The 144,179-nt window shown below is 36.1% G+C and overlaps 3 protein-coding genes across 6 annotated transcripts; 2 read left to right on the top strand and 1 right to left on the bottom strand.

The window, feature by feature from the left end:
- The first annotated feature begins 80,111 nt into the window (after nucleotides 1-80,111).
- Nucleotides 80,112-80,621, top strand: LOC127144142 (uncharacterized). Its single transcript, XM_051079704.1, has one exon. The coding sequence runs from the start codon at nucleotides 80,112-80,114 to the stop codon at nucleotides 80,619-80,621; it is 510 nt and encodes a 169-aa protein (XP_050935661.1).
- Nucleotides 80,622-80,690: 69 nt separating this feature from the next.
- On the top strand, nucleotides 80,691-80,999 carry LOC127144141 (uncharacterized). The gene has a single exon (XM_051079703.1). It carries the CDS (start codon nucleotides 80,691-80,693, stop codon nucleotides 80,997-80,999), a length of 309 nt encoding a protein of 102 aa, XP_050935660.1.
- Nucleotides 81,000-102,625: 21,626 nt separating this feature from the next.
- On the bottom strand, nucleotides 102,626-131,121 carry LOC127144207 (uncharacterized). Of its 4 annotated transcripts, XM_051079834.1 has the most exons (5): nucleotides 130,712-131,121; nucleotides 130,516-130,605; nucleotides 130,335-130,434; nucleotides 113,298-114,306; nucleotides 102,626-102,765 (listed from the first exon to the last, which is right to left on the bottom strand). In XM_051079834.1, the coding sequence occupies exon 4, from the start codon at nucleotides 114,187-114,189 to the stop codon at nucleotides 113,350-113,352; it is 840 nt and encodes a 279-aa protein (XP_050935791.1). In that variant the 5' UTR covers nucleotides 114,190-114,306; nucleotides 130,335-130,434; nucleotides 130,516-130,605; nucleotides 130,712-131,121; the 3' UTR covers nucleotides 102,626-102,765; nucleotides 113,298-113,349. The 4 variants fall into 4 exon arrangements, with proteins under 4 accessions (XP_050935791.1, XP_050935792.1, XP_050935789.1 ...); XM_051079835.1 differs by lacking the exons at nucleotides 130,335-130,434; nucleotides 130,516-130,605 and adding an exon at nucleotides 130,039-130,088; XM_051079832.1 differs by lacking the exon at nucleotides 130,712-131,121 and adding an exon at nucleotides 130,039-130,088 and having other exon boundaries at nucleotides 130,335-130,705.
- Nucleotides 131,122-144,179: the final 13,058 nt, after the last annotated feature.

Here is a 144,179-nt window from a genome sequence, read left to right as displayed (position 1 = left end):
CTTCAGCTGGTGGTATCCTAACCTTAAATCAATCTTAGAGAACAATGCTGCTCCCCTTAGCTGATCAAATAAGTCATCGCTCCCCAATGCGATACACTAGGCTTGATGTATCCCTTGTCAACAAGTTCTTGTAATTGTACCTTCAGCTCTTTAAGCCCACTTGGAGCCATTCTATACGTTGCCTGTGAAATAGTTGCTGTTCATGGTAATAATTTAATGTAAACTCGATCTCTCTATTAGGTGGGAAACCTGAGAGATCGTTTGGAAATACATCAAGAAACTCTTTCACCACAAGAACATCTTCTGGCTTTAGCTATTCTCTCTTCACTTCCACATGTGCAAGAAATGCTATGCAACCTTTCCTCAACAATTTCTCAGCTTTGAAAACTGAGATTAAACTCCTAGGAATGATCTTCCTCATACCTCTAAATATCATTTCAGCAGAGCCTGGTTTTCTGGAAACCTCTTCCTTCCTATGACAATCCATAGATGCATTGTGAGTAAATAAGAAATCCATTCCCAAAATTACATATAACCTTTGTAGCTCTAGTGGTAACAAATCCACTAGCATACTTATACCTTCCACTAAAACCTCACAATTACTCAACACCTCACTGACAAGTAAAACATCATTGGCTGGAGTGTATATAGCTAACCCCTCAGATAAAAGCTCTAGCATCATATTCAACTTAATTATAAATATACTAGAAACAAAGGAATGCATGACACTTGGATCAAATAAAACAACTACAGGTATATTACAAATAAGAATCATACCAATAATAATGTCTGGTGCATCCTTCGCTTCTTGTTGAGTCATAACATAGACCTTTCCCTGTTGCCTAGGTCTTCCAACAACTCCTTTTTGCCTTGCACCGCTAGTGCCCTCTGTCGAAACCATCAAAACTCTCGATTACTCAACTATTTGGGACCTAACTCCCTAATTCCTCTAAACTATTGTGTTCAATTGCGAGAAATCTTTCTTGAAATGTCCTGGCTGTCCAACTGGTAACATACATCGGTACCCACAAGACATTGATCTTGATGATTCCTGCCATAACTCGTGCATGGGGTTTGCATAACTATACTAGCAATGGACTCCTGACCTGTCTACGGTCTTACTATTGATCTAGTAGATTGACTAGGTATTTTCTCTCTCTGCCTTTGATAAACACTACTATAACTCATGTTTGTTGATGCTTGGCCTCCAGACCGACTCTTAAAGTCTTGACGACCTGAAATATTTACACCAGATGTGAACCTTCGCTGCCCACGACCTCTAAAACCGCTAGCTGTTGAAGCCCCATGACTAAGCTCTACTGCCGACTTCTTTTCTGCTAAACTCCGCTCCACACAAAACGCATTCTTCACTAACTGAGAAAAAAATGTCCACTTAGCAATGACTGTAACTGGGGTACGTATTTCAAAACGTAACCATCTTTCAAACCTTCGACACCTGTCACTCTCATCCTTGTTGGCCTTGCAGTATGTGCTGGGATAATATTTATCTTCGAATATGCCTCTAAAGTATGTGCATCACTACGCCTAGCTAATATAGATTTCCTCCATCCTTCAGCCTCCATCTGTAACAAAAATGTGGCCAATCTGAATTTCCATTCCTCAGGACAATTCATCACGTCAACACATTTTTCAAGCATATTTAACCACACCTAGATCACTAGACTCTACTATCTTTGGCCTTCCTATCTCTCGTGTAGTTCTCGTAAACTGTTCATTTCTTGCCGCAACCTAAACTCTTGGGTACTAGATTCCTCTATAGCCTGACCCTGGGTAGGACCTTGCATCCCGTTCTGATTCTGCCTGCATTGTTTGCTAGTATGTGGTGGCATGACTCCTATAATATGTTAACACATTAGACATACTATAGATACTTAACTCAAATCCATGATACTAAATGTCTACTCACATGTTAAACATAACTGGACTTACTTCTACCCTTACTTAGACCATACTTCACTAGTTTCTTCTAAATTAACTTAACATCCAACTATTTACTTTCCAGTTTCTTCTTAGAGCTAACTGCTATGTCTTAATTGATTACGCAAGTAAACCTAATGGAGACACCTTAACCAAAACTTAATCAACAACGGTGTACACAACCACAACTTCTAGAGCTTACTCAAACGGTAAAGTATCTATGTTGTACAAAGACATATACACCATAACACAACAGACTCTATGTATACCTCTAACCACATACCGACAATCGATATTGGAGCTTCAGTAGACTAAGGCAAGCTATCAGGGACGGGAACTCAATCTCTACCTGGAAACTGGATAAAACATTTTGGAAGGGTAAGCTATAAAGCTCAGTGAGTGACTCAGTTTAAGACTATAAATTAAAAGACAAGAGCACATGAAAGCTTTACACATATAAGTATGTTTATACAAGTCATAAATATAAACGTATAATAGTAAGAATAGCTTTCTCAAATAAATAGAATGCACGTCATTGAAATCTAGCAAGGTATATCAAGTATATCAAGACATTTAACTAACATTATTGAAATCTAGCTAGGCATGTCAAGCATATCAAAGCATTTAACTAAATTGACAAATCTAAGCTGTGTAGGCACGCCCAATACAACTAACATTTACAAGCTCTATGATGCAGTGGGGCCCGTAAGCTTGGTTTAATTCTTCTTGGCCTGTCAACAACCAAACTGAGTATTAGAACCCTAAATATTCTGGTTTTCTAAAGATAGTCTTAACAAGTTGCACTAAAGATGACACCCACGAAAACAAAGCTTAAGAAATAAAATCTTACTTGAACAACTCTCTGCATTTTCCAGATTTCTAACACAAACATCAAATGATCATAACTCTCTCAATAATTAACCAAAATGAGTGTTCTTTATGTTTAAATCTTCATTTTGATGTCCTCTAGAATTTATCTAAAAAATATGTAACCGAAATTCCCAGTCAAAAAACTCAGAAACACCACAAAATAAAACCACTCCAAAATCGCGCACTCTACAGACCTTCAACTTGTCCATATAAATTAACGCATTTCCAATAATAATTGGCTCTCAACATCTTCATAAAAGTTATATGAAATTGAATAAGATTTCCAATCATATCAATCATAGGTTTTAACTCAACATATACAAATCAGAAAACTCAAACAACTAGAGGATATTTGATTCCGCGTGGAAAACAACTGCTCTGCGTTCTTTGTCAAATATCACCCAATTAACAACAAAGTTGACTTAAACATCCTTCAAGAAAATTGTTCAAAACTTAATTATCTTTGAGGAAATTCAAACCCCACCTCTTAGTTCTTCTTAAGAAGATCAAATCAAATAAAAAACCAAAAGTGTGCAGAGTGGGTCAAAATTGGCCATGATTGAAACTTCCTTTGAGTTTTTCCCATTCTTCTTCAACCTTAGAACTAAAAAATCTTCTTCTTCCTCAGGTTCTCTCCAAATATTCTTGCAAAATAAAGCTCTGAAAGTTTGGATAATAAAATGGTGAAAAGATTGTTTTTGCGGTAAAGGCCAATATGACCAAAAGAGAAGAAGAAAAAAAAAATTTCTTCCCACTTTTCCTCTTTCTTTACTTTTATCTTTTCTTTTATATTTTTTTTAAATAAGACCTTTAATTATATAAAGATATTATATAATTAATTTTTATTTTCTATTATTCCTTTTATATAAAAAATTCAAAGAGAATCTCGATTTTAAAAGTGAAAATTCCAGGTAACTCACGTGATGCTAATTGAGTGTGAATTTCAGGTCTAGGCGAGGGGAGAATCTTATATCTCGGTATTGAATTTTTTTGCATGACGATTTGAGCACGTGGTGCTCATAATGCTTGATGATTTGGTGATTAAATTTTTTGTGGTTTGATGCAATAAGATTTTTGTGTTGTGGTTTGATGCAATAAGATTTTTGTGCTGTGGTTTGACCTTGTTGATTATGTGTATTTTCCCCAAAATGGTTTTTCTGAAACCAATCACTTACTAAGTTCGTTTGACTTATGTTTTAAGTTTTTCCCTCTTCAAGTTGTCAAGTGTTGAAGCTAAGTGAAGGATGGTTCTTAGGCATTGTAGCCTAGTTAAGAAGGAAAGACAAAGTTACTTTGTGATCGTACATGGCATGCTAGCCATGGCATCTCATCATGCATCTAAGGAGCCCGTTGGAAAGTGGATTGCTCCTTAGCACAGATGGCTCAACTCAGTAGGCAGGCAAGTGTATTACCCAGGTTGGTAAGGCCTAACCCGAGAGCCAGAGAGCCAAAGAGTTGAGTTAGGGCAGGGATAACCCTAAACGTCGTCCACTAAAAGAGGTGGTTAGCCGATTGAGGTGAATGACGAAGTATGTCACACCCCCTCCCGGAGTACCTGCTAGCTTAGACCGAAAGATAGTGTGAAGCCGATGGACAACGCTTTTCTTTACCTGTATTTGTCGACTCTGCTTAAAACTTTAATATGATGAACTTGCCAATCTAGTATATAAACTATTATACATGCACACAACGCAGTGAATCCTAGACTAATCATATACATGCATGAAATGTATCTCGAAAATAACTAATTTCACAAGTAAACCTAGAGACACCTTAACCAAAACATAACCAACAAGGGTTTACACAATCGTAGCTTCTAAAGCTTATACAAACTGTGGAGTATCTATGACATACAAGGGTGTATATACATCATAACACAACAGACTCTATGCCCAACTCGATACCCGTACTGACAATTGATAATGAAGCTTCAGCAGACTAAGGCAGTCTATCAGGCAACAGGAACTCGATCTTTACCTGGAAAGTGTGAAACATTTTGGAAGAGTAAGCTATAAAACTCAGTGAGTGACTCAGTTTAAAACTAGAAATTTAAAAGTAAGAGCATGTGAAAGCATACACTTATAAATCTGTTTATACAAGTCGTAAACATAGACGTATAATAGTAAGAATAACTTCCTTAAATACTCAGTATATACGTCATTGAAAACTAGCAAGGCCTATCAAGTATATCAAAATGATTTAACTAACATGACAAATCTACGTTGTGTAGGGTACACTTAGTACAACAATGTTTATAAGCTTTACGATGTAGTGGGGCCCGCCTAACACTTCCATCGTCTTTGTCATAGTGGGGTCCGCTCAGCACTCACGACAACATCGTTGTTACGGAGTACACTCAACATCAACAACAGAATCTAACCTGTGTGACACGGTACTATATAGCCTCAGGCTCAACACATCAATCATGTAGTTAATAGAAATATTAGAAAAATCGAATGAAAACATTAAAACATGCCTGCTATCCTTTTCTTTCATAAAGCTTAAAATTACTTAGATTATTCATGAAAGCTGTAGTTCTTAAAACAAAACTTGGTAACTCATACTTTGTTTGAAACACAGTGGTTCAAATAATTTCCAAACATTCAATAATCACGTGCTAGCATAAACATTCAGTAAGAATTCTAGTCTCGAAACTCATACTTGAAAATAATCATGGACTTCAAATTATTTTCAATGCTTTGTAAATAAACGTGTAGATAAGTCAAATCTTCATTTTGAGGTCCTGTAAAACTTACCTCAAGATATGTAAATCTGATTCCCTGTGAATAAACTAAGATAACCCTCGAAACAGAACAACTTCAATAATCGCGTGCACACGACCCGTTTAAAATCACCCTACAATTTAATTTATTTTTACTCGTTTTTGGTTTGCAATTTCTTCATAAAAGTTGTATTAAATTGAATAAGTTTTCCAACCATACCAAATAGAGATCCTAAATCCACTGGTACTCTCGAAAAAACAATAAAACCTAGAGACCTCCTAAAATCACGTGAAAACCAGCTGCCCTGTTTTCTTCATAAAAAATCACCCAATGAACATCCAAATTTGCTCAAACTTTATTCTTCAAATTTATTGAAAAATGAATTAGCTTTCAGTAAATGCAAACCTCACCTCTTAATTCTTTTAGTGTAGCTCGGAATCAACAGAGCATTAGAGGTGTGATGTGTGAATCAATTTCTGCCAAGAGTGAAGCTTTGCTTGCAATTCCCTTGTCTTTCTTCAACAAAACTTTTTGAACTTCTTCTTCTTCCTTCCTCAGCCTCCTTCCCTTTGAAATTTCTCTGAAAGTTGGTGCAGAAATGGTGAAGAAAGTGGTGGAAATGGATGGAGATAACGTTGGCGGTGGAGGGAAGAGAAGAAGAAAAGTAAAATGAAAATTTTCTTCTTCTTTTCCTTCCTTTTATCCTTTCTTTTCTTTTCTCTTTATTTTACTTAATAAAAACATTAAATATATACATATATACATATATATATATATATATACTTAATTTTCATTTTTCTTTTATTCATTTCACATAAAAAATAAAATAAAATAAAATAGACCAAGAAAATATCGGGTTTACAAGGTTGCTCCTTTACACCTCTTGGTACTCGCCATAAAGAACAATGTTTAGCGGCAAAGAAAGGAAATGAGACCCCAAAGGATGTCCTTGAGTTGGATTGTAGATGACAAAAATTAAAAAGGGCTAAGATCAGAGTTAGACCGAATAACACCTTGGCGCGAAGAATAGCACATTGTTGAAAAGAAGAAGGACGTGAGTGTTGGAATTTATGTCATAAAACTCGTAGTTTGTAATCATATTCTATTCAATAAAGTCGTTATTGAAAAACTGAGTACTATAATCTTAAATCCAATAAACTAAGATCCCAAGGCTATTGAGTAAACTTGAACTTTATGTAGAGACATAAACATGCATTAAGTTCGAATAAATAGCCCAAATAGTCTATTGTACATGGATAAAGGTTGAACGCCTTATTTAGAGATACTATGGATACGACCGCTTTGTAGATAGTACAAACAAGGTAATCCTAAATCGTTCATGTAGAGACATGAAAGTGGGGCATCCTATGTAAAAGGTTTACATAAGACAGAACCATGAAATAGTCATTTTTATGTTATAATACCGTTTACTGTTTAAAACTGATTATCTCGATTATTGAAGACCTAGGTAACTTAATCTTAATCCTGAGCTAACTGTGAACTCCTGTTCACACGAGATTATCCTTAGATCTGCATAGGTGAGGGCAACTCATTAGTGTTGGCCCAATAAGCCTTCCATTTTAGGGGTAAGATCAGGTGGATAATTGGAAACATAGGGTGCAAGATGGAATTCGCTCCTACCCGCTTTAGGGTTAGTTGATAGGTTGTTCCTTTAAGGACTGAATTCAAGTCTTGAACAAAGAGGCCACACCCTCTCATTGACCGAGAGAGATTTGATTTATAAGTTGAACTTTAAAACCAATTGTTGAATAGTGCATCAGTGAGACTTAAGGAGTAAGATGTAGTCTTGAGGGTAAAACGGTACTTTTTGACCCAGCCAAGCTTACGAACAACCTGTGAAAGATTAACTTACTAATCATGGTTATATCAAATGGACACAAATATATCTACAGTGAAGGGAGTGCAACTACGAGACTTTAGTGGAATTAACGAATGTTGATTAGTTCGGTATAAAAGAGTTTAACCAGTTAATCTCGGATCGTTGGAGCCCATGATCTATAGGTCCATTAGGTTCCCCTGCTAGCTCACATGGAATAAAATTAGAACAATATGATGGAATGAGTTGAATTATTCAATTTTGGAGAGGAGAGAGAAATCAACATATATATGTGATATAGCTATCAATTTTTTTAGATTAATAATAGAGCTTTATGCTTAAATGAGATTTAAATATGAATGCGAATTCATACTCAGAAGCTCGGAAAAGATGGAAATAGTCAAAGTTGTAAAAAGTTAAAATGTTAACTTTTGACTTTAAAAAGTTAAACTTTGACCGGCAATATATTCAAATGTGATTTGAATCTTGAGAAAATAAATGTAGATCCATGCTTGGAAGGTCAAAATTAGTCAAGATAGACAAAATTGTAAAAAGTTAAAATGTTGACTTTTTTGTTTGAAAAGTCAAAGTTTGACTTTGACCAAATGACAAATTTACCCTTTGACTAGAGTTAGTGAGAAAATCTAACATTTTGTTGGATAAACCTATCGACTATAGTGGGCTAGGTGTTAGCAAACTATGAAGACATTAAGCCTACTAATGATTAGTGGGTTATGTGTTGTTGGCCCATGTGTTTGCATGCACATGCAGCCTTTCATGTCAATACTTTATTAATTGGGCTCTTGAGGCCTTAAGAAAAACGCTTGACATTTTTTCCAAAATAAAATGGGCTGCTGTATTTTCTAAAATAAAAAAAATAAAACCCAACCCTTTTCCATATTATTTCATCTTTTTTTCACTCTCCTAGTTTTCTTCATCCAACAGGTCCTACAACCCGATTCTGAGTCCGGAGGATAATAGGTCAATCCTAGTGGTGGTTCAAGCATTAATCAGAGCTTCGAATGTATGTTTTTCTTAAAAACCCTATATTTAATCTATTTTTCGATTTATGGTTTATTGTAAATTAATTGCAATTAGAGTAATCTTTCGATCTTTCTTCCGCCCTGCTCATTTAATCTCTATCAGTGAGAAGATCAGACATGGTTTTATTTTATGAAAAGTAAAGTTTAAGGGTGTAATTTGTAATGTATGAACTCTGTAAGTGTTAAGTTAATAAACAGAAGAAGTTCAGTTATTTCGTTGTTTTGTTGTTATCTCTTTGAGTTTGTCGCCTAGGCGTAAAAGTTAAAGTTGTGCTTGATGGAAAGCATACAATCGCAGCAGAAACAGGATCGGATAATTACTCTAATTACAACTAAACTAATTTTAGTAATTAACATGCTTTATAAGAACCCTAATCATATTAAAATAGGAATGAAGAAAAACTTGCCTTTGTAGCTTCCCGATACTTCAAAAACTCCTCATGAATACAAACTCGGACCTCCACTAGAGTTGACTCGCTAATCTCCAGATTTAGAACTGGGTTGTGAGACCCATTCAATGAAGGAAAAAGAAAGAGAAAGGAGATGGAATTTGGAGGGTTGAGATTTTTTAGGGTTGAAATCTAAAAAAAATATTTCTCAAATTAAAAAAACCAAAAGTCTTTCTTAATTTGAAAAATTAGCTATTTATAAGCAAATTACATGCAAAATTGCATGTAATTTCTTCATAGAAAAATAACACATATTATTCCACTAACTTTTAGTGGAATTACTCACCATTCCAATTTCTCTTAGTGGGTTTGGTGTCATCACCATGAGCTTCCACATAGCCCACTAAGAGTTAGTGGAATTATCCAACAAAATGTTGGATTTTCCCACTAACTTTGGTTAAAGGGCAAAATGGTCATTTGACCATTTTAGTCAAAGTCAAATTTTGACTTTTTAAAGTAAGAGTCAACATTTTGAATTTTTACCATTTTGTCCATTTTGACTAATTCCGATCTCCCGAGCATGAATCCACATTCATTTTTCTAAAATTCAAATCACATTTGAATATAAAGCCGGTCAAAGTTTGACTTTCAAGGTCAAAAGTCAACATTTTGACTTTTTACAACTTTAACCACTTCCATTAATTCCAAGCCACCAAATATGAATATCTATTCATATTTTAAATATTTAAATCACATTTAAGCATCAAGATCTTGCTTAAAGCTATAACCGACAACTATATCATATATATACTTGTCGGTTTCTCTCTCTTTACCTAATTTGAACAATTCGAATTATTCCAACATGTTGTTCTAAATTAATTCCGTATGAGCTAGAAGGGGAACCTAATGGACCTATAGATCATGGACTTCAACGATGAGATTTACTGGCTAAACTCTTTTAGACCAAGCTAATCTACATTCGTTAACAAATGAATCATTCCACTAAAGTCTCGTAGTTGCACTTCCCTCACTATAGATATATTTCTGTCCATCTAATATAGTCATGATCAGTAAGTTAATCATTCATAAGTTGTTCGTAACCTCGGCTATGTCAAAATACTATTTTACCGACGAGGTTACATCTTGTTCCTTAAGTCTCACTGATCCACTATTAAACAATTGGTTTAAAGTCTAACCTATAAACTGAATCCCTCTCGGGCCAATGAGAGGGTGGAGCCCCTTTGTTCAAGACTTGGATTCAATCTTTAAGGGAACAACCTATCTACTAACCGTAAAGCGGGTAAGAGTGAATTTCGTCTTGCACCCTATGTTCTCAACTATCCACCCGATCTTACCCTTGAAATGGGAGGCTTATTAGGCCAACGCTAATGAGTTGCCCTCACCTATGCAGATCTAAGGGTAATCTCGTGTGAACAGGAGTTCACAGTTAGCTCAGGATTAAGATTAAGTTACCTAAGTCATCAGTAATCGAGATAGTCAGTTCTAAAGAGTAAACGACGTTATAATGTAAAAGTGACTATTTCATGGTTCTGTCTTATGTAAACCTTTTACATAGGATTCCCCTACTTTCATATCTCTACATGAATGATTCAGGATTACATCGTTTGTATTAACTACAAAATGGGTCGCATCCATAGTATCTCTAAATAAGGCGCCCAACCTTTATTTATATACTATAGACTATTTAGGCTATTGACTCGAACTTAATCCATATTTATGTCTCTACATAAAGTTCAAGTTTACTCAAAATAGCCTTGGGATCTTAGTTTATTGGATTTAAGATTATACTCAATAACGACTTTATTGAATAGAATATGATTACAAACTACGAGTTTTAGCACATAAATTCGAACAAACTCCCACTTGGACTAAAACTCCTAGTGGGATGAAAATGGTTGAATTTCACCATAAGAGAAAATAATGCATATGAGTACAATAAACATATGAATATAATAAACTGGGGCACATGCCCAATAAGTAACTAATTAATTAATTAAAGTCGTTATTGAGAAATTGAGTACTATAATCTTTAATCCAATAGTGCTATGTGAAAACATCAGGCGATAAATTAAAGTTTTAAAAGTTGTAAATTATTTTCCACTGTGTCTATTATCATGCTTATCACCTACAAGTTGTTGAATTAAGTAATAAGAGCTAGGTGACAAAGTTAAGTTGAAGAGTTGTTTTCTGCTGCAGAGAGTTGTGAGGGTCTCTAAGGCTTAATGGAAGAGCATTGCGAAAAGGGACAAGGGAAAGAGTTATTCCGTTTACTAGGCATTCAACATGACATCTTCATGTAGAGATACGCAATGGATGTCTAGGTGGAACGTCTTCATCTGGTCGAATGAGTGACATTTGGGGTGGGACGTGATAATTTTAATCTATATACATACCTCTATTGAATTGTTGATTTCCATGATTTCTCTTATGTTGATCTCAAATTCAAATGTATTTGATTTATAAATGAATTGAATTTGAAATGAATTGGAATGTTGTGATGAAATGATTTTTGGTACCCTATGTGGTGTGATCCCTCACACTTGTTACGTGTTCTGGTGTGGGATGCCTTATCCTTGCTGTGTGATATGGGATATGATGCCCTGTTCTTGTGGTGTAATCTGGAATAGGATGCCTCATACTTGCTATGTGATTTGGTATGTGATGCCCTTTGCTTATTGTGTGATCTGACATTGGAAGACGTGCTATGCGTGACGGAATTGATGGAGACTTGCTATGGCATTAAGATCCCTTTATACAGCCGCAACTCAGCAAAAAAGTGTGGTAGACGATTGAGCTGAGGAAGGCTACAAAGATGTAATTAAGCATGCAAAAAGATTATGCAATACGATTTATGTAATGTGCAAGATGGAATTGTGTTCCTATGTGATATCGACTCTTATGAAAGATTTGAAAGAAAATGATTTTCATATGATTTATAAATGTTGTTAATGAGATTTGAATTGTGTTAATCACTTAATGAGTTGAAATGATTTGATTTTACTATTGAAACACATAACTATTTATATCGCATATTTTGCAAAAAGAATTGCAACGCATTACGACTGAAATGTATTGGTGAAAAACTCCACTCATTAGACATTTTTTGTCTAATCTTTCTAATGTTTTGTTTTATCCCTCTCATGTAACGAAGGACACCCAAAATTTGACTTACCGTCTTGATCGCCTATTATGTCATACGTAAATCACATCATCTTGGTAGTGGCCACTGTCAGCTTGCATAGCATGTAGAGTTAGGTGAGCAGAGTAAAGTGATGTTTTTGAGATTTGTATATTTTCAATGTAAAGAAACTTCTATGCTTATTTAAAATGTATTATTTTATCAAGTATCAATGAAGTCTTGTTATTTCAAATTGAGTTCTCATCTCGCGTTAAGTTTAATGTTTATGTTCATTCGCTTACTGTGCATTAGTGTGCTATCTTGAAGAGAAATTCATGTTGAATGTCTAGGCGGCCATGTCCCCATGGTCACATGCAGTGATCTTGAGACTGGGTGTGAGAGAAAGCATGTTAAATATAGTCCTAACATAAAATCTGGTTATGGCTGGCAGAATCCAACGACATCTGGTGGTTAATAACTTGTAGAAATACAAGTTATTGTAGCCTTTTAGATAGAATAATGTAGCCTTAACGCATATGTTTTCAAGAAAACGAGTAGAAAAATAGAGAAATTGACTAAGTTACGCGTTGCAGATAAGAAAAGAGTTTTACCCTGTTTATTGCATTTTGCATGTTTCATACGTAAGATTTCAGGCGAAAAGAAAGAGAGTAGTCTGGCGACAAAACGTCAGGCGAGGAGACAATGCGGCTAACAAAACGACACAGAGAAAAGCTAGGCGTTCTGAAGCATTAGCGGACAAAAGTGGTTGGTGCAAATGTCAGAAAAGATGAAAAAGACATCAATGGTGCAAAAATAGTTCATAGGAAATTTAAATGAAGCCCAAAATGTCCCGTTATATTACACCTTGCCTATAAATACTGGCATCCTCTTCATTATCAAGGGTTTGTGAAAATTTACCAACGGAGAGAAAGCTTCATTCTTCCATCATTTCTTTTATCATAGGTGAAAGTCTAGGACATAGAGAGAGAATTCACCTTACCACTTTCCTTTAGTGTATAACGCAAAAATCATAGTCGACGAGTGTGAGAATTAATACTCTACAGCTTGCCTCATTTCTTTGTATTAAGTTGTAATGACTACTCCATGGCCATGAGGCCTAAAGTTTTAATTATAATGTTAATGCATTTCTTCTACCCTTCTCCTATATCTCTTTATATTGTCATCTACCTTACATTTACTTAATTGTATGAATCATGCGACGAGTTATTAATTTAGAGAATCTGTATGTTTGCGTTATGTGTCTTGTTTAGTTAAATGCGACCATTAATTCATTGTCTTATTCGAGAGAAAGGGCAAAGCATTGAATGTTGTCTACTTAACGCGTGATGACCTGGATTTAGCTAAACGGTGGTGAGAAGATTATAACAATGCAATCTTGTGATGCTGAACTTATATTTAGCATACATATTGGAAATGCAAGTGTGTGCGGCGAAGATACCGAGAGGTTGCTCGCCTTAATATAAGATGAGTTGCTTGTAATTTAGTTCGAAAGATTAGATACAAATCGTCGTTTAAACTTTAAGTATTTGGGTCCCGAAAGGTTAGCAAGCATGGTGAAATCATCAAGATGTTGCTTGCCTTAATTCTGAAGTTAATAAATTTTTTGTATTGCCTCAACATATTAATCTCCCTTGCATCATATTTAATTAGTTAAATATTTCATTCCTGTATTTATCACATCTAATAGTTGAGTTTATAATTCATCATATTTCACCGTCATGCCCATCTTGCTAATTCCAATCGCACAATATAGTAAATACTTAGGATAAAATATATTGTCCATAATCATATACTGTATAGATACCAGGTAGGATTAGAATGTGCAAGAACTTCATTTAGAGCTCTAATTCCTTATGTTCGATCGTGGCTTACCAAGAAACCTATCTCTTTGCTTACACATGGTCAAGAGAGAGGAAAACTTGTGCTAAATGTTAAACATTATGAGATTAGCAACACATAGGTAGGATGTGCTTCTTTTATTGCATAGCCCTAGCCTAGTTGCCTACTTAAGTCGCATAATTAAAACACATTCATGACATATCAACAAATCAATTTTGTAATGCAAATTATGGAACAACCAACGATGATCAGCGAGTTCATGGAAGGGTGGTGGTGGTGCTTCACAATTGTTGGAGGGGTTGGGGAGAAGATGAAATTAAAAGAAATACCTTTTTTTTTTGTTGCCCCACTTTCATGCAACACAAGGACATTTTTAATATATATATACACCAATCGCCCTAAATTTGTTTTCCTTTCAAAATAACAAATATATATTGTTGGGGCAATTATTGACTCATTTATTTGTATACTATTCTTAATCCATAGTATACATATATTCATTATTTTGATATTCTTGTACAAAATATGAAAGAAGACTCTAATATGAACCCAACGAAATGTAAATCACCTAAAGCGGAGTTCGAATGAAGAAGAACGAGCAAAATGAAAATTAAGGGAAAATTGGTAAATATTCAAAAAGCCGTGACACACATCAGCCATCCACATGCGCGAGGCACCCTCAGATCATGTGTTCGAACCCCAAGGAAAGCGTTTATTTTCTGAATTTTTCTAATAAGAAATGACATCGTTTTGATCCACGGTCGCATGCACCACCTCACCATCATGTGTTCGAATCCCATTAGATGCAAAATTAAATTCGAAAATATTCAAATTCCTTTGTGTGAGGGTTCATTCATCTGCTCACCTCTCTCCTAGTGCCACGTGTTAGCTCTTGGTCGCGCCACCTCTCCCACCACCCGAGTTCGAACCTTAGTAGCTACAAATTATTTTTTGAAGAATATTTCAATGGTAATTTCATAAATATTTTGCAAAAATCCAAAAAATAACCAAATTTTCTGTCATTTGAAGCGCGCGGATGTCCTTGAGCTTGCAAGTTTGAATTTTTTTATGGTTGTTTCCAAATATTTTTTATATATATCCATTTTCCCCCAAATTCATTATAATCCATCATCAATTCACCATTTTCTCTCAAATAAACCCCAAATTCTCCTAAAATTCTCTCAAACTATTGAAATTACTCCTTCATTCTGCCTTTTTTTATTATCTCAATTAATTTCCAGAATTATTTCTTGATGGAGGGCTAATCACCAAGAGTTAAGTGGGTTTAGGGCTTTTCAATTCTTGGAGAATTTTTCTCTTATTTTTCCTTATTAATTAGATATGATTAAATATTTGAATTTCTCGTAGTTTTTGTTGAATCCCTAATTTTCTTGTATAAAAAATAATTTCTTCTTTCAATTACAAGCATTTTTTTTAATTTAATTTTTGATATTGTTTTGGATTCACCATTTTGTATGCAAGATACTTTGGGTATGGAAAGTTAATGCAAGATTAATTTGATTACCTTTGTCTACATAAAAACTCAATCTAATTCTTGATTGCAACATGTCAAATCTTATGCTAGATGAATCACCCTTGTTCTTAGCAATTTTTGAATTTGATTGCATCGATTTTATTGTGCACAATTAAATCCAATTAATTCATTGATTGCAAATTATTTCCAAAAAAGTGTGAAAGATGCTTGGATCTTCTTTAAAGAGTAAGATTAGGCTTTAGTTGTTATTGCAAGAATATATGCTAAATGCTTGAGGTGATTGTCTCTTTTCTTGAAATCTTGACCAAAATTGTTACAAGATCAAGCAAGTTGATCTTGCAAGAATCTTGATTAAGAACCCCTTTTAATTGAGCAAAAATCATTTCATAATCCTCTTAATTCAATGATAAGAATTCATTAGTACCATTGCCCCCTTCCCTCATTTTTCTCATAAGAGTTCAATTTTTACTTTTTTTGTGAATTGAGGTTACATCCTAAATCACTCTTAAGTCTTGATTATACTTGATTTTCCAATAGCCTTCAATGCTTTTCTTTTGCTACTAACATCATTTCTTTGAAACTTAATTTCAAGAAACTTACTTAGCCACCATTCTCTTGGGTTTAACACTCGTACTTCTCACTAAACTACGGTAAAAAGTAAGGGTAAAATTCAAATTCAATTTGTCGAGGCAATTCTAGGTAAGTGTAACCTACCCTTAGCAATAAATGGTATCTTATCCTATCTCAGATATTCAGGACTCTAATGCCTTTCTTTTTACATAACTAAAGTTAGAGCGTTAAGGAGCGACAACCTTACCAACTGACTCCTTGAACGCATGACGAGATGCCATGACTAGCTCGCCATGTAGGACTATAGAAACATTATGTCTTCCCTCCTTAGCTTGGTTACACAGCCTCAGAACTAACCTTCACATGGTCTTGACGCCTAAAACCATGGGGAAAGGAAACACTTAAACCATAAGTAAAATGAACTTAGTGAGCGATGGATTTTAAGAAAACCTTAAATTCCCCAACAACGGTACAAAAAAACTTGTTTGTTATATAATCTATGCATAACTTTCTTTCATGGATTTGTCATGTTAGGCTCTAAGTCAACGACTTTTAGGTGAATGAATGAGATCATGCATTATAAGGTGCATTCATATTCATGCGTTGCTAGTGTTCTAAAGATATGCATGTCGTGCAAACTTTCCTCTCTATCGCCCAAGTGTAAGCGAAAAGATGTTTCCTAGTAAGTCCAAGTCAAACACAGAGAATTTAAGCACCCAAGTATTTTATCTCATCACAAAGTCATGCAGTATTACAATACAGTAAAGATTATGCACAATATGTTTTTACTTTAATTATTTACACTAAGGTGCTTGGTGGTGCAAGGTGGACATGGTAAGATGGTGAAAATGGAAATTGAAATTATCTCTAGGCATGGTGATGAAGGAATAATTTAATTATCTAATTGCATTGATTTGTGGTTTAATACTTCAGAGCGATACAAAACATATATTAACTTTGAATTAGAGTGAGAAACTTCTCAGCACCTTTACCATACTTGCTTGCATCCCAGGATCCAAATACACAAAGTTAAATATCATTTTTATCTACTCATCTTGAATGTACTATTAGTAACTTATCCTTAATTAACGCAGGCAACCTCTCGGTGCTATCGCCAAACACATTGGCTTCTTGGTAATGTATGCAAAGGATGAATTTGGTGATAAGATTGTATCGATACAATTTTCTCGCCACTCGCTTAGTTAAATGCATCTTCTTACTTGTTTTAAGCTCTCGCCTAAAACTCAAGGAAAGGTAGAAGACAGACGATGCATGAACTTGCTCTTCTGCCAATTGTGCACACTTTGCATTGAAATGAAAGAGTCTATTTATAGGCAAGGTTTGATATTGATAGGACATTTCACGTGTCATTAATGCCTCTAAAAAGCTGTACCAGCGTTGCACAAACATCCATTTATCCTTTCTCTGACATTCGAGCCGACCAAATTTGTCTTCTAGTGCTTCATATTGCCTAGCTTACTCTGTTTGTTGCCACATAGGTTGAGTGCATAGGGATGGGGTTCTTTTGTATCATGTTGTACATAGATTAATCAAATTCCTACTTTTTCCTCTGTTTTTCTTCTATTCTCATGCGATTAGACCTCATTATTTTACATAAAAGACTATAATAACTTGTAAACACTATAATAACATGTATGTTTACAAGTTATCAATTTTTCCACATATACATTCTTAGACCTGGAAGTTACACTCTACCAGCGTCTCATCAACATCTCTCTCACAACGAGCGCTACAACGCTATACGCTAGAACCATTTCAGAACAATCTTAGTTTGAGACCTAGGAATCTCCCCTTGCTGACCTGGGATTCACTCTCACCAGTATCACACGAGTTACATGGGATTTCTAACAACGTTTCACCACACATTTCTCATAACTCACCCCAACCTGAGAATTTTCCCCTTGCTGATCCAGGATTCGTTGTCACCAGTATCACACGAGTCATCTGAGATATCCAACAACGTCTTGCCACTACTTTCTCATAACTCGCCATGACCTGGGAATTCTCTCCTTGTTAACCTGGGATTTGCTCTCGTCGGTATCATGCGAGTTACCTGGAATTCCATCAAGCATCGTGTGATAGATCAAGCCACAACCATACAACACAATATCACTGCTTACTCACAGCACAGAACAACACAGTCATCAATGCATTTTGTAATCATTAATATAGAGAAAGAATATGCAACATCCATCATGTATAAACCCTACTTCTCAGAACAAAGATCAACTAATGGTTTAGAAATCATATTCGAAACCGTTTACCACTATTTATAAAACACGTTTTCTATCTTTCAAAGAATATTCAAGTTTATGGAAACATTTACCCCTTTCACCTTACTTTCAGAAAATGTCACAAAAATGGATCTTAATAGTCGTAGAAATAGGATTCATAAAACATACTTGATCATTCAAAGAAGGGTAATAAAACCACATTCATTTCTTTTGAACCATGCTCGTAAAACAAATCGTAACACTATTCACAATACATATGTAAATCATTTTTGTCACTCACAAATTATTGCTTGTATAATTGGAAACTATGCTTAAGTAACAACTTTTAAAAACAAGGTGTGGCTCACACAAAATACTTAGCCTTGACTTCTGTAACGACCCAACTTTCCGGACTAAGCTAAGGTCACTACTCCGTGCTAAGACTCGACCACAAAACACAAAATTCATAATGGACCGGTTACGATTCATTAAGACGTTAGAAATATTACAAAAACAGTTTCGGGCCCTATTTTAAACCACAGTCACAAAAGTTTCAAATAAAATACTCAGGTCATCAACTCAAAATCACAAAACCAAATATTCTAACAAAATACATCAGCGGAAGCATAAAAAAAACCAGACGCGTCCATATGGCCTTCACGCATCCTTCCTGCCTCTCGTCGGTCTGCCCCTCGCTGTGCCCTTACCTGAAATATTAAATAAGAGAAAAGGGGTGAGTATAAATATACCCAGCAAGGGACCAACTACCGGGCCATTAGGGAACAACAGTTAACTTCCTATTCAGGGGTACCCTACATAACAGTCTAGTGGTTCCGTAGAACGCACATATCAGTCTCGTGATCCGGAAGGATACACCTATCAGTCTAGTGATCCCGAGGGATGCACCTATCAGTCTAGTGCTCTCGAAGGATGCACATATCAGTCTAGTGCTCCCGAAGGATGCACATATCAGTCTAGTGCTCCCGAAGGATGCACATATCAGTCTAGTGCTCCCGAAGGATGCACATATCAGTCTAGTGCTCCCGAAGGATGCACATATGCGTAAGGTACACTACCCCATAGATGAAGCTAACCGCTACCCCTCAGTCCATACTAAACCGTCTACAACAGTCATACCCCAACAACACTCATATTACAATTTCGCCATAGGCCTCGCCAGTCAGATAATATAGATTTAGACAACTACATCCTCGGTAGTTATATGCGTCTCCGCTTCACACACCATTGTGATATCCCTAGATCCAGTCAACTAGCAAATCAAAACCGGACTCACCGTCCTTCCACGACCAGACTCCATGACCAAAATCCAGACAAAAGACTACCACGTACCTAACCGTAAAATTTTAAGGCCCATCGACATACCATTCCAATCCACAACGTAGCCCATTAACATAACTACAATATACCGAACGTCCGGCATCGGTGCCTATCCGTACACAATTCCTTACACCCGATGGCGCACAAACTACAACTAACGGTCGCGTTACCTTTACATCAGACAAGAACATAGCAACGATACTCAAAGTCAAACTCACATGCATTTATTCAGTACAGTTATTAACGTGTAATCCCCTGTGGATTACTACGTTTCCAGCCTCGATCCGAGGTCAGTAGTAGGAAAACCCTTACCTGATACTCGGTTATGCCCCTCGATCGAGTCCACGCTCAACGGATCCACCTAAACGAAAACACAAAGGTTTTAATCGATGATACTAGTAGAAGTCATTTTAAATGGTCCTAAGCAACATCCGTTGACTTTCCCAAGGAAAGGAAAGCTATCTCCAAATAAGCCTGCCGCGGAACCCGAGAACTTGAACGTCAACTCCTTAATACCTTCAAGGGATGAAAGGTAGGACCAAATCTTATTCCAATATTCAAACTCGAATCGGATGTAGCAACATTAGGGAATTCATAAAAAACAATCCTTACTGAAGACTCACCGTGACCCGAAGTGGAGGAAGGAAGGCTTAGGTGCTCGGTGAATAGGGAGCTCGGCTTGGCTTGGAGGTGTTCGGCTCGGCTCGGCTTGGCTCGCGGCTTGGGTTGGCCAGCTCGCGGCTCGGCTCGGCTTGGATCAATTTACGACTCGGCTTGGTCCTCGGCTCGGCTCGGCTCGGCTCGGTCCTCGGCTCCGCTCGGCTCGGATTCACGAATGGGGTCGGTTGGATGAGGGTTCTCGGGTCGGCTTGCAAGGTGGGAAATCCGCGACCGTTGGAGATTCGCCGTCGGCTGCTCGACGAACAACGCGGCGAAAGGCGGCTGGACGTCGGCAGACGCGGTCGGACAAAGGACGCACGACGGCATCCGGTTACGTGAGACCGAGAGGAGATCAGAAATGGTAGGGAGCCGCGCCGGACGAAACGTTGGAGTTGAAGAAGTTGCCGACGATGGAGACGGAAATGGAGAAGGAACGCGACAGAGGAGATGGGGACGGAGGCGAAGGCGTGTGTGTGGAAGAGAGATGGTGGGAGGCGGCGCTGAAGAGAAAAGAAGAAAAATGAGGGTTGCGGCGGCGCGAGGAAGGTGACGAAGAAGATGAAAAAAATGGGGGGGGGGGGGGGGGAGTGCCGCGCGCGCCTTTAGGGTTTTTTTTTTTTTTTTTTAAAAAAAATATTATTATATATATATATATATATTAACCAAAATAATTAAATAAAATAATAATACTATTATAAATAATAAAAGAAATATTAAATAATAATTGAAATAAAATTAATAATACAATATTAATATTAATTAATTGAAATAATATTAATATCACCTAGTGAATATAATATTAAAAAAATATAAAAATAATTAAGGTATTAATATTAAATTATAACGATAATAATAATAATGATAATAAGATAAATAATATTATATTATTATTTCATCATCTACAAAATTTTAAAATCCCGAAAATTCACATAAAATGCTAAAATTTTACCTCGAAATTCGGGGCGTTACAACTTCTCCCTTGTTAACTTTTAGCATTCTCTTTTCGTTCGATAGATGGATGATCCATCCATTGATCATTCAAAACTTTCTATTTTTTCCCTCATCAGGAAAATGTACACTTTTTCTTTTAAAAAATCTTCCATTTTCTTTGGTTTTTCACCCTATTTATAGAGACCTTTCACATTTGAGGGTCACTTCCATGCTTTACACGTGTCTTCTTAGCACGCACTGAGTTAAGCTACCAATCTGAACTTGACACGTTGCCTGTCCATCAGGGGCGATGTGACTTTTTCCTTGAGACACACACCTTATCTCATTGGAAAGCTAAATTCTTAGTTGCTCGACTCTTCCTATTCTCTTCATGAAGAAGCTACTATCATTTCTTTTCTCATAGCGAGTTGTCATAACACTTGACAAGACGTTTACTTTCTCTTCTCAATCTCTAGGGTATCGATATTTCTTGCGGTATCTTGATAATGGCTCATTGAGCACATTGCCCTTTCTCGCCATCTATTCCTATCATGTTACTCACCTTCATGCGATAGAGTCCTTTGGCTAACGCTTTTCTCTTCGCGTTGCCTTCTTTCTTTCGCATCCTTCCTTGTGGGATGTCTCAACACTTACCCAAAAAACTTTCAAACAAGGCTTTCTTCAACATGATGTCTTTTTTGTATTAGGACCTTACAAGAAAGGATTTGCCCAAGTGGTATCCAAGCATAATTGAACTCACTTTTGAAATATGAAGTTTTTGGACCTATAGTTCATGCACATGAAGGTGTAAAACTTATGGGATTTAAATGGGTATTTGTGCGTACAAGAAATAAAAATAATGAGTTCACTAGATATAATGTACGAATTGTTGCCCAAGGATTTTCTCAAAGACTTGGTTTTGATTGTGAGGGAACATATTTTCCTATGGTGGATGCTATTACATTAAGATATTTAATTAGTCTGACTGTATTTGAAAAGCTTGAAAATGAAATCTATATAAAAATCCCTAAAAGATTTATGGTACCTGAATCATATAATTCGAACTCTAAAAAATTATATTTAATCAAATTTCAAATATCATTATATGGATTGAAACATTCAAGATGAATGTGGTACAATCGCCTAAGTGAATATTTATTGAAAGAGGGTTATCAAAATAATCCAATTTGTCCATGTAATTTTATTAAGAAATCACAATTAGGATTTGCTATTATAGCTCTATATTTTGATAATTTAAATGTAATTGGAATTCCTAAATAGCTTTCAAAGGTAATAGAATTTGAGATGAAACATCATGGAAAAACAAAATTTTTCCTTCGCTTGTAAATCGAGCATTTGGCCGATGAAATTTTTATTCATCAATCGAGATATATAGAAAAGATTTTAAAAATGATTCTACATGGACAAAGCACATCCATTGAATAGTCTAAGGTGGTTCGATCACTAGATGTGAAAAAAGGTATCTTTCAACCTTGAGAAGATAATAAAGAATTTTTGGTCCTGAAGTGTCATACCTTAATGCAATAGATGCACTAATGTATCTTACTAATAACATGAGACCAGATATAGTATTTTCAGCAAGATATAGTTCTTCTCCAACAAAAAGACATTGGAATAGAGTTAAGCATGTACTTCATTATCTTCGAGGGAGGATGGATATAGGTTTGTTTTATTCAAACAAATCAAACTTTGATCTAGTTGGTTATGCAGATGTTGGATATTTATCTGACCCACAAAAAGCAAGGTCTCAAACAAGTTATCTGCTTACATGTGGATGACCTGCTATATCTTGGCGATCTGTAAAGCAAACCATTAAGGCCACTTCATTAAATGATGCATAAATTCTTGTGATTCATGAAGCTAGTAGAGAATAGTATGGTTGAGGTCAATGACTCATCATATTCGAGAAACATGTGGTTTATCTTTCAATAAAAAATTACCAACAATATTATTTGAAGACAATACCACATGTATAGCACAAATGAAAGGAAGGTATAAAAAAGGAGATAAAAAAACATATGTTACCAAAACTCTTCTATACTCATGACCCTAAAGAAAATGGTGAGATTAGTGTTCAAAAAATTTCTTCAAAAGATAACTATGCAAACTTATTCACAAAGACATTACCCACATGAACATTTGAAAAAGTTGGTGCACAACGTTGGAATGCGATGACTCAGAGAACTTAAGTGATGTATTCATAAGAGGGAGTATAAATATTACACTCAGGGAGTAGAAATACTACACTATTTTTCTAAGGTTTTTAATGAGGTAGTTATCAAAGTATAAAAATGATGTACTCTTTTTTCTTCAATAAGATTTTTTCCATTGGGATTTTTCCTAGTAAGATTTTAATGAGACATTTATTTTATATAATATGGATATCTAAGGGGGAGTTCTATAAATATAATTATATGTTATAAATGTAGATATCTATAACCTACGTAGGTTATCAATTTTTATATATAACTCTTATTCAATTTCATGTTGTAACATTTATCCTATTGAATTTCATATTGTAACCTATACCATGACATGTCCTATAAATAGAGGTGTGTGGTGTCTTTGTAAGATACACCACAATTGAGTTCAATTGTTCTCTGCTTTCTCTCTTCTTTGTGTTATTTCTTAGTTATTGTTTTGTTTTTTTGTTCTTATTTCATAATAATATATAATTAATTGAGGAAAAGATAATTATTTATCGCTAATTAATTATTTTGAAAAAGATAAAAGTGATGTGATGGAAGTAATTGAGGAAAGAGAAGGAATAAGATTTATTTAAAAGGAAGAAGGAAGAAGGAAAAGTAATATTAATAATAATAATATTTATTATTATTATTATTTTATTGACCCACAGTCCACATGTCCAATTAATCAACCCTTCTCCTTTGAAAACAACCATAGCCACCCCAAGGTTTCTTCTTTGTTGAGTACTCGTTAAATTTCTTCTTTGTCAGCTGCGTCCAATTGATTGTCTAATAAAGCCCAACTGGCGCGTGAAGCTTTTCCTCCTTGTCTGTGATGGTAGTTGTCTCCTCTTGCAAGCCATTCTCTTTGCCCAAGTCATGGCATTTGCAAGTTAAGCCCATATGCATACGAGCAAGCTTCCATCTCGCGCCACTCAAACCAAGTCGCTCAACCACATCCTTCTATCCGAGTCGATCCCCTTTCGTTTCCAAGCCATGAGCCGCACACCCTTTTTCATTCGAACCATTTTCCCTTACCTAGCCAAGCTACATCTTCTTCCTCCCAAGTCGTTTTTCGTTGCCTAGTCAAACCACATCCTCTTCCTCTGATGCAAAGTCGATTTTAGTATTCTTTGAGCCACTTTTGGTAAGTTTTATATGTGCTTTTCATGGATTTCAGATGTACCCATCAAATGATAATTTTTTGGTTTGAAAATAATTTAAATTTTGGTTCTAACTGAAGTTTTTCCTTGAAGGTTCAATTGACTAATATTTTTACACTTAATCTGTGAAATTTTTCGGTGTCTAAGATTAATTATACTAGTTTTATTAAAATGTCCTCTACAATCTGTAAATCAGTGGCGTATAATCTATCAACTAATTGAATACTCACTTTAGTTTCTTGCATGTTATTAATTTTCAAGTGCTGGTATACATGAAACGACATTACAATGATTAAAGATCCTAAGTCTAACATTGCATAGTTAACCTTTCTATTTCCTATGTAGCATGAAAGTATAAACATAGGTTGATTAAGGATTTTTTCCAGTCTATTTTTCTTTATTATCACTGAAACGTTTTTGCTCACAATAATTCTCTCCTTGTCATTTGCTCTCCTGTTAATGCAAAGTTCGCTTAGGAACTTAGCATATCTCGAAACTTGTTGTATTGTGCTCAAGAGTGATAGGTTGATTTGCAGCTTTATGAAAATCTCTAAAAGTTCTTCATCTTTTATTGTTTCTTTCTTTTGAGATACCAACCTAAATGGAAAGGGTGCTTTAGGTCTATATTTTGGAGGAATATAAGAAGAATTATCGTTTAGAGAAGTAGAAGGGTTAAGAGTTATCGTTTGAGCATGATATTTGACTTTGAAAAAGTAGAATCAACATTATTTTCATGTAAAACGTTACCACTACGTAAGATAAAAGCACATACATTTCCATAGTCGGGTTGGTTGGGTAGCTTACCTTTCTCATCCAATCTACTTATTGTGGTTGCTAATTGAGAAACTTGATTCCTCAAATTGGTGAGGCCAATTCTAGTTTCTTGTTGGAAGGCTTGAGCTTAATCTTGGAATGCTTGGATTTACTTTTGAAATTCTTTCTCTTGTCGAAATGTTTGAGTCTTTTGTTGAAAAATAATATTATTAGTTGCGATTTGAGAAATAACATCTTCTAAAAATATTCCATTGGATAATGATGATAAAGTAAATGTGGAGTAAGAAGGTTTTTGGTCTTGGGATCCCTACTTTAAGTTGGGATGATCTCTCGCTGAAGATCTGTAAATGTTTGAATAAGGATCATATATACCTTTTAAAACCTCCTACCATGCTTACATCTTTTACCTATGCGTATTGATCATTGAAATGTTTTGATTTGCCACATACTTCGCATTGCATGAGTTAATGATTGCCTCTTTTATTGAAGCAATCATATTAAAGAGATGAGAAATTTGAGACTTTAGTTTGGTTAACTCACTTGAAGAGTAATTAATAAATTTAGATGATCGTATTCCAAAGTTTTTGTGTGTTTTCCGCCATCCTTGAAATTAGGGCTCTAGCTTCCATAGGTGTTTTGTCAACAAGGAATCCCTCTGCTGCAACATTGATAACTTGTAGAAATACAAGTTATTATAGCATTTTGTGTAAAATAATGAAGTCTTAATGCATAATATTGGAAGAAAACATGGAGAAAAGTAAAACAATTGATTATATTGTGCATCGTAAACTATAAAAGAACTTTATTCTTGTTTTATCATGCTTTATTTGTCTTATCATAGGACTTTAGGCTAAAAGAAGTGTAGACTGACAATACAACGTGAGGCAAGGAGATGCTAAAAACCATCAAGGCGACGATCACAACAAGCTAGGCAATCTGAAGCACTAGCAAACAAAAATGGTTGGTGCGAATGTAAAAAGAAAAAAGACAAATGGACATCTGCAGCGCCGATACAACTTTATTAGAGAAATTAATGGAGCGTAGAATGTTCTATCATATCAAATCTCGCCTATAAATAGAGGTGTTCACTTTAGAATTAGGTGTGTGAAATTGGATCTTAGAGAGCAAGCTTAATCTTTAATTCATCATTTCTTTTTTCTTAAAGTTTTAGGTGAAAGTTTAGAACAGAAGAGAGAGAGAGATTTCTCCTACCATTTTCCCTCATCACAACAGGCAAAAATCAGAGCCAAGGAATATGAGAAATCCTATTCTAAGGGTTGATTCATTTCTATGTATTCCATTTTGCATTTCTTTTGTATTAATTTATAATATTAACTCTATGGCTGAGAGACTTAAAGTTTTAGTTATAATATTAATACATTTCAAATATCATTCTTCCATATCTCTTTTGCTGTTCATTTTCAATGCATTTATTAGTTTTCAAACAATATAATGTGTTATTAATACTAGAGAATCTGGATGTATGTTTTATAAGTTCTGCTCAGCTAAACGCGGACGCTAATGTCTTATTTTATTCGATAGAAAAGACAATAGCATTGACAATAATCACTTGACACATGAAAACTCATCTATAACTAAGTAGACAACAAAGAGATTATAGACATGTAATCTCTTACAAAAATAATACTTAGTATAAGTTGTAGAGATGTCAACGTGTATGCCAAAAGCACGAAAAGGATGCTCGACTTAAAATCGGATAAACTACTTACCATGCATACATATGGATTAGATACAAATCATAGCTTAACCTTAAGTATTTGGATTCTAAGAGGCGAGTAAACATGGTGAAGGCACCGAGAGGATGCTTGCTTTATTTATGAAGTTTATAGGTACTTTGTATCGCTTTTAAGTGCTAATACACAATACATTGTAATTAATCAATTAAATATTCTTTCATCCCACACTTGCTATATGAGTTCATAATTCATCACATCTCATCACCATGGCCCTCTTGCACCGCTAGTTGCACTATAAAACCCTAAATTTCAAGAACTTCTAAAACTTTTTAAGCCTAGAGAAAATGAGATGTAGAGGAAAAGGGAAGTAAAATCTTTGGAAAAGTATTAATGTTCTATATAAAGAAGGAAAGAAGAATTGGAAAAAATTAGCTAAGTGTCAATAAACAAAATGCTAGGCGTTTAGAGGTTAGAATGGTGGTCAAAAGTGCATGAATAACCTCTAAATGATACTAATTGGATGGCAAAATGAGGGTTGAAAACTTTTAAAGCTAAGCATTTTGTTCATATGTTAGACGACCAAAATCATGGAAAATAACCTCTAAGATAAATTGGACATTTTAAGTAGCTTAGCAACCTTGAACTTGTTAGGTGAGAAGAAAGATTTGAAGGTTAGTAGAGGAGTAATGGCTAGGCGAGAAAGACTAACAATGTGCTTGTTGAGATGACCTAAGAGGTTAGCAAGCATGAGTTGGGTAGCCAAGGCTACACAAAAAGAGTTTTTGTGTGAGAAGGCTAGTAGTTATGGAGGTTAGTGGGCAAGGAAATTCATAAGATTAAACGTTTATAACAACATACGAGAAAAGCTATAGAGTTTAGTTGGTGTCTTGACAAGGCTAAGTGTTTTGGACAAGTTACGTGGCAAACTACTGGTAATCAGTTAAATGTTAGTTCAGGTGTCTTCAGCTAATCACATGCATTTTGCAGTAAAGGTGGAGGTGGATTAACAAGATTTAAAGTTGGATTAAGCAAGGTGGAAGTGTCATTCCTTTTTCATGTAAGGCTTCACTATAAATAGGCAACTTCATACACAAGGAATTCTCACAATTTCATTCATGTCATTTACCTCAAATTACTCTTAAAACTTTAGAAATTGCGTTTAGATTATAGATATATGTTGTTATGTAATTTGGAGGTGAGAAGATAGGTGTTTATACTAAGAGAAGGCGAGAAGGTTAGTTTTAGAAGTAATATGAGCAAGGTGCGCTTTCAGAAGGCCACAGAGCACGTCTTGTGGAATTTGGTTCTGAAAGTTTGAGGTAAAAAAGTTAAGACATTCTAGAGCAACCTTTTAAAAGAAAGTTTTCCCAAAAAAGTTTTGGATTTAAAGTTATATTTATTTACATTCAAGTTATGTTTCTGGACAAAAATGAAATTTAGGTAGTGGGCGAGTGTTATGTATGTCTAGGCGAGATAGGCGTGGTTTTATTTTCATAGAGGTTATTTTAGGCTTATTTGAGGCACACAACATTGCTATGGCACAACCAAGTGGGAAGGGATGTGCTCAGGCTACATGCATCACATGCGAGGAGGTTAGCGTGCAGGGCTGCACGAGCAGCACAATGCGCACATAGCATGCCATGAAAGGTGCGTTGGGCATGCAACAAGACACGGGCGGTGCGCGACACCCTTCAGGTCATGCGCTCGGACCAAGCGCTAGCCACTATGTCAGTGAGTGTCGAATGGTCATTTTTGGGCTATTGTTTTTATATATTTTTTGGAATTTTAAGGAAAGTTTTGGATATTTTATTAACCAAATGATTAATTAAGGAATGAATGTAATATTTTCAAGTTGAGGAGACTTCGAAGGAATTTTCCTTCTAAGTATCAGTTTAAGTACTGTGAGTAACACTTTGATTTAAAAGCTATTTATTAAACATGGTTTCAACCTATACAAGTTATTTCCAAGTTATTATTAAAAGTCATGTTTTATGATAAATGTTTATTGAACTGATATCTCAATACTATGCTATGTTGAATGATTTATTAACATGTTATGAAAGTAAAGAAAATATTTCAATGTTTTTCAATATGTTTTATCGTAGCCCGAATATTCCATGAGATCTATTGTACATGAAAATATTGAAATAGTTTTTCTGTAGCTGTTACTTTAGTTAACAACTAGAGGAATAACTAAAGGAGCAAAAAGATAAATAGCAGAAGAGAACACAAGAAGCTTTGTTAACCTAGTTTGGTAAACCCAACTACATGTGGAGAGCTTTTCTAGCTCAGATAAGAAGATTGTATTAATATTCAAATGAGTATAACACTTTAACAATCTAGAAGACATTCCCCCTAGATCTAGTACTTTTTTTAGTTATAACCAGAAACTAAAAATAATCAGACTCCCCCTGAATTGTATTTGAATCTATGAAGATGACCAACCTCCCCCTGTAGAAAAGTCTTCTTTAAATCTCTTATCCTAGATACAATAGAACCACTAATGAAGATATCAAGAATTCTTCATAAAATAAAGAAGGTAACCAATTTGCCTTTGTACAGATTCTTCACCAACAAAAATATAAACTTCTGAACAACAGCTACGAATAATGGATTTTATGTTCAGAGAACTTCTGCTTTTAAAGAGCCAAGAAAGCATTTTCTTTGAAGAAAACGAAAGAACCAATTCTTATTTTTTTTTAAAAAAAAAGAATCTATTTAATTCTTTTTGACAAAATAGCTCTAACAAACTCCCCTTTTTTGTCAAAACAAATAGATTTCTTTCTATGTTCAACCTAATGACATATCTTCCAAAAAAAGATAATGAATGAATCATGGTTCATCCAGAATAGCATAGCCAAATATAAGGTAATAAAAACTTCACATAATTTCTCCAAGAATATAACACACAAATTCTTAAAAAAAATCATCTTCAACCATAGTCGTCATCAGCCACAATTTCTCCCCCTTTGAACAAAAGAATCAATCTTGGCCTTCAGGTGCTGAATTGGAAGAAGGAAGGATAGCCTTTTAAGGCAACATTGCATTTAATAAAAGACTATTTGTATCCTCCACTTTATCTTTGATTATTTTTGCTTGTAATTAGGAATACCTAGTTTCTAATGAGGAGGCTGCTATTTGCTTAAAAGAGACCTTTCGACGAGAGAATATATTCTTTTGTACTTTATAACAGAATGGTATGATATGTCCATGTTTACCACAATAGTGACAAACCAGATTTTTAACTTCCTGTGAACAACTTTATTTTGGGCTTGATTTCCTTCAGTAGTAACAGTCTTCCTTGATAACTCATCTTCTTTCTTGGTCTTGGCAGGAATAAGCATAGTTGAATTGTTATGCTTACCCTTTTTTATCTTGATAATTATATCTAATACCTTCTTTGTTTGGTTTAGACTTTCCTGTTCTAAAAATATGATTTAAATTATCAGTACGAGAATTTAACACTCTAACTAATTTAAATATATTTCAATACTCAGTCTTTGTTTCCTTCAGCTCATGTTTTAATGAAGATATAATAGATAATAGACGTGATTATCTTCAATTAACTCTTGTATCCTTTCTTTCTGAATTAAGTACTAACAAGTCTTCCTTCCATTGTTGGTGAAGCTGATCATAAGACAAAATATGTTCTTAATTGATAACAGAAGAATCTTCAACATTTGACTCTGAGTTGCTTTTATTGAGGATACTGATAAAACCTTGATAATTTTCACCTTCATTGATATTATTATCTGATTCATCATCTGATAAGGTTGCACTACTTTTCTATCTTTTTAAATAATTTGGACATTCAGCTTGATAGTGACCATAGCTTTCACATTCTCTACACTTTAAGGACCTATCTAATTTGACATTAGGTTTATCAAAATCCTTTCTTCTAAAGTTGTCCTGATCTCTACTGTTGAAGCCATTATTTGTGCCATCTAAAACTAAAGGAAGAGTTGTTGACCCACCTTTCTTGATTGATTGAATAAAATCTATTGATTCATTGGACTCACTTAAGGTTGTCTATATGTGTAATTAATTCTATGCGATAAGTCATCGACCATGATCATTGAATGCGAAGTACTCCCTATGTATCTCTTTATCACATAAGAGCTAAGTCCTTATTGAGTACAAGTTTTCCTGTTGCTTGTTTAAGTATAAGAAAAACAATACGTTTATTTGGATGATCCAGAGTCGAACACCAAGAATTGATATCAAAGATTAGTTATAGGATTTACTCATCATTCAGGCAGTATAAAAGAATTATCTATACAATATGATAAAGTGTATGTTTAGCTATATCTACTTATCTACACTAGAGGATCTGTGAAAGGTGACAAATATGGAGGCGAGATGAAATTGCAAACTAACTGGTATAATAGAAAGTGGAGGAATTGTCCATATGACTAGGCGTTTAGACCATGCGAGAGCCTTGATGTGATATGTCTCAAATAACTAGCTTATGATTAAGGCGAGCACCTCTTAGTGTCTTAAACGCCATACTTGCTCACCTCTTGGGATGCAAATGACTAAACTTAGTTAAGTGAGATAAATCTGGAAGGTTTTAGTTATAAGGCTTATAGAACTTCTCTTTTAAGGGTGACAACCTCTAGGCACCTAATACCTACATTTGTTCTCCTTTTGGAACACAAATGATGGAAGTTATCTCACAAGGTGGAGTTTGTCTCCAAACTCCTCCTTACACGCGTTCGCCATATCCTTGCTACTTGCCCTCTCGGGTAGTTGGCGATAAACACTAACCAAGTGTTGACTATAGCTCAACTAAACTACAAATAACACATTGATAGATGAATAGTAAAGTAACGATAGATTGGAAAGGTATAAACATGAAATACATTAAAGAATGTAAACCTTAAGCCACTATACAATATGAACAAACAAATTGTAAAGAAATACAAAAATGGTAAGTGTAGAAATGAAAATTACAAGTTAGAAGGAATGGAAAATGACATTTTCTCTACTCATACTCTAAGCTTTCACCTATAGATTGACCGAAGAAGAAGAAGAATACTTTTACAGATGGGGCAAAGGCTACTCATTTCCACCTTTCTCTAAGGTTTGTCCATTCATTTGTGGATGGTATGAAGTAGAAATTCGGTGTTGCACTCTATACTTTTTCATGAGTGCCTCAATGGTTCGGTTGCAAAAGTGTGAGTCTTGACCACTAGTGATGGATTTGAGAATTAGAAACGTAGATAAGATGTTAGCCATCAAAAATGAAGATGCAACGGAAGAACAATTAGTCTTAGTAAGGATTGTCTCAACCTACTTGGAAACATAGTCAACTGCTAGAAGTATGTAGAAATTTCCGAAAGAAAAGGAAAATGTCCCATGAAATGAATTAATCAAATGTCAAAAACTTTACAAGGGAGAATTGGTTTCAAGGGCATTTCATTCCTTTTGGAAATGGACCTAAACTTTTGACACTTTCATATGATTTACAATATGCATAAGAGTCAGCAAAAAGTGTTTTCCAATAAAATCCATAATCTAAAATCTTTCTAGTAGTACATTTAGGACTAAAGTGTCCTCTACATGCACGTTCATGACAAAAAGACAATATAGAATCATGTTCATTTTCAGTTACAAATCTTCTAATCATTTGGTCTAAGCCTATTTTCCATAAGTGAGGAGACTCCTAAACATAATAGTTAGACTCACTTTCAATTTACATTTTTATTATAAGAGAAATGGGTAGAAAGATTCCCGGTCATAAGGTAATTTACTATGTCAGCATACCATGGAACGTGCAAGTCTAACTTGAAAAGGTATTCATAAAAAAAGTCCTCTCGTACCGGAATATCCTCTTGCTTTTGGATGATCGTACTCAAATGGTCAACTACAGGTTTATCAAGGCCTTTCCTATCCTTGATGGGGACATTGAACTCTTCAAGTAGAATCAATCTCGTTTTCCTTGGTTAGGTTTATTTTTTGTTTGCTAGATACTTGATAGTTGCATGATTAAAGTAAGTAGTTATTTTAGATCCTACGATGTAGCTACAAAACTTATCAAGTGCAAAAATTATAGAAAGAAACTCTTTTTCCATTGTTAAATACTTATCTTGAGCTAAATTTAAAGTCCAAGATACATAGTAAATTGCATGAAGTTTCTTATCAACATTTTGCTCTAAGACTACACCTAATGCATAGTCATTTGTATCACACATGATTTCAAATGACAAATTCTAATTGGGTGATTGAAAAATAAGAGTTGTAGTTAACTTTTTCTTCAAACTGTTAAATGCAACTTTACATTTATCATCAATTATGAAAGGGATATCTTTTTAAAGCAAAGTATTCTAAGGCAAAACTATTTTAAAAAAATATTTTATAAAATATGTATAGAATCCATCACTTCCTAAGAGGGATATAACAATATCTTTCAAACAAGTTGGATAAGGCATGTTTTGGATCACCTCTATCTTAGCTTTGTCTGCTTGAATTCTTTTTGCAATGACGAATCTTGTATGTGTTCCGAAGAAAAGTTGTTCATTTTTCGGGGTCTCGAAGGGGCGTGGAAACACATAAAAACTTTGGAATGGAAATGGAAAAGAGATCTAACTCCAGTTCCTTCGGAAATGGTAAGATCTTTGGCACAAGAATAAGGGGTTGATCTATATCATCTTGACTGGGTTCTGATTTCTCTATTTTTTTAATAATACCGAGTTGGGTTCTTTTCCTACCCGTATCGAATAGAACATGCTGAGCCAAATCTTCTTCATGTAAAACCTGCTTTATTTAGATCGGGAAAATCGTACGGTTTTATGAAACCGTGTGCTATGGCTCGAATTCGTAGTCAATCCTATTTACGATAGGATCTGTTGACAATTGAATACAATTTTGCCCATTATTTTCATTTTTGTATCCGTAATAGTGCGAAAAGAAGGAAGGCCCAATTCCAAGTTGTTCAACAATAGTGGCATTGAGTTTCTCGACCCTTTGCCTTAGGATTAGTCAGTTCTATTTCTCGATGGGGGCAAGGGAAGGGATATAACTCAGCGGTAGAGTGTCGCCTTGACGTCTTTTGTGACACTAAATGACCTAGCACTATGCCATGAGTAGCCATAAAGTGACAATTTTGAAAACTGAGTACTAAGTTTGTATCTAAATATCTCTTTAAAATCAATTCTAAACTATTCAGACAAGTTTCAAAATCATTATCATAGACCGTAAAATCATCCATAAATACTTCTATGCATTTACCAACAAAATCATTATCATAGACCGTAAAATCATCCATAAATACTTCTATGCATTTACCAACAAAATCAGAGAATATACTAAGCATGCATCTTTGAAATGTAACAAGAGCATTACACAGTCCAAATGGCATTCTTCTAAAGGAAACCTTTCCAAAATCACATGTAAAAGTGGTTTTGTTTTGGTCATTACATGTAAAAGGTATTTGGTAAAAACCAGAAAACCATCAAGAAAGCAAAAATATGATTTTCCAGTTATTTGTTTTATCATTTGATCTAAATAAGGAAAAGGGAAATGATCTTTTTTGGTTACCTCATTTAACTTCCTATAGTTTATACATATGTGCCAACCATTTTGTATACGAGTTGGAACGAACTCACCTTTGTCATTTTCCACAATTGTCATGCCAAATATTTTCGGTACCACATGTATTGGACTTACCCACGTACTATTTGTTATAGGCTATATGATTTCACCATCTTTAACTTCAAAACTTCTTTCTTCACCACCTTTCTTAAGGTTGGGTTCAATCACCTCTGAGGTTGCACCTTATCTTTTGCTCCTTATTTAAGGTCAATTATATGGGTGCAAAATGATAGACCTATACCTTTCAAGTCATCCAACGTCCATCCTGTGGCTTGCTTGTTCCTCTTTAAAATCTCTAGTAATCATTCCTCGTCCTCCCCAATAAGCTCCCTCGAGATTATGATCGAAAGGGTGCTATTGTCTCTCAAGAATACATAATTTAGGTGTGAAGGGAGAACCTTAAGTTCAATCTTGTTATCCTGAGGAGGCAAAGTAAATTCATTAGAAAAGAGTTTCTTACATTTCTTTATCGAATATTAACTCATTATAATCATTATTGTCACTATCCTCTATAACATGCTCATCACAAATTTCAATGTTGCTATCTAAAATATGCTTATCACGAGTTGCTAGATTACTTTCATTTAATTTCTCATCATTGTTAATCATAGCAACAAATTCTAGGAAAAGTAAAAGATTCATTTCACTAGGTTTATCTTCCTTGTTAACAAATTTATTATCAAAGTGTTCTATGGTTGCTTGATTTATTAGTTCGTCGAACTTATCACGTGTCTCTAATGCACACAAGGACATTTGGACATTTGGTCATTTGGTGATTTCATAGCATCAAATATGTAAAAGACACAAGATCACCATTGAACTCGACACTTAGCAAGCTTTTATCTACATTAATGATTACTTTCGCAGTTTTTAGAAAATGTCTTCCTAAAAGAATAGTGGGTAAAGTTTTCGCATATTCATTGTTCATTTCAAGGATATAGAAATCTGCAGGAAAAATTAAATTCCTACTTTTATTAGAAGATCTTCTACTACACCTAAAGGTGAAATAAAAGAACGATTTCAAGATGAATACAAATATTAGTCATTTCTATACCGTTAAGCCCTAAGTCCTTAAACACTCTAAGATCAAGCATAGCATCCGAAATTTCTTTGCTACCTATGGTGCACGAAAAAGAGAACATACCTAGATCCCTACAATTTTCAAGTAGGTTTTTCTTTAGAAGTGCAGAAACATTTCCACTCACTGTTGCTTTTTCTTGATCTTTACTTCTTCTTTTATTTGTGCATAACTCTTTTAGAAACTTGGCGTACCTCGGGATTTTCTTGATGGAAATCAAGAGATGGAGATTGATCTGAACCTTTTGAAGACTTCAAGGATCTCCTTATCGGTTTTGAATTCCTTCCTTGAAGGTGTTAACCTGGAAGGAAAAGGTGGTTTACCTATATAGTTTCTAACAACATTTGAAGAAGAAGAATCATTAGATGCAGTAAGGTTAGATGGTACCTTTTTTGCTTCATTGGTATTAGAGTCGACATTAACAGATTTTGGTTCATCCTCGGATAAGGAAACATTATCATGTTTATTTAGAGTCCTACCACTCAGTAGAGTTATTGCACTACCTTTAGCATGGTCAAGTTAGGAAGGTAACTTGACTTTCCATTTCATCTTAATAATAGCAATGGCTAGTTAGTTCAAATTATCTCTTAGTTATGAAATTGAAGCATTCATTTTAAGCATATAATCATCCATTTCCTTCCTAATCGACTCAATTGCATTACCAGTTTGTTTAGTAGTCCTAGCTAGATTCTTTTCAAAATTTGTTTTGAAGCTATTTGAACTAAGGGCTAATTTGGAGATGATTTCTTCAACATACGTACCTTGCCCTTGTGATGAAGAAGAAGAGGAAGAAGTGTTAGACGACTTTTGGTCTTGTTGACCCAATCTAAGGTGGGATGATCCCTCCATCCTGAGTTATAAGTGCCTCTTTGTGGGTCGTTCATCCTAAAAATGCCTACCACACTTACCTCTTTCAAGTCAGTACATTAATCGTTATGGTGACCAATCAAGCCATATACTCCCCATGAAGCCACCTTGGGAACCTCACCCTTCATAAGAGAGGAAAACAATTTAGTGAGCAAATTAACTTGGACTTTCACATAATTTTTTTTAGATAAAGAGTTATTAGATTCCAAAGCTCTACTACAAAAAATTTGAGAATTTTTTGCCATCCTCAAAATCAATGTTTTTGCTTTAGAAGGGGTTTTATCAACTAAAGCCCCTCCTACTGCAACATCGACTGAATATCTATCGGATGGCAGCAAACCCAAATAAAAGTACTGGATTATATCCCTATTGGATAATTGGTGATAAGGTAATCTGGCACACAATTCGTTGTATCCCTCTTAATGTTCAAATAAAGTGTTATTTAAGAATTGTTTGGAACTAAATTTTTTTTTAAAAAATTGAATGTCCTCTAGTAATTGGAAAATATTTATCTAATAATTTTTTCTATAATTGTTCTCGAGATGTTATAGTTCTACGATCTAAATTTATCAATCATATCTTTGCATTGTCGGAAAGAGAGAAAGGGAAAGCTCTTAGGTTCATTGTTCCTTAGTAACCTTGTGAGGTCTAAGCAAATCGCAAGCCCAAGAAAAGTCCATAAGGTGTTTGTGTGGATTTTTGTCATTGCTTCCTCAAAAGATGGGCAATTTGAAAATTAAACTTGATCTAAGATGAAAATATGTGGTAGTAAGAGGTATAACAATACTAATTGGTTTTTGGTGGACATCGGGTTCATGCAATTATCTTAATGTTTTTTCTAGTGTCTCGTCTCCCATCCTATTATATATAGGATTTTCGAGATTTGGCTCTAAAGGTTGTTCTAAATATGGTTGTTCACCTGTATGTATGTGAGATTCTAGATTTGGTGAACTACCTTGCTTTCTTTTTTCTTTCTTTAATTTTCTTTCATGCAAAGTCATGTCTTCTACAAATTCAATATTAGATGCAAGAGAAGACCTAGTCATGCATTACTAATCAAAACAAGGAAAAAATTAATATTTAGATTTTATGTATATACACACCTCATTTTATACTACTACAAAATTAAAGATACTTCCTAAAATCACTAACAACAAAATACAAGAAAAGATTTTCAAGAAATGAAACTACACCATGCCAAGACTCCCCTGCAACGACGCCTTTTTTAATTTACGAAAATTGTATACAAAAAATTAATGCTAGATAAGGTTGTTTTATGAGAAGAAATTGCAACTAAATGAAGTTATTAGTGACAAGAGTGAGTTATAGTTGAAAGAAAAGGCGATTGAAAGAGTAGGAATCTTACCATTTTCTCTTAAAAAAGTATTTATAAGTTTTTCGTAATCAATATGTTTTACCCTAGAATATGTGAGTAGGGTTGAACCCAAGGGAGTGCTTGATGGAATAGAAAACCTTCTTGTAATCAAAACTAATGGGAAAAAATTGTTAGTAGACAAGAGGAAATATCAAAAAGTAATTTAGGAATTTAAAGAACAATTGTTTGGGCAAGTGTCAAGAGAAAATTGAAGGAAATTTTAATCCAACTCAACAAAACTAGAGTTAAACTTCTTAAAGCAATAAATTAAAAGAAGCAAGGGCATTAGTTTTTGGTGCAATTTTTATCATTGGGTAAGAAAGCAAACAAAGTTTGACAATTACCAAAGTCCTCAAACAATTTGTACAAAATTCAAGACCTCTAATAGACGAGAAATGAACAATCATGCATTTGCAAAACTTGTTTCTTCAAGCACACAACTATTTAAAAAAATAATTGGCATTGAATCTTGATTATGAATTGGAAAAGTTTGACCATTACCAAAGTCATAATAAATGTTGCAAACATACAAGAAATTAAATGCAAGATTCTTGAAAAGTAATATTCCAATTGATTCTTGACTTCATTTTCACAAAAATTGTACACTGCATGCTTGAGAAAAATAGTAAATTGAATTTAATTAATTGAATTTAATCAATTTCAATTATGCATAAAATGAAGCAATTCTAACAAGAGCTCAAATCACACTATGTTCCAGAATTATTATAAAAATTCTAATAAGAATTGTGAAAATATTTCAACAAAACTCAACATTAATTTCTTAAAAGAAATATATATTGCATACAAAAAGCACAAGTTCAAGAATTCAAGAAACAAACTTCAAGAATTAATTTGAAAATAAAATACAGAAAAATTGAAATAATATTTCTAGAAAGAAATGAGAAGGAATTCTACAACAATCCTGAAATAATTAACTAAAACCCTCAAACGATAAGCAAATCCCAATGCCCCTTACCTTTAAAGAAATTACTTCTCCATTTGGATCAAGCAAATCTACTAAAAAAAGGATTTGTGCGGAGAGATTGGAGAAACAAATTGTGGGAAATTTATTTCTTTTGAGTGGAAAGTTGGACAAAGTTGAGAGAGATTGAAATTATGATGAATTGGTAGGGAAAATTAGGGGGAAATAGGGTATTTATAGAAAAGATATGGCTCAAAACCGCAACCTGGAGGCAGAAAGAAACGCGTGCTTGATGAAATTTTTTCGAAATTTTCTGAAAAATTTAAAAAATTAAAATGGCATTACAAAAATTCAAAGACAATAGATTTTGCAGAAGTGGTCACTTGACCGGGCATGCTAAGGGTCGAATTAAACGAAAATGACGACGTTTTGGGGATTGAAAATGCAAAAGAAAAGAAACGCACGACTTGGACTCGAATTGGTGATGTTAGGGTCATTGACCGATACGCGCTATTCCTCGCATAAAGTTCCAAATATTTACAATTTTGTCACTCAACTTCAATTAGCCCGTTCTTCTTCCTTTGAGATCCGTTTAAAGCAATTTTTGCTGTGTTAAGTTTGTATTGGAGCCTAGTTTCATAAACTGCATAAAATATAAAGAAAATGAATATATAAATTCTTTGTTACGACAATAAGCTATATAAAATTGGGTCAAGTTTGACCTCAATAGTGTTTGATAAGGGTTCCTTAAGTATGAGATTCATCGTGTTTAGCCTGAGCTTAACTCATTGCCCTTGATCAACACTCGTCGCTTACTGCTTGAGAGAATAAGTAGCAAAGCACACGTGCAGAAGAGAGTTTGGAAACAAACTTCGTTCTAGCGTTTTGCCAATAATCATTTGTGTTCGAAAAGGGAACAGTAGTTTTGAAACAAACTTCGTTCTGGCGTTTTGCCTATAATCATTTGTGTTCGAAAAGGGAACAAGTCTGATGTTTTATGCTTGTTTGGGAACTGTGCACACAAAACACAATAGCAACGAAGCCAAAATCTTGGAACTTCCTGGCTCGTACCTCATCTTATGCAAAATTAAATTGTGAATATTTCATGTTGAGCTTTACTAATGCTACTGCCAAGTGGCGTCTACCTATGCCAAAAACATCTGTTATGTGATAAAAGATGCATTTTCTACCTATGCGTTGCTTCAGATATTATTAACATTTAATACAAGTTTTCTTCATGCATGCCCAAGTGTAAGCGGAGCGAGATGTTTCTTGGGTAAGCTAGGGTCAAACACATGGAATTTCTATCAAATCATTAGTTGTAATGTTTGCTTTTTTACCATTGTTGGAATTTATGTCCAAAAACTTGTAGTTTGTATTTTAAATTATATTCTATTGTATAAAGTGATTATTGATGACTTATTAGTGAAAATAGAATACTATAATCTTGAATCCAATAAACTAAGGTCCCAAGCATATCTAGTGCAAACTTAAATTTTATGTAGAGACATAAACGTGGATCAAGTTTGAGTATATAGCCCAAACGGTCTATAAGTTGTATGCATAAGGTTGGGCGCCTTATTTTGGAAACACTATTGATGCAACCCACTTTGTAGTTAGTACAAATGATGTGATCCTAAATCATTCATGTAGATACATGGAAGTGGGGACATCCTATGTAAAGAGTTTACATAATGACTGGAACCATGAAATAGTCACTTTTAAGTTATAACACCGTTGACTATATAAAATTGACTATTTTGATTATTGATAACCTAGGTAACTTAATCTTAATCTTGAGCTAACTACGAAATTTTGTTCAAACGTATTATCATTAGATCTGCATAGGTGAGAATAGCTCACAGTGCTGGCCTAATAAGCCTCCCATTTCAAGGGTAAGACGGGGTGGATAGCTAGGGACAGAGGGTGTAAGACGAAATTCACTCCTACCCGTTTTATGGTTAGTAGATAGGTTGTTTCCTTAAGAACTGAATTCAAGTCTTGAACAAGGGGCCCTACCCTCTCATTGGCCCGAGAAGGATTTAGTTTATAGGTTGGACCTTAAACCAATTGTTCAATAGTGGATTAGTTGGGACTTAAGGAACAAGATGTAGTATCGAAAGCAAAACGGTATTTTGACCCAACTGAGGTTATGAACAACTTGTGAAGGATTAACTTACTGTTGATGGTTATATCAGATGGACATAAATATATCTATAGTGAGGAGAGTGCAACTATGAGACTTTAGTGGAATGATTCGTTAGTTAACGAATGTTGATTAGGTCGGTCTAAAAGGGTTTAGCCAGTTAATTTCAGATCGTTGGAGCCCATGATCTATAGGTCCATTAGGTTCTCTTGCTAGCTCATATGGAATTAACTTCGAACAATATGATGGAATAATTCAAATTGTTCGAATTAGGTAAAGATAGAGAAACCAAGGAATATATTTGATATAGCCATCGGTTATTAGTTTAGATAGCACTTTATGTTTAAATGTTATTTAAATATTAAAAATATGAATACATATTCATATTCAAAAGCTCGGAATTGATGAAAATGATTAAAGTTGTAAAAAGCTAAAATGTTGACTTTTGACTTTGAAAATTCAAACTTTGATGGGCTTTATGTTCAAATGTGATTTGAATTTCAGAAAAATGAAACGGATTCATGCTTGGGAGGACGGAATTAGTCAAGGCAGAAAAAATGGCATAAAGTCAAAGATGGACCTTGACTTGAACGGTCAAATGACTATATTGCCCTTGGTTTAATATAGAGAGATGCTTGAAGACAAACATTATTCTAAACTTGAGGGTGTATCGAAATGCCATAATTATGTTGAAAAAGCATAAGTATTTGAAAATACATTTTACATAAGCATCTATGTCTGTTTTACCGCGTTTCAATGTCTTACCTTAGGATAAAAGCAAAAGAATAGATAGGGAATTGTAGAGGATATTGCGCAAGAGCTAAGGGAGAATAGCCCGTTTGGCAAAAACAAATGCTAGGCGAGAAGCTTTATTATTACGCAAGGACGATTTACTAGAAGACAAGAATGGTAGTTGTGGATGATGTGACTTGATAATGGCGGCTTTCAACGCTGACAGGATTAAAAGAATAGATGTTTTCCAACAAAAGTTGTCTATATAAATGTAACGCGCACCCCAAATTTCGAGGTAAAATTTTTGTCATTTTATGTTAATTTTGGGGAATTTAAAATTTTTGGTGTTAATTCTTTTTGTTGGTTTTGAAGAGGGAAGAAAAAGAAATCGAAGTTTATGAATTTTTTTAATTAATATTGTAAATTAATATAATAATAATATAATTCAAATTATATTATTATTATTATTAATTATGTTATTAATATTATTATTATTATTATTAACTCTATTATTATTATTATTATTATTATTATTATTATTATTATTATCATCATTATTATTATTATTAAATGTTATTATTATTATTATTATTATTATTAATTACTTTATTATTACTATTATTATTATTTAATATATATATATATAATTTATTTTTTTAAAAAAAACCCTAACGCGCGCCGACAACCCCCGCCCCCGCCCCCCCCCCCCCCCCCGCTCCTTCTTCTTCTTCATCTCCAGATCCCTCACGAAGCCGCCGCCGCCTGTCTTTTCATTCATTGTCTTCCGCTCGCGCACTCGTCCGTCTCCGTCTCTGTGGTGGTCACTCGTCTCCGTCTCCATCGTCGTCGGTTTCACAACGCCAATGTTCAATCGTCGCGGCCGCACCATTTCCAATCTCCCTCTCGGTCTCACGTAACCAGACGCCGCTGTGCTTCCTTCGTCCGACCGTGTCTATCGACGCCTAGCCGCCCTCTGTCGTATCGCGTGGCCGAGCGGCCATCGACCAGCCCCAACGTTTGCGCATCTCCAGTTTTCGCAAGCTCCTACGCGAAGCTAAGCCCAGTCAAGCTAAGCCGAGCCGAGCCGCGAGTTGAGCCAAGCCGCGAGCCACGAACTAAGCCGAGCTGCGAATCAGGAGCTAAGCCGAGCCGAGCCGAGCCGAGCCGAGCCGAGTCGAGGACCAAGCTGAGCCGCAAGCCAAGCCGAGCAGCGATCCAAGCCAAGTCGAGCTGCGATCCAAGTCGAGCTACAAGTTAATCCAAGCCGAGCCGAGCCGCGAACTAACCAACCCAAGCCGTGAGCCGAGCCGAGCCGATCACCTCTAAGCCAAGCCAAGCTTCCTGTTCACCGAACCACCTAACCCTTCTTTCCTCCACTTCGGGTCACGGTGAGTCTTCGGTAAGGATTATTTTGGTTAGTTTTCTAATGTTGCTATAACCGATTCGAGTTTAGATTTTGGAGTAAGACATGGTTCTACCTTTTGTTCCTTGAAGGTATTAGGGAGTTGACGACCAAGTTCTCGGGTTTCGGGGCAGGCTTGATTGGAGATAGCTCTCCTTTACTCGGGTAAGTCAACGGATGTTGCTTGGGACCATTCAAAAATGACTTTTACTAGTGTCATCGTTTAGACCCTTGTGATTTCGTTTAGGTGGATTCGTTGGGCGTGGACTCGATCAAGGGGCATAACCAAGTGTCAGTTAAGGGATTTCTTACTACTGGACCTCGGATCGAGCCTGGAAACGTAGTAATCCACAGGGGATTATACGTTGATAACTATACTGAATGAATTGACGCTTGTTTGACTAATACATATCGCTTATATGCTCTTGTCTGATGAAAGGTAGCGTGACCACTAGTTGTAAGTTGTGTGGCATCGTGTGTAATGAGTTGTTTACGGATAGACACCGATGCCCGGATGTTCTGTGTATTGTAGTTATGTTAATGGGCTACGTTGTGAACTCGAATTGTATGTCGATGGACTTTAAAGTCTTAAGGTTAGGTATGTGGTAGTCTATTGTCCAGATATTGGTTATGGAGTTATGTCGTGGAAGGACTATGAGTCCGATTCTGATTTGACTAGTTGACTGGATCTAAAGAATATCACAATGATGTGTGAATTGGATACGCACATAGAAACTGAGGATATAGTTGTTTAAACCTATACTATCTGACTGGCGAAGCCTATGACAAAAGTTTAATATGAACGTTGTCGGAGTGTGACTGTTGTAGACGGTTTAGTATGGACTGAGTGGTAACGGTTAGCTTCATCTATGGGGTAGTGTACCTTACTGATATGTGTATCCTTCGGGGTCACTAGACTGATATGTGCATCCTCCGGGATCACTAGACTGATATGTGCATCCTTCGGGATCACTAGACTGATAAGTGTATCCTTCGGGGTCACTAGACTGATACGTGTATCCTTCAGGATCACTAGACTGATACGTGCATCCTTCGGGATCACAAGACTGATGTGTGCGTTCTACGGAACCACTAAACTGTTTATGTAGGGTACCCTTGAATAGGAAGTTATTTGTTATTTCCTAATGGACCCAGTAGTGGGTCCCTTACTGGGTATATCGTATACTCACCCTTTTTCCTCTTTATCTTTTCAGGTAAGGGTATAGCGAGGGACAGACCGATGAGGGGCAAGAAGGATGCGTGAAGGCCATATGGACACGTCTGGTTTTCTTTATGCTTCCGCTGATGTATTTATGTTACTCGTTATTTTCATTGTTAGATCGAGTCATGGTTAGAATATTTGGTTTATGATTTTGTGTTTGATGATTTGAGCACTGTATTTTGGAACTCTCGTGAATGGGATTTAAAATAGGGCGCGAAACTATTTTTTTTGTAATATTTTAAAACATTTTTAATGAATCGTATCGGTCCTTTTTGAGTTTGCGTGTTTTGTGGTCGAATCTTAGCACTGAGTAGTGACCTCAGCTTAGTCCGAAAAGTTGGGTCGTTATAGTTGGTATCATAGCCTAAGTTTTAGGTTCTATAGACTGACTTATGATGTGAGTCTGTGTTTTGTGTCCTTATGGCTAAAACAATCCTTGCCACTCGTCAAGTACGCTCTCATGAAATTATATGTATAACTCTATATGCTTTACCTTACCTAAGTTAAACTGTGAAGTTAATTATCACATGTGACTAAAGGGATCATCGGTGGTTGTTAGGGAAATGCGGCCAAGGAGAGGTGCACGTAGGGTTGGTCGAGGAGGTCGAGGAAGGGGAGCAGGATGTGTTCAACCTGAGGTGCAGCCTGTAACCCAAGCCACCGACCCGACTGCGCGAGTTACTCATGCGAACCTTGCTGCTATGGAGCAGAGGTTAAGGGATTTGATTATGCAGATGCGGGAGCAGCAGCAGCCTGCCTTGCCAGCTCCTGCTCCAGTTTCAGTTGTGCCCTAGGTCGTGCCGGATCAGTTGTCGGTAGAGGCCAAACACTTGACGGATTTCAGGAAGTATAACCCCACGACATTTGATGGGTCTTTGGAGGACCCCACCAGGGCTCAGCTGTGGTTATCTTCTTTGGAGACCATATTTCGGTATATGAAGTGCCCTGAGGATCAGAAAGTTCAGTGCGCCGTTTTCATGTTGACAGACAGAGGTACTGCCTGGTGGGAGACAATAGAGAGAATGCTAGGGGGTGACATGGGTCAGATCACTTGGCAACAGTTCAAGGAGAGTTTCTATGCAAAATTCTTCGCTACTAGTTTGAGAGATGCCAAGCGGCAGGAGTTCCTGAACTTAGAGCAGGACGACATGACAGTAGAGCAGTATAATACGAAGTTTGACATGTTATCCTGCTTCGCTATCGAGACGATAGCGACTGAGGCGACCAGAGCTGATAATTTTATTAGAGGCCTCAGGCTTGACATCAAGGGTTTGGTTCGAGCCTTCCGACTCGCCACTCATGCCGATGTACTACACCTGGCAGTGGATCTCAGTTTACAGGAGAGGGCTAACTCGTTCAAGGTTGTAGGTAGAGGTTCGACCTCAGGATAGAAAAGGAAGGTTGAGTAGTAGCCAACTTCAGTGCCACAGCGGAACTTCAGATCAGGTGGTGAGTTTCGCCGCTTCCAGCAGAAACCTTTTGAGGTAGGGGAAGCTTCCAGAGGGAAACCGTTGTGTACCACCTGCGGATAGCACCATCTAGGTCGTTGTTTATTTGTGACTAGGATTTGCTTTAAGTGTAGGCAAGAGGGGCATACAGCTGATAGATGCCCGATGAGACTTACCGGGAATGCACAGAATCAGGGAGTAGGTGCTCCATATCAGGGTAAAGTCTTAGCTACCAATAAGACAGAGGCTGGGAGAGCAGGCACGGTGGTGATAGGTACGCCTCCAGTGTTGGGGCATTATGCCCTAGTTTTGTTTGATTCGGGTTCGTCACATTCCTTTATCTCTTCTGCATTTGTGTTGCATGCCCTTTTAGAGGTAGAGCCCCTACACCATGTGCTATCAGTATCTACTCCTTCTGGGGAGTGTATGTTGTCGAAAGAAAAGGTTAAAGGATGTCAGATTGAGATAACAGGTCATGTGATTGATGTAACGTTGTTAGTTTTGGACATGCTCGAGTTCGATGTAATTCTGGGTATCAATTGGCTAGCTGCTAACCATGCTAGCATAGATTGTTCTCGTAAGGAGGTAGCGTTTAACCCTCCCTCAATGGCCAGTTTTAAATTTAAGGGAGAAGGGCCAAGGTCGTTACCTCAGGTAATCTCAGCCATGAGGGCCAACAAACTGCTTAGTCAGGGTACTTGGAGTATCTTAGCGAGCGTGGTGGATACTAGAGAGGTTGATGTATCCCCGTCATCAATACCAGTGGTAAGGGACTATCCGGATGTCTTTCCTGAAGAACTTCTAGGGTTACCTTCTCACAGAGAGATTGAGTTTGTCATAAAGTTGGAGCCAGGCACGGTTCCTATATCCAGAGCCCCATATAGAATGGCCCCAACAGAATTGAAAGAACTGAAAGTGCAGTTACAGGAGTTGCTTGATAAGGGCTTCATTCGACCGAGTGTGTCACCTTGGGCTACACCAGTTTTATTTGTTAAGAAGAAGGATGGATCGATGCGCCTATGCATTGACTATAGGGAGTTGAATAAGGTAACCGTTAAGAACAGATATCCCTTGCCCAGGATCGACGACCTGTTTGACCAGTTACAGGGAGCTACAGTGTTCTCTAAGATTGATCTTCGATCGGGATATCATCAGCTAAGGATTAAGGATGGTGATGTACCGAAGACACCCTTTCGTTCCAGATACGGACACTATGAGTTCATTATGATGTCTTTTGGTTTGATGAATGCTCCGACAGTGTTTATGGACTTGATGAACAGAGTGTTTAGGGAGTTCCTAGACACTTTTGTGATCGTGTTTATTGATGATATCTTGATATATTCCAAGACAGAGGTCGAGCATGAGGAGCATTTACGTATGGTTCTACAAGCCCTTCAGGATAATAAATTGTATGCAAAGTTCTCGAAATGTGAGTTTTGGCTGAAACAGATATCTTTTCTAGGCCATGTGGTTTCTAAGGCTGGAGTTTCTGTGGATCCAGCTAAGATAGAGGCAGTCACCAGTTGGCCCCGACCTTCCACAGTCAGTGAGGTTCGTAGCTTTCTGGGTTTAGCATGTTATTATCGACAATTTGTGGAGAACTTTTCCCGTATAGCTACTCCTCTTACTCAGTTGACCAGGAAGAGAGCTCCTTTTGTTTGGAGCAAGGCATGTGAGGACAGTTTCCAGAACCTTAAACAGAAGCTAGTTACTGCACCGGTTCTTACTGTACATGATGGTTCAGGCAGTTTTGTGATTTACAGTGATGCTTCTAAGAAGGGTTTGGGTTGTGTATTGATGCAGCAAGGTAAGGTAGTCGCTTATGCTACACACGATTTAAAGTTGGCAGCAATGGTTCTTGCATTGAAGATATGAGGCATTACTTGTATGGTGAAAAGATACAGATCTTCACGGATCATAAGAGCTTGAAATACTTCTTTACTCAGAAGGAATTAAATATGAGACAACGAAAATGGCTTGAGTTAGTGAAGGATTACGATTGTGAGATACTGTATCATCCAGGCAAGGCAAATGTTGTAGCTGATGCTCTTAGTAGAAAGGTATCACATTCAGCAGCACTTATTACCCGACAGGCCCTATTACATCGAGATCTTGAGAGGGTTGAGATTGCAGTGTCAGTAGGGGCAGTCACTATGCAGTTAGCCCAGTTGACGGTACAACCGACTTTGAGGCAAAGGATCACTGATGCTCAGAGTAACGATCCTTATTTGGTTGAGAAGCGTGGCCTAGCAGAGGCAGGGCAAGCTGTTGAGTTCTCCATATCCTCTGATGGTGGACTTTTGTTTGAGAGGCGTCTCTGTGTGCCTATCAGATAGTGCGGTTAAAACGGAATTATTATCTGAGGCTCACAGTTCTCCATTTTCCATGCACCCGGGTAGTACGAAGATGCATCAGGACCTGAAGCGGGTTTATTGGTGGCGTAATATGAAGAGAGAGGTGGCAGAATTTGTTAGTAAATGCTTGGTGTGTCAGCAGGTTAAGGCACCAAGGCAGAAATCAGCGGGTTTATTACAACCCTTGAGTGTACCAGAATGGAAGTGGGAAAACGTGTCCATGGATTTCATTACAGGACTGCCAAGAACTCTAAGGGGTTTTACAGTGATTTGGGTTGTGGTGGACAGACTTACCAAATCAGCGCACTTCGTTCCAGGTAAATCCACATATACCGCTAGTAAGTGGGCACAACTGTACATGTCTGAGATAGTGAGACTACATGGAGTGTCAGTGTCGATTGTTTCTGATAGAGATGCCCGTTTCACTTCAAAATTCTGGAAGGGTTTGCAGACTGCTATGAGCACGAGGTTAGACTTCAGTACAGCTTTCCATCCACAGACTGACGGTCAGACTGAGCGTCTGAACCAAGTTTTAAAAGATATGTTGCAAGCGTGTGCATTAAAATTTCCAGGTAGCTGGGACTCCCACTTGCATTTGATGGAATTTGCTTATAATAACAGTTTTCAGGTTACTGTTGGCATGACACCATTTGAGGCCTTGTACGACAAATGTTGTAGATCCCCTGTATGCTAGGGTGAGGTGGGTGAGCAGAGATTGAAGGGTCTTGAGTTAGCTCAGTCTACTAACGAAGCGATACAGAAAATTAGATCCCGTATGCATACCGCACAGAGTAGGCAGAAGAGTTATGCGTATGTGAGACGAAAGGATCTTGAGTTTGATGTGGGGGACAAAGTGTTCTTGAAAGTAGCACCCATGAAAGGTGTCTTACGATTTGAAAGGAGAGGGAAGCTGAGTCCTCGTTTTGTTGGGCTGTTTGAGATTCTGGAGCGGATTAGCTCTGTAGCGTATCGCTTGGCGTTGTCACCATCATTTTCGGAAATTCATGATGTGTTCCATGTTTCTATGTTGAGGAAGTACGTACCAGATCCATCCCATGTAGTGAATTACGAGCCATTAGAGATTGATGAAAACTTGAGCTATATAGAACTACCCGTTGAGGTGCTGGCTAGGGATGTGATAATGTTGAGGAATAGAGAAATCCCTTTGGTTAAAGTCTTATGGCAGAATCACAGGGTTGAAGAGGCTACATGGGAGCGAGAAGATGACATGAGGTCTCGTTATCCCGAATTGTTTGAGGAATAAAACTTTCGAGGACGAAAGTTCCTTAAGGAGGGAAGAATGTAACGCCCCAAATTTCGAGGTAAAATTTTTGTCATTTTATGTTAATTTTGGGGAATTTAAAATTTTTGGTGTTAATTCTTCTTGTTGGTTTTGAAGAGGGAAGAAAAAGAAATCGAAGTGTATGCAATTTTTTTTTAATTAATATGGTGTAAATTAATATAAAAATAATATAATTCAAATTATATTATTATTATTATTATTAATTATGTTGTTATTATTATTATTATTATTAACTATATTATTATCATTATTATTATTATTATTATTATTATTACTTTATTATTATTACTTTATTATTATTATTATTATTTAATATATATATATATATATAATTTATTTTTAAAAAAAACCCTAACGCGCGCCGACAGCCCCCCCCCCCCCCCCCCCGCTCCTCCTTCTTCATCTCCAGATCCCTCACGAAGCTGCCGCCGCCTATCTTTTCATCCATTCTCTTCCGCTCGCTCACTCGTCCGTCTCCGTCTCCATCTCTGTGGTGGTCACCCGTCTCCGTCTTCGTCATCGTCGGTTTCATAACGCCACCGTTCAATCGTCGTGGCCACACCATTTCCGATCTACCTCTCGGTCTCACACAACTAGACGCCACCATGCGTCCTTCGTCCGACCGTGTCTGCCGACGCCCAGCTGCCCTCCGTCGCATCACGTGACCGAGCGACCGTCGACAAACCCCAACTTTCGCGCATCGTAATGTATACTTGAAAATAGTCATGAAATTCAAATATCTTTCATGGCTTCGTAAATAAACATTTATCGCATTCAATCATAATAACAGTTATGGAAAATATTTCAAAGTTGGTTTTGTCACTCACGGTCTTGGGCTAGATCCTTGGTCTATAAGCTCGGTTTAATTCTTCTCGGCCTGCCAACAACCCAACCGAGTATTAAAACCTTAAACATTCTGGTTTCCTAAAGATATACATAACATGTCGCACCAAAGATGACGCTCACGAAAACAAAGCTTAAGAAATAAAATCCTATTTCAACAATTCTCTAAAATTTCCAGATTTCTAACATAAACTTCAAAGAACTATAACTTTCTCATTACTTAACCAAAATGAGTGTTCTTTATATCAAACTCTTCATTTTGAGATCCTCTAAAACTTACCTGAAGACATATAAATCTGATTCCCCGTGCATAAACACATATAACCCTCAAAACAGAACCACTTCCAGAATCGCGCGCACACGACCTCTTTAACTTGTTCCTACAATTTAACCAATTTTTAGTCGTTTTTGGTTTACAATTTCTTCTTGAAAGTTGTAGTAAATTGCATAAGCTTTCCAACCATACCAAATAGAAATTCTAACTCCACCGATACACTCTGAAATACAAGAAAAACCAGAGACCTCCTGATTTCGAGTGAAAACCAACTGCCCTGTTTTCTTCATCAAAAAGCACCAAATGAAAATCCGAATTTGCTCCAACGTTCTTCATAAAGTTTGTTTAAAAATGAGTTAACTTTCAGTAAATGTAAATCTCACCTCTTAATTCCTTTTGAAGAGTTCAAACCGAATTAAAAACCAGTGATGTGCAGAATGAACTAAAATTCAGCCATTGATACACTTTGCTTGAGTTCTCCTCCTCTTCTTCAACCTAAAAATTCTAGTAAAATTTCTCTTCTTCTTCCAAACTCTCTCTTAGAAGTTCTCTGCAAATTGAAGAAGGAAAAAGAAAAAAAAAATAAAGGAAACTTGGATGTCTTCAAACTTGGCGGTGAAGGGAAGAGAAGAAGAAGAAGAAAAGAGAAAATGAACTTTTCTTCTCCTTTTCTTCTTTTTGTCCTTTCTTTTCTTTCTTTTCTTTAATTAATTTAATAAAACTATTTAATATATAAATATATATATTTATATTTACACTTAATTTCCATTTTTTTTCCATATTTAAAGAAATTAAACCAAGAAAATATCGGGTTTACATGGGACCATTTAAAAATGACTTTTACTAGTGTCATCGTTTAAACCCTTGTGATTTCGTTTAGGTGATTTCGTTGGGCGTGGACTCGATCAAGGGGCATAACCAAGTGTCAGGTAAGGGATTTCTTACTACTGGACCTCGGATCGAGGTTGGAAACGTAGTAATCCACAGGGGATTATACGTTGATAACTGTACTGAATGAATTGACGCATGTTTGACTAATACATATCGCTTATATGCTCTTGTCTGATTAAAGGTAGCGTGACCGCTAGTTGTAGCTTGTGTGCCATCGTGTGTAATGAGTTGTTTACGGATAGACACCGATGCACGGATGTTCTGTGTATTATAGTTATGTTAATGGGCTACGTTGTGAACTGGAATTGTATGTCGATGGACTTTAAAGTCTTAAGGTTAGGTATGTGGTAGTCTATTGTCTGGATATTGGTTATGGAGTTATGTCGTGGAAGGATTATGAGTCCGATTCTGATTTGACTAGTTGACTGGATCTAAAGAATATCACAATGATGTGTGAATTGGATACGCACATAGCAACTGAGGATATAGTTGTTTAAACCTCTACTAGACTGATAAGTGTATCCTTCGAGGTCACTAGATTGATACGTGTATCCTTCGGGATCACTAGACTGATACGTGCATCCTTCGGGATCACGAGGCTGATGCGTGCGTTCTACGAAAGAACTAGACTGTTGATGTAGGGTACCCCTGAATAGGAAGTTAACTGTTATTCCCTAACAGGCCCAGTAGTGGCTCCCTTACTGGGTATATCGTATACTCACCCTTTTTCCTCTTTATCTTCTCAGGTAAGGGTATAGCGAGGGGCAGACCGACGAGGGGCAAGAAGGATGCGTGAAGGCCATATGGACGCGTCTGGTTTTCTTTATGCTTCCGCTGATGTATTTATGTTACTCGTTATTTTCATTGTCAGATCGAGTCACGGTTAGAATATTTGGTTTATGATTTTGTGTTTGATGATTTGAGCATTGTATTTTGGAACTCTCATGAATGTGATTTAAAATAGGGCCCGAAACTTTTTTTTTTTTTTGTAATATTTTAAAACGTTTTTAAATGAATCGTAACCGGTCCTTTATGAGTTTGCATGTTTTGTGGTCGAGTCTTAGCACTGAGTAGTGACCTCAGCTTAGTCCGAAAAGTTGGGTCGTTACAATAAAGTCTTCTTCTACCTCAATAAGGTATGGCCAACTATGTGAAAAAGCCATATGATTGTGTCCGACCGAGGTTTGAATGGACCCATAAGGCCTGCAAAGGCCAAAACCTAAAGGTGGCAGAAACGAGTAGCCTTTTCACCGTTTGTAAAATTCATCTTCTTCTTCTCCGACCATGTTATGAGTGAGAGCTTAGAGTTTGAAGGAAATGAAGTCTATTTCCCACTTCCCCTAACTTGTAAACATTTTCCATTATCTATTCTTCCCATTTTTGTGTTCTTTGTAATATATGTTGTTTATATTCTACAATGGCTGAACGCCTACATTCTTAAATATGTATTACATGTTTATGTCTCTTTAATCCATTCATCTCTTTACTGTGCATCTGTCAATGTGTTATTTGAAGTTTAGTCTTGTCCTAAGTTCTTGATAAATTACTTTACTCATAACTCTTATTGAGTTAGTTGAGCTATTTTTATCACCTGATCAGTGCTTATCGCCAACTACCCGAGAGGGCAAGTAGCAAAGATATGGCTATCCGCGTTAGGAGGAGTTTGGAGAAAACTCCACCTTGGAGATATAACTTCCATCGTCTATACCCTGAAAGGAGGGCAAGCGTGGGCAATAGGCGCCGAGAGGTTGTTGTCCTTAATCTCGAAGCTCTATATGTTTTATAAGTAAATTCTTCTAGATATATCTCGCCTAACTAGGTCGATACATTTATACCCAAAAAGGCGGACAAGTGTGGTATATAAAGACTCTGAGAGGAGCTCGCCTTAATCATAAACTAGTTATGAGAGTTATATCACATCAAGCCTTTCATGGTTTAATCGCATAGTCATGCGTAAACATTCCTTCACCCCTTCTCATGTAAGGTAGTTTGTATCTCTATGTCCTATCCATCTATTTCCCTTTTACAAAATCTCTAGAGTACGTACGTAGTTTTAGTTTCGCTTACATTCATTTATTCATTATATATTATTCTTTTATGCCACCTAATTGATGAGTAAATCCTAGAATTAAGTTCCAATATAAGTTCCCTGTGTTTGACTCTTGATCGTCCAGATAAACCTATTCTTTCGCTTATACTTCGGTAAGTAATAGGAAAACTTGTACAGGACAAGGACTTAGCTTTAATGCGATGTATAGAGATTGAGAGTATTTTGCATGCATTGATCATGTCTGAATGCATAATGAAGAGAATCACATGATAATTGCATGACATAGAGCATTTTGTATGCAATGATCTTGAATCAATGACAAATTTTGAAAGATGATGTATAGTTTACCTCACTTAAGTCGAAAGCCAACTGTCACACCCCATCCCTGACTATCCACTAGCTTAGCCCGAAAGACGACGTGAAGTCGATTGACATCACTCTCCTCTAACGATAACTATCGACTCTGCTGAACTCTTGAACCTAATAAACATGTTAATCTTGTTTATAAACTATTTTACATGCATCACAACACAGTGGAACATAGAACAATCATAAACATACATGAAGTGCAACCTTGAAAGAACTAAATTAACAAGTAAACCAGATGGAGACACCTTAACAAAAAACATAACAAACAAAGGTTTATACAACTATAACAAGTAGAGCACAAACTGTAGAGTATCTATATCTTACAAAGACACATACAACATAAACAAACAGACTCTATGTACAACGCCAACCACATACTGGCAATCGATACGGGAGCTTTAGCAGACTAAGGCAATTTATTAGGCATCGAGAGCTCGATCTCTACTTGGAAAGTGGGTAAAACATTTTGGAAAGGTAAGTTATAAAACATAGTGAGTGACTCAGTTTAAAATTGTAAATCTCTTTAATCCAGCTGTAAATATAAATGTATACTAATAAGAATAACTTTCTCAAATATTCAACATGTACGTCATTGAAATCTAGTAAGGCATATCAAGTATATCAAAACATTTTAACTAACATGAAAATCTACGTTATGTAGGCATGTCCAGTACAACCAACGTTTAAAAGCTCTACGATGTAGTAGGACCCGCCCAACACTCCCACTGTCTTTGTCGTAGTAGGGCCCACCCAACACTCACGACAACATCGTTCTTATGGAGTACACTCAACGTCAATAACAGAATCTAACATGTGTGCACACGGTATCATATAGACTCAGATTCATCATCTCAGTCATGTAGTTAACAGAAACATAAAAAAATTATTAATGTGTATGTTATCTTTATCTTTCGTAAAGCTAAAGCTTACTCAGATTATTCGTAGGAAATTAAAAATCTGAAAACAATACTTTTTAGAAAGTTTACAATAACAGACTCGTATATAAATTTTATCATAAAACTTAAGCTTGAACTTGTGCTTGTAACCATTCATAGAAATCATGTACTATTCATACAAATATAATCAAAGATAATAGTTTAGAAATCTATTGTCACTCACAGCCTTAGGCTAGTTCCCTGTGTGTAGACTACTTATTTCCTTTTTACCTGTCAAACAAACCAAAACTGAGCGTTAAAACCTTATATAGTCTGGTATCTTTATACTAACTTTTGATGACGCATAAACGATGACATTCAACTATTTAAACTTAGGCATAAAAGTGTATTTCTTCTATTTCCCCAGAATTTTCTAGATTTAACAGCTTAACTTCAAATTTTTATTTCTCAATACTTCGCCACAATTAATGTACTTTATATCAAACTCTTTTTTTCCCTCTTCTAGAATTTATTTGAAGGAAACAAGACAAGATTCGTAACAGATTGCCAGAAATAGCTCGGAACAGAGAGAGTCAAAAATCGAGTCTTTTGGTATCCCTTGACTTGCTCCTGAAATTAATTTACTTCCAGTCATATTTAGTGCATGATTTCTTCAAAAAAAATATGTAACCAATTTCATAAGCTTTTCAACCATGCCTAATAGAGCTTCTAACTCCCATTGTACGATCTAGAAAACTTGAAAAACCAGAGCCTTCACGAATTTGCACCCAAATTTATGACCTGAATTCCTCTTCGAAAAACACCAATCTAAAATCCGAATTTGTTGATGTTCCTTTATCAAATTTGTTAGAAATTCAATGAAACCTCCAAAAAAACAAACTTCACCTTTTAATTCTTTCTGAGGAGTTCAAATCGATGCAAAAATCATAAGACGTCTGTGAACACCAAGCTTTTGCAATGGCTGTCTCTTCTTCTTCTTTCTCAAATTCTATCTCAACATCTCTTTGAAGTTTCAGACCCCAAAGGAGATGAGAAAATGGGCAAGAAGTGTTTGGGTGGAGAAGAAGAATGAGAAAGAAAACCCCTATGAACTTCTCTTCTCTCCCATTTTTCCTCTTTCTTTACTTTATTCCATTTTTAAAATCAAATACATTTTTTTTTAAAAAAATACATATATAATTCCACCTTTGTTTTCTTTTTCCTTTGCTTTCTTTTCATTTTTTTTAATCTCAAATTGATTAACACAATTCGAACCAAAAGATTTGCCATTTTCTTATTCAACAACTCAAATTCAAGTTTTTATATTATATGACAATAACAAAGAATCCAAAGATAATCTTGGGTTTACACCAACATACCAAGTTTTTAGCGCCTTTGCCAGGGAATTGATTCTTCAAACCTAGGAGTAAGATTTTTCTTTGATTTTGGGCAAACGCTTAACTTTGGTGAATAACATGTGAAAAGGTTTTAAGGTACTAGAGTAATCTGCGCTTGCTTGAATCAACCCCAAGGTTGAGTGTATTTTTCGGACAATGAGCAATTCAGAAGAATAAATTAAATTAAATTTGTCTAAACTACTTAGATCCTCAAACGCCTAATATCTCAAGGGCACAATCTATTGAAATTTAAGAACCCAAAGTAAGGTGTCAAAGAAAGTTTCCACGTGGAGAGTTTAGTGAGATCTATATCTTTACTAACTACGCAATTAAGGACCAAGAAAGATTATTTGAGCATTGTGATGAATGATTGTGAGTAGAGGCTATTGCAATGAGCAATCAAGACGAAGAGATCCATGCTTCAAAGGATTCACAAAGTTCATGAGAAGACTACAAGGCTATGGAGCTATGAGGAGCAGCTCGGGATGAGGCACAACCTTCCTCACTAGAGAACCTGAACGTAAGGATCCACCTATAATGTATAAATCTCTTTTATCTTTTCGAGCATGTGTATCCTCAATTTTGTATTCTTTTATATATTATGCTTGTAATTATTCCTATACTTGTAAAATAGTTTTGTAGCTTAAAATTGTACATTCTTCTTCTCAAGTTAGGGAGCACGAGCTTTTCTCACGAAGCATTTAAGCGAATAGAATAGGGTTTGGCGCAATGAAGTCACCAAGCGAGAAGGTTTAGCATCAAAACACATTAAGCATTTTTATTATCATTGGTTATGGCTCTGGGGAAGCTCAAATGGTCATTTCTTTTAAATTTCTTATTTTAATAGTAATGATTACGTCGCCATCGAACGCCCAAACGACACTGTCAAATCACGTCGATTCGTCATAATAACGCGTGACTTAACTACATGGTTAACCTAAATGTAACGACCCGAACTTTTTAAACTAAGTTAAGGTCATTACTAAAGAGATAAACATCAAAAGACACATTTTTGAAAAGAGGATAGCTAAAATCTTTATAAAATTAATATCAAAATGTTCACGAGAAACATAAGATTTTCAAAATTAACAAAAAAAATTTGAAAACGTGACCCGCGGGTTCTAACAATTTTAAAGAACTAAAAACAAATAAATAGAATAAAATCTTTAAGTAAAATGGTTAAAATTTAAAAACACTGAAAGACATATAAATGAGTGCGGAAGCTGAACTGTGTCCCCATATGGCATGCCACGGATCCCTCGCTATCGCTCGCCAGCTTCTTAAGTTCTTTACCTTAACCTGAAATATTAAACATAGGAAAGAGTGAGTATATAAATATACTAAGTAAGGGACCCACTACTAGTCCCGCTAGGTGATCTGTTAACTTTCCGTTAGAAACATATCATAACGTTGTGTATCCAATGGAGCACACCTGAGTGAGTGAGACCTTACGAGCACCCCTAAATCGTGCGAATGATCCCAAAGGAACACCCCTAGCCGTGCGAGTGATCGCAGGTACACACTCCATAAACACATATGTAATACGTAGGTACACCCCTAATCGTGCGAGTGGTCCCGTCGGAACACCCCTAGTCGTGCGAGTGACCTCGTACACACTCCATAAACATATATGTAATACGTAGGTACACCCCTAATCGTGCGAGAGGTCTCGTCGGAACACCCCTAGTCGTGCGAGTGACCTCGTATACACAATATGACTGTCCCCTAACCATGCATGTGATCCGTAGGTCCACCCCTAAATCGTGCGAGTGATCCCGTTGGAACACTCCTAGTCGTGCGAGTGACCCCATAGATAGGATCACAATACAGGTGGGGTAAAAAGCTTAACAGACAAAGTTAACAGACACACCATACTCCAAAGCATGTAACATCATTATAAACATCATAGCATGACATGAATATTAATCATAACGTCCTTATTCATGTGATTAATATATCTTGTATCATAAACATCATGAACATACCAGTCATCATCGTAAATCATAGTATCAGTCATCATCATCAATTTCAATATCAATCATCATCAACACAATATCAATCATCATCTATAGCATCACATTATGCGTCTTAGCTACCATCAATGCATAATCATAAATACATGCGGTCTCTTGAATTCAGTTCGAAGGTCTAGTAGAAGAATCTCTTACCTGGAGATTTTAGCCAAACAAGGTACTCCCTATCTGACAGTAAAAATTCTCCAATCAACTTGATCCAAGGTTACTCAAATGGAGGTTGAAAAATCCTCTTATCCTTGATGGAAAAAATACATCACTTTAAATCCTCAAGCTTCCAAAGAGACCAATCTTAATTCCAACTGATGAGGCAGCGACAGCAGAGGGTTATCTTAGAGAAGAAGATGAAGAACCTTTTTCTTTTTCCTTTACTTTCCAACTTAAGCATTCCAATCTATTTATAGACCCAAATAATAACAATAATAATAATAATAATTATTTCCTTTTCCTTTTCCTTTTAGGATATATATATATATATATATATATATATATATATATATATTATAATAACAATAATATTTATTATTATTATTTTCTTTTCCTTTTCCTTTTAGGATATATATATAATACCAAAAAAATATACATATATCTTTATTCCTATTATGTTTCCTAAATAAATGCCTTAAATGCATAAAATCTTAGGCATTTATAACCATTAATAATAATAATAATACTTCTTTATTATTATTATTTTTCTCTCACCAAAATTACAATAAACATATATATTTATTTAAACCATCATTCTCTCTTGTAAATAAATATATATCTTTTTCGTCCAATCAAATCAATCATCTCTTTCCTCATGGATTATCTTCTTTTCCAAACAAATATAATTATATTCCATAATATAACTAACTTCACTTTTCCAAATTATTAATTAAATATATATATATCCATATATATATATACTCAATTAAATCCAAGTCCACCAAAACTAACTTTTCCCTCCAAAATCTCAAATTAACTTAAATTCTCAATTAATTTAATCAATCAAATCTTTTCCAATAAATCACTTATAACTTCCAACATGAATTATCTTAACCCAACCATAGCAACTCCACTCCATAATCAAGATTTAACTTTCAATAATTAATTATCTTCTACAATAATCAATTATTATTTATCTTTCTCCAAAATACAATTATCTTTTTCTTAAATAATTATATTTCAACAAATATAATTATCTTTTCCTTTAACATAATAATTATATATATATTTCCACATATACATATAATTATTAAATCTCCAACAAACTTTCCACCCCACAATTTAATTAAATAACATCCATAATTATTTAATTAAATTCAACTTCAACAACACTAAAAATCCACAACTTTACTTAATTCTCTTAACTTACTATTTAATCAAAAACTCAACAAACACCCCATGCCAAAACCTCTAATTAATTAAATATTCATCCAACAAATATTTAATTAATTTCAATTCCCACATAAATTAAATAATTCTCATTAAATGAATTCAAAATAACGCCCAATAAATTATCTTAATTTTGTGAGCGTTACACTAAACAATAACCATAGTTAAGTGCACATATTTAAACACTTTGGAAATCCCTATTTCGAACATTGAGCATCTTGAACTTTCCTAAAAAAATCTTCAGCTCTCCAATCTTCTTCTCTGGCAAACCAAGTAAGCTTTCACCTCCTCACTTTCATTTCTTTGCATATTTTACTTTGTACCCCTACTCGAAAATGGCCAAAGATAAGAGTGATGATCAATCTAGAAAGAAAGAAACACCAACTAAGGCCAGTCCATCCAAAATAGATATTGAAATTGTACATTTTAACGACCCTTTGTCGGAACAAGCACAGTTGGATTCCCCATCACACAGCGAAGCTCTACCCGATGCGAGAGAAGTCTTTGGAACAAAGGGATGGAATTCTTTCAGCTTCAAGGGCAAAGAGGTGCCCATGAATGATGAAAGCATAGGATTTATGATGAACTTACCTTATGAAAGAAAGCAACAGACGAGCAAAGGCAAAAAAAGAAGCTAAAAAGAAAAAGAAAGAAGATGAAGAGAGGGCAACGTGAGAAAAGGATGAGGAGGAAGTCAGGAAGAAAGTAGAAGACGAGCTGAAAAAGAAAGAAGATGGAAAAAAGCGAGAAGAAGAACAACAAAGAGAAAAAGAAAAAGAGTTGGAAGAAAGATATAATCACGAGGAGGAGCAAGCGAAAAGTTTATGAGAAATAAGAACCTCCTCGCCAATAGTAGAATCAGTGTTTGAAAGAATAGCTAAGAAGGCCTAGAGGAAAGTAGAGTAAGTGAAGTTCGGGATGCTCAAGATTAAGGTGCAGACGCAAAGTGTTAAGCCTTGGTGGAAGGAAAACTCAAAGCTAAAATGGACTTGTAAGAGGAGCTCTGAAGTAAAATTGATGAGGTAGCTCTCTCCATGGAGAAGAGCAAAGAAAAAGGAAAAGAAAAGACGTTTGGGGAGTTCTGCAAGGAGGCCTTAAAAGAAATAGAGGACCTGGGTCATTTGGAGAACGATGCCCCAAAGCCAAAGAAAAAGAGAAAAGTGACAATGAAGAAGAAGGCTTTGAGGGAATAGTTCAGAAAAAGATGAAAAGAAAAAGAGAAAACTAAAGGCGATAAGGGCCAGACTGAAGAAAGCAGGATGGACAAACCTCTCTCTGAGGAAAGAGTGAGCAAACTATTTATAGTTGAGAAAAGGCTCTATCCGTATAAAGGAACGATGCTCGAGCTCCTCGTAGCCTTCATTCACACGCTACAATGGATGAGACTCTTTTAAGGGGTAAATGCAATTAGATTTAACATGGTGGACCTATTCTATAGAGGGTACATCAACACATAGAAGCTTTATGACGAGGTCAAGGGAAAGAGATTAGACTTTGAGCCTGATGCCATCAACGCGATATATGGGTTGTTAATAATGAGATTTGTCATGTGATATTCAAGAACCCAAAGGATCATGGTTTACGAGAGGCCTTAAAGAAAGTCACATGGCCTGGAAGAAAGTGAGACCGAACACCAATCAGGAAGTATCAACTCTTGCCACATAATTTAACCATAGAGGCAAGTATGTGGTTGGTATTCATTATGAAGAACATAATGCCTACTCACCATGACACCACAATCTCAATGGAAAGAATAATGTTGTTGTATTGTATCATGATGGAAATACCAGTGAATGTTGGCGAGATTATCAACAAGCATCAAACTGCATGGGTCAATCATCCACATGGGGAAAAGTCGTTTCTGCTTCTTATCGCAATTATGTCTTAAGGTTTGCCCGAAGTTAGAGAAGTTCCCTCAAGTTCAAGTACGCGATGGAGTATGCACGGGATCAACACTTCATCGTGTTATTTCTATTGACAGAAACAAGGCGAAGCTGAGATGCCTCAAGACTAAACAAGAAGGTTAGAAAGAAGATAAAAGTGTGGATAGGCAGAAAGAAGAATAAGGGGAAGAACCAGAAGTCCCGTTGAAGCAGACAAGGCAAGGTGAGGAGGAGGCCTTAGTTTGAAGAAAGCTAAACCATTAAGGTCAAGGACTCCAAGGAAACTTTGCCTCCCCCATCATCAAGTAGTCCCACAAAAAAGAAGGCAAGTAACCCTCTCTAGCCTATCAAAATCAACCTTATCAAAGCCACAAACCTCTCAGATTTTTGCAAAATCCAAAACACCCACAAAACCTCAATCCTCCCCATAACCCAATCTAAACCCATAGAGTCTAAATCACCACCACCTATCTTTGACCCATTAACCTCTTCTTAGGCCAGGCACGAATCTAATGAAAATCGTGTCCTTGTTGTGATTGAATCAACTGCAACCACCTTACTACGTCAAGAGGAAACTCCTCAGCCTACTGACACAATCCCTTTGAGCCAATCTAAGCCGCCAAGGCCTGATACTTCCAACCAGGACATCTGCCATGAAACTATTAGGTTTATGTCTTAAAAATCGTAGATAGTAAATATAATCCATTGACCGATACTAATAAAGTGTTTTATTATTATAATTTCAATAAGTGTTAGTGATTATATTATTAGGTTGTCTTAATAACCTAAATCCAATAAACTAACATTCTAAGTTGTTTGATGAGTCTTGAAAAGTATGTAGAGACATACGGGGATCAATGTTCAAGATCAACTTAAAGGGTCTATAGTATAGGGTTAAGGCTGGACACCTTATCCTGGTAACACTATGGATACGACTCACTTTGTATTTGATACAAACACATTGATCCAATACGTTCATATATGCAACATGTGAGCGAGGGTATCCTATGCAATGAGTCTGCATAAGATCGGACCACAAAATAGTAATCACTAGATGTAACTCCGTTAACTAGTTGGGTTTCTATTTCATTAGGATGACCTTGGTAACTTAGTCTTAATCCTTAGTGCATTATAAACTCCTATTTGTGAGGGATTGTCCTTTGATTTATACGGGTGAGAGTGGCCAGATTGTCGACTCAATATTCTTATCATTTTGGGAACAAGACTGAGTGAGGAGCTGGGAACATAATCACACAAGATGGAATTCACTCCTTCCCGACTTTAGGGTAAGTAGATAAGTGTCCCTTAAATGGTGTCTCCGGGACTTGAACAAAGGGTCATGTCCTCTCTATGGCATGAGAAGGGTTTCTTTTTAGTGGTTGGACCATAAACAGGTTGTTCATTAGAGGAGCACTGGTATTTAAGGACTAGAAGTAACCTAGGGGTAAAACGGTAATTTGACCCAACTGGTATTACGAACACTTGTGAATGACTAACTTACTGGTATTGGCCTATATCCGTGGACACATAAATATATCCACAGTGAGAAGAGTTCAGCTGTGAGTCTTTAGTGGAGTGTACAGAAAGTTAATGAATATTGATTAATGTGGTTAATGAGTTTAGCCAATTAATCTCATATCGTTGTAGCTTCTGATCTGTAGGTCCATTAGGTCCTCTTCCTAGCTCGTAAAGGGTAATGAGATTTATTTATCTTTGTTGTAATTTGAAATGTTCAAATTTACTTTGGGAATTAATATAATGTATGGTGATACATTATAATATAAAGTTTATATTTTAATTAGGCCTTAATAAATAAATTTAATTTTAGATATGATTCAAAATTAATTTATTAGAGAATAAATTATTTGAATAAGTTCAAATATTAATTTAATGTTAATTAGATTCATACTAAAACTATAAGTTAAAATTTAATTTGTATATGATACACATTAAAACTATAGGTTATGAGAGAAATTCATATTTGAATATGATTTGAATTTGTATTAAATTAAATATAAGATATTTAATTTAGAAATTAGTTAATTGGAGAATTAATTTATAGTTTAGTTTATTTTGATTTAATTAAATTAAAACTATAGGTTATGCGGGAGATATTCATTTAAATATGATTTAAATGAAATATTAATAAAATACGATTTAATTAATAATTAATATTAATTTATTAAATTAATAGAAAATGTGGGTGGTTTTCCTACGTCCCCATTTTTCTCTCAACTTCCCTCTTCTTCAAACTGATACACATACATAGAAGGTTTTCTTATGTGAAAAAAAAATCTCCCATTCCCTCTGGAGCTTTTTTTCTCTCTGGAAAATTCCCTCTTCCAATTTGGTTCCCACAAACCATCTCAATCCAGAGAATCCAAGTGGTGGTGCTCCAAATTGGTGTTTTGTAGATTCAAAGATGTCAACGATCGTAAGTTTCCTCTTTTTTGTTTTTCTCTGTATTTTTTTAATTCACCATGCTTAGCCATAACCATAGAAGTTATTTTGTCAATGTATTTGTATTTTTTAGGTTCCAATTAAAATTGAGTTAAGGTCTTTGTAATTCTTCCACTGTGCAAAGGGTTTTCATCCCTTCAAAAGTTATTTGTCAATGTATTGGTATTTGACTGACCCAACAACATGAATAGACGACGTGACAAGAGAGTTAGAAGAAGGTGAAAAACAAAAGGGAAGTCCTAGAGGAGACTATTAACGACCCACTTGAAAGAAGAAAAGAACAACTCCTTGAGGATGTTGGCGAGAAAAGTCTCCCCTCACAACCTAGACAATTCTCAAAAGTTGCAATGCCATTAGAAAAGCTAAAAGAGGTGATGAGAGAAGATGAAGAAGTTGATGTGGACTATGTTTTTAAATTCATGGATGAATTTATTCGTAAACCTTTGGAGAGAGGGTTTGAAGACATGTTTCAGTGTCGAAAGAAACTTACAAGAGACGCAATTACGAGGTCAAAAGGGAGTAAGCGACCTGGAACTTAAAATTAACAACGCAAGTGCAAGCAATCAGGCACAAATGGATCAACTTAAAGTTGACGTAAAGAAGCTCAAAACACAAAATCAAAAGTTTCAAACTCAACTTATAGAGCTCAAGGAACAGAATGTGGCCATGAAAGAGCAAAATGCAGTGATAAGGGAAATAAGTGATACACAATATCATTCTTTAATGCAACATCAACACTTTCTATTTTGTAGCACCATTCCAGTACCTCAGGTTCTGCAAAATTTAGTAAGGCCCCTAACGTGATTTGATTCGACAGTGTGAGCAATGTTGAATTTGTGACCTCCACCTCCATCCCAACCACAACCGCCTCAACCGCAACCATCTCCACCTTGACCACATCTACCTCTACGCCATATTCCATTGCCAACTTAAACAAGGGAATATTCTATAATTTTATAACTCTTCTTTTTGTAATTTCATCTATTGCTTATGTAGTTTGTACTTCTTTATAATTAAATTCTCTTCAATATAAAGAATAACTTTTGATGCAATTCTTTTGTGTTTAGTCTTTCTTGTTGCAAGTTTAGCTCCCCCACATTTTAGCACTTTAATTTTGGGAAATTGTATTGGGTGGCACAATAAAAATCCAATTTAGCAATATTAGTACTAACATTTTCAATTTTGCAAATATAGCAACTTTTTAATTTTGGTTGATATTTCTTATTTTGTTCTTTTTATTATTCCAAAATTGCCCTTCTTTGGTGTTTTCTCTTCCTCTTTCGTTTTTCTTTATTATTCTCCTTCATTTTTCGTTTTCTTCTTCTCTTCTCTATCGTTCTTCTTCACCATTTCTCCTATTCACCTACTTCTCTTCTCCTCATCTTCTTCTGACTCTTCTCCACTGTTCTTCTCCACCATTCTTTTCTTCTCTCTTCAGTTTCGTTCTTTTAGATTTCTCATTCTTCGTCGGCTTCTCTTTTTTTATTATCTTCTCCTATTCTCCTCATTTTTTCTTCAGGGAAAACAAGAATTATGAATGTATTTCTTCCCCTTTTTTGAAGCCCTAATATTATTTCTGTAAATTGCTTATATATTATTTATTAAAATTAGGGCTACGATTAATTCTTCCTCATCTCTTTTATTTGTTCATAATATATTTTATCGAAAGGAACTTTGTAGATCAGTTTGGTTTTATTTAGTTACGTTCGGTTCTATTTTTTTTTAATTTGTATCAGTTTTTTATATCAACGATATGATATACTTATATTATATGTATTAGTTGATTGATATACTTACTACGTGTATTTTATTTTTCCAAAAATGTTGCAGTTCATTGTAGTTATGGTTAAATTGGCAGTAATTGTTTTTTAAAGTGGTCAATGGGATGAGCAACATTACTACGTTGATTACAAAACAAATTGTATTTTGGTAGATGGAGCACTATCATCATTTGATTCTTTTGTGAACTTGATTCATACTGAAATTCAGGTTGAGTCATGTATTGAACTTTCAGTTTTAATTTGTTGACTATATGCGATAATGATGTTCAACATGTTATTAAGATTGTAAACATACCATAACAACTGTATCGACAATACATAAAGTGTATCATGCTTAGTGCATCAGGTGTATTTAATTAATTGAGTGTATCAACAGTGTGTATCAACAACATATCAAGTGTTTCAAACTAATAATATGTATCAATGAAGTTTTACAAGTGATTAAGTGTATTACATCTATCAAATGTATTAGCAAACAAACAAGTGTATCAACGATATATAAAGTGTATCATTCTTAGCACATCAAGTGTATTTAATTGATTAAGTGTATCAATAGTTGAGCAAGTGTATCAACAACATATCAAGTGTTTCAAACTAATAATATGTATCAACGAAGTTTAGCAAGTGATTAAGTGTATTAAATCTATCAAGTGTATCAGAAAACAATAACAAGTGTATCAACGATATATAACATGTATCAATGATATATAAAGTGTATCATTCTTAGTGCATCAAAGTGTATTTAATTGATTGAGTATATCAACAATTGAGCAACTGTATCAACAACATATCAAGTGTATCAAACTAATAATATGTATCAATAAAGTTTAGCAAGTGATTAAGATTATTAAATCTATCGAGTGTATCAAGAAACAATAACAAGTGTATCAACGATATATAAAGTGTATCATTCTTAGTGCTTCAAGTGTATTTAATTGATTGAGTGTATCAACAACATATCAAGTGTTTTAAACTAATAATATGTATCAGTGAAGTATTAGAGAGTAAAAAAAAGTGTACAAGTACAATACATCAAATCAGGTGTATCGACGGTATATATTGGTGTATCAACGGTATATATTGGAGTATAAACCGTATATATTGGTGTATCAACCGTATATATTGGTGTATCAACCGTATATATTGGTGTATCAGTAATGACTGAAGGGTAACTTCGTAATTTCGTAATTTTAAAATGCGGGTTGGGCTTCAATTTTGCTATTTTTGCAAATGTAAAAATGATGTGCTATGGGCCTAATTTATGATACTATAATTGTCATATTTGCAAGAGCCCCTTTAATTTTTTCTTGTATCTCAATGATAACTTCAGTGAAATCAAATATGTTAAATAAGGTTTCATTTGTTATTTAGGTGTATAGCTTGCTAAGGAAATTTACTTAGGAAAGAAGTCTAAAGTTTATTAGGCAAGCAAGCTTTACCTCAAACCACTTTTGTAATATTTTTTTTTTTTACGAAAAATCTTAGCATTCAATTTTAGAAATGAGGACATCGCTAACCTCTAAATTTGGGGTGTGCGAGGTTTCGATAAAGCTTGTGAAATTTTTTGGAAATCACATCAAGGCATTTAAAAATAAAATGTTTGAACAAAAGTTAAAACAATGCCAAAAAGAGAAAAATTTTAAAATTTTTGTATTTATTTATTCAATTGAAATAACAACTCCTATGTTTCCTCCTCTCGCAAAAATAAGAAGGAAAGCTTCAAAAGTGAAAATTTAAAGAGTTGAGTAATAAGAGGCGATAAGAGTTATAATTGAAGAAAAAACGAAATCATAGAGTGCCTATGATTTTCCACTCAACAAAAAACCTTTTGCAAGTATAATAAAGAGCATTCTTTTGCCGAATAAATTAAAAGGATTCAAAACTCTTCGGAAACTTAAGCCATTTCTAATTTTGACAATAAGATTCTTGTGGGAATGAAAAATTGTATTTTAAGTATTAAGCTTGCTGCATTTTGAACTTAGAAATGTTTTCATAGAAAAAAGTACGCGATGAGAGTAAACCTTGAATAACGAGTAAAACTTAATCGCATTTTGAGAAGTTTAGAAACACAAGGAGGAAGGTAAGTGCTTTATGAGGATTTATGCTTGAGAACTGATATAGAGAGATACTTGAGGACAAGAATTATTCTAAATTTAGGAGTGTGATAACTTATAGAAATACAAGTTATTGTAACCTCTTTTATAGAATAACGAGGCCAAAATGTAGAGGAAGTGTGTTAGGGCTATTTTAGACCTAACATCATTAGACTAATTTTTCCTAACCTTTATCAATTTACTCACTAAAATATCATTTTTATGCAGAATATGAAACTTCACCCTGATAAGAGTCCAACGCCATTGAAATCACTTAAATCGGAGTTATAACAAAGAAGAACGGTCAAAAACAAGTTCAAGGGAAAAATCGGAAAATTGGACGAACCAAATTGCGCCAATTTTTGAAAGAATGTTATTTGAGATAAGTCGTTATCAAAATGATAAGTTGTTATGGATGTAAGTATGCAAAACAAGAATTTATTCCTAGTCTAAAATAAAAGAATACAATAATAGAGAAAGACTAGATGAAATATGAGGGTTAGAGATTACCTCAATTACCTTTCAAAGTTATCTTTTTAACCCTTCTTACCATTGTGGAAATTGAGAGTAGTATGGGAAAGAAGGGTGTCCAACGCTAGAGAGTACTTAAGATTCAAAATATCAAGACTCACAAACAAGGTCGATTAGTAGCTTCAAGATCTAAAAGAAAATTAGAAACACAAAAAAAAAGGGGGGTTTGTGAAAGTAATTTTTGAACTATAGTAAATAACGAGTATTAGGGAATGATTAGTGACAACAAGTAATTCAAGTAAAGTTTTTCTTTCGAGTTTAGTAGAGGGACTTTTTCTTGGGTAATTACCATGTTTCTTATCATTAAAAAAGAAAGAAGATTAATTAATCTTTTCTTGAATTTACAAGAATGGATTTTTTACAAAAAGAAAGTAACTAAATCTCTATTAAAATATGATTAAGCTCAGCGACCAAAGCATGTTCAACCGAGGCAAAATTTATCCTATTCAAGATTTGCTAAGGAGGGGATAGCCACTACCCTTAGCAAAATTAATGCCCATTTCAAACTTGTTATGCAAGAATCAATTACTAGAAAATTAAAGACAATCTCAACAATTAATTCAACATAACAAACCATTGCAAATCAAAATTTAAGTTCAGCACTTTAAGAATTTGTAAAGAAATTTCAATGAAAATTTGATGGGAAAAACTTATTTGTTTTATTGAAATTTCAAAACAAATTGCAAAGGGAAACAAGCAATCAAATGAAAAATTGAAAAGATATAGAAAGGAATTTAATTCTCAAAGAAAACATGGTAATTTAACCCAAGAAAAAGTCTCCAAAGATTACCTTAGCTCATGAAGATTGATGAAATTCTTGAAAAAATGTTGAGGAAAGAATCCATTTATTTAACAAAAGTAAACTTTATTGATAGAGTTTGAAGAATTAACTACAAGAATTGAATGAGAAAGAGAATTCTTTTTACTTGGAATTTATTCTCTCTCTCCCAAAAAATATGAGGGATTTTATATAAGGGAAAATGGGAGAAAAAAGTGGAATTAGTTTTAAAAAATGCCAGCCACGTGGTGCGATCTGGTTCGTCCAATTTCTCGGTTTTGCCCTTGAACTTGTTTTTTACCGTTCTTCTTTGTTATAACTTCGATTTAAGTGATTTCAGTGGCGTTGGACTTGTATCGAGGTGAAGTTTCATATTCTACATAAAAATGATATTTTAGTGAGTAAATGGATAAAGGTTGAGAAAAATTAGTCTAATAATTTTAGGTCTAAAATAGCCCTAACAAAGTGTATTAAAATGTCATAATTATGTTGAAAATGTATTTAGAAATACACTTTACATAAGCATCTATGTTTGGTTTACCACATTTCAATGTCTTAAAGCGGGATAAAAGCAAAAGAAGAGATTAGCCGATCGCAGAAGATATCATGCAAGAGTTAAGTGAGAAGAGCCCGTCTAGCGAAAAAAATGCTAGATGAAAAGTTTCATCTTTACGCGAGGATGGATTACTAGATGACAAGAATTGGTAGTTGAGGATGATGTGACTTGACAATGGCGGCTTTCGATGCTGACATGATTAGAAGAATAGAAGTTTCCTATCGAAAGTTGCATATAGAAAGTCTGCTACTACATTAAGAAGGTGTGGCCGGCTGTGTCAAAAAGCTATATGATTGTGTAGGACCAAGGTTTGAATGGACCCATAAAGCCTGGAGAAGCCAAAACCTAGAGAGTGGCGAAAAGGAGTAGCCTGTCCGCTGTCTTTAAATGTCATCTTCTTCTTCTTTGACCAAGCTGTGAGTGAGAGCTTAGAGTTTGAAGGAAAGGAGGTCCATTTCCCATTTCCTTTAACTTGTAAATATTTCTCATTCTCTTTTCTTCTCATTTTTGTAGTCTTTGTAATATATGTTGTCCATTGTAGATACCATATTTTGGCCATTTATTTTTTACATTTACTTTACTTTATTTTATTTTATTACTTTATTTTATTTATTTATTTTTATTAAATTAAGTTGATTTGAATTTGAATTTATTTTTTTTTTAAAAAGAAAAGAAAACAGTAATTAAATTTCATATCTTTTCTTTGTTTTCTATCAACCACTTTAAGTCTCACTATTTTTCTCCCTCCCTCTTCACGATGCTTCCCACTTTCCCACTATCACAAACACGATCCTCATGATCTTGCAATCTTAAAAAAAAAAAGCTACCATCTTAGTGCCCTATAAAAACAAAGAAAAAAAAGGAGAGAAGGGGAGATTTTATTTTTGAAGAAGGAGAGATCAGTTAAAGGGTGAAAAGCAAAAAAACTATTCTGCCAAAGGTAAGTTTTTTTCTTCTTTACGTAGATTGTTCTTCCATTCTTCAAATTTAATTTGTTTTTAATTCGTTAAATTGATTTTGTTCCTTCATCAAATTTTACCTAGATTGTGTTTAATTTTTTAGAGTTAGAGTATTTTAATTTTGTTAGGTTTAGACCAATTGAATCTATTTCTCATCAGCCTCTGTTTTGCATTCTAATTTTGTTGCATTAAACCAATTGGATATTGTTGCACCAAATTTTGCCTAGGCTGTACTGTATTTAATTTTTTTTTTAGGTTTAGGGTGTTTTAATTTTGTTATGTTTAGACCAATCGAATCTATTTTTCTTTAAATTATGGCTCTTTAGGTTAAACCAATTGAATACCAATAGAATAGTGTTATATTAAATTTGCTACTGTGTTTAATTTTGTTAGGAATACTATCACATCAAATCTGCTTGTGTGCTTTAATTTTGTTACGCTTAGACCATTTGAAAATTGTTACATCAAATTACCTATGCTTTAAATTTGATTTAAAGTCAGCCATTTGATTAAAATTTGTTAAATATAGGGTTTAATTTGGTTGTTTTTACTGTTTATTAAATATGTTTGATATTGATTGATTAGATTGGTTGAATGGCAGAATACTTATTTCACCACTGTATATTATTTACTTTCCAATCATTATTTCTCAAACATTATATATCTCTAATGTAGTATATCATTTCCAATATTTTATTTTTGAATATGTGGATATTATCTCTAACTTGTATTATTTGGCAACATATATTGTTGGTTGTATTATTTATCATATTTGCCAACTATTTTATACTGTATTATTTATGGGAAAGAGTAATGTTCATTTATGGATTTTATGGTTAAAATTTCATAAATACATGAAATTTCTCAATTTTTTAAAATTAGTAAATTATTTTTTAAAAAAGTATATCTAACCGTTTTATATTTTAGAATGGGATTGAGTAGTGTTTTCTTTAGAATTCATTAATTCTTTATATACATGAAATTTTCCATTAAAGGCCTATGATGGAGATCAAAATATCAAAGTTTGATATTTTAATATTCTTGAGGTAAATAAAAAAATCTTTTTAAATAAAAATTAAATTCTATTTTTCTAATGGCTCTTATGACACCCATATAATCATCAATTCAGGCTTAGATTTTTTTAGTTATGAAATGATAACCATGGGACATTTAAAAAATATCAAACAAAAAACTTTGTTTTGTGAACCTCGTTAATTTAGTTTAAAAGATAAATTTTGGTAATCATTTTTATGGGTGTTGTAGGGTGCTAATACCTTCCTTACACACAACTGACTCCCGAACCTTAAAACTGAATTTACGTAGACCAATTTTTTTTTTGTGGTGACCAATCACACCTTAATATGATTGGTTGCGACTCCAAACCTTTTAAATATTAAAAATTAAATTATCGGGGATGTCGATTGTTCCATGTTGCGATCACGTCGCGACAGCTTGGCGACAGCCCTCTACCCGGCTAACAACCTTTTAGGATTAGAATTGAGGATGGAGTAGTGTTGACCTTCGAGGGGTTTTGACTCTCGTGCAGGCACATGAAAAATCCTCACTCAGATTAATTCTTTTGTTATTTCTTGAAATAACATTGGAATAAATTTGAGGGCCTTTCTCTTCTAGAAGTTTAGATGATACCAACACCATGACATTATATTTTGACATATTATTATTTAAAAGTTAAACTGTCCAAGTTATTTTTATTTTTTCTAAACAAAGTTTTGCATTTTTCTAAATTTTTTAAATCATACATATTTCTTTGTTTTAAAAAGAAAGAAAGAAAGGTTCAATCACAATACTGATTTGTTAGGAAAAGCTTGATTTAAATAATTATTTATTATACATCCTTTAAACGAGAATAGTGTTTACCTTGTAAAGGTACATGAAAACTGTTACATTTTCTAAAATTAAATAATTTTTTCCAAAAAATAATAATAAGGAGAGTAGTGTTTACTTTCATTACGACACTAAAGTGCATGAAAACCTTATTTACTTTTTCTTATTTCTTAGTTCTTTTTTTTCTTTTTATTATTATTATTATTATTATTATTATTACTTTTTACTTTTTACTTTTAAATTTTTAATTTAATTTAATTTAATTTTTATTTTATTAGTTTTGTTGTTATTGTTTTTGTCTTTATTATATCCTATTTTATTTTGTGTAAAGTGAAGTGACAATTTTTTTTTTCTCTTTTTGTCTTTCCCTTTGTCATAATTGTGCAAAAAAGAAACAGTCTTGAAACACCAAGATGTCCAATATGTCGATGCATTCATCTTTTAAGTGTATGTTTGATGAGCCAATTGATGTTCTTAAATGGGCTGAAGAGATGCAACAAAAATTTGGGGACGATATAAACAATTCTTCTCAAATATCAGTACTATCCAGGTGCCAACTCTCTTTTACACAAAATGATTTAGTGAACCTAAAGATGATCTGGGAAGCATTGACACCTTAGCGTAGATTCATGTTCTCAAAGAAGTATGGACATATAGCAGAGTTGATGTATATACCGGTGAATTATTTTGCCTTAAGAGCCATAATTAATTTTTGGGATCCAGCATATGGTTGTTTCACTTTTGGGTCATGTGATTTACTGCAAACCATAGAAGAATATCAAGCTATGCTTAGCATGCCTGAAAAAGAAAGAGAAATTGTTTATTTCTTTAACCCTAAGCAAACAACAAAAAGGACCTTGTCAAAGTTTTTAGAAACCGTCCATGCCACAGAAATTCAAAAGTATATAAAAGTTAAGGGTGGGGAAGAGAATGTGCCCTTTGATTATCTAATAAATTTGACGCAAACATACATTGATGAAGACAAAGGTCTTACACTCTTGGCATTGTGCATTTACGGAGCGGTGATTTTTCCTAAAGTAGAGGGTTATGTTGATGGGAAAGTGATCAAATTGTTTTTTGAAATGGAACGAGGAGTCAATCCTATTATATCTATATTGGCTGAAATGTTTCGATCTCTTAACTATTGTAGAAATAAAGGGGAAGGAAAATTGAATTGTTGTGTTCCTTTATTATATATTTGGATACACAACCATATCAAATTTCCCGCAGAGTTTAGGTGTCCAAGGTTAGATTTCGGTAGCCCATGGAATTTAATGCGCAACACAATCAGTGAGTTTGGTATGGCAGTTTGGGATCCAACATATCCAAGGAAGGAGGCTTGGTTGTCTTTCTTTGCTAAACTGACTTCTGAAAATGTCATATGGAAGGCTCAATGGATGCCTTTAAAGGCGGTGATATATAGATGTGGAGATTTTCACAGTGTGCCTTTGTTGGGACCACGGGGAGGTGTTAACTATACACTATTGTTAGTTTTGCGTCAGGTGTGGCTCAAACAGTTTATACCACCAACTCATAATCTGCAAGAGTCTGACTTTTCTTACGATCCTGAAGATTGTTAAGAGAAAAAACGTCAAGTAGTATGCGCATGAAATTCTATAAGGAAAATAAAAGACAAAGGACATTACGAAGGAGTTACTAGTGGGTACGAGGCATAGCAGGCAAACAGAATGAAGAATATAGTAGATATCTCAAGGGTGGTAGTTGAAAGGGGAAAAGAAACAAGCTTCAAACAACCAAATCAGTGGATTGAGAAGAGCATAGAACTAGAAGAGAAAAATCGACTGTTAGAGTAAGAGAACGAGAAACTTCGTAAAGAGACAAGTCAATGGATCGATCATGCGACTTATTTGCAGAACGAACTCAAAAAGACTAAGAGTTTCTTAAAAAATCAAGATAAGTTAGAAAAGAATCTTGAGACTTTAGATAAGAAGTTGAGGTTAATGAATAAAGCAAATAGGAGCTTGAAAAATGAGAAGACAACATTACAAGCAACAGTTGGGTCGCAAGATGAATATATATTAAAGATTTAGAAAGTGGGAAGGAATATGTTCTCGAGCTTGTCAATGATTTGAATACATCAATTGGAAAACGAGAAACACAAATAATGGATTTGGAAGCACAAAATCATTCTTTGTGTCAAACTGTTGATAGCCTACATCTGAAGATGGTCGAGCGCTCTAAAGAGTATGAGATACTGAAAAATTATGCCGATTCCTTACACTATCAACTTACTGCATTTCAAAATTCAAGAGGATAACACAAGAATATGAGTCATTGAATATAGATTACGTGCAAATGAAGGTTGATTATGATCTGCAAACGAGAGATTTCCAAGTGCTAGTGGAACGTGTAGATCAGACAATCGAATTTCTCAGAATGGTGTCCAAAAGAGCAAATGGTTTTGCAGAATGGGCAGCTGATTTGAGAGAGAATTGTTTCTCAATGCAACCTCATGCAGATGATTAAATAGATTCTTGAAGATGATATGCAGAGAACTAGGACATTTTGGTCATTTTCATTAATTGTTCATTTTCTATTGACAATAGGAGTGATGTTCATTACGTTTTGTTTGTTTCTAGTTTCAGTTCGATTTCCTTTATTCTATCAAGCTTACATTATGTTTGTTTGATTTTATTATTGTTGTTTGAATTTTATATATACTAAGATTTGCTTCTCTCTCTCTCTCTCTCTCTCATTTTCTCCTCTTCTCTTTTACTTGAATTTTTAATTTTTAATTTTTTATTCTATTTTATTTTTTAAAAAAGGAAAATATAGCTCGTCCTACTCCAATTCATCATCCTTACAATACTAGGTATAAAAGTCGAATCATGGAAGAAAAAGATGAGGACATGGACAAAATGAGATAAGAGATTAATAATCTTGGGGAACAAGTTTCAAAAACACTGGAATTGCTTTCAATGGGGAAAGGGAAAGTCGTTGTAGATACAGCACAATCAAGCAATCCAATTCAAGACACAGATGATCCCATTTATCCTCCAGGATTCACTCCATACCACATGAATATTCCGCAGTCTCAAACCACTCAACACTATGTTCCTATGAATCCGTTGTATGTTGTTCCACCCATTGTTCCAAATATAGAACATTTGGAAGCTCGGGCTAAAATTCAAGACATGGGACAAAACAAGAACACTCCGGCTAAGCAAAAGTTAGATGTTTTGGAAAAAAGGTTGCGAACAATTGAAGGGACTGATGTCTATGGGAATATAGATGCAACACAATTGTGCTTAGTGCCAGGCTTGATCATTCCAGCAAAGCTTAAAGTTCCTAAATTCGATAAATATGATGGATCAACGTTTCCAAGGAGTCATATTATAATGTACTGCAGAAAGATGGCAACACATATTAATAATGATAGATTGCTAGTCCATTGCTTCCAGGATAGCTTGAATGGGCTAGCTAGTCGATGGTATATTCAATTAGATAATGCACACATTCACGTTTGAAAGGACTTAGTTGATGCATTTCTAAAGCAATACAAACACAACATTGATATGACTCCAGACCGTTTAGACTTGCAACGGATGAAGAAGAAGAGTTCGAAAAGCTTCAATGAATATGCTCAACGATGGAGAGATATGACTGCCGAGGTTCAACCACCGTTAACAGACAAAGAAATGACATCTATGTTTATGAATACCTTGCGGGCCCCATTCTATGAGCGAATGATTGGTAATGCATCAACAAATTTTTCTGATATTATTGTTAATGGCGAAAGAATTGAATATGGGATAAAACACGGGAGGTTAATAGAGCCTACAACTGAATATGGTGGAATAAAGAAAGGAACAATATCCAAGAAGAAAGAAGGAGAGGTTCATGCAATTGGTTTTCCTAATTCAGGGAAGCACAAATCAATTTTTGGTCAGAAAAATATGAGTAAAATTTTTCGTCATATATAACCAATGTCTCTCATATCCCTTATAATAGCTATGTACCAGCCTATACCGTCTCTAAAACTCCAAAACCCGTTAACTCAAATTCTCCTCGGCCATTTGTACAGGGTCAAGGTAGCAAAATTAATTCAGATACATAGCGGTTTGATTCGATTCCCATGACTTATATAGAGCTTCTACCTCAACTTATTCAAAATCGATAGTTAGCTCCTATTCCAATGATTCCTATACAACCTCCTTACCCAAAATGGTATGATTCAAATGCTCGATGTGATTATCATGCTGGAGGAGTGGGACACTCAACTAAAAATTGTTTAGCTTTGAAAGGAAATGTGTAATCTCTAATTAATGCTGGATTGTTGAGCTTCAAAAAATCTGGTGAGAAGCCGAATGTCAATGAAAATCCACTGCCTGATCATGAAAATCCAAAAGTGAACGCTGTGGATGGCCTTGTTGAAAAGTGCAAAAATGAAGTCCATGAGATAGTAATGCCTATGGAAGAACTTTTTGAAGGTCTTTTTGAAGCAGGATATGTTAGTCATGAATATTTGGACCCCAACATAAGATATGAAGGGTATGATGAAAGCAAACATTGTATATTCCATCAAGAAGTTGCAGGCCATGTTGTCCAACAATGCCAAAAATTTAGATCCAAAGTACAACAACTTATGAATTCAAAGATACTCACGGTATATAGAGGATAAGGAAAAGACGAGATGAAAGACATTAAAATATGTGCTTTAATGGATGAAGTTTTAGAAAATGAAGATTCCTTTTTACCAAGACCTTTGACAGTTTTTTATCAAGAAAGTCATAATGAGTCAACCTTCTACAATTCTAAAAAACTCAGGATCCAAGTGTCGAGTCCTTTCAAATTTAAGGATCTAAAAGCAGTGCCATGGTGGTATGATTTTCAAGTCATAACAGGTCCTTCAGTTGATAACGTTACAGGAATCAGCGGGATAACCCGAAGTGGAAGATGCTACAAACCAAATAACTTAACAGTCCCTTCAGATGGTCTAATACTGGAGCAAAGTAGGAAACATGAGAAAAGAAATGTGAAAGAGCATTGCAAAGACCAAGATGTGGAGATGTCTATCATTGCAAAAGATATAGAATGCAAAAAACTTGTCACGGATGATGAAGCAAATGAATTCTTGAAAATAGTAAAACAAAGTGAGCATAAGATCATAGAGCAAATGCATCATACTCAGCTTGAATTTCTTTATTAACGTTGTTTTGAATTTAGAGCCTCGTCGCAAAGTGTTACTAGATATTTTGAACAAGGCACATGTTGGACATGACATTTCAGTGGAAAAGTTTAGTGGAATTATTGGAAATATTACATCTTCAAATTCCATAGTCTTCACTGATGAAGAAATTTCTACTGAAGCCTTAGGCCATACAAAAGCACTGCATATTCAAGTGAAGTGCAAAGACTACGTCATTGCAAGAGTTTTAGTGGATAACGGATCAACTCTCAATATAATGCCTAAATCTACACTATTGAAGCTTCCCGTGGATATGTCACACATAAAATCAAGTACTATGATTGTGAAAGCTTTCAATGGGTCTCGTATAGAAGTAATGGGCGACATTGAACTACTAGTTAAAATTGGCCCATGTATTTTCAACGTAGTCTTTCAAGTCATGGAGATAACACCCGCGTACAATTTTTTATTAGGACGTCCTTGGATTCACTCCGTAGGATTGGTGCCATCAACATTGCATCAAAATTTGAAATTTATTGTTGGGAGTAAGTTGATTTGTGTGATGGGAGAGGAAGATTTCTTAATAACAAAGCCGGTCTCAACCCCATATGTTGAAGCAACGGAAGAAGCATTAGAGTGTTCTTTTCGCTCTTTTGAAATTGCTCATGCAACTATGATGGAAGCAACTGTAGATGAAGTGATAAAGCCACACAAGTCTATAGTTGAAGTTATGACCGCTAGGATAATGGGAGGTGGAGGATATTCTTTGAATCAAAACTTAGAGACACTTCTAAAAACACCGAGCAATGATGGGAGGTTTGGTTTGGGCTATAAGCCATAAATATATGACAAGATTAGGCTTCAAGAGGAAAAGAAGAAAAAGCGTTTGGCAAAGTTGGAGATAAGGGAGTTTGATCCAAGTATAAAACTTATACCAGAATTATATGATATTTTCAAGAGTGTTGGTATAAGTTATTCATCACACAACTCTGATTTGATGGATGATTTGGTAACGAAGATGGAAAGTTTATCAGTTGCAGCAGTGGCATAAGAAGCATCATTTGAAGGCAACACAGTTTATGCATGCCCGCCTGATTTTGAGCTTAACAATTGGGATAGTGTAGATCTACCTACATTTTCAAAAGATTTTCAAGATCTAAGCCCTTTTTCATAGACAATATTCATAAGAATGAAGATGTTAGTAATTTCAGTTCTACCCTTGATGCCTTAATATACACTATGGAATCTGACAAGGAAAGTGACGATGAAGACGATGTGGGAATATCCTCAGAATTGTTAAGAATGGTAGAAGAAGAAGATGAGGTTCTTGGTCCTCACAAGGAACTAGTTGAAGCAATGAATTTGGGTTCTCAAGAGGAGTCAAAAGAGGTAAAAATTGGCACATCATTGATCAGTGAATCACGAAAAAAACTGATCAATTTGTTACGTGAGTATTCAAATATTTTTGCTTGGAGTTATCAAGATATGCCAGGATTATGTATGGATATTGTAGTACACCGAGTTCCTTTAAAACCATAATGCAACCCAATGAGACAAAAGCTACGTAAAATGAAACCTGATGTACTGATTAAAATAAAGGAGGAAGTACAGAAGCAAATTGAAGCATGATTCCTCACAGTCTCCAAATATCCTGAATGGGTGGAAAAAATTGTTCCAGCGCCTAAAAAAGATGGAAAAGTGAGAATGTGTGTGGATTATAGAGATTTAAATCGAGCCAGTCCAAAAGATAACTTTCCTTTACCTCATATCGACATGTTGGTGGATAACACTGCAGGATACTCAACTTTCTTCTTCATAGATGGTTTTTCAGGATATAATCAGATCAAAATGACTGAAGAAGATAGAGAAAAAATGACATTCATTACCCTTTGGGGAACATTCTGCTACAAAGTAATGCCTTTTGGTTTGAAAAATGTTGAGGCAACATATCAGCGAGCAATGGTTACACTTTTTCATGATATGATGCATAAAGAAATAGAGGTGTCTGTTGATGATATGATCGCAAAATCCAAAGCAGATGAAGATCATACAACCACACTCTAAAAATTATTTGATCGGTTGAGAAAATATCAATTGAAATTAAATCCACCCAAATGTACATTTGGGGCAACCTCGAGAAAGCTACTGACATTCATCGTCAGCGAAGAAGAGATCAAAGTAGACCCAGATAAAGTAAGGGCTATCATGGAAATGCCATCCCCTAAAACAGAAAAAGAAATTCGAGGTTTTCTGGGAAGATTGAACTCCATATCCAGATTTATCTCACATTTAACACCAACATGCGAACCAATCTTCAAGCTCTTACGTAAAAACAACCTAGGAAAATGGAATGGGCATTGTGAAAAAGCTTTCAACAAAAATAAGCAGTATTTCAAGAGCCCACCAGTACTGATACCTCTAGCTCCAGGGCGATCGTTGATCTTGTATTTAACAGTATTAGAAAGTTCCATGGATGGTGTTCTAGGACAACATGATTTATCAGGGAAGAAGGAGCATGTCATTTATTATTTGAGCAAAAAGTTTACCGATTATGAATCTAGATACTCAATGTTAGAGCGAACTTGTTGTGCTTTGGTATAGACTGCTCATCGTTTGAGGCAATACATGTTATACCACACGACATGTCTTATTTCAAAAATGGATTCAATAAAATACATTTTTGAGAAACCGTCATTATCTGGAAGGATTGCAAAATGGCAAGTTTTGTTGTCAGAGTATGATATTGTTTATGTTACTAAAAAAACAATGAAGGGAAGCGCAGTTGCTGATCATTTAGCTGCTCAACCAGTAGCAGATTACGAACTTATGAGGATTGATTTCCCGGATGAAAACATATTTCTGGTTGAAAAGAATGCTAGAGATCATGAGACAAGGACTATGCTTTTCGATGGTGCCTCAAATGAGTTGGGACATGGGATTGGAGTTGTGCTAATTTCTCTAGAAGGAAAGGTTTTCCCCCTAACGGCCAAGTTATGTTTTGAATGCACTCACAATATCGCTGAATATGAAGCTTGCATTATGGGACTTCAAGTAGCATGCAATATGAGTATTAAAAAGTTGAAAGTTTTGGATGACTCGATATTAGTGATACATCAAGTCAAGGAAGAATGGGAAACAAGAGATGCTAAATTGGTGCCTTACAGCTAATACGTTACAAAATTGTCTCAAAATTTTGAAAAGATTTCATTTGACCATGTTCCTAAGGAAGACAATCGAATGGCAGATGCATTAACCACTCTGGCAGTGATGTTTGATCTTAATCTTGAATTTGAACTTCATCCAATCCAAATTACAAAGAGAGATGTGTCAGCATATTGCATGAATGTTGGAAATGATAACAAGCCATGGTATTTTGACATTAAGCAATACATAAAGTGTAGAGAATATCCATACGAAGCTTCAGAGAATGACAAACGCACAATAAGGAGGTTGGCCATGAACTTTTTCTTAAGTGGTGAAGTTCTTTATAGAAGAAACCACGATATGGTGCTCCTTCGGTGTGTTGATGAAGAGGAAGCAAAATAAATTAGGACAGACATTCATGAAGGAATATGTGGAACATATGCTAATGGACATATGATGGCTAGACAAATACTTAGATCTGGTTATTATTGGACAACGATGGAATCAGACTGCATAAAATATGCAAGGGAATGTAAAAAGTGTCAAATTTATATGGATAAGATCCATGTAGCAGCATCTCCATTACATATCTTGTCAGCACCATGGCCATTTTCTTTATGGGGAATGGATGTTATTGGACTCATTGATCCTAAGCCTCAAATGGCCATCGTTTTATTCTTGTGGCCATTGATTACTTCACTAAATGGATAGAGGCTGCATCTTATTGCAATGTTACAAAGGAGATTAGTCCTCAAGTTTATTAAGAAAGAGCTTATATGTCGTTATGGTCTCCTAGAGGGTATTATTACAGATAATGCTAAAAACCTTAATAAAAAAATGATGGACGAACTTTGCGAGCAGTTCAAGATCAATCACGAAAATTCGACTTCATATCGCCCAAAGATGAATGGGGCAGTTGAGGCAGCTAACAAAAATATTAAAGGAATCATTGAGAAAATGACAATAACATACAAAGATTGGCATGAAATGCTACCATTTGCGCTGCATGGATATCGCACGTCAGTTTGTACTTCAACAGGGACTACACCATTTTCTTTAGTTTATGGTATGGAGGCTGTTTTACCTTTAGAAGTTGAGATACCTTCATTGAGAGTTCTCATGGAAGCTAAGTTAGATGAAGTTGAATGGATACGAGGTCGTTATGAGCAGTTGAATTTCGTTGAAGAAAAATGGTTGGTAGCATTAAATCATGGGCAACTTTACCAAAGGAGATTAATGCGAGCATACAATAAGAAACTGCATCCTTGAAGCTTTCGAGAGGGAGATTTGGTATTAAAAAGAATACTTTCGTTTCAAAAGGATCATCGAGGAAACTGGACTCCTAATTATAAAGGTCCATTCGTAGTGAAAAAAGTTTTTCCAAGAGGAGCTCTACTTTTGACTAATATGGATGGCGTTGAGTTAAAAAATCCTGTGAATTCAAATTATGTTCGAAGATATCATGCATGAGGCCTTTTCTTAGAGGGTTTCGTAATGTTGAAAGAAGTCAGGGGTATTTCTAGGAAACTTACATTTAGTTCTTAGAATGTTATTTCCAGATGTGTAAACTTTCTCTCAGCCCTCTATTTGTACTTCTATTCCAAGCATTGTTGTCACATTTTTTTTTTCATTTCTTATTATATTTTTTAAACATATGTTTATTTCCCAATCTTTTCTTTTATCCTTTCTAAAAGATAGTAAACATTCATGATTCATTAGTCCATTATTCTACATTTTTTTTAATTAGCAAGAATCCAATATAACTTATTGTATTTGCAAACCAAGTCAAAGCTATGATTTTCTTTTGATAAGATTTAAGGAAATATAGGTGTCTACAAGTCCAGACAAATTTTGCTATGATGGGAGTTATTGTAATTGGAAGTCTACATCTTAAAGGGATTCACATTTTGTGATGTCCAAGGACTAAACAATATTGGATCTATACAACATAGTGCAGTCATTCGTAGTTTTGATTCAAAGAGTGGCAAATTTGACAACTTAAAAAGCTTTCATGATATATGTGTTTTATTCTATCCGGTGGCCATACTGATCAATTCTAAATAGGATTGATGAATGGAGCAATGAGCTATTTATTTCTTTGAAAATGACAAAATTTTATTTTCAAATTAAATCTTTACCAAGTTCAAAGCAGGACGAGTCCATTTTTTATCAAACCTAGTCCTGGAGCTAAGGTTGATGTCTTTTCGAATTTAGTTAAATCGAGCCCAGATCTGAAGCTGAGGCTGAAGCCTGTCTATAATGTCCTTTAATCAAACTTAGCCTTAGAGCTAAGGTTGATGTCTTTTCAAATTTGGTTAAATCAAGCCCAGATCTGAAGCCGAGGCCGAAGCCTGTCTATCAGATCCTTTATTTATCAAACCTAGTCCTGGAGCTAAGGTTGATGTTTTTTCGAATTTTGTTAAATCGAGCCCAGATCTGAAGCTGAGGCCGAAGCCTGTCTATCAGGTCCTTTATTTATCAAATCTAGTCCTGGAGCTAAGGTTGATGTCTTTTTGAATTTTGTTAAATCAAGCCCAGATCTGAAGTTGAGGCCGAAGCCTGTTTATCAGGTCATTTATTTATCAAACCTAGTCTTGGAGCTAAGGTTGATGTCTTTTTGAATTTGGTTAAATCGAGCTCAGATCTGAAGCTGAGGCCGAAGCTTGTCTATCAGGTCCTTTATTTATGAAACCTAGTACTGGAGCTAAGGTTGATGTCTTTTTGAATTTGGTTAAATCGAGCCCAGATCTAAAGGTGAGGTCGAAGTCTGTCTATCAAGTTCTTTATTTATCAAACCTTGTCTTGGAGCTAAGGTTGATGTCTTTTTTAATTTGGTTAAATGGAGCCCAAATCTAAAACTGAGGCCGAAGCCTGTCTATCAGGTTCTTTATTTATCAAACCTAGTCCTAGAGCTAAGGTTGATGTCTTTTCGAATTTGTTTAAATCGAGCTCATATCTGAAGTTGAGGCCGAAGTCTGTCTATCAGGTCCTTTATTTATCAAACCTGACCCTAGAGTTAAGGTTGATAATTTTTTTTAGTTTCCTCTCTAAAAAATAAAATTTGCCCCAAATACTTTATCTATTTCCTTTGTCCACCATTAAATATTTTCAGGATGGACAAGGGGGGGGGGGGGGGCAAGTTGTAGATACCATATTTTGGCCATTTATTTTTTACATTTACTTTACTTTATTTTATTTTATTACTTTATTTTGTTTATTTATTTTAGTTGATTTGACTTTGAATTTATTTGTTTTTTTAAAAAAGGAAAAGAAAACGGTAATTAAATTTCATATCTTTTCGTTGTTTTCTCTCAACCATTTCCAGTCCCACGATTTTTCCCCCTCCCTCTCCACGATTCTCCCTCTTCACGATTCTTCCCACTTTCCCACTATCACAAACACGATCCTCATGATCTTGCAATCTTAAAAAAAAAGCTACCATCTCAGTGCCTTATAAAAACAGAGAAAAAAAAGGAGAGAATGGGAGATTTTCTTTTTTTTTTTTTTGAAGAAGGAGAGATAGTTAAAGGGTGAAGCAAAAAAAACTATTCTGCCAAAGGTAAGTTTTTTTCTTCTTTACCTAGATTGTTCATCCATTGTTCAAATTTAATTTGTTTTTAATTTGTTAAATTGATTTTGTTTCTTCATCAAATTTTACCTAGATTGTGTTTAATTTTTTAGGGTTAGGTTATTTAATTTTGTTAGGTTTAGACCAATTGAATCTATTTCTCATTAGCCTATGTTTTGTATTCTAATTTTGTTGGGTTAAACCAATTGGATATTGTTGCATCCAATTTTGCCTAGGCTGTACTGTGTTTAATTTTTCTTTTTTAGGTTTAGGGTGTTTTAATTTTGTTATGTTTAGACTGATCGAATCTATTTATCTTTAAATTATGGCTCTTTAGGTTAAACCAATTGAATACCAATATAATAGTGTTATATCAAATTTGCTACTGTGTTTAATTTTGATAGGAATACTATCACATCAAATCTGCTTGTGTGCTTTAATTTTGTTAGGTTTGGGTCATTTGAAAATTATTACATCAAATTACCTATGCTTTAAATTTGATTTAAAGTAAGCCCTTTGATTAAAATTTGTTAAATGTAGGGTTTAATTTGGTTGTTTTTACTGTTTATTAAATATGTTTGCTATTGATTGATTAGATTGGTTGAATGGCAGAATACTTATTTCACCACTGTATATTATTTACTTTCCAAACACTATTTCTCAAACATTATATATCTCTAATGTAGTATATCATTTCCAATATTTTATTTTTGAATATGTGGATATTATCTCCAACTGGTATTATTTGGCAACACATATTGTTGGTTGTATTATTTGTCATATTTGCCAACTATTTTATACTGTACTATTTATGGGAAAGAGTAATGTTCATTTATGGATTTTATGGTTAAAATTCCATAAATACATGAAATTTCTCAATTTTTAAAAATTAGTAAATTATTTTTAAACAAAGTATATCTAACAATTTTATATTTTAGAATGAGACTAAGTAGTGTTTTCTTTAGAATTCATTAATTCTTTAGATACATGAAATTTTCCATTAAAGGCGTATGATGGAGATCAAAATATCAAAGTTTGATATTTTAATATTCTTGAGGTAAATAAAAAATATTTTTAAATAAAAATTAAATTCTATTTTTCTAATGGTTCTCATGCCACCAATATAAGCATCAATTCAGACTTAGTTTTTTTTAGTTATGAAATGATAACCATGGGACATTTAAAAAATATCAAACAAAAAACTTTGTTTTGTGAACCTCGTTAATTTAGTTTAAAAGATAAATTTTGGTGATCATTTTTATGGGTGTTGTAGGGTGCTAATACCTTCCCTACACACAACTGACTCCCGAACCTTAAATCTGAATTTACGTAGATCAATTTCTTTTGTGGTGACCAATCACACCTTAATATGATTGGTGGCGACTCCAAACCTTTTAAATAGTAAAGATTAAATGATTGGGGATGTCGGCCGCTCTGCGTCGCGATCACGTCACGACATCCATATTGTACAATATGGCCGAAGGCCTACATTCTTTAATATATATTACACATTTATATCTCTTCAATCCATTCAGCTCTTTACTATTCATCTGTCAATGTGTTATTTTGTTGTTTAGTCTTATCGTAAGTTCTTGATAACTTTCCTTGCTTATAACTCTTCTCGCATTAGTTGAGTTATTTTCATCACCAAGCCAGTGCTTATCACCAACTATCCGAGAAGGCAAATAACAAGGATATGGCTAACCATGTCAAGAAGAGTTTTTAGACAAACCCCATCTTGGAGATATAACATCCATCATTTGTAGCTCGAAAGGAGGGCAAGTGTGTACAATAGGTCTCGAGAGGTTGTTGTCTTTAATCCCAAAGCTCTATACATTTTATAAGTAAAATCTTCTGGATATATCTCTCCTAACTAGGTTGAGACATTTGTACCCGGAGAGGACAAGTGTGGTGTATAAGGACTCTAAGAGGAGCTTTCCTTAATCATAAACGAGTTATGAGAGTCACATAATCAAGTCGTTCATGGTCTAATCACATAGTCAAGCAGAGACATTCCTTCATGCCTTCTCATGCAAGTTAGTTTGTATCTCCATTTCGTATCCATTTACTTCTCCTTTACAGAATCTCTAGCGTACATATGTAGTTTTAGTTCGCTTAAATTCATTTATTCATTATTTAATATTATTTGGGAAATTGCATCTAATGAAAAAAGTTTTAGAAAAAATAGCTCATAGCACCTCATTTTTGCCTATTGCGAATATGACAAATACGACAAGTAATTAATGATATCAGATGGATATCATATGGCTATCAAGGGGCTATCAGGGGGCTTTCAGAGAGCTATCAGAGGGTTATCCGCTTTTAAATTTGCTACTTTTGCAATTTAAAAAATGTAGTATCGTGGGCCTTAATATCATAAATATTTTTGCTATTTTTGCAAAGGCCCCTTATTCATTTATACCACCTAATTGATGAGTAAATCCTAGAATTAAGTTCTGATATCAGTTCCTTGTGTTTGACTCTAGATCATCAGGATAAACCTATTCTTCTTCTAACGACACCTGTAGGCCCTACTTAACCTATAGCTCTTATTTAAATCCTTGATGACTTAAAACTTAAAATACAGAAGAAATTGTCAATACTTGAAAGCAATTGTTTAAAATCTTTGCAAAATATCCTCAAGTTTACCCAACAAGTGGAAAACCTGCTCAACAGTCTTATACAAACAAAATGAAGTTCAGAGTTCCAAGTAAAGAAAGACCAAAATAAAACTCTATAATCTCAAACCCTTATACTAGTCTATTACAGACAACAATAAAGTCCTCTTTTAGCTACAAATTATCATGCATGCATGGAATGAGCCGTACAAAAATCAAATCAAACTTTTAGTAGAGTCAGTGGAGCTTTAATAGGGGTCAGAACCTCGATCTCTACTTGTAAGGTTATTAAACATTGAAAGGATAAGCTATAAAACCTCGTGTGTGACAACTTTTAAACAAAGCATGATAATGAAAACTTTTAGCAAAGTATACATAAACTAAGTAAAGCAAATTTCTTTTCAAACTTAGCTTTTAACTTTTTTTTTCTTGCTATACTTTGAACTTTTTGTATTTATGGGACAAAACTCTAGGCATGAAAGCCCTATCCTTCGATACAATACCTACGAGAAGAAACTCTAGGTGCCAGTATCACCCTATCTCGCTGTAGCTATCATGAGATGGAAAATCTTGGCGTCTGTAAAGGCCCTCATCTCTTACCTGGTGATAACTATAGAAATACAAGTCATTAGAGCCTTTTATTGAGAATAATGAAACCAAAATGCATAAGAAATGTGTCAAAACGCATAGCTTATATAGAAAATGCATAAATATGTGGAAACACAATTTATATAAGCTTTCATGCCTGTTTCACCTTGTTTTTAGTTTCTAAGCATGAATTTATGAATAAAAGAAGAAGCTGGAAAATCATAGAAGAACTCGCGAGGAGATTGGGCGAAAAGGCCATATCAGTTGGCAAGAAGAGTTTGCTATAAGACAAAAGTGGTAGATGTAGTTGATGTGACTTTACATAGAGAAACATTCGATGCTGACATTCTCAGAAGACTAGACGTTTTTGTCTAAATATGCCTATATAAAGGCCTCCATCACAATCAAGAAAGAGGAGGCGTAGATAGGCTAAAATCGAACCTGAATGGGTTGAACCCTAGAGAGTGGTGGGAAGGAATAGCCTTTCCATCATTTGTAAAGTCTTTCTTCATCTTCTCTAGTCGGTCTAAGAGTGAGAGCATGGGGTTTGAGTGAAGAAGATTTCATTCCCACCCTTCTTCTAACTCGTATTTCCATTTTTGCATATTTTCGTGTAATGTATTCATTCATATTGTATAGTGGTCTAAGGCTTATATTCTTTAATGCATTGCATATTTATACCAGTTTCAAGCTTCCATCTCTTTACTGTTCATTCATCTTTGTGTTATGTATAGTTTAAGCCTTATGATAAGTTCTTGATAAGATGGTTAGCTTATATTTCTTATCGCGTTAGCTGAGCTATTTTCATCACTTGGCCAATGTATATCGCTAACAACCCAAGAGGGTAAGTAGCAAGGATATATGGCTCACGTGCGAAAAAAGGAGTTCGGAAACAAACTTTACCTTGGCGACATAACTTCCATCATTTGTATCCTGAAAGAAAAACAAGTGTGTGTATTAGGCACTGAGAGGTTCCCACCCTTAAACATGAAGCTTTATAAGTCTTGTAAGTAAAGTGTTCTAAATATAACTTGGTTATTCGAATCCCGAGAGGTGATGATGTGTGGCATTTAATGACTACGAGAGGAGCATGTCTTAATCACTACACGTTAACGAAGTTATATCGCATCAAGAATCTTTAATTGCTTAACCTCCTAGTAATGCATGGATTTTCCTTCGCCCCCTCTTTGATGCAAGTTAGTTCACAACTTCATCTCACATTCATCTTAATTCCCCTTTACAAAGTCTCTAGTGTGGATAAGTAGATATAGTTTAAATTTACAATCATTATACTGTATAGTTATTCTTTTATACAACTTGAATGCTTAGTGAAGCCTAGAACTAAGATTTAATATCAATTCCCTGTGTTCGATTCTGGATCACCGAGATAAACCTATTGTTTTTCTTACACATGGGCAAGCAATAGGAAAACTTGTACATGACAAGGACTTAGAAGTATGTAATAGAGAGATTCATAAGGAGCATTTTACATGCAATGATCTAGAATCAATGACCCATTATAAAGAATGAAATATACTTTACGTCACTATGTTAGTCCGAGAAAATTGCAAGCAAGTTTTTGCCACCGTTGCCGAAAAGTTAATTTTTAAAACACTAGAGTAGGGTTTTACTTTGATTTTCGGCAAAACACTTAACTTTGGTGAATCACATGTTTAGTCGCAGAACGCGTAAAGAGTTTAAGGTACCAGAGTAATATATGATTTCTTGAACTGGCCCTAAGGTTAACTGTATCTTTTAGATAGTAAGAGATTTGGTAGAGAAAAGTTAGAATAAATTAAATTCATGCATACTACTGAAATCCTCTAACGTCTGAGATCTTAAATGTCCAATCTGTTGAAATTTGAGAGCCCAAAGGAAGGCATCAAAGAAAGTGTCCATGTGGTAAGATTTGTAAGATCTGTGTCTTTATTAACTACGTGGTAAGTACAAGGAAAGATCATTTGAACATTATGATGATTGATTGGGAGTAGAGGGTTATCGCAATGAGCAATCAAGACACATAGAACTATTTAGCAAATGATTGTAAAGGAAGTTCAGGAGAGGATAATGATGCAAGGAAAGTTGTGAGGAGCAACATGCGATGAGACACAACTCTTTCTCCCAAAAGGTCCTGAATGCAAGGATGCATTTGTAACATATAACTTTTCCTCTTTTTACTTGACATTTGCATTTGAAAATTTTGTATTCTTTCCTCTGTATATTATACTTGTAATTATTCTTTACACTTGTAAAGCATTTTGTAGTTTTAGTTTTAGTTTTCTATTAAGGGAGTGCGAGTCATCTCGAAGAACCATTAGGCTATACATATAATTATTAAATCTCCAACAAAATTTCTACTCTACAATTTAATTAAATAACATCCATAATTATTTAATTTAATTCAACTTCAACAACACTAAACATCCACAACTTTACTTAATTCTCTTAACTTACCATTTAATCAAAATCTCAACAAACACCACATGTCAAAACCTCTAATTAATTAAATTTTCATCCAACAAATATTTAATTAATTTCAATTCTCACATAAATCAAATAATTCTTATTAAATGAATTCAAAATAACGTCCAATAAATTAAATCTAATTAAACAAAGTTAAGATAATTAACTCCAAAATTATCTTAATTTTTGGAATGTTACAGTTTCATTCAAAATGATTTTTCCAAGGGGTGACAACAATAAGACCTGACATAGTGAAGATGTTCTACAAAGAATACATCAGGGAAGAACACTACGACATGGTCAAAGGACAAAAATTTGATTTTGGGCCAGAAGTGATCAATGAAATTTTTGGGTTAGAGGCGAATGAGATAGGACATGCAATTTTCAAAAACCCACAAGAGCGAGATTCAGAAGACATGTTAAAAAAAAGAGTAGCATGGCCCGCGACAAAATGAAACGTAATGCCAACCTTGAAGTATCAGCTCTTCTCACACAACCTAAATACAGAAGCCAACATCTGGTTTGTTTTTGTAAAGAAGAGATTATGCTTACTCGCCATGACGGAACCATCTCCATGGAGCATATAATATCGTTTACTGTATAATGGAGCATCTTCCGATGAACATAGGTGAGATATAATAAGCGAGCACATCATAACTTGGGTTAAGCATCCTCGCGGAGCAAGACCCTTCCTACACTTGATTAAGAAATTGTGCTTGAAGGCATACCCAACATTAGAGCAACTTCCTCAAGTAGAGGTGCATGATGGGGTTTGGACTGCAACAACCCTTCACCACATAATTGTCGTCCACAAAAACAAGGTAAAGCTAAAACGCCTCAAAAGCAAGTAAGATGGTAAATTAAAGGTTGAAAAAGTGGAAACTGAAGTTGAAGACGAGAAAGAGGAAGAAGAAGTCCCACTAAAACGTAAATAGAAAGGCGAGGAGAACGCCTCTAGATCAAAGAGAGAAAAATCCTCAAAGGCCAAGGACTATAAGGAAACCTTCCTACCTGCATCCACCAAGAATCTCAAGAAAAAGAAGCGCACAGAATCCCCTTCACCCAACAAATCCAAATCCTCCACCAATTCTTAAACTCCCACCAAGTCCAAAACGCCACCACCTCCCAAAAAATAAAAATTGCCAACCTAAACCCAACAAATCCAAAATACCTCTCCCCCTTCCAAGCAAGAGTCTAATGAAAATCTAGCTCTTGTTGTATAGAATAAAAAAGGACCTCACACCTAGTTTATGTGATGGAAACTCCAGGGATCTACTGGTTACCCTCATCACACGACTTCTATGCACATGCTAATCTCCCACGTAAGGTTGCTAACAGATCTAGACATCTCGGTATAGACTAAAACTTTAGATTACTTAAGTTAGCATGCTTATGAAAAACTCTTGCATGAAGCAAGTCTAAAATCTAGCTTTGCTTTAAATGCTCAAATATTTGCAAAAACATAGCATTCAAACTCATTCTCATAAATCTTATATTTTAAGTAACATTTCTCAATTTGAATGCTTTAGAAATTTAACTCAATCATGCTTTCTCATGACTTATTTCTAAATTTGAAACTCATGCTTTGTAAATAATTTCTTAAATCTACCATATTCAAATGCTTCAACTCAAAGCATTGTTTTAAACATAAATTCTTAAATCAAACTTAGAAATTTATTTTAATTCATTTTAGTCATTCACAACTTTTGGCTAGGTTCTTGGTTTAAAGATTTTCCCTATTTCCTACTGCCTTGAAAATCACAAGAAAACTGTAAATCTCAACTTCTTACCTTTTTTCTTTTTGTACATAAGAGAACTTTTTTCTTACTAACTTAGATTTCTTTGAACTCTTTGGGTAGTCCTACATTTATCGAGACTAGCTCTACACAATCTCCCATCTAATTTAGAGCCTAAAACAACAAGCCTTAACTTAGTAAACTTGCTCTTAAGCTTCTTAAACAAGGAAGAAGAAACTTGGACTTACTTGAATCTAATCTCATGCTCTACTCTTTCTCTTTAGCTCAAACTCACCAACACTCTTTCTTTCTCAAATGTCTCTCGATCGAACACCTAACTAAAGCTTGGCATCGACTTACCCTCTTGCCTCAACTTCACTCTTTCAAGGAAACTTAACTTCTCTTTACTTGCTCTTGAAGTAAAAATGGTAAGAAATGAGAGAAATAAGGGTCTTTTGTGTTTAAAAATACTCTTAGTGTTCGAAAAACACTAACCTCGCACTATAGAAATTCTCAAATATTTGTCTGTCAAGCGTCTTTAAGTGACCCAAGATTGGTTCAAGATCCTTTGAGATCTTCACTTTTCTTCGCCAGGCATATCCAAAATCATGCCTAAGAAGCTTAATATTTCCTTTTCTGCTTACAGTCTCTATCGAACACCACTCTGAGATGTCCTGAGATGGTTCGAGACCCATCTCTTAAACCCTTCTATTTTTCATCTCAATCTGCCACAGCCTCAAGATGGCCTAAGAGCACTTCACCTTTCTATTTTTCATCTTGGTCTTCCACAGTCCCAAGATGGTTTGAGAACACTTATTTAAACCTTACTTTCTTTTAACTTTGTCGACAAGCATTGAGATGCTCCTGCCTTAGCACTCAAATTTGCCCTTCGATTTCCATCTTGCCTATGATTGCTTAATCGTGGCCCAAGATTTTTACTTTTGTCTTTTCTTTTCCTTCTCACCCGATAAAATAGCATCGAGTCTGAATACTTTTTCCAAAGATCTTAGGTAAAACTCTTAGCTTCTTCTCAACTTCTTAACAAGAAAATGGGATAGAAGATACATGTATTATAGATAGATTTAAGTGATTAAGACTTAGATGATGAAGACCTGACCGCGCTATTGAAAATGTTTAAGACGCAAAAGAAGGAGAGAGATGAACAAAAAGAGAAGGAAAGGAAAGGAAAGGAAAGGAAAGGAAAGCAAGCGAAGAGGAAGAAGAGAAGGAACGTCGCAAGAAACGCGACAAAAAACAAAGGTGAAAAAGGGAGGAGTTAATGAAACAATGAGAGAAAGAAAAAGAAAAACCTTCTCTCCCATCGCCACAGCGAAATTTGAGAGGGTCATGAGGAAGGTCCAAGGAAAGAAAGAGAAGATTGCTTCTAACCTTCTCCGCATCAAAATCAAGGCACATGGCGTCAAGTGCTTGTAAAAACTGAGTGTGACATTCAAACTTAAAGTTCAGTGCAGTGTTGTGTGTTGTGTATCTTATTCTATGTGATTAGACATGGTCATTGAATGTTGTATTCTATTTATGTCTCATGTTCTCATGTAATTACTAAGTTCTCGTTGGATACAAGTTTTCCTACTACTTGCCCAAGTATAAGCGAAGTAGTAGGTTTCCTTGGTAATCCAAGGTCGAACACAGCAAATTGATATCAAAGCTTAGTTTTAATGTTCACTCTTCATTTAAGCGATATAAAAGAATTAACTATGCAGAATAAGAAAGTGTAAGTTTAAACTATATCTACTTATCTACCCTAGAGAATATGTAAAGGGGGGTTGAGGTGGTTGCGAGATAGGATTGTGAACTAACTTGCATAAAAGAAAGGGTGAAGGAAGGTCTATGTATTACTAGGTGAATAAGTAATGAAAGAATTTTGATAGAATATAACTGAGTTAACTATCTTATGATTAAGGCAAGCACCACATAGTGTCTTTAAATGTCATACTTGCTCACCTCTTAGGATCTAAATAACTAAGCTGAGTTAAGCAAGGTATATCTAAAATGTTTCACTTACATGATTTATAAAGCTTTTTTTTTAAGAGTGACAACATCTCGACACCATATACTCACACTTGTTCTCCTTTTAGGACACAAATTATGGAAGTTATCTTGCCAAGGTGGAGTTTATCTCTAAACTCATCCTTATACGCGTTAGTCATATCCTTGCTACTTGCCCTCTTAGGTAGTTAGCGACAAACACTGGCCAAGTGATGACTATAACATAGCTAACGCAATAAGAGTTATAAGCTAACCTTCTTATCAAGAACTTATCATATATCTTTAACTACAAATAACACAAGGACTGGTGAACTGTAAAGAAATAATGGATGGAAAAGGTATAAGTATGCGATATATTAAAGAATATAGGCCTTAGGCCACTGTACATTACAAGGAAATACAAATAAGGGAAACAATAGAAATGATATTACAAGTTAAGGGAGATAGGGAATGGGATGTTTTTCACTCAAACCTTAAGCTTTCACTTGTTGACTGATCGGAGAATAAGAAGAAAATGCTTTACAGACGATGGAAATGCTATTCCTTTCCATGACTCTCTAGGTTTTGGTTGGTTCACACAAACGTTTGGCTCCTCATACAATCAGCCTTCTTGGCTTATTCGAGCCTCCTTCACTTGTTGAAGATGGAATCCTTTTTATAAGTAGATTTAGGCAAAAAAATCTAATCTTGTAAGCATGTCAATGCTGAAAGCAGCCTCTGTTGTCAAGTCACATCAATTCCATCTACCATTTTTGTCTTATTGCAAACCTCTTTCTCGCATTTTGATGTGGTCTTCTCTCCTAGTTTTCACGCGAGTTCTTCTACGAATCACTATCTTCTTCTTTTGTTTCTAATCATGTATTAAGACACTAAAAACAAGGTGAAACATGCTTGGATGCTTATGTAAAGTTTATTCCTGAATATTTATGAATTTACAACATAAGCTACACGTTTTGACACACTTATTATGCATTTTAGTCTCATTATTTTATCTAAAAGGATATAATAACTTGTATTCTACAAGTTATCATCAAGGTCCTCATAGAGGAGAAGAAAGCATTAAATTTAAGGGAGAAGGAAGAGCTCCTTAACAAAATAAAAAAAGTATCCCTCTCTGCAGAAAAGGGTAAGGTGAGGAACACTTCCAGTGAGGAGTTAATTAAAGAATTTGAGAGGAAATTTGATAATTTAAGCCCTCTGGAGGATGAAATGGTAAACTCGTCAAAGAAAAAGAAGAAGGTGAAGGTGAAAATGAGTGTTTTGAGAGTATAGTTCACCAAAAGGCAAGAAGAAAAATGAAAGAAGGGTCCTCTAAGCAAAATGACTTTAGAGGAAAACAAGGACCCAAAAGGCGAAGAAAACGAGTCTCTCTCTGTCAAGACAGTTAGTAAATATTTGAAGATTGAAAAGGGGCTCTTCACTTTTAGAGGTATCCTGCCAACATTTTTGGGAGCACCTATCCACTTGTTCAATTGGTAGAAACACTTTGAAGGTGTAGTTGATATGAGGATAGACATGGCTAAACTCTTTTAAAAAGGATTTATTCACGAAGAGGAAAACTATACAGCGGCGAAGTAAGAAGTGGTCTATTTTGGGCCAGAAGAAATAAACTAATTTGTGTGCTTTAAACTAGTTCCCAAACCACCGAAACTACCATCTCACCCTCGCATCCCTAAATGCCCAAAACAACTGTCTGCACCCATCGAAGAACACTACTGCCTCCTCCAATAATCTAAATTCCATCTCCCAAAAATCCAAAACTCCAAGCCCTCCCCACCAAATTTAAAATATTACTTCCATACGGAAAGAGGAAAATCCTCAAACTCTTGTCGTTCAATTGGTGACCACACCACGACGCCATAAGATGATGATGAGCCCTATTTGACCAAGGGGATAAGAATTTGCTATAGAAGTTAAGTGTTTTGACACATTTATCATGCATTTTGGTTCTATTGTTCTACCTAAATGGTCATAATAAATTATATTTCTACAAGTTATCAGTAGACAAGACACATGCTCCTTCCACACCAAATCAATCAGAAAATCAACAAGAGCACGCGGTGAGAGAAAAATATGATAATTAAGGAGCAGTACTTCAGGTTCATTAGCTATGTATTTAGAGAACCATTGATGAATTGACTTCAAGATATTTTCCAAAACCAAGCTGGTTTGTAAGAATGCGTGATTAGACATGAGAAGAAGATTCAAAAGTTAGAATTAAATATTGATAATTGCGATCAATATCATTAAACTCAACACGATTAACTCGCTTCAGACATGACACTTCTAAAGACTCAAGGCAAAGCAATGCAAACACAAATTTAGTCGTTAAGTGGTTTTATCAAGCGAGCTTCACTGTAGAATGATAGGTAGTACAAGTCAATGATGAATTACATCCATGAGGCCATTAAATGTCTCGTGCCTAAATCTGTCATTATGCCATAATTTAAGGAACCCCTATCTGAAGTTAAACCAAGTGTCGCGCCAAGACTTTCCAAAATGGGGTCTAAAAAATAAATTTTACGGTGTCATTTTATTTTTCTTCTTTTTTAATATCATTTTCTATACTTATGTAAATTTCATTCTTTGTAATTATATTCTTTACAATACAAATACACGTTTAAATCCATTTATTTCGGGATTACTTTACTTGTTTCTGTATTTAAGTTCTTTAATTTTTCTTTGTCTCATGAGGATAACTTCAATGATCAAACTATGTGAGGTTAAGTTTTATTTGTCACTTAGGCTTCCAACTTGTTAAGAAAACCTACTTAGGAAATACTTTTAGAAGTTTACTAGATGCGCAAGCTTTAACTCAACCTCTTTTGTAAGATTTTTCTAAGTAAAACCTTATCATTCACTTTTCAGCAATGATGACCTTGATGTGTTCTAAATTTGGGTGAGGTTCAAGCTAAAGCTTTTGAAACTTTTTAGATCCCGTTAAGGTGTTTTAAATAAGGTGTTTTTACAAAAGTTAAAACGATGTAAAAAAATAAGGTGAAATTAAAATTTCTTTCATTTAGATTCTATTGAAATAAAAACTCCAATGTTGCCGTGTCACACCCCCTCCCAGACTACCTGCTACCTTAGACCGAAAGATGGCGTGAAGCCGACGAACAACGTTTTTCTATACCTGTATCTGTCGACTCTGCTTAAAACTTTCATGTGATGAACTTGCCAATCTAGTATATAAACTATTGTACATGCCACAAAACACAGCGGATCCTAGGCTAGTCAAACACAGCTAGTCAAAAACATACATGAAGTGTACCTCAAAATTTACCAATTTCACGAGTAAACCTAAAGACACCTTAATCAAAATATAACCAACAAAATTTACACAACTACAGCTCCTAAAGCTTATACAAACTGTGGAGTATCTATAACATACAAGGGTGTGAATACATCACAACACAACAGACTTTATGCCCAACTCAAAACACGTACTGGCAATCGATAATGAAGCTTCCGCAGACTAAGGCAGTCTATCAGGCACCGGGAAGTCGATCTCTACCTGGAAAATGGGTAAAACATTTTGGAAAGGGTGAGCTATGAAGCTCAATGAGTGACTCAGTTTAAAACTATGAATTTAAAGATAAGAGCACGTGAAAACTTTACACATATAAATCTGTTTATACAAGTCGTAAATGTAAATGTGTAATAGTAAGAATAGCTTCCTTAAATACTCAGCATGTTCATCATTGAAATCTAGCAAGGCATATCAAGTATATCGAAGAATTTTAACTAACATGACGAATCTACGTTGTGTAGGGTACACCTAGTACAACAACGTTTACAAGCACTACGATGTAGTGGGGCCCGCCCAGCACTCCCATCGTCTTTGTCGTAGTGGGGCCCGCCCAGCACTCACGACAGCATCGTTGTTACGGAGTACACTCAACGTCAACAACGAAATCTAACCAGTGTGCACACGGTAATCTCTAGCCTCAGGCTCAAGATCTCAGTCATGTAGTTAATGAAAATTTCATAAATCATCATAAAATATTAAAACATGCCTGCTTATAAATTTTACACAAAGCTCGAACTTTACTCAGCTCTTTCGTGGAAAATTGTAGTTCTTAAAACCAAACTTCATACTAATTCATGCTTTGCTTAAAATATTGTGGTTTAAATACTTTCCAAACATTTAATATCTACGTGCTAGCATAAATTTCTTTAAGAAATCTAGTCTCCAAATGTATACTTGAAAATAGTCATGAAATTCAAATACCTTACATGGCTTCGTAAATAAACATTTATCGCATTCAATCATAATAACAGTTATGGAAAATATTTCAAAGTTGGTTTTGTCACTCACAGTCTTGGGCTAGATCCTTGGTCTATAAGCTCGGTTTAATTCTTCTCGGCCTGCCAACAACCCAACCGAGTATTAAAACCTTAAACATTCTGGTTTCCTAAAGATATACATAACATGTCGCACCAAAGATGACGCTCACGAAAACAAAGCTTAAGAAATAAAATCCTATTTCAACAATTCTCTAAAATTTCCAGATTTCTAACATAAACTTCAAAGAACTATAACGTTCTCAATACTTAACCAAAATGAGTGTTCTTTATATCAAACTCTTCATTTTGAGATCCTCTAAAACTTACCTGAAGACATATAAATCTGATTCCCCGTGCATAAACACATATAACCCTCAAAACAGAACCACTTCCAGAATCGCGCGCACACGACCTCTTTAACTTGTTCCTACAATTTAACCAATTTTTAGTCGTTTTTGGTTTACAATGTCTTCATGAAAGTTGTAGTAAATTGAATAAGCTTTCCAACCATACCAAATAGAAATTCTAACTCCACCGATACACTCTGAAATACAAGAAAAACCAGAGACCTCCTGATTTCGAGTGAAAACCAACTGCCCTGTTTTCTTCATCAAAAAGCACCAAATGAAAATCCGAATTTGCTCCAACGTTCTTCATAAAGTTTGTTTAAAAATGAGTTAACTTTCAGTAAATGTAAATCTCACCTCTTAATTCCTTTTGAAGAGTTCAAACCGAATTAAAAACCAGTGATGTGCAGAATGAACTAAAATTCAGCCATTGATACACTTTGCTTGAGTTCTCCTCCTCTTCTTCAACCTAAAAAAATTCTAGTAAAATTTCTCTTCTTCTTCCAAACTCTCTCTTAGAAGTTCTCTGCAAATTGAAGAAGGAAAAAGAAAAAAAAATAAAAGGGAATTTGGATGTCTTCAAACTCTTGGCGGTGAAGGGAAGAGAAGAAGAAGAAGAAAAGAGAAAATGAAATTTTCTTCTTTTTGTCCTTTCTTTTCTTTATTTTCTTTAATTAATTTAATAAAACTATTTAATATATAAATATATATATTTATATTTACACTTAATTTCCATTTTTTTTTCTTTTTTTTTTCCACATTTAAAGAAATTAAACCAAGAAAATATCGGGTTTACAACTTACCTTCCCTTTAGAAAATTTCGTCCTCGAAATTTAGAATGTCCTTAACTGAAAAGTATCGGATAGCTCTTCTTCATCTGATATTCTGGTTCCCAAGTTGTCTCCTCCGCTCCATGATGTCTCCACAAAAACTTTATGAGTGGAATCGTTTTGTTTCTCAAAACTTGTTCCTTTCTGTCGAGAATCTGAACTGGTTCTTCAACATAACTCAAATCTTCTTTTAATTCAACTGGTTGATCTTGCAACACATGCGATGGATCTGGTATATATTTTCTTAACATGGATACATGGAAAACATCATGTATTCGTGCAAGTTCTATTGGCAACTCAAGTCTATACGCTGCTGGTCCCACTCGTTCCGTTATCTGATATGGCCCAATATATCTAGGACTTAACTTACCTTTTCTTCCGAAACGAATAACACCTCGCCATGGAGATAATTTCAAGAAAACTTGATCTCCAACTTGGAATTCTAGGTTTCTTCGTCGCTTATCCGCATAACTTTTCTGTCGATCTTGGGCTTTCCTCAAATTTTCTCTGATCAACTTAATATTGTTTGTCGTAATCTGAACCAACTCAGGACCTACTAACTTCCGCTCTCCCACTTCATTCCAGCACACAGGAGTTCTGCATGGTCTCCCGTATAAGGCTTCATATGGTGCCATACCGATACTAGACTGATAGTTATTATTATAAGCAAACTCCATAAGTGGCAAGTGGGTATCCCAACTTCCTTTAAGTTGTAGGACACATGCTCTCAACATGTCCTCTAAAGTTTGGATGGTCCTCTCGGACTGACCATCTGTTTGGGGATGAAATGATGTACTAAACTTTAGCCCTGTTCCCATTGCTTTCTGTAAACTAGGCCAAAATTTAGAAGTAAACCTCGGATCCCTATCTGAAACTATGGACACTGGTACTCCATACTGACTCACAATCTTATCAACATATAATCTCGCTAGCTGGTCTAACGTAGATGTCATTTTAATCGGTATAAATCGTGTCGTCTTGGTGAGTCTGTCTACTATTACCCATATACCATCATGTCCACTGGATGTACGAGGTAATCCAAATAGAAAATCCATAGTAATATGCTCCCATTTCCACTCTGGCACTGGCAAAGGATTAAGAAATCCTCCTGGCCTCTGTCTTACTGGTTTAACCTGTTGACAAATCAAACATCTATCAACATATTCAGCTATCTCTTGCTTCATTCCAGACCACCAATAAGTCTTCTTTAAAGTTCTGTACATCTTGGTGCTACCTGGATGCATAGCGTAAGCTGAACTGTGAGCTTCTTCTAGAATAGCATTCTTAAGCTCACTGATATTCGGAACACATAATCTTCCTTGTTTAACAATGGCTCCATCTGTTCTCAGCTCAAACTCCACCTCTAAGCCTTTCTTGGATTTCTCAAACTTCTTCTGTAAATTACTGTCTTCTGACTGTCTTCTTACAATCTCAGTTACTAGAGAAGACCGAACCTGAAATTGAGCTAAGAGACTTCCTGAATCCTCTGTAGTTACTACTGCCTTGGAACCTCTTAACTCATTCAACAAAGCTACTCGAATACCACACAAGGCACTCTTCGGAAGTCTTGACTTCCTACTTAATGCATCTGCTACTACGTTGGCCTTACCTGGATGATACTCTATAGTACAATCATAATCTTTAATCAGTTCTAGCCATCGCCTTTGTCTCAGATTTAGCTCTTTTTGATCAAAAATATACTTCAGACTTTTATGATCTGTGAAAATATGGCACTTTTCCCCGAACAAATAGTGTCTCCAGATTTTTAGTGCTAAAACAACTGCTGCTAGCTCAAGATCATGGGTAGGGTAATTACACTCATGCTCCTTCAACTGCCTTGAAGCATAAGCTATTACATTCCCATTTTGCATAAGCACACAACCTAATCCTAGCCTTGAAGCATCACAATAAATCACATAGTCCTTCCCTGTTACAGGAAGTGCCAAAATAGGTGCTGTAACTAGTCTTTTCTTCAATTCCTGAAAACTTTGCTCGCATTTATCTGACCACTCAAACTTAACATTCTTCCTTGTCAAAGCGGTCAAAGGCAATGCCAATCGAGAGAAATCCTCAATAAAACGCCTATAGTATCCTGCCAAACCCAGGAAACTACGTACTTCTGTCGCACTAATTGGTCTTTCCCAATTGACAACCGCTTCTACTTTTTGTGGATCGACACTAACTCCTTTTGCTGAAACTACATGCCCCAAAAATACTACTTGTTCCAACCAGAACTCACATTTGCTGAACTTAGCATATAACTGTTTTTCACGTAGAGTCTGTAGAACAATCCTTAGATGTTCCTCATGAGATTCTCTGTCAACTGAGTAAACTAATATATCATCAATGAACACAATCACAAACTGATCTAAATACCGATGGAAGATCCTGTTCATGAGATCCATGAAAACCGCTGGCGCATTCGTTAAACCGAATGGCATAACTCGAAACTCATAATGCCCATACCTCGTTCTAAATGCTGTCTTAGCAATATCTGATTCTCTAACCTTCAACTGGTGGTATCCTGACCTTAAGTCAATCTTAGAGAACAACGCTGCTCCCCTTAGTTGATCAAATAAGTCATCGATGCGTGGTAAAGGATACTTGTTACGTATTGTAACCTTGTTTAACTGTCTATAGTCAATACATAATCTGAGGGTACCATCTTTCTTTTTCACAAAAAGCACTGGTGCTCCCCACGGCGAAACACTAGGCCTGATGTATCCCTTGTCAACTAGTTCCTGTAACTGCATCTTCAATTCTTTTAGCTCGCTTGGAGCCATTCTATACGGGGCTTGTGAAATAGGTGCTGTTCCTGGTAATAATTCAATGGTGAACTCAATCTCTCTATCAGGTGGCAAACCTGACAGATCATCTGGAAATGCATCAAGAAACTCTTTCACCACAGGAACATCTTCTGGCTTTAGTTTTTCTCTCTGCACTACTACGATGTGTGCAAGAAACGCTGTGCAACCCTTCCTCAGTAATTTCTCAGCTTTCAAAACTGAGATTAAACTTCTAGAAACGGCCTTCCTCATACCTCTAAAAACCACTTCAGCAAAGTCTGGTTTTCTGAAAACCACTTCCTTCCTATGGCAATCCATAGATGCATAATGAGCAAATAAGAAATCCATTCCCAAAATTACATCTAACCTCTGCAACTCTAGTGGTAGCAAGTCCACTAGCAAACTGATACCTTCTACTAAAACTTCACAATTACGTAACACCTCATTAACAAGTAAAACGTCACCAACTGGAGTGTATATAGCTAACCCCTCAGATAAAGGCTCTAGCATCCTATTCAACTTAGTCAGAAATATACTAGAAACAAAGGAATGCGTAGCACCTGGATCAAATAAAACAACTGCAGGTACATTACAAATAAGAATCGTACCAGTAATAACGTCTGGTGCATCCTCTACTTCTTGTTGAGTCATAGCATAGACTTTTCCCTGTTGCCTCGGTCTTCCAACAACTCCCTTTTGCCTTGCACCACTGGTACCCTCTGTTGGAACCACTGAAACTCTCGATTGCTCAATTGTCTGGGACCCAACTCCCTGATCTCTCTGAACTGTCATGTTCAACTGCGGACAATCTTTCTTGAAATGTCCTGGCTGTCCACACTGGTAACATACACCGGCACCTACCAAACACTGACCCCGATGGTTCCTGCCACAACTCGTGCATGGTATTCGCCTGACGGTACTAGCAATGGACTCCTGACCTGGATGCGATCTTACTGTTGATCTAATGGGTTGACTAGGTATTCTCTGGCTCTGTCTCTGAAAAACACTACCATAACTCACGTTCCTCGATGCTTGGCCTCCAGAGCGATTCTTAAAATCTTGACGGCTTGAAATATTTATCCCAGGCGTGAACCTCCGCTGCTCACGGCCTCTAAATCCACTAGCTGTTGAAGTCCCACGACTAATCTCCACTGCCGATTTCTCTTCTGTTATACTCTGCTCCACACGAAGGGCAGTCTCCACTAACTGAGAGAAATTCGTCCACTTAGCAATAGCTGTAACTGGGGTACGTATTTCAAAACGCAACCCTCTTTCAAACCTTCGGCACCTGTCACTCTCAGAAGCTATAATAACGTCAGCATACCGTGAAAGCTCGGTATACTTCCTCTCATACTCAGCCACTGAAAGTGATCCTTGTTTCAACCCCAGAAATTCATCCCTCTTGGCTTCGCAGTATGTGCTGGGATAATACTTATCTTCGAATATGCCTCTAAAAGTCTGCCAGTCTAAAGTACGTGCATCACTGCGTCTTGCTAATATAGATTTCCACCATCCTTCAGCCTCTTTTTGCAACAAAAATGTGGCCAATCTAACCTTTCGCTCCTCAGGACAATTCATCACATCAAAACACTTTTCAAGCATATTCAACCAGTTCTCTGCATCAGCTGGATCTGTGGAACCTTCAAACACTGTAGCCCCTAACTTCTTCAGCCGTTCAATTCCGTATGCCTTTTCTGGATCACTAGGCTCTGCTCTATCTGTCCTTCCTATTTCCTGTGTTGTTCTCGCAAACTGCTCGTTTCCTGCACCACCTCGAACTCCTAGGGTACTAGATTCCCCTACAGATGGACCTTGGGTAGGACCTTGCATCCCGTCCTGATTCTGCCGGCGTCGTCTACCAGTACGTGGTGGCATGACTCCTATAATATGTCAACACATTAGACATACTATAAATACTTAACTCAAATGCATGATACTAAATGTACGTATTAATAATAATTGGACTCACTTCTACCCTTACCTAGACCATACTCCACTAGTTCCCTTTAAGCTAACTTGACGTTCAATTATTTACTTTCCAGTTTCTTCTTAGAGCTAACCGCTCTACCTTAATTCCCATGGAGCAAACTGCTCTGATACCAAGTTGTCACACCCCCTCCCAGACTACCTGCTACCTTAGACCGAAAGATGGCGTGAAGCCGACGAACAACGTTTTTCTATACCTGTATCTGTCGACTCTGCTTAAAACTTTCATGTGATGAACTTGCCAGTCTAGTATATAAACTATTGTACATGCCACAAAACACAGCGGATCCTAGGCTAGTCAAACACAGCTAGTCAAAAACATACATGAAGTGTACCTCAAAATTTACCAATTTCACGAGTAAACCTAAAGACACCTTAATCAAAATATAACCAACAAAATTTACACAACTACAGCTCCTAAAGCTTATACAAACTGTGGAGTATCTATAACATACAAGGGTGTGAATACATCACAACACAACAGACTTTATGCCCAACTCAAAACACGTACTGGCAATCGATAATGAAGCTTCCGCAGACTAAGGCAGTCTATCAGGCACCGGGAAGTCGATCTCTACCTGGAAAATGGGTAAAACATTTTGGAAAGGGTGAGCTATGAAGCTCAGTGAGTGACTCAGTTTAAAACTATGAATTTAAAGATAAGAGCACGTGAAAACTTTACACATATAAATCTGTTTATACAAGTCGTAAATGTAAATGTGTAATAGTAAGAATAGCTTCCTTAAATACTCAGCATGTTCATCATTGAAATCTAGCAAGGCATATCAAGTATATCGAAGAATTTTAACTAACATGACGAATCTACGTTGTGTAGGGTACACCTAGTACAACAACGTTTACAAGCACTACGATGTAGTGGGGCCCGCCCAGCACTCCCATCGTCTTTGTCGTAGTAGGGCCCGCCCAGCACTCACGACAGCATCGTTGTTACGGAGTACACTCAACGTCAACAACGAAATCTAACCAGTGTGCACACGGTAATCTCTAGCCTCAGGCTGAAGATCTCAGTCATGTAGTTAATGAAAATTTCATAAATCATCATAAAATATTAAAACATGCCTGCTTATAAATTTTACACAAAGCTCGAACTTTACTCAGCTCTTTCGTGGAAAATTGTAGTTCTTAAAACCAAACTTCATACTAATTCATGCTTTGCTTAAAATATTGTGGTTTAAATACTTTCCAAACATTTAATATCTACGTGCTAGCATAAATTTCTTTAAGAAATCTAGTCTCCAAATGTATACTTGAAAATAGTCATGAAATTCAAATACCTTACATGGCTTCGTAAATAAACATTTATCGCATTCAATCATAATAACAGTTATGGAAAATATTTCAAAGTTGGTTTTGTCACTCACAGTCTTGGGCTAGATCCTTGGTCTATAAGCTCGGTTTAATTCTTCTCGGCCTGCCAACAACCCAACCGAGTATTAAAACCTTAAACATTCTGGTTTCCTAAAGATATACATAACATGTCGCACCAAAGATGACGCTCACGAAAACAAAGCTTAAGAAATAAAATCCTATTTCAACAATTCTCTAAAATTTCCAGATTTCTAACATAAACTTCAAAGAACTATAACTTTCTCAATACTTAACCAAAATGAGTGTTCTTTATATCAAACTCTTCATTTTGAGATCCTCTAAAACTTACCTGAAGACATATAAATCTGATTCCCCGTGCATAAACACATATAACCCTCAAAACAGAACCACTTCCAGAATCGCGCGCACACGACCTCTTTAACTTGTTCCTACAATTTAACCAATTTTTTGTCGTTTTTGGTTTACAATGTCTTCATGAAAGTTGTAGTAAATTGAATAAGCTTTCCAACCATATCAAATAGAAATTCTAACTCCACCGATACACTCTGAAATACAAGAAAAACCAGAGACCTCCTGATTTCGAGTGAAAACCAACTGCCCTGTTTTCTTCATCAAAAAGCACCAAATGAAAATCCGAATTTGCTCCAACGTTCTTCATAAAGTTTGTTTAAAAATGAGTTAACTTTCAGTAAATGTAAATCTCACCTCTTAATTCCTTTTGAAGAGTTCAAACCGAATTAAAAACCAGTGATGTGCAGAATGAACTAAAATTCAGCCATTGATACACTTTGCTTGAGTTCTCCTCCTCTTCTTCAACCTAAAAAAATTCTAGTAAAATTTCTCTTCTTCTTCCAAACTCTCTCTTAGAAGTTCTCTGCAAATTGAAGAAGGAAAAAGAAAAAAAAATAAAAGGGAATTTGGATGTCTTCAAACTCTTGGCGGTGAAGGGAAGAGAAGAAGAAGAAGAAAAGAGAAAATGAAATTTTCTTCTTTTTGTCCTTTCTTTTCTTTATTTTCTTTAATTAATTTAATAAAACTATTTAATATATAAATATATATATTTATATTTACACTTAATTTCCATTTTTTTTTCTTTTTTTTTCCACATTTAAAGAAATTAAACCAAGAAAATATCGGGTTTACATGCCGCCTCTCAACGAAAAGTAAGAAGCAAAGCTTCAAAAATCTGAGAGAAAAGTTAAAAAGTGGCTATAAGAGTTAAAGCTAAGGAGAAGAACAAATTCATAGAATACCAATGTATTCCCACTCAATGCCAATCCAAATTAAACAATAAAACATTTCATCGCCAAAAAGGAACCAAAATTATTCAAAAATCTAAGCCATTTTTCAAAATTGAAAATAAGATTTTATGGGGAATGAACAAGGGTATTTTGTGACTTAAGCTTGCCACGTTCTGAACTTGAAAATATTTTCACAGTTGGAAGTATGCAATAAGAGTGGAACCAAAGATAAAAAAAAAAACTAAATCATATTATTAGAAGTTTAATGGATGTGAGAAAGAAGGTAAGTCTTAGGTGCGAGGCTATGCTTGGGACAAACATTGTTTTAAATTTAGGGGTGTGATAACTTGTAGAAATACAAGTTATTGTGGCCTTTTAGGTAAAACAAAGGAGTCTAAATGCTAGATAAAGGATAAAATGTGTAGCTTTTACTGTAAATTTATAATATTAATAGAATGCACCTTACATAAGTCACATTATGCCTGATTAATTTTGCTTCTAAGTGTTTTTACATGTAGGATGGCGAAAACAAGAAATGAAGCAAATTTCAGGAAGAATCACTTGCAAGAACTCAGCAAGAAGAAGCTACCTAACGAGTCGCAAGGCGAGATGCTAGTACATCATTATGCAGATGATTCACTAGAAAACAAGGGTGGTAGTTGAAGCTGATGTGACAAGAAACGACTACTCTCTGACATTTGCAGCTAAGGGCAAATGTGCAGTATAACAAGGATAAATGTGTCAAATAGTATAATTAATTTCTCGCCTAAAGTATGCCTATAAAAGACTCCAACTCCACCATGAACAAAGGGAGAGGGGCCTATCCCTTAAAGAGGCTGGTGAAAGAACGAGTATTAGACTTCTTCATCATCTGTAATAGTATTTCTTCCTCCACCTTTTCTCCGATCAACATTAAAGTGAAATCTTAAAGAGAGAAGCTCACCCACCATTTCTCTAACTTGTAAAAGAGCCAAGGGAATGCAAACAAAAGCATTATGTGGCTTGATACATCTCTTTACTTTCCATTTTTGTATTTTATAATGGGTTGTATGAATATTCTTATTTTCATGGTCGAGAGGCCTACATTATCAATACAATGCATGTTTATCCACTACTTTTCTCTCATTTCTTTACTATTCATCTTGTTGAAGTGTTATAAGTAATTTAAGTATATATTACGTGTTTAGTCTGAGCTTAACTCATTGTTTGATTATCGCTCGTCGCTAACTACTCAAAAGAGTAAATAGCAAAGATCTAGCCAAACACATGCAAAAGAGAGTTTGGAAACCAACTTCATTCTAGAATTTTTCCTCTAATCATTTGTGTCCCAAAAGGAGAACAAGTTGAGGTTGCTCGCCTTAAATAGAGAGGTAAACATGAAGCTTGTAACTATGGAAGCCTAGATATATATCGCTTGATTTATCTTTACTATTTGTGTCCTGAAAGGTGAACAAGTATGGTGTTTAGGCACCAAGAGGTTGCTCGCCTTAAATATAAGATGGTCAAATGATCTATATCGCATCAAGCCATATCTCAAATTTAAATCACCCATAGTGTAGAGACTTTCTTTAATCTTTGTTAATATAAGTTGATTCACTATCAAAATTATCCCATTCCATTCCTCTTTATCGAAACATGTGTGTAAATATTTAGATTAGTATACTTTTATATTATATTGTATATAGTTTATACCGTCTAGCGTGACAAGTAAACTTTATAACTAAAATTGATAGAATTCCCTGTGTTTGACCCTAGCTTACCTAGAAAATCTCTCCCTTTGCTTACACTTGAGCAAGCGTGAGGTAAACTTGAAATCAATGCAAAGTTAGAAGAAGTAGAAATGCATAGCTAGGAAGTGTATCTTTTATAGCATAATTTTCGCTTTAGATAAAGTTAGCATCTTTTATTACATAACTATGTCCCCTCCCATTGCAAGTGGCATAATAGATCCTTAGTTGAAGAATTAATGAAGTATAATTAAGAAGATGAGAGGCGTGAAACAAATTCGCGAGATCAATCTCACATTTAATCTGTGAAGAGATTATAAATGAATTAACAAGCAGCATTAGTTCATTTAGGAATTTTTCATACCTCAATTTTGTAAGGCAATTAAGAGGGGAAAATTAACTTTGACATTCTTAAACACCTTCAAGAGCTCCTCGTCCTTAGATGCCTCTTTGTTCTTTGGCTCCATCTAGAAGGAAAAGGTGCTTTAGGTACATAATGAGGAGTTTTAGTTAAAGGAACTTCACTGTGAGGCCCTGATCCGAAAAGGATGTTCTGTTGAAAAAGAACACTGATGAAATAAGCTATTTTGACTAAGTTTAGCAAGAGACCTCTCTTAAGAAGAATGTAATGGGAGAAAGGGTGATGCGAAGAGAAGTAATTGAGCCATCGTGTGAAGTAGGTATCACGTTGAAGCTACTGGCGAAGAAGAAGTTTGTGTTTAATGCTAAGAATTGCGCGATTGAGGTAGTAATGCAGGGGGAAATACCTATGCCTAAGAGTATGTTGTTGAATTGGTATTGATTGAAGTGACTAGACGGTCCTCTAAGGAAAGTAAATGTTTGTTGCTTCTCGAGAAGAAAGTCAGGTGATTTAAAGAAGTTTAGCTTTCCAAGGAGGTAAGAATGTCATCTCAAGAAAAACGTCTAATCATAACTGACATTTAGTTTATGTGGCAAGTTCGGGTTTGCCACATAGGTTTATTGAAACGGTAAGATGACACGTGTAAAGTGTGGAAGTGACCCTTAAAGATGAAAGGTCACTGTAAATAGAACCAAAGATCGGAAGAAAGGGCAAAAAATGTTAAACATTTTATTGAGTTGTTTAGAGGAGATTTTGGAGTGTTGAGAAGCGGGTTGAGGGAAAACACTAGGAAAGAGAAGGAAGCTGAAAGCAAAAGGAAGAAAGAGTTGAGGCTAAGTGTTGTTGTGAGTGTTCCTTTAAAACGAATGTTTGTTCGTAAATGTTTTCTTGAATTAATGATCTTTCTAAATGAATGCATGTTGTTTATCACTGAAACATTGTAAGTATGATCTTTACAAACGAAAGGAAATGTTTTATGAATGTTTGTATGAAAAGTTTTCTTATGAAATCCTTTTGTTGATGTCTACTGTGTGATATCAGTATTATGTGTGATCGATTAAGCTAATGAATCTCATTTGATTTTAGTATTGTGTGTGTAACGAGTAGCAATGATTGTTCTATCGAAACATGTTGGTGGAAATCCCAGATTTAACGGGAGACGGTGAAGTGAATCCCAAATGTAGGCAAATAAATGCTAGTAGAAATGAATCCCAAGTCTGAGCTAGTTTGAGTTATGTTCTTGATGCTAGATGCTAGTGAATGTGAATCCTAGATCTAGGTGAGAAATAAAGTAAGAGACTTTAATAAAAGTGAATCCCAGGTCTATCACGTGATGCTAATGAAGTAAATCCTAAGAATAAGCGATCAGACGCTAGTGGAAGTGAATCCCAAGTTTGAGATGAGATTGAGATTATTATGAGACGCTGTTAGAAGCCCTAAAGGTTTTCCCTGAAATTGTTGCTAAGCGACCGAAGAGAAGGATGAAAATGAGGTCCTTACACCTCTAAATCCATTACCATAAGGAGCATCATTTTAGTGGATGAAGGAAGACGTGTGGATCAAAACTTAGGCTTATTTATGTGCCTTGCAAGAAAAGGAATGTATTTGTTAATTGTAAACATCGTGTCAAATGTTAAGTTAATAAACAATGAAGTTACGTTTATTCTGTTGTATTATTATTCATATTTTATCGCTTAGCAAGTGATTTGTGTTATGGCAAGAGTACTAGGTGATGAAGTAAAGTCTAAAGGTTACATATATTCTGCTCCGATGAATAAGTCTTTAAGGTTCAAGGTGAAGGCTTCACAATGAGACGAGTTGAAGTGAGTTGTTCTACTTACTAGGCGTTCATCATGTCATCTCGCAATGAGGTACAAAGTGGGTGTCTAGGCGGCACGCCTCCATTTTTTCGTATTAAATGGCGTTTGGGGCGGGACGTGACATTTACTTAACTTTGTTTGTGAGGGTTGGGGAATAATATCTTCTTTTTCATCATGAATTACCCTTGGTTGATCAACAAAGAGAATGGTTGACTTTTACCGATGGGTCATCAATAGTACAATTTAAAACCTTACCACTTTGCAAAGAGATTGCACTCACATTTGCGTTGTCGAGTTAAGTGGAGAGTTTTTCTTTACCTACAAGCTTGCTCAGCGCCTTGGCCAATTGGGTGATTTTGTTATCCATGTTCACGAATCCAACCTTAGCCTCTTGTTGGGATGATTTAGCATCATGTTGGAAAACTTTCGTTTCTTGTGGGAATGATTTCATTTCATTTATAAGCTGATTAAGATCCTATTAGAATTTTAGAGAATTAGTTGCTAAGGTTTTCAAAGTTTCATTGATAGACATAACTTGAAAGGATATGGAAGGAATAGAGGTAATGCAAGAGGGTCTTCGATAAAAATTTGCTTGAGTTCTCCATTTCAAATTTGGATGGTCTCTCCCTCCCGAGTTGTAAGTGTTCCCATGGGGATCGTACTTCTTAAAACCCCCAACGACATTCATCACCATTGTAAGTTTAGGTCATTGGTGTCACGCTCCGTCCCAAAAGTCACTCTATGCAACCAAGTGGGACGTGAAGGCCTAGACACTCAACACGTATTTCCCTACCAAAGAGCACGTCGAATGCCTAGTTAGCGTAATTACTTCAATAGTCAATCTCAACGTAACTTGAACTTTACCTTCATTGCCTAGTTCAACTTAACTCATTTCTCTACTAAGTGACAAAAATAACAAAACATAATGGAAAATAACCTTGTTACTTTCCTTTTTATTAACTTGACAACTTGCGTTCTATATTCAATACAATTAATCAAGCTTTGTCTGCACAACAAGGACTTTAACAAAGCTTTTAGGCCTTCAACACCAAGTACAACTCCTTCAACTACAATTATTGGCTTGCTCACCTTACCTTTCTTTACTTGGCCTCGATACCTCGAGAACCTAGGGAAGGAAAACTTAAACCATACGTCAAATACCTTAGTGAGTGAGGTTTTAGAAATCATTTTTGGAGAATACAATGCAATCCCATAAATTCATTTTCATTTTTATAAACCGACTCTCAACACCACATTTCAATAAAACATATAAATCACAATTCACACATTAGCTTTCATTCATTCCTTCCACCAAGAACATAAACCATTTCCATGCATCGACCAGGGATTCAGTTTACCAACATCTTTTATGTACTTTTCGATTCATTTCCCGTTACGTACATTGTTGACTCAAACACATTTGGGCAAGTTTTGAACACCATGTTGTCTTGCACCACATGGTTGCTTTTGCTCTTGTGTACATAATAACTAACTCATTGATATGAATAATGGTAATGGTTTACTTATATACAAGCATCACAATTATCACATAGAAACTTTAGTTTAGAACTTTCTTTTTAAATAACAACATCAACATCAACAACAATATAATATGCATTAAACATAAATACAACACAAGACTGAAAGAATGAATGCTTTCAAAACATTTTTTTTCCTTTAAGAAAATCACTAACAAAATACATAGTTTCCTTCCTTTCAGAATGCCTAAATTCAACCCTTCTTCTTGCCTAACACTTTCCTTAGTAGGTCAGCATTTAGGAAATTCCTAGAATATAAACACCTTCTTAACCTAATTAGTCATCCTTAAGTATCTCTTAGATCACCAACTCCTACTTACAACTTTACGCAGGTCATCTTATAACTCATCAGGCCATGTGTCACTTCCTATCCCAAAGCACATCCTCACTAGGCCCAAGATATGGCTTGAAGTTGATCGACATTGTCTTTCGTCTAAGAATGCTTGTCAACCCTACTTAACCTTTCGCTTTAACATTCTCTTTTCTTTCTTTCTTTCTATACCTTGAACTCTTTGTATCTAGTGGATGACACTCTAGACATGGAATCCTTATCCTTTAATACAATAGCTACAAGACAAAACTCAAGGCATTAATAGCACCCTATTATGTTATAACTATCATGAGATGGAAAATCTAGGGGTCCATAGAGGCCCTCATCTCTTACCTAGTCTATGTGATGGAAGCTCTAGGAATCCTTTGGATACCCTCATCACACGACCTCTGTGCATAGAATAATCTCCCCCAAAGTGTTGCTATCAGATCAAGACATCTCGATATAGACTTAAGAATATTCAAAAATCTCATGCTAAAACTTAAACTAACTTAAGTTAGCATGTCACACCCCCTCCCGGACTACCTGCTACCTTAGACCGAAAGATGGCGTGAAGCCGACGAACAACGCTTTTCTGTACCTGTATCTGTCGACTCTGCTTAAAACTTTCATGTGATGAACTTGCCAATCTAGTATATAAACTATTGCACATGCCACAAAACACAGCGGATCCTAGGCTAGTCAAACACATACATGAAATGTACCTCAAAATTTACCGATTTCACGAGTAAACCTAAAGACACCTTAATCAAAATATAACCAACAAAGTTTACACAACTACAGCTCCTAAAGCTTATACAAACTGTGGAGTATCTATAACATACAAGGGTGTGAATACATCACAACACAACAGACTTTATGCCCAACACAAAACACGTACTGGCAATCGATAATGAAGCTTCCGCAGACTAAGGCAGTCTATCAGGCACCGGGAAGTCGATCTCTACCTGGAAAAATGGGTAAAACATTTTGGAAAGGGTGAGCTATAGAGCTCAGTGAGTGACTCAGTTTAAAACTATGAATTTAAAGATAAGAGCACGTGAAAACTTTACACATATAAATCTGTTTATACAAGTCGTAAATGTAAATGTGTAATAGTAAGAATAACTTCCTTACCTGGTTGCGATCTTACTGTTGATCTAATGGGTTGACTAGGTATTCTCTGGCTCTATCTCTGAAAAACACTACCATAACTCACGTTTCTCGATGCTTGGCCTCCAGAGCGATTCTTAAAATCTTGACGGCTTGAAATATTTATCCCAGGCGTGAACCTCCGCTGCTCACAGCCTCTAAATCCACTAGCTGTTGAAGTCCCACGACTAAGCTCCACTGCCGATTTCTCTTCTGTTATACTCTGCTCCACACGAAGGGCGGTCTCCACTAACTGAGAGAAATTCGTCCACTTAGCAATGGCTGTAACTGGGGTACGTATTTCAAAACGCAACCCTCTTTCAAACCTTCGGCACCTGTCACTCTCAGAAGCTATAATAACATCAGCATACCGTGAAAGCTCGGTATACTTCCTCTCATACTCAGCCACTAAAAGTGATCCTTGTTTCAACCCCAGAAATTCATCCCTCTTGGCTTCGCAGTATGAGCTGGGATAATACTTATCTTCGAATATGCCTCTAAAAGTCTGCCAGTCTAAAGCACGTGCATCACTGCGTCTTGCTAATATAGATTTCCACCATCCTTCAGCCTCTTTTTGCAACAAAAATGTGGCCAATCTAACCTTTCGCTCCTCAGGACAATTCATCACATCAAAACACTTTTCAAGCATATTCAACCAGTTCTCTGCATCAGCTGGATCTGTGGAACCTTCAAACACTGTAGCCCCTAACTTCTTCAGCCGTTCAATTCCGTATGCCTTTTCTGGATCACTAGGCTCTGCTCTATCTGTCCTTCCTATTTCCTGTGTTGTTCTCGCAAACTGCTCGTTTCTTGCACCACCTCGAACTCCTAGGGTACTAGATTCCCCTACAGATGGACCTTGGGTAGGACCTTGCATCCCGTCCTGATTCTACCGGCGTCGTCTACCAGTACGTGGTGGCATGACTCTGGCAATCGATAATGAAGCTTCCGCCGACTAAGGTAGTCTATCAGGCACCGGGAAGTCGATCTCTACCTGGAAAATGGGTAAAACATTTTGGAAAGGGTGAGCTATGAAGGTTAGAGAATCAGATATTGCTAAAACAGCATTTAGAACGAGGTATGGCCATTATGAGTTTCAAGTTATGCCATTCGGTTTAACGAATGCGCCAGCGGTTTTCATGGATCTCATGAACAGGATCTTCCATCGGTATTTAGATCAGTTTGTGATTGTGTTCATTGATGATATATTAGTTTACTCAGTTGACAGAGAATCTCATGAGGAACATCTGAGGATTGTTCTACAGACTCTACGTGAAAAACAGTTATAAGCTAAGTTCAGCAAATGTGAGTTCTGGTTGGAACAGGTAGTATTTTTTGGGCATGTAGTTTCAGCAAAAGGAGTTAGTGTCGATCCACAAAAAGTAGAAGCGGTTGTCAATTGAGAAAGACCAATTAGTGCGACAAAAGTACGTAGTTTCCTGGGTTTGGCAGGATACTATAGGCGTTTTATTGAGGATTTCTCTCGATTGGCATTGCCTTTGACCGCTTTGACAAGGAAGAATGTTAAGTTTGAGTGGTCAGATAAATGCGAGCAAAGTTTTCAGGAATTGAAGAAAAGACTAGTTACAGCACCTATTTTGGCACTTCCTGTAACAGGGAAGGACTATGTGATTTATTGTGATGCTTCAAGGCTAGGATTAGGTTGTGTGCTTATGCAAGATGGGAATGTAATAGCTTATGCTTCAAGGCAGTTGAAGGAGCATGAGTGTAATTACCCTACCCATGATCTTGAGCTAGCAGCAGTTGTTTTAGCACTAAAAATCTGGAGACACTATTTGTTCGGGGAAAAGTGCCATATTTTCACAGATCATAAAAGTCTGAAGTATATTTTTGATCAAAAAGAGCTAAATCTGAGACAAAGGCGATGGCTAGAACTGATTAAAGATTATGATTGTACTATAGAGTATCATCCAGGTAAGGCCAACGTAGTAGCAGATGCATTAAGTAGGAAGTCAAGACTTCCGAAGAGTGCCTTGTGTGGTATTCGAGTAGCTTTGTTGAATGAGTTAAGAGGTTCCAAGGCAGTAGTAACTACAGAGGATTCAGGAAGTCTCTTAGCTCAATTTCAGGTTCGGTCTTCTCTAGTAACTGAGATTGTAAGAAGACAGTCAGAAGACAGTAATTTATAGAAGAAGCTTGAGAAATCCAAGAAAGGCTTAGAGGTGGAGTTTGAGCTGAGAACAGATGGAGCCATTGTTAAACAAGGAAGATTATGTGTTCCGAATATCAGTGAGCTTAAGAATGCTATTCTAGAAGAAGCTCACAGTTCAGCTTACGCTATGCATCCAGGTAGCACCAAGATGTACAGAACTTTAAAGAAGACTTATTGGTGGTCTGGAATGAAGCAAGAGATAGCTGAATATGTTGATAGATGTTTGATTTGTCAACAGGTTAAACCAGTAAGACAGAGGCCAGGAGGATTTCTTAATCCTTTGCCAGTGTCAGAGTGGAAATGGGAGCATATTACTATGGATTTTCTATTTGGATTACCTCGTACATCCAGTGGACATGATGGTATATGGGTAATAGTAGACAGACTCACCAAGACGACACGATTTATACCGATTAAAATGACATCTACGTTAGACCAGCTAGCGAGATTATATGTTGATAAGATTGTGAGTCAGTATGGAGTACCAGTGTCCATAGTTTCAAATAGGGTTCCGAGGTTTACTTCTAAATTTAGGCCTAGTTTACAGAAAGCAATGGGAACAGGGCTAAAGTTTAGTACATCATTTCATCCCCAAACAGATGGTCAGTCCGAGAGGACCATCCAAACTTTAGAGGACATGTTGAGAGCATGTGTCCTACAACTTAAAGGAAGTTGGGATACCCACTTGCCACTTATGGAGTTTGCTTATAATAATAACTATCAGTCTAGTATCGGTATGGCACCATATGAAGCCTTATACGGGAGACCATGCAGAACTCCTGTGTGCTGGAATGAAGTGGGAGAGCGGAAGTTAGTAGGTCCTGAGTTGGTTCAGATTACGACAAACAATATTAAGTTGATCAGAGAAAATCTGAGGAAAGCCCAAGATCGACAGAAAAGTTATGCGGATAAGCGACGAAGAAACTTAGAATTCCAAGTTGGAGATCAAGTTTTCTTGAAATTATCTCCATGGTGAGGTGTTATTCGTTTCGGAAGAAAAGGTAAGTTAAGTCCTAGATATATTGGGCCATATCAGATAACGGAACGAGTGGGACCAGCAGCGTATAGACTTGAGTTGCCAATAGAACTTGCACGAATACATGATGTTTTCCATGTATCCATGTTAAGAAAATATATACCAGATCCATCGCATGTGTTGCAAGATCAACCAGTTGAATTAAAAGAAGATTTGAGTTATGTTGAAGAACCAGTTCAGATTCTCGACAGAAAGGAACAAGTTTTGAGAAACAAAACGATTCAACTCATAAAAGTTTTGTGGAGACATCATGGAGCGGAGGAGGCAACTTGGGAACCAGAATATCAGATGAAGAAGAGCTATCCGATACTTTTCAGTTAAGGACATTCTAAATTTCGAGGACGAAATTTTCTAAAGGGAAGGTAAGTTGTAAACCCGATATTTTCTTGGTTTAATTTCTTTAAATTTGAAAAAAAAAGAAAAAGAAAATGGAAATTAAGTGTAAATATAAATATATATATTTATATATTAAATAGTTTTATTCAATTAATTAAAGAAAAGAAAGAAAAGAAAGGACAAAAAGATTTCATTTTCTCTTTTCTTCTTCTTCTTCTTTTCCCTTCACTGCCAAGAGTTTGAAGACATCCAAGTTCCCTTTATTTTTTTTTCTTTTTCCTTCTTCAATTTGCAGAGAACTTCTAAGAGAGAGTTTTGAAGAAGAAGAGAAATTTTACTAGAATTTTTAGGTTGAAGAAAAGGAGAAGAAAATTTCATTTTCTCTTTTCTTCTTTTTGTCCTTTCTTTTCTTTCTTTTCTTTAATTAATTGAATAAAACTATTTAATATATAAATATATATATTTATATTTACACTTAATTTCCATTTTCTTTTTCTTTTTTTTTCACATTTAAAGAAATTAAACCAAGAAAATATCGGGTTTACATAGCATGCTTATGAAAAACTCTTGCATTAATCAAGTCTCAAATCTAACTTTGCTTTAAATAATCTATTTGCTTAAACATTTATAGAAGCATAGCATTCAGGCACATTCTCATAATCTCATGTTTCAAGAAACATTTAAATTAAATGCTTTTGAACTTTAACTCAATCATGCTTTCTGTAACTCATTTCTAAACTTGAAACTCATGTTTCGTAAATAATTTCATAAATCTAGTGTATTCAAATGTTTAAACTCAAAGCATGCTTTAAAATATAAATTCTTAAATCATGCTTAGAAATTCATTTTGAATTTTATTTTAGTCACTTACAAATTTTGCCTAAGTTCTGGGTTTATAGATTTGCCTTATTTCTTCTTGGCATGAAAATTACAAGAAAACTTAAGTAAATCTTGGGTTCTAACTTAAGAAAACTTCTTCAACATCTTACCTTTTCCCTTTTCTCCTCAAGGGAACTCTGTTCTTACTAACCTCAACTTCTTTAAACTTTTTGGGTCGTTTTAGCTTGCTCAAGACTAGTTCTTCAAGCTTGTCCTAGCTCAACATGAGCTCCCAACAAATTCAGAGCCTAAAATAACAAGCCTTAACTTAACAAACTTGCTCTTAAACTTCTTCAATAAGGAAAAAGAAACTTGGACTTACTTGGATCTAACCTCAAGCTCTACTCTTTCTCTTTAGCTCAAACTTGCCAACACTCTTGCCTTCTCGGATGTCTCTCAACCAAAAACCTAACTGAAGCTTGGCATCGAACTACCCTTTTACCTTTCTCTGAGATATTTACTTTTCTCATTGTACGTGCTTGAAACCATGTTCAAGAACTCTAATAATTTTTTCTTCTGCTTCTAGTCTTGGTCGAACATGACCTTGAGATGGCCCAATATCTCTCTCTAAAATGCTTATGTTTCTCATTTTGGTCTGTCACAGTCTCGTGACATCCCGAGAGCACATCTTTAAACCATACTGTCTTTCAACACTATAGTCCAACATCGAAATGCCCCTGCCATAGCATCAAGATTTTCTCTATGTTTTTTATCTCGTCCAAGATTGCTCAATGCTAGCCCGAGATTCTTACTTCTTCCTTTCTCTGTCTATCCTCTCGATTGAGTACGACCGAGTTTTAATGCCTATATCTTGAGATTCCACCTTCATACACTTGCTTTACTTTAATTTTCCCCAAGATGTTATCCTAAGATCCTTGACTTAGCCCAAGACACTTGTGCAAACTCTTACCTTATCTTCTCAACTTTGTAGCAAGAAAATGAGAAGATACGGGTATTATAACTCTTCTCCCCTTTCGAAAATTTCATCCTCAAAATTTTAAATACTTAGTTAAAGAATGAAGGATACTGGCTTCTCATATTATCTTTTGTCTCCCAAGTTGCTTCTTCTACCTCATGGTGCCTCTAAAGGACCTTCACTAATGGGATTGTCTTGTTCCTTAGCACTTTCTCTTTCCTATTAAGGATTTGCATGGGCTCTTCCTCGTAATTTAGATCTTCTATCAACTCAACTTGTTACGTTTGCAAAACATGAGAAGGATCTGAAACGTACTTTCTCGGCATGGATACATGGAACACACTGAAGTTCTCGAGGTCTGCCATACAAAGCTTCAAAAGGTGCCATTGCAATACTAGAATGGTAGCTTTTATTGTAGGCAAGCTCCATAAGTGATTAGTGGGTATTCTAACTTCCCTTAAATTGAAGGACACACGCTCTCAACATATCCCCTAAGATCCGGATGGTCCAATCTGACTGACCATCTTTTTGTGGATGAAAAGCAATAGTGAACTTTAACTTAGTTTCCGAGGCCTTTTGCAAACTAGGCCAAAACTCAGAGGTCAACCTCAAATCTTTGTTTGAAACTATAGAGACTGGCACTCCATACTAACTTACTATCCTATCGACGTACAATTTAGCTAATTGATCTAGCATAAACATCACTTTAATGGGTTCAAACCGCACTGTCTTTGTGAATCTATCAACTATTACCCAAATACCATCGTGTCCACTCGAGGAACGAGGTAGCTCAAAGAGAAAATCCATGGTTATATGCTCCCACTTCCACTCTAGCACTGGTAGTGGATTGAGCAGTCCTTCTGGCCTATGACGTACTGGCTTAACCTGCTGACAAATCAAGCATCTGTCAACAAACTCTGTTATCTCTCACTTCATTCCAGGCCACGACCAATGTGAGCTTCCTCTAAGATAACATCCTTCAATTCTCTAACACTTGGAACACATAGTCTACCTTACCTATGGCTTCATCTGACCTCAACTCAAATTCAGTTTCTTGGCTTTGCTTGGTCTTTTCAAGCCTTTTCTGAAGTTGACTGTCTTCTAACTGCTTTCTAACAATCTCAGCTATCAGAGAAGACCTAACCTGAAGCTGAGCTAACAAGCTCCCTAAAATCTCTGTAGCCATAACTGCCTTGGAACTCTTTAGCTCTCTCAACAAAACTACTCGAATGCCACACAAGACAATCTTTGGAAGTCTCAACCTAGATAAGGTGTCTGCCACTACAATAGTCTTGCCTAGGTGGTATTCTATGGTACAATCATAGTCCTTTATCAGCTATAACCAGCTTCTTTGTCTCGAGTTTAGTTCCTTCTGATTAATGATGTATTTCAAACTCTTATGGTCTATGAAAATGTGGCACTTTTCACTAAACAAGTAATTTCTCCATAATTTCAAAGCCAAAACGACTGCCTAACTCAAGGTCATGAGTAGGAAAATTACACTCGTACTTTTTCAATTGTCACGAAGCATAAGCTATCACCTTTCCTTCTTGCATAAGCACACACCCTAGACCTTTTCTTGAAGCATCATAATAAATAGTGAACTCTTTTCCCGTAACAGGAAGTGTCAAGATGGGCGCTGAGACTAACCTCTTCTTTAGCTTTTGAAAGTTTTATTCACACTTTTTTGACCAAACAAACTTAGCATTCTTCCTAGTCAAAGATGACAAACATAATGCTAACTAAGAGAAATCCTCAATAAACCATCTGTAGTACCCTCTAAACCAAGGAAACTACATACTTATGTCACACTAGTTGGCCTTTTCCAACTAATAATTGCTTCTATCTTTTGTGGATCCACACTGATCCCTCCTGTTGAAACCACATGTCTTAAGGACACCACTTGACCTAACCAAAACTCACATTTACTGAATTTAGCATAAAGTTACTCATCGCATAGTGTTTGTAACACTACTCTTAAATGCTCATCATAGGCGTTCTTATCCATAAAATAGACCATAATTTAATGTATGAACACTATTACAAACTGGTCCAAATACGGATAAAAAAATATGATTTATGAGATCCATGAACACTGTTGGTCCATTTATCAGACTAAATGGCATCACTAAGAACTCATAATGGCCATACCTTGTTCTGAAGGTTGTCTTTGGAATGTCTGATTCCTAACCTTTCGCTGGTGGTATCGTGACCTTAAGTCAATCTTAGAAAACATTGTTTCTCCCCTCAACTAATCAAAAAAATCATCGATACGTGGTAAAGAGTACTTATTACGTATCATGACTTTATTCAGTTGCCTTTAATCTATGCACAATCTTAGAGTGCCATCCTTTTTCTTGACAAACATAACTACAGATCCCCAAGGCGATACACTAGGTCTATTGTGTCTTTTATCAACTAACTCTCAAACTATTCTATTAGTTCACTTAGCTCTCTTGGTGCCATCCTATAAAGCGCTTGTGAGATGGGTGCTATCCCTGGCAATAACTCAATGGTGAATCCCATTTCTCTATCAAGTGGTAATCCTGATATTTTCTTTGGGAACACATCCGAGTAGTCTCTCACTATTGGAACATCCTCTGGTCTTAACTCCTCTTCCTGCACTACTAACACATATGCAAGAAATGATGGCCACCCTTTCCTCAATAAATTCTCAACTTTTAGAGCTGAAATCAAACTGGATGGAACAACTTACCTTTGGCCTCAAAACACTACCTCTAGAAATCTTGGTTTCCTAATCACCTTCTTCTAATGGAAATTCATAGAAGCATCACATCTAACTCTTGTAACTCAAGTGGCAAAAGGTCCACTAACAAGCTGACACTTTCCACTAGCAATTCACAACCTCGCAATGCTTCACTAACTATCATTGTGTTACTAACAGGATTATAAATAAATAACTCTTCTTCTAAGTGCTCTAACTTTTTACCCAACTTACTCATAAACACGAAAGAATATGTAACACCAGGGTCAAAGAAAACATAAGCTGGGAAATTACAAATATCGACTATATCAGTAATAACATTGGTGTGGCCTTTGCCTTCTACTAAGTCATGGTGTACACCTTGCTCTACTAGCAAGAGCTTCCCACAACTCCCTTTTGCTCTGACCCACTAGTCCCCTGTCCTCTAGCCACTAAAGCTCTCGATTGCTTTACTGACAGGGAATTGACCCTCTGGTCACTTTGTAACTCTACCCTCAAATGTGGGCAATCTCTCGTAAAGTCGCCTGCCTACTTGTAGTGATAGCACACATCGACCCCAACAAGACTCGAACCCTAATTGAGTTTACCATAATCTTCGTATAAAGGCCCTCTGCCTGCATTAACTGCAGACTTTTGTCCTTCTCGAGATCCTACTGTCGACCTGACTAGCTGACTAAGAGTTCTTTAACTCTGCCTCTGAGAGGTACTCTCTAAACTATGTTGTCTCGAGGACAAACCACCAAAATGACCCTTAAAATCTAGCTTATTTGATACACCAGATGAGTATCTCCTCTAATCTTGGCTCCTAAAGCCACTCACACCAGATGTGTATCTCTTTTGATCTTGGCTTCTAAAGCCACTCACAGGAGCCCCCTTACTAGGCTCCACGACAATTCTAGAACTCTCGAAGCTCTACTCGACTTGCGAAGCTGTCTTTTGGGGTACAAATTTTATGACACGAACTAGTCTCAAACCTTTTGCATCAATCACTCTCAGATGCTATAATAAGCTCAGCATACCAAGAGAGCTCGATATATTTCCTCTCATACTCGGCAATCAATAGTGACCCTTGCTTTAAACTCAAAAAATCATCTTTTTTTGCTTCACTGTACGTACTTGGATAGTACTCATCCTCAAATATTCCTTACAAGCTCTGTCTATATAATGATATGGCGTCACTACGCCTCACTAGGATGGACTTCCACTATCCCTCTAGCTTATTCTAAAGTAGGAAAGTGACTAATCTAACCTTTCTCTCTTCAGGACAATCCATTAATTTAAAGCACTTTTCAAACATGCTTAACCATGCCTTGGCATCCGCCGGATTTGTTGAACTTTAAAAAACTAGGGCACCTAAAGCTTTAAGTGGCTTTATGTCAAACTTCTTCTCTAGATCACTAGACACTAAACCCACTGAATGAAATAAACGACGGAAAATCTTGTAAATTTGTCTACTTCTGGATTAACTTAAGCCCTAGGGATACTGGTTTCCCCTTTTAAATGGACCCTAGGTAGGATCTTACATTCCACCCTGCTCTTGCCTATGTTGCATGCTAGTACGCAGAGGCATAACTCTTATAACATACCAAGCTATTAGACATGTTATAAATGCCTTGAACTCAAATGCATGATGTTTTAATTATAAGACTCTAACTTTATCTTAACTTGCTCTTTTACTCTTGGCTCATTCCCTAGACTCCCTTAGGTTTAACTTAAGTATCACGCCCCCACCCCAAAGTCGCTTCTTGTAACTAAGTGAAGGTGTGCCGCGTAGATCTTTAACACTTAACACGCCGCGTAGCAAACACTGAAAGCCTAGTAAGCAGAACTACTTCTCTTTTATAACCTCGATGTAGGGCTTAAACGCCAAGCTTTATTAATCTAACAGTGGAATACGACTTAAATTTCATTAATCATAACCTTATCACTAAACCTTTAAATCTTATATGAACAAAGCATTTCTACTATTTATGCGATAGACACAAGATAACACAATGAATATACAATTTTTTCTTTATTAGCTTAACACTTTTACAAAGTTCAAACATAACTAACACTTTTTCTTACAACAAGACTTAAAACATAATCTTATGGTTTCCCTTTTCCTAGCACAAAATTTTCAACTTCACGTCTAGTTTACTCGACTCATTTGTTCCCTTTTCGCCATTGAGCTATAGCTTTTCGCACCACTGAGGATTACAATAGTCTGTGTTTGGGGTGCAAACTATTATAGTCTGGCTTATTATAGTTTACATTTAGGATGCAAACTATTATAGTCTATGTTATTATAATTTGTGTTTGGGATGGAGATTATTATAATCTGTATCATTATAAGTTGTGTTCGGCGTGGAGACTATTATAATATGAGTTTTTTATTATTCTTTTTTTTTTCTACATATATATTGTACATGAAATACACATTTTTCTTAAATTGATTTTATTAAATCTTGTTAATTATTGTATTCACTTAATAAATATAACTTCAAATTTGGTTTTTCTATATGCTTTTATGTCATGGATATTTATGGTACATAAAAAAAGATTCTTCAAATGATGTTATTGAATCTTGTTGATTATGATGTTCATTTCATAAAATTAGCTTCAACCTTGCTTTTTTCACTATTCTTCTTTTCCATGCATACATTGTACATGAAATTAAAAAAAAAATTCTTCAAATGATTTTATTAAATATTCTTAATTAGGATGTTCATTTCATAGATTTAGCTTTAATCTTGGTTTTTCACTGTTATGTTTTGTCATATATATGATACATGAAATACACATTTTTTTTCTTAATTTTATTTCACTAAATATCATTAACTTTGACCTTAATTTAATAAACTTACCTTTAATCTACGTTTTTCATTACTCTTTTTGTCATACACATATATGGTACATGAAAAACACCTAATTCCTTGTGGTACCTTGATATTATGTGACATTGATGTAATGTCGAGTAACAATATACCTGGCGCTTTCAAAATGTCTAGTACTCTCGTCTGTCAGGTATATCATTTGACCCCAAAATAACATCAAGTTATATAATTTCTCATATATTTTTTTATGTCAAATAAGATAGTTGATCATAATACGTTTTAACGATCAACTAAGTTTATACTTGACGTTGATTTCCTATCATAAATGGTTACTTTTGACACTTTATTTTGAAAAATCATCAAAAATATAAAATTTGACAAAATATTTACACTTCATAGAAAAATGAAGTGTACCAATTTTTGTCTTTTAGTAATTTTTTTTATATAGAGTATCAACAGTTTGTCAAATTTTTCTATTTTGGAAAAAATCTCATTTATTTTTGTCAAATATATGGTTATCTTGACACGAAATAATTGACAAGTTATTTAATTCTTGACATGTTTTCACTATCATGTATGTTTCTTTTTTCAAATTGAATATAGGATTTTTTTTTCTTTTTTCATTTCCTACGTTACATGTATTTCAATCAGACAATTTAATCAACAAAGTTAAGCAATTGCACATTTGAAACCAATATATCAATCCAGTACACCCAACTAGCAATTTCATTCTTCTATTACATATATATGTGAACAATTTTAAAATTTACAATAATATCTCTATCAACCTTGAACCAATTAATATGATAATTCCAAAATTACAAAAGAATCGGTCCAACTTGTCAAAAAATCACAAGACTACGATTCTACTTGAATAGACAAAACTTAGTTAAAGAAGCATGAAACTCAATGACTTTGAAAGATCTTGGCTTCAAATACAAACTTGGATTCCACAACTTAAACCAAAATACAACAATGTCAAGTTAAAATGGGTTCACATAACAACATTTTATCAATTAGGATCAAATGTGCTATACAAACAATTACAACGCAAAAATTTTATCCGCCCCATCTTTGCCACAAATATATAACCTACGTACAATGGCTATGAACAAAACATTTAGATAAAAAAGGTTTTGGGTATCCTCATGTAGCTAGCCATATATAAAGTTAACATGCATACTTCTACGAAACATTTGGTCTAATATACACTTTATGGAAAATAAAAATTGTTCATATTACATTAAGAACCATCAAACCATGCTCGATAATTGAAAGTCAAGAAAACCCATCAATATAATGACGACCACAAACAAAACAACACAAAATTCATCAACAAAAATACCGAATTAACTCAAACCAAACAAAACCTTTAGCAATACCATAACAAAAACTAATCTATTACTACCGTAACTGTAGGATAGTCATATCAATTCACTTATACAAAGTTTATACATTCTAATCTAATCAAATACTTAGTCCAATAATCTTAACCAAATATTTGAGACAACCTGAAAACACATTAACCTAGTTCAAAATTATATTGAAGAGCTTAATACCTAAACTTTATAAAATGTAGCTATCTTATTTGTTGAAACAAGTACGACAGAGTCTAAAACTAGTTCAAACCTACAACCAATAAGTGCCACACCCTCTCCTGGATTACCTGCTAGCTTAGATCGAAAGACGGCGTGCAACCGACTGACAACAATTTTCTCAACCGATATCTTTCGACTCTGCTGAAATCATTAACGTGATAAACTTGCTAATCTAGTATAAAAGCTATTATGCATGCAATACAACACAGCGGAACCTAGACTAATCATAAACATACATGAAGTGTAGCCCGAAAATAACTGATTTCTTGAGTAAACCTGGAGACACCTTAGCCAAAACATAACCAACAAAGGTTTATACAACTGCATCTCCTAAAGCTTGCACAAACTGTGGAGTATCTACATCATATAGAGTTATATACATCATAACACAATAGACTCTATGCACAACTTTAACCACGTACTGGCAATCAATATCAAAGCTTCAGCAGACTAAGGCAATCTATCAGGCACCGGAAACTCGATCTTTATCTGGAAAGTGGGTAAAAGATTCTGGAAGGGTAAGCTATAAAGCTCAATGAGTGACTCAATTTAAAACTAAAAATTTAAAGGGAAGAGCACGTGAAAGCTTACACATATAAATTTATTTATAGAAATTGTAAACATAGACATATAATAGTAAGAATAGCTTCCTCAAATACTCAGTATATACGTCATTTTAACTATCATGACAAATCTACGTTGTGTAGGGCACACTCAGTACAACAAACGTTTACAAGCTCTACGATAAAGTGGGGCCCACCCAGCTATAATGCCCCCAAAATTAAGATAATTTTGAAGTCAATTATATTAGTTTTGCTTCATTAGATTTAATTTATGGGGCGTTATTTTAAATTCATTTAATGGAAATTATTTGATTTTTGTGGGAATTGAAATTAATTAAATATTTGTTGGATGAATATTTAATTAATTAGAGGTTTTGGCATGTGGTGTTTGTTTAGTTTTTTATTCAATGGTAAGCTAACAGAATTAAGTAAAGTTGTGGATTTTTTAGTGTTGTTGAAGTTGAATTAAATTAAATAATTATGGATGTTATTTAATTAAATTTTGGGGTGGAAAGTTTGTTGAAGAATTAATCTTGGATTTTTTCCAATCAATGTTGAATTGGTTTCAACCCCAATTTTTAGAAAGTTAATTAATTTGGGAGAATTTTTGGATGTTAGCCAATCGCTAATTTTATTAATTAAGATACTGAAATTTCCTTTTATGATTAGGATCAAGTTAATTGGAAATTTTTTACTATCAGCTAGGGAGTACTTTGGTAAGAGATTCTCCTACTAGACATTCGAACTGAATTTAAGAGACCACATGTAATTATGATTATGCATTGATGGTAGCTAAAATGCATAACTTGATGCTATTGGTGATGACTGTCATTATATTGATGATTGATGATGATGATTGATGTTCTTTTAAGGCTGGTAGTATGTTGATGATGATAACTGTTGATGTTGATGTTGATGATGCATGATATATTAATCACATGATTAAAACGTTAAGATTAATATTCATGTCTTGTTTATGATGTTTATGATATGTTAAATGCTATGATAGGGTGTTCTGTTAACTTTGTCTATTAGAGTCGTACCCACATGGGTGTCCTTCAGAATCACCACTTTTTTTATTACTGTGTAGTCTAACAGGATTACCAGTCCATTATGACATTGACATTGATATAGACATGATTACGAGTGATTCGACGGGGTCACTCATAGCCCGGTTGTCTTAGTGTTTCCTTCGGGTACACAGAAGACCAGTTTGTCCTAGGTGTTCCTTTGGGTTCACCGAAGACCAAATATGTTCCTATAGGATCACAGATTGCACGTGTTTGGGAATGTGTCAGTTCAGGTTTATAAAAACATTTTCTCGAGAATGTGGAGGGAGGCTACATCATACCACAAGTTTGTCTGTGGGGTTTCGAATATTGAACGGCTGACTAGTTGACCGAGCAGAACAAGTGACGCATAATCGTGTTTGAAAGGTTATGATTGTGACACAAGATAGGTCGAGTAATGTTCGAAGATAGGGTGAAATGGAATGTTGTTGGCAAAGGAAATATTGATCTACCAGGAGCATCAAAACTCAACGATGTTTGACTTGTGAAAGGGCTATCAGTAAACTTGGTCAGTATCAGCTAGCTATGTGATCAAGGGTTCTTTGTTAACTTCTCTAAAGAGAGATGTGATGTAATGGATAGAGAATAGTAAATAGTAATGACAGGAACAAGACTCTTGGATAATTGCTACCATCGGAACAAGGCAAGTCTCGAGTTGAGATGTAATCTGTCTAGGTCAGTAGAAACTATATTGTGGCATAAACATCTTGGCCACATAAGTATGGCCAAAATCTACGAGACTTAGAAGGTAAAGGTTGTACATGGCTTACCTCTGTTAAAGTAGTCAACCAATATGTTTTACTCAAAATGTCCTGCAACAAAGCAGACAAAATTCTCACACAAGGCGAGTGATCATGGATCTTCCACTCGTGTTCTGGAATTACTGCATCTAGACTTGATGGGGCCAATACAAGTAGACAGCCTTGGAGAAAAATGGTATGTTCTGAATATAGATGACTATTCCTGATATACATGAGTGCAGTTCATTAGAGAGAAATTAGATACCTTCAAGACTTTTCGTGCATTATGTTTACAAAGTCAAATAGAGAAAGATCATAATGTATGTAGGATTTGTACTGATCATGGTAAAGTGTTTAAAATTTTGCAATTCACTGAATTCTATCAGTCAAAAGGGATATTCCATGAGTTCTCAGCTCTTATGACTCTATAAAAAAATGGGATTGTAGAAATGAAGAATCTGACTCTACAAGAGATGGCAAGAGTTGTGTTGCATGCAAAGTCACTACCTCTTTACTAATAGGTAGTGATTGTAAATACAGCATGTCATCTTCATAACCGTGTAGCACAGTGCCCTTGAACTATGCTCACAAATTATCAAGTATGGAAAGTGTCACACCCCCTCCCGGACTACCTGCTACCTTAGACCGAAAGATGGCGTGAAGCCGACGAACAACGCTTTTCTGTACCTGTATCTGTCGACTCTGCTTAAAACTTTCATGCGATGAACTTGCCAATCTAGTATATAAACTATTGTACATGCCACAAAACACAGCGGATCCTAGGCTAGTCAAACACAGCTAGTCAAACACATACATGAAGTGTACCTCAAAATTTATTGATTTCACGAGTAAACCTAAAGACACCTTAATCAAAATATAACCAACAAAATTTACACAACTACAGCTCCTAAAGCTTATACAAACTGTGGAGTATCTATAACATACAAGGGTGTGAATACATCACAACACAACAGACTTTATGCCCAACTCAAAACACGTACTGGCAATCGATAATGAAGCTTCCGCAGACTAAGGCAGTCTATCAGGCACCGGGAAGTCGATCTCTACCTGGAAAATGGGTAAAACATTTTGGAAAGGGTGAGCTATGAAGCTCAGTGAGTGACTCAGTTTAAAACTATGAATTTAAAGATAACAGCACGTGAAAACTTTACACATATAAATCTGTTTATACAAGTCGTAAATGTAAATGTGTAATAGTAAGAATAGCTTCCTTAAATACTCAATGCATGTTCATCATTGAAATCTAGCAAGACATATCAAGTATATCAAAGCATTTTAACTAACATGACGAATCTACGTTGTGTAGGGTACACCTAGTACAACAACGTTTACAAGCACTACGATGTAGTGGGGCCCGCCCAGCACTCCCATCATCTTTGTCGTAGTGGGGCCCGCCCAGCACTCACGACAGCATCGTTGTTACGGAGTACACTCAACGTCAACAACGAAATCTAACCAGTGTGCACACGGTAATCTCTAGCCTCAGGCTCAAGATCTCAGTCATGTAGTTAATGAAACTTTCATGAATCATCATAAAATATTAAAACGTGCCTGCTTATAAATTTTACACAAAGCTCGAACTTTACTCAGCTCTTTCGTGGAAAATTGTAGTTCTTAAAACAAAACTTCATACTAATTCATGCTTTGCTTAAAATATTGTGGTTTCAATACTTTCCAAACATTTAATATCTACGTGCTAGCATAAATTTCTTTAAGAAATCTAGTCTCCAAATGTATACTTGAAAATAGTCATGAAATTCAAATACCTTTCATGGCTTCGTAAATAAACATTTATCGCATTCAATCATAATAACAGTTATGGAAAATATTTCAAAGTTGGTTTTGTCACTCACAGTCTTGGGCTAGATCATTGGTCTATAAGCTCGGTTTAATTCTTCTCGGCCTGCCAACAACCCAACCGAGTATTAAAACCCTAAACATTCTGGTTTCCTAAAGATATACATAACATGTCGCACCAAAGATGACGCTCACGAAAACAAAGCTTAAGAAATAAAATCCTATTTCAACAATTCTCTAAAATTTCCAGATTTCTAACATAAACTTCAAAGGATTATAACTTTCTCAATACTTAACCAAAATGAGTGTTCTTTATATCAAACTCTTCCTTTTGAGATCCTCTAAAACTTACATGAAGACATATAAATCTGATTCCCCGTGCATAAACACATATAACCCTCAAAACAGAACCACTTCCAGAATCGCGCGCACACGACCTCTTTAACTTGTTCCTACAATTTAACCAATTTTTAGTCGTTTTTCGTTTACAATTTCTTCATGAAAGTTGTAGTAAATTGAATAAGCTTTCCAACCATATCAAATAGAAATTCTAACTCCACCGATACACTCTGAAATACAAGAAAAACTAGAGACCTCCTGATTTCGAGTGAAAACCAACTGCCCTGTTTTCTTCATCAAAAAGCACCAAATGAAAATCCGAATTTGCTCCAACGTTCTTCATAAAGTTTGTTTAAAAATGAGTTAACTTTCAGTAAATGTAAATCTCACCTCTTAATTCCTTTTGAAGAGTTCAAACCGAATTAAAAACCAGTGATGTGCAGAATGAACTAAAATTCAGCCATTGATACACTTTGCTTGAGTTCTCCTCCTCTTCTTCAACCTAAAAATTCTAGTAAAATTTCTCTTCTTCTTCCAAACTATCTCTTAGAAGTTCTCTGCAAATTGAAGAAGGAAAAAGAAAAAAAAAATAAAGAGAACTTGGATGTCTTCAAACTTGGCGGTGAAGGGAAGAGAAGAAGAAGAAGAAAAGAGAAAATGAACTTTTCTTCTACTTTTCTTCTTTTTGTCCTTTCTTTTCTTTCTTTTCTTTAATTAATTTAATAAAACTATTTAATATATAAATATATATATTTATATTTACACTTAATTTCCATTTTTTTTCTTTTTTTTTTCCACATTTAAAGAAATTAAACCAAGAAAATATCGGGTTTACAGAAAGGATGAAAGCCAAACATTAAATACTTCCATGTATTTGGTTGCTAATGTTACATTGTCAATGATAAGGACTATCATCAAAAGTGGGACTCAAAGTCAGATAAAGGCCTTTTCATTGGTTACTCTGTCAATAAGAAAGCCTTTCGCACTAGAAGAAATCTAGCCTTTAATGTCAGTTGGAAAAAATGAAAACGAAGCTTTAATGTCGATTTTCAAAAAGCAGATGTTTAATGTCGGTTTTAAACCGACATTAAAGAGAAAGCTTTAATGTCGGTTTAAAACCGACATTAAACATCTACCTTTTGAAAATCGACATTAAAGCTATGATAATTTTTTTTTTTAGAAAAAATTAAATCTTTCTCTCTTACTTTACCCTTTCTCATGCCACACGATTTCTTCCTCACTTTCAATTTTTTTCTTCTCTTTTCAATCTCATCTCACTTTCTTCCCTCCATTCTTCGAACAGCCTCCGCCGTCACCACCATCGTCATCCCTCGTGCCCAGCTCATGACCAGTCGTCGTCGAATACTCCTTTTGACTAGTTTTTTTCTTCGATTGTCGTTGTGCTCGCCACCACCATCAGGTAAGTTTACTTTGGGTCGCTCTTCTTTCTTTCGATTTACCTCAACCTCTCTTAGTTCCTCAACCTTTGTTTAAATAGTTACTTAAGACAGACACACCCAAGCTCACAACCGCTACTAAACCCTACACTTCTTTTCAACTCTTGAATTAATTAAACTCACCAACTACAAGTGGGGTTTGCATTTGCTACGATTATCAATGTCTTTTACTTTACTAATTGCCCATCAATGGATGCTAGGAGCATTCAACAAGACCATCAGAAACTTCTATTTTCTCCTTTGGAGGTATTTCGGTCTTCCTACCCAACCCCACTCTTTTTCATTGTTTTTCTTTTAATTTCATTTCTCATTGTTATTCTCGATTTCAACCAGTCAATAGTTGATATCGAGACCAACCTTTTATTTAACCATGGTTTATTGTGTTTACTCTATTTTTTAATGCCCACAACATGTTTGATGAAATGACTGAATGATGACATTGGTTTTTCTTTTGTGTCGTTGGTTGTTGATAACAGTTCATTAGTCAGATTGTTTGATATTTTAGCTTGTTGGTTGGTTATTTAATATTTTTCTATCAAATGGGTTGATATTAAAAAAGATGTAGAGGTTGAGTTTAATATTTAATATTTTACTGATTGGTTTATAATTGCACTATTTCCATCTGGAAATTTGTTTCTTGTAATGGTTATTCTCCTATGATGCCTTGCTTCTAATCTAGTATTATTCTACTTAGCTTAAATTAATTTTATTCAATGTTTCCTTGTTGTGTATTGTTTTACCAGAGGAAACCAATGTTTTTCGAGGGATCTGAATTCATTTGCTAATGTAAATTTCTTGGTTCATTTCATTCATGGGATGAAAATTCATAGAAACCATCTACTTGATGGGATTTCTTGGTTCATTTCATTCATGGGATGAAAGTTCATTCATGGGATGATAGTTGTTTAGCTCCTTCCAAATAGTTTCAAAATGTTTGCTTTAGTTTAATTTTTGAAGAAGAAACTTATCATTAACTATAATGGAAGAAAGAAATTGAAATCAAAGAGAAAGTATTTTCATTTGGACATTTATTCTAAGATCAAGATTTATAAGATTGGTTACCATCAAATTTTCTCTAATAGTATCTATTTTGAACGTAAATTTTCTTGGGTTCTACCACCTAGAAATAATATGATCTAAAACCCATTAGTGATTTGCTGCCAAACATAATTCATCCATAATGGAAACTATGTGTAACGACCCAACTTTCCAGACTAAGCTGAGGTCACTACTAAATACCAAAACTCGACCACACAACATAAACTTTAAAACGGACCGGTTACGATTCATTAAAAACGTTAGAAACATTACAAAAAAAGAAAAACAGTTTCGGGCCCTATTTTAAATCAGTCATAAACGTCTCAAATAAAAACTCAAGTCATCAGTTCAAAATCACAAACCAAATATTCTGACAAAAATACATAGCGGAAGCAATAAGAAAACCAGACGCGTCCATATGGCCTTCACGCGTCCTTCCTGCCTCTCGTCGGTCTGCCCCTCGCTGTGCCCTTACCTGAAAAGTTTAAGAAAAGAAAAGGGTGAGTATAAACATACCCAGTAAGGGACCCACTACTGGGCCCGTTAGGGAACAACAGTTAACTTCCTATTCAGGGGTACCCTACTTAACAGTCTAGTGGTTCCGTAGAACGCACATATCAGTCTAGTGCTCCCGAAGGATGCACACATCAGTCTAGTGCTCCCGAAGGATGCACACATCAGTCTAGTGCTCCCGAAGGATGCACACATCAGTCTAGTGCTCCCGAAGGATGCACATATTAGTCTAGTGCTCCCGAAGGATGCACATATCAGTAAGGCACATTACCCCATAGATGAAGCTAACCGTTACCCCTCAGTCCATACTAAACCGTCTACAACAGTCATACCCCATCAACACTCATATTACAATTTCGCCATAGGCTTTGCCAGTCAGATAGTACAGATTTAAACAACTACACCCTCAGTTGCCATACGCGTAACCGTAACTTCAAGGTCCATCGACATGCAATTCCAATCTACCACGTAGCCCGTTAACATAACCACACTATACCGAACATCTAGCATCGGGGTCTACTAGTAAGAAACTCCTTATACCCGATAGCGCACAAGTTACAACTAGCGATCGGATTTCTCTTACATCAGACAAGAATATAATAACAATGCTTAAAAGTCAACACACATATATTTATTCGGTACAATTACCAACGTGTAATCCCCTGTGGACTACTACGTTTCCAGCCTCGCTCCGAGGTCCAATAGTAGGAGAACTTACGTGAAACTTGGTTATGCCCCTCGATCGAGTCCACGCTCAACGGATCCACCTGAACGTAAACACAAGGGTTTTTAAACTATGATACTAGCAGAAGTCATTTTACTTGGCCCTAAGCAACAACCGTTGACTTACCCAAGTAAAAGAAAGCTATCTCCAACCAAGCCTGCCGCGGAACCCGAAAACTTGAACGTCAACTCCTTAATACCTTCAAGGGATAAAAGGTAGGACCAAATCTTATTTCAAATATTCAAACTCGAATCGGATGCAGCAACCTTAGGGAATTCATCAAAACAATCCTTACCGACAACTCACCGTGACCCGGAGTGGAGGAAGGAAGGCTTAGGTGGCTCGGCTCGGCTCGGCTTGACCTCGGCTCACAGCTCGGCTCACTCTCGACTCGGCTCGGCTTGGCCTCGGCTCAACTCGGCTCGGCTCAACTCGGTTCGGCTCGACTTGGCCTCGGCTCAGCTCGGCTCAACTCGGCTCGGCTCGGCTTGGATCAGTTTACGGCTCGGCTCGGCTCGGCTCGGTCCTCGACTCGGATCGGCTCGGCTCAGTTTTCGGCTCGGCTCGGTCCTCGGCTCGGCTCGGCTCGGCTCAGTTTTCGGCTCGGCTAGCTCGGCTCCACACAGCCGGCTTGGAGCCGGTTTAACTTCCACACCACCCGGCGGCGGAACACACGGCGGCGATGGCAGAAATGGCTTGCCTGGCTACTTACGTCGATGCTAGTATTACGACGGCCGACGCCGTACCACCGAGGCAGAGACGGTCGATGGCTGGCCGTTCACGCGGAACCCAGAAGAAGAACGGTCGGGGATGGCTGTCGCTGGGTGCTTCCAGTCGGTGATGTGCGGATGCAGAAATGGGCGGTCGACGAAAGCGTGCGGATGGCATCTGCGTTCGTCGGGTGAAGAAGCTGAAGAGAAGAAGAAGAAGAAGAAGAAGAACGGCGGCGTCGGGCGGCTGTCGGGCGAGGAAGGGAGAAGGAGAAGGAGAAGAAAAATTTCACGGGGGGGGGAGGACGGCGCGCGCGGTAAGTAGGGTTTTTTTTTTTAAAAAAAAAATATATATATATATATATATATATATATATTAAGTTAAATAAATAATAATAATAATAATAATATTTAATAATAATAATAATAATAATAATAATGATAATAATAATATTAATTAATACTAATGTAAATAATAATGTTTAAATAACAATAATAATAATATTAAATAATAGTAATAATAACAATAATAAATTATAATAATAATAATAAAAGATAATATTAATATTAAATTATATATAAAGATTACAATAAGTATTAATGATAATAATAATATAATTACTATTATATTATTATTATATAAATTTTCAAATATTAATTTCAGAATTTCAGAAATAAATCCAAAATTTAAAATTCCCGAAAAATTACATAAAACGGTAAAAGTTTACCTCGAAAAATTCGGGGCGTTACATTCTTCCCTCCTTAGGGAACTTTCGTCCTCGAAAGTTTTATTCCTCGAACAGATCGGGATAACGGGACCTCATGTCATCTTCACGCTCCCATGTAGCCTCTTCTACCCGGTGATTCCGCCATAAGACTTTAACCAGAGGGATTTCTTTATTCCTCAACGTTTTCACCTCTCTAGCAAGCACCTCAACGGGTTGTTCAGCATAGCTCAAGTTTTCATCAATCTCCAGTGGCTCGTAATCCACTACATGGGATGGATCTGGCACGTACTTCCTCAACATAGAAACATGAAACACATCATGAACTGTCGAGAGTGATGGTGGCAACGCCAAGCGATAAGCTACAGGGCCAATCCGCTCTAGAATCTCAAACGGCCCAACAAAACGGGGACTCAACTTTCCCCTCCTTTCAAATCGTAAGACACCTCTCATAGGTGTTACCTTTAAGAACACCTTGTCCCCTACCTCAAACTCAAGATCATTCCGCCTCACATCTGCATAACTCTTCTGTTTACTCTGAGCGGTATGCATGTGTGATCTAATCTTCTGTATCGCTTCGTTGGTAGATTGAACTAACTCAGGGCCCATCAATCTCTGCTCACCCACCTCACCCCAGCAAACTGGGGATCTACAACATTTGCCGTACAAGGCCTCAAATGGTGTCATGCCAATAGTAGCCTGATAACTGTTATTATAAGCAAATTCCATCAAATGTAAGTGGGAGTCCCAGCTACCTGGAAATTCCAATGCACACGCTCGCAACATATCCTCTAGAACTTGGTTCAGACGCTCAGTCTGACCGTCAGTCTGTGGATGGAAAGCTGTACTAAAGTCTAACCTCGTGCCCATAGCAGTCTGCAAACCTTTCCAGAATTTGGAAGTGAAATGGGCATCTCTATCAGAAACAATCGACACTGGCACTCCATGCAATCTCACTATCTCAGACATGTACAGCTGTGCCCACTTACTAGCAGTATAGGTGGATTTACCCGGAACGAAGTGCGCTGATTTGGTAAGTCTGTCCACCACAACCCAAATCACTGTAAAACCCCTCAGAGTTCTCGGCAGTCCTGTAATGAAATCCATGGACACGTTTTCCCACTTCCATTCCGGTATGCTCAAGGGTTGTAATAAACCCGCTGGTTTCTGCCTTGGTGCCTTAACCTGCTGACACACCAAGCATTTACTAATAAATTCTGCTACTTCCCTCTTCATGTTACGCCACCAATAAACCCGCTTCAGGTCCTGATACATCTTCGTACTACCTGGGTGCATGGAGAATGGGGAACTGTGAGCCTCAGATAATAATTCTGTCTTAACCGCACTATCTGACGGGACACAGAGGCGTCTCTCAAACAAAAGTCCACCATCAGAGGATAATGAGAACTCAACCGCTTGCCCTGCCTCTGCTAGGCCACGTTTCTCCACCAAATAAGGATCGTTACTTTGAGCATCAATGATCCTTTGCCTCAAAGTCGGCTGTACCGTCAACTGGGCTAACTGCATAGTGACTGCCCCCACTGACACTGCAATCTCAGCCCGCTCGAGATCCCGATGCAATGGGGCCTGTCGAGTAATAAGTGCTGCTGAATGTGATACCTTTCTACTAAGAGCATCAGCTACCACATTTGCCTTGCTTGGATGATACAGTATCTCACAATCGTAATCCTTCACTAACTCAAGCCACCTTCGCTGTCTCATATTCAATTCTTTCTGAGTAAAGAAGTATTTCAAGCTCTTATGATCCGTGAATATCTGTATCTTTTCACCATTTAAGTAATGCCTCCATATTTTCAAAGCAAAAACCACTGCTGCCAACTCTAAATCATGTGTAGGGTAGTTCTGCTCATGACTCTTCAACTGACGAGAAGCATAAGCGACCACCTTACCCTGTTGCATCAAAAAGCAACCCAAACCCTTCTTGGAAGCATCATTATAAATCACAAAACTGCCAGAACCATCAGGTACAGTAAGAACCGGTGCAGTAACTAGCTTCTGTTTAAGGTTCTGGAAACTGTCCTCACATGCCTTGCTCCAAACAAAAGGAGCTCCCTTCCTGGTCAACTGAGTAAGAGGAGTAGCTATACGAGAAAAGTTCTCCACAAACCGTCGATAATAACCTGCTAAACCCAGAAAGCTACGAACCTCACTGACTGTGGAAGGTCGGGTCCAACTGGTGACTGCCTCTATCTTAGCCGGATCCACAGAGACTCCAACCTTATAAACCACATGGCCCAGAAAGGACACCTGCTTCAGCCAAAACTCGCATTTCGAGAACTTTGCATACAACTTATTATCCCGAAGTGTTTGCAAAACCATACATAAATGCTTCTCATGTTCGGCCTCCGTCTTGGAGTATATCAAGATATCGTCGATAAACACGATCACAAAAGTATCTAGGAACTCCCTAAACACTCTGTTCATCAAGTCCATAAACACTGCCGGAGCATTCGTCAAACCAAAAGACATCACAATAAACTCGTAGTGTCCATACCTGGAACGAAATGCTGTCTTTGGTACATCACCATCCTTAATCCTCAGCTGATGGTATCCCGACCGAAGATCAATCTTAGAGAACACTGTGGCTCCCTGTAACTGGTCAAATAGATCGTCGATCCTGGGCAAGGGATATCTGTTCTTTACGGTTACCTTGTTCAACTCCCTATAGTCAATGCATAGACGCATCGATCCATCCTTCTTCTTAACGAATAAAACTGGCGCACCCCAAGGTGACACGCTCGGTCGAATGAATCCCTTATCAAGCAATTCCTGTAACTGCACCTTCAGTTCTTTCAGCTCTGCGGGGGCCATTCTGTAAGGGGCTCTGGATATAGGAACCTTGCCCGGCTCCAACTCTATGGCAAACTCAACCTCCCTGTGCGGAGGTAACCCTGGAAGTTCTTCAGGAAAGACATCTGGATAGTCCCTCACCACCGGTTCTGACGACAGGGATACATCGACCTCTCTAGTATCCACCACGCTCGCTAAGATACCCCAAGTACCCTGACTGAGCAGTTTACTGGCCCTGATGGCTGAGATTACCTGAGGCAACGACTTTGACCCTCCTCCCTTAAATTTAAAACTAGCCATCGAGGGAGGGTTAAACGTTACCTCCTTACGGGAACAATCTATGCTGGCGTGGTTAGCGGCCAACCAATCCATACCCAGGATTACATCAAAGTCGAGCATGTCCAGGACTAACAGCGTTACTTCAATCTCATGGCCTGCTATCTCAATCTGGCAGGCTTTCACCTTTTCCTTCGACAACATACACTCCCCGGAAGGAGTAGATACTGATAGAACATGGTGTAAGGGCTCTACCTCTAAGCGGGCATGCAACACAAATGCGGAAGAGATAAAAGAATGTGACGAACCCGAATCAAACAAAACTAAGGCGTAATGCCCCAATACTGGAAGCGTACCTGTCACCACCGTGCCTGCCTTCTCAGCCTCAGTCTTGTTGGTAGCAAAGACCCTACCCTGATGTGGAGCACCTGCTCCCTGATTCTGCGCGTTCCCCGTAAGTCTCAACGGGCATCTATCAGCTGTATGACCCTCTTGCCTACACTTAAAGCAAGTCCTGGTCCCGAATAAGCAACGGCCCAGATGGTGCTTCCCACAAGTGGTACACAACGGCTTCCCTCTGGCAGCTTCCCCTGCCTAAAAAGGTTTCTGCTGGAAGCGGCGAAACTCACCACCTGATCTGAAGTTCCGCTGTGGCACTGGAACAGGCTGCTGCTCAGCCTTCCTCTTCTGTCCCGATGTTGAACCTCTACCAGCGGTCTTAGACGAGTTAGCCCTCTCCTGTAAACTGAGATCCACTGCCAGGCGCAGTGCATCGGCATGAGTAGCGGGTCGGAAAGCTCGGACTAAACCCTGAATGTCTAGTCGGAGGCCTCTAACAAACTTATCCGCTCTGGCCGCCTCGGTCGCTATCATCTCGGGAGCGAAGCGGGATAACATGTTAAACTCCGCATCATACTGCTCCACTGTCATGTCACCCTGCTCTAAGTTCAGGAACTCCTGCCTCTTGGCATCTCTCAAACTAGCAGAGAAGAATTTCGCATAGAAACTCTCCTTAAACTGTTGCCACGTGATCTGACTTACATCACCACCTAGCATTCTCTCTGTAGTCTCCCACCATGCAGTGCCTCTGTCAGTCAACATAAAAACAGCACACTGAACTTTCTGATCCTCAGGTCATTTCATGTATCGGAATATGGTCTCCAAAGACGATAACCACAGCTGAGCCCTGGTGGGGTCCTCCAAAGACCCATCGAATGTCGTGGGATTATACTTCCTGAAATCCCTCAGATGCTTAGCCTCGGCTGACAACTGATCCGGCACAACCTGGGGCGCAACTGGTACTGGAAACGGAGCTGGAGCAGGAGCCGGTGCTGGAGCTGGCGCTGAAGCTGGCGCCGGAGCTGGCGGGGCAGGCTGCTGCTGCTCCCGCATCTGCATAATCAAATCTTTAAACCTCTGCTCCATGGCAGCTAGATCCGCATGAGTAACTGGTGCAGCCGGGTCAGTGGCTTGGGCTACAGGCTGCACCTCAGGCTGAACGCGTCCTGCTCCTCTTCCTCGGCCTCCTCGGCCACACCTACGTGCACCTCTCCTTGGCGGCATTTCCCTAACAACCACCAACGATCCCTTTAGTCATAAATGGTAATTAACTTTGCAGTTTAACTTAGGTAAGGAAATGCATATAGAGTTATACATATACTTTCATGAGAGCGTACCTGACGAGCGGCAAGAATCGTTTTAGCCATAAGGACACAAAACACAGACTCACATTATAAGTCAGTCTACAGAACCTAAAACTTAGGCTCTGATACCAACTGTAACGACCCAACTTTTCAGACTAAGCTGAGGTCACTACTAAATACCAAAACTCGACCACACAACATAAACTTTAAAACGGACCGGTTACAATTCATTAAAAACGTTAGAAACATTACAAAAAAAGAAAAACAGTTTCGGGCCCTATTTTAAATCAGTCATAAACGTCTCAAAATAAAAACTCAAGTCATCAGTTCAAAATCACAAACCAAATATTCTGACAAAAATACTTAGCGGAAGCAATAAGAAAACCAGACGCGTCCATATGGCCTTCACGCGTCCTTCCTGCCTCTCGTCGGTCTGCCCCTCGCTGTGCCCTTACCTGAAAAGTTTAAGAAAAGAAAAGGGTGAGTATAAACATACCCAGTAAGGGACCCACTACTGGGCCCGTTAGGGAACAACAGTTAACTTCCTATTCAGGGGTACCCTACTTAACAGTCTAGTGATTCCGTAGAACGCACATATCAGTCTAGTGCTCCCGAAGGATGCACATATCAGTCTAGTGCTCCCGAAAGATGCACACATCAGTCTAGTGCTCCCGAAGGATGCACATATCAGTCTAGTGCTCCCGAAGGATGCACATATCTGTAAGGCACACTACCCCATAGATGAAGCTAACCGTTACCCCTCAGTCCATACTAAACCGTCTACAACAGTCATACCCCATCAACACTCATATTACAATTTCGCCATAGGATTTGCCAGTCAGATAGTACAGATTTAAACAACTACACCCTCAGTTGCCATACGCGTAACCGTAACTTCAAGGTCCATCGACATGCAATTCCAATCTACCACGTAGCCCGTTAACATAACCACACTATACCGGACATCTAGCATCGGGGTCTACTAGTAAGAAACTCCTTATACCCGATAGCACACAAGTTACAACTAGCGATCGGATTTCTCTTACATCAGACAAAAATATAATAACAATGCTTAAAAGTCAACACACATATATTTATTCGGTACAATTACCAACGTGTAATCCCCTGTGGAGTACTACGTTTCCAGCCTCGCTCCGAGGTCCAATAGTAGGAGAACCCTTACCTGAAACTTGGTTATGCCCCTCGATCGAGTCCACGCTCAACGGATCCACCTGAACGTAAACACAAGGGTTTTTAAACTATGATACTAGCAGAAGTCATTTTACTTGGCCCTAAGCAACAACCGTTGACTTACCCAAGTAAAAGAAAGCTATCTCCAACCAAGCCTGCCGCGGAACCCGAAAACTTGAACGTCAACTCCTTAATACCTTCAAGGGATAAAAGGTAGGACCAAATCTTATTTCAAATATTCAAACTCGAATCGGATGCAGCAACCTTAGGGAATTCATCAAAACAATCCTTACCGACAACTCACCGTGACCCGGAGTGGAGGAAGGAAGGCTTAGGTGGCTCGGCTCGGCTCGGCTTGATCTCGGCTCACAGCTCGGCTCACTCTCGGCTCGGCTCGGCTTGGCCTCGGCTCAACTCGGCTCGGCTCAACTCGGTTCAGCTCGGCTTGGCCTCGGCTCAGCTCGGCTCAACTCGGCTCGACTCGGCTTGGATCAGTTTACGGCTCGGCTCAGCTCGGCTCTGTCCTCTTGCTCGGCTCGGCTCGGCTTAGTTTTCGGCTCGGCTAGCTCGGCTCCACACAGCCGTCTTGGAGCCGGTTTAACTTCCACACCACCCGGCGGCGGAACACACGGCGGCGATGGCAGAAAGGGCTTGCCCGGCTACTTACGTCGATGCTAGTATTACGACGGCCGACGCCGTACCACCGAGGCAGAGACGGTCGATGGCTGGCCGTGCACGCGGAACCCAGAAGAAGAACGGTTGGGGACGGCTGTCGCTGGGTGCTTCCCGTCGATGATGTGCGGATGCAGAAATGGGCGGTCGACGAAAGCGTGCGGATGGCGTCTGCGTTCGTCGGGTGAAGAAGCTGAAGAGAAGAAGAAGAAGAAGAAGAAGAACGGTGGCGTCGGGCGGCTGTTGGGCGAGGAAGGGAGAAGAAGAAGGAGAAGAAAAATTTCACGAGGGGGGGGAGGACGGCGCGCGCAGTAAGTAGGGTTTTTTTTTTAAAAAAATATATATATATATATATATATATTAAGTTAAATAAATAATAATAATAATAATATTTAAAAAAACTGGTTTAGTGTGCCTGTGTATTCTGTAATAGAATTTTACGCACTTGCAGATCATCGTCCAACGTCCCTCGCCTTCTTCTTCCCAAGGAACTATTTGTCAATATTGCCGTTACGTTTGGTGTCGAGGTTAACCGAGCTCTCTGTTATCTCCAAGATATTGCTTGTGAAGGAAATTTGAAACACTTCCTTGTGGTATGCTAACATATTTCATGTACTTGCTTTGCAATTATGTTGTATTTCTAAATGTCCTTAGAATGCTTCGCTCTGGACATTCATATTTGAGTATTTAGGTACAAGATGTTGAAATTTGATAAAAACAAGCATTGATTTTCTAGTATTGACTCTAAGCCATAGTTTGCCTTGCCTCTCGACTTAGGCATTTTTTTTTATTATAGCTCCTGGAACACCAAAACATGAGATATTTGAGAAATATGTTGCCTTACTTTTGCAAGGGTCTGCTATATTGAATAGAGTTTCTTTTATTATGGCTCCTAGGAAACCTGTTAGATTGCTGTTTTTGCTTTTTGACTTTTTTGTGGATACTTTAATGTGAATGTATTTCCAGGTCGTAGTAAGCTTGTGGGTTGGTGTTGTGATCAGTAGCTGGTGCAATTTCATAACTGTCTTGTATGTTGGTAAGTGTTTACAGATTCTGCTTCTCAAAACATTTACATCTTTAATTTCTTTGATGATATCATTTACCTATAACCACTAAAGAAATTTAGAGTGTTTTTGGTTGATTTAGATATTTGATTCAAATTGTGATGGCTACTATAACTTAATGTTGTAGGATCACATTATTGAGCCAGATTATTTTAGAGGAGTGTAACCTGTTTCGAACACCTACAGTTTACTGGTTCAAGGGTTTGAATTATTTTGCTTCTTTGGGGGAAGGGACTTTAGCTATTTCATTTCATTACCTAATATAGGATGAGCTTTTTCCAATTCTATGCCACATGGAAAGCATGGTACTCCACAATCATTGACTTCGATTAGATTGTTGCGCTATGAAATTAGTTGAGAAGAATATAAGCTGTCTAAAAAAGAGTAAAAAAGCATAACCGAAATTATCTTGCTTCTTAGTTAGCTGCAACGAATCAAAGGTTGGATAGAAACTTTTTGGTCATGGGAGACCCTACGTTCCTTAGATAATCTAAAGCCATCAATCTTCACAACTAGTTTTTGTCTTTTTGTACAATAGTGTTCTTTGAGCGTTCCGATATTATATATGATGTGTCTACCCTCACAAGAAAATCTAGTAGAATTGTATATGAAGAATGTAGCTTTCTTCTTTACTTCTTACTCAAACGTCTTTTTTCTTTTTTCATATGGGTATTGAAGTAACTGCTCCCTTCGGTGGTGCATTTGATTTTATGGAACTTTGTTATGACATTGGTTTTTATTTTGAAAGAAACATGCTTTTATGCTTGATAAGTTAATAGCTTCAACATGAAAGTTAATGACCAAATGTTGGCTGATGGAAAGAACCAAATAAAGCATGCCATTGGGAATTAATGCGATATTCATAAAAAAAAAAACAATGACGAATTGGAGTTTTTGATTGAGAATTGAAAATGATGAGGTAGTATTCTATTGATTTTTATAGCATATGCTCTATTATAAATATATGTGAAACTTTTTCAGTAGGCTACTTAATTTAGTATTTCTATGTAGCTTATTTTGATGACTAACGTACA

Source organism: Cucumis melo, chromosome 12, assembly GCF_025177605.1.
Source record: "Cucumis melo cultivar AY chromosome 12, USDA_Cmelo_AY_1.0, whole genome shotgun sequence".
Taxonomy (NCBI): Eukaryota; Viridiplantae; Streptophyta; class Magnoliopsida; order Cucurbitales; family Cucurbitaceae; genus Cucumis; species Cucumis melo.
This window is presented reverse-complemented; position numbering and strand designations above follow the sequence as displayed.

What these genes read in the sequence shown, in the direction of transcription:
- LOC127144141 (XM_051079703.1), top strand. Translation starts at nt 80,691, where the DNA reads ATGGCAGATGCATTAACCACTCTGGCAGTGATGTTTGATCTTAATCTT.
- LOC127144142 (XM_051079704.1), top strand. Translation starts at nt 80,112, where the DNA reads ATGGATTCAATAAAATACATTTTTGAGAAACCGTCATTATCTGGAAGG.
- LOC127144207 (XM_051079834.1), bottom strand. Translation starts at nt 114,189, where the DNA reads ATGCAAGGTCCTACCCAAGGTCCATCTGTAGGGGAATCTAGTACCCTA.